At 39.8% G+C, this 144,179-nt stretch overlaps 1 protein-coding gene across 8 annotated transcripts; it reads right to left on the bottom strand.

The window, feature by feature from the left end:
* Positions 1-12,889: 12,889 nt before the first annotated feature.
* On the bottom strand, positions 12,890-99,037 carry TNFRSF19 (TNF receptor superfamily member 19). 8 transcript variants are annotated; one of them, XM_081047118.1, is made up of 11 exons: positions 90,516-90,742; positions 80,400-80,499; positions 78,190-78,300; positions 67,239-67,417; positions 61,287-61,372; positions 26,624-26,788; positions 26,018-26,143; positions 21,923-22,025; positions 20,945-21,350; positions 15,968-16,042; positions 12,890-15,877 (listed from the first exon to the last, which is right to left on the bottom strand). In XM_081047118.1, exons 2-10 carry the CDS (start codon positions 80,466-80,468, stop codon positions 15,995-15,997), a joined length of 1,293 nt encoding a protein of 430 aa, XP_080903244.1. In that variant the 5' UTR covers positions 80,469-80,499; positions 90,516-90,742; the 3' UTR covers positions 12,890-15,877; positions 15,968-15,994. The 8 variants fall into 8 exon arrangements, with proteins under 8 accessions (XP_080903244.1, XP_080903245.1, XP_080903247.1 ...); XM_081047119.1 differs by having other exon boundaries at positions 15,963-16,042; XM_081047121.1 differs by lacking the exon at positions 90,516-90,742 and adding an exon at positions 90,138-90,292.
* Positions 99,038-144,179: the final 45,142 nt, after the last annotated feature.

The raw sequence follows: 144,179 nt of genomic DNA on the forward strand, positions 1-144,179 counted from the left end.
TATGTTTGAGGAACAATCAGCTGAGGCATTGAAAGGTCTGATAAAGAGGTGGGATTCTAGTGTTGCCTTGACCACTCTTTGGAGGTTCTCCCAATTTCCACACCTTCCTTCCACCACCACTCCCCCAACCCCCCTGCACTGGCCATCAGGAGCCCTTTGTGGAGCACAGGAAGTCGAGACTGAGCCCAATCTCCCCAAACAGAGGTTATCATAAGCCCACAATCAGAGGACGTGGACTCACCAGTTAGGGTTTCTCAAGATAACCCGGCCCTCAGACCTCAGCATTACAAACACCATCCAGTTCTTAATCTCTGGAGGGTCACGCGGCCTTTTGAAAACCGGATGCTTTTGTTATAGGTACTTAGGAAGGCATCTGGTTTTCTCTGAGTAGCTTATATTAGGAATTCCAAAGGAGGGTTCGTTCTCATTTTCAGATTACAGTGATCTAAGATGCTTTGAACACAGTGACACCAGAGGCGTTGGTGTCCGTTCTTCGTCCCCTGGGCAGGAAGGTGCTCAGGTCCCGGGGACAGAACTGTCTGCACCTTTCCAGACACCGGGTCCCAGTAGACACGACAGTCATGTTGAAGTGAAATACACAGCAGGAGAGGGGCAAAGGGGAAGCAATCTTTGACTCATCACAGCAGCGCACCCCCTCATTTCACCTCCACCATACTCTTCCCTTCAGTCTCCCCTTATCTGGTCATCCCCCCTCATCTTGCCAAGCAAATGAAACTGCTACAGTTCAGCCCCAAAGTTTCTACCTCACTGGGGGGCCCAAGTCAAGATGAAAATGTGGGGTCTCTTGTTTAAAAAATGACTAAGTGTTTCAAGAGGGTGCGGCAAGCAGAGCATGAATCAAACCCGGGCCTTTTCTCAGCACAGGGCCATGGGCGATTCCTGGGTCACACAGCCTTGAAGCCAGGCCTGAGCCCAGGACCGTCAAACAGCTGTGTGGCCTAGGAAAGGCCAAGGCCATTTGTCAACACTCAGGCCTGGACTCGATCTGGAAGCCATTGCCCTCTGCCCGCAATGAGTGCCATGGTGAGGCTTGGTTACGGGATACCCAGGCCTGCTCCCTGCCTCTGCCTCCACGTCCAGCTTCCAGCACTCACAGCGCCTGCTCTGAGGGCCCTTTGTTCAGGTGACAAAATGCAGCAGTGTCTGAGATGGAATGTGCTGCAGGTAGAAATCTCAACCTTAGCCAGCAGCGTCGGAATGGGAGGGTGAGTGGAACACACAGCCTGTTGCTTGGAGGGACTTCACAGGAATGTGAGCCAAAGGCCCTCAAAGAAGCCACAACAAAGAAGAAATTCTTCCCCGCCCCACCTCCCGCCAAGATGACTGCTATCAGATTAATTACCCCAGTTTACCTGCTGAAAAGCAGCAGCACAGTGCTGAGTGTAATAGCATCTCCTGGGCTTCCCCAGGCTAGGGGCCTTCCTGAAGCCAAGCAGCCTTGACACGGAGTGTCTGGAGGGATAAGTCACTCAGGAAAGCCACCTGCAGACAACGCAGTTGCCTTCCAAGGCACATCTGGTCACTATCTCTGAACAGCTGTTCCACATTCTGACATCCTCAGGAGAGGGGTCTGGTTCTGATACGGGACAGCTCCCTCACTATAGAAATTTTAAGTCTCCTTTTCCCTAGTTTCTTAGCTCCTTAGCCCCGGGCTTTGATTACTCTTCTAATCAGTTTCTGAATCCTAGACTAAAGATTGCTCCTAGCCTGAATCACAGAATATCTCTCAGATACCTACTTAAAAGCCTGTGACTTCCCAGCATCCCCCAAGCCATCCCAGACCCCCCCAGACCAGTATAGTTGTTGATTGTAATCATTGAAGCCTACTGTTCTCTCCAACCCATTCTGGGTCCAGCTCCTGGACAATTGACGCCACCTGAATGACTGGTTGAATGGCCACAGGCTCTATAGAGCTAATGGGTTTATTAATTGAAATCTATCTCTCCTCATCTAGGGGCCTTGGGGATACAGAGGATACCCCAGCAAGATTGCCAGTCACAACCAGAGAAGCTGGCATGGTTTCCCAGGCATATCTTGGGACCTCTTCCTCTCATCTGAGATCAGATAGGGTGAGAGTTCTGTGAATCCCCCAATAGGGAGCTACTGCTCTACGCCCCTGCCCAGCAGGAAGCAGATACAGAAGAACAGACCTCCTGTCCCTCAACTTCCCATAAAAATTTTATGGGGATCACATATCTCAAGGGGAAAACAAGGCAGGCAGTTAGAGATAGATATCGGGTCTCTGCATTCTTGCACAACCCACAGAATGTGACCATCCAAAAGACCTCCCCTCTCCGCCCAAAACTTCCCCTTTTCACTATAATTATCTACCCCTATGAGGAACAAATGGGTACAAAATACCCAACTAGATTAAACCGGCCACTCACACCTGCACAGTAAAGGCCTTCATTTCACCTGGGCCTCATTATACCATCATTATAATATCATACATATGCCTGAAAATTCTTTAATATTATAACAGACTGAATTCTGGGAAGGAACATGCGCAGACTAAAAAGATGAGATAACAAGCCTCTTGTCAATCACAGGTGTCAATCAAGTGGTCCCACCCCCGGAAAGGAACAGCCCATTCTAGAGAAAAGGAATAAAAACCCCAAGTCCTCGCCTGTCTGGCCCTTTTTTGAGCCCGGGCCCTTGGCCCTTTGGAAGGGCCTTTTTGCCTTTTGAACCTCTTCCTTTGTTCCACCTTGAGCCCCTGGACCTTTTTGCCTTTGAACCCCTTCGTTTGCTCCTAATAATGTCACCGTGAGCTCCTGAGCCATTCTCTACTGCTCAGGTCCGTTCCTATTTCCTTGAAGTGGACTATCTCTTCTAATAAGCTGCTCTTTCACCACTTTATTTCTGTGTCTCGTTCAATTCTTTGCTCGAGATGCCAAGAACCTGGACATCGTGCAGAGAAAGACTCACTCTCTGGTAACAGTTCCCCATGGGAGGGGAACCCCACACGTGATGACGAAAGGGGAATTCTTGCCCAAGCCCTACAAGAACCACATCAGGAACCAAGCTTACAAGCGTCAGCAGCTGGATTTCTCTGACCGCTCCCCAGGTTTTCCTGCCACGATAAAAGGCAAATGAAAACCAGAACCAACCAACCAACCAACCAGCCAACCAGCCAACCAAACAACTTTTCTTCCCTACAAACGTTAGAACATCTCTTTCCAAGAAGGCTTGGCCTGTAGTTGCTTGAGAGGTCTTTAAAAAAAAATAATTATTTTTCTACTTAGTCCCACCTCAACCTCCATTCCTTTTTTCTTTTGCGAAGTGAATATAATGACCATCTTGTGGGCCTACTTTTTCTTTTTCTCATTAATCAGGATACCAACCCCTTACTGGTTATATACTTTGCAAGTATCTTTCTCCTTGTCTGTGTTTTTTTCTTATTAATTTGTATTTGTGGTAGAGAAGTTTTAAATTTGAATGAAGTCAAATTTGCCCATCTTCTCCTTTCCAGTTTGTTTCTTGTGTCTCATAAAGAAATCTTTCCTTACACAAGGCTGAAAAGATTTTACTAAAAGTCTCAAGTTTTGTTCTGAACATCTAAATTTTTAATGCACATGGAATTTATTTTTGTCCAGGGCATGAGGTAGATCTCCAAATTTATTTAAAATTTTCATGCAGATACTCGACTGTCCCAGGATCCTGTGACCGGCACTGCTACCCGTCACCTCTCAAGTTTTTCTGCACTGGTGACTGGCTTCTATTGTGCTCAGACTGCACTGTCATAATTATTTTCTCTTTATAGCGTTTGACATCTGGTAAGTGCTCTACTTCATTTGTCTTGGCTATGCTCTTGACCTTTGCCCTTCCAGAAAAAGTTTAGAATCAGCACTATCAAGTTCAACTAAAAACTATCAGTTTTTGTTTTGTTGGAGCTTCATTGGATTTATTATGAGAAATGTGTTAAAATCTCCCACTGCGAGGGCCAATCAATTTATTTCACAGAGTAACTATGTCCATATGATGTATTTTGTCAATGTTTTATTTGTCCACTTACACATTTGAGCCTATGCCACTAGGTTCATTCATTGTCATATTTCCTGTTGTATTTTATGATTATACAATGATCCTCTTTAAAAACGCTAAGAAATATATATATATATATATATATATATATATATATATATATATATATATATATTTTTTTTTTTTGCCTTAAAGTTCATTTGGTCTTACATTAATGTACCTATCCCAGCTTTCTTTAGATCAGTATCTGCCTGAATATTTTTTCCTTTCAGTTCACTTTAATCATTCTTTCCTTCTTTTGTTTTAGATAAGTCTCTTGTAAACATACAAAATCCATAGCTGGAGTTTATTTTTTATTTAATATGACAGTCTTTGCATTTGAAGGCTGCATTTAGACCGTTTACTGTAGTGATTACTGACATACTAATAATGCTATTTTTATACTTCTTATTTACCATCCTTCTTCTTTTTCTCTCCTTCCTGCTTTCTTTTGGGTTTTTCAAAAGAAAAAGACTTTTCAGTCTTCTATATTCCATATTTTCCCCTCTAGTGGTTTGGAAGTTATGCAATCTATTTGTTTTAGGGGGTTACACTTAAATTTTTAAAATCATGCTTGATTTAACAAGGTCTAGTGTCTATATCGTTAACCTTCCTCTGAACAATATAAAGACCTTAGAAATTTAACTCTGATCTCCTTCTCTCGTCATTCATGTTATTACTGTTGAGAATTTTAGTTCTACTTTCCCTTCTTTATTTAAACAGCTCTATTGAGGTATAATTGAAAAGAATAATATTGACATATTTAAAGTGTAAAATTTGATATATTTTAACATGTGTACACACCTCACCAAAATCAGGAGAACAAGCCTCCACATTGTTTTCAAACTCTGTATCAGCCGTAATAATCATTGTTATTTTATACAGCAAATTCATACTGATTTGCCCAGATGTCTATTTTTACTACTTTTTTATTTGCTCACCATTGCTTCTTTTACCTTCTTCTTTCCATCCAGCTTAATTTGTTTTTTCTCTTGAATAAAAACCTTTGGTTACTCAGAGAGGCTCCGTGAATGGTAAATTCTGTTTTTGCCTGAAGATGTCTTTATTTTACCTGGATACAGATTTTAAATGAAATAGTACCTGGAATAGAATTCAAGGTTGACAGTTTCCTTCAGCGTTTTGAAAATATTGTCCCAAAGCCCTCTGACCTCTATTGTTGTGGAGGGCTCTGGGCCAGGGCTGCTGTCCTTCCTTCATGGGCAGCGTGTTTCCTCTCTGATTGCTTTAAAGATGTTCTCTGTCATTTAACGGTTTGACTCACCCACATTTGCTACTACTGAAACGTGAGAGGATGGATGGGCCCTGAGCAAATACTTTTTGTGGGGTCCTGTCTGTATAAATCAAATGAGACAACCAACTCAGCATCATTTGGGCAGCTCACTCACACATGATCCCAAGGAAAAACTGCTTTGTCCAATGGGGGTGATCCACTTACCAGGCCACTCCCTGAGGCCAAGTCCTGGCCACAGGACCCTGGGATAACCCAGGGGGCAAGACTCAATGACCTGTGGAGCATTTGTCCCCCCAAGCCACTTAGAGAGTCAGAGAGTGCCATGAAGGGGAGAAATAGAACCATGGTCACACCATCCCTGGCTCTGTGTACCTTGTCTACACATTCATTGCCAGCCTGCCCTGTCCTCACCTTTGGATTAGGGTACAGAAAACGTCAAGAAAGACACTCTGAAGCACTGGGGGTCCCTAAGGTGCAGGGTCCAAAGCAGGGCACCTCCTCACCTGGGTCTAAGTGGGGTACTGTAGATATATACACACTGGGTCCTGGAAAATGGTTTCTATTTTCTTTCCTTAATATTCTATATTCTTTCTTTTTGGAACTCCTATTAGATATATATTAGACTTTCTCATTTTGTTTTTATGGTCCTATCGTACATCCCTTTCATTTCCTTAGATCCAGTTCCTAATCCACTATATTTCTTTTCAATTGTGTATCTTTCGCTTTTTAGTTCTTTTGAGTTTTAAATTTCAATGATCTTTTTCATTTTTAGAAGTTCTGTTAGTTTATTTTCCAAATCTGCTTGTCCAAATTCCTTTCCCATAGTTTATATTTCTTCATTTCTTTAATCATAGGACAAGATTTATTCCAGACTATGGCTCTGTGACAGCAAGTTCTTGGAGATGCGATTTTGCCTCTGTCATGCCTGCTGGTTCTTGCTCATGGTGGTCAGTTTCCTCTTCTGAGATAGTTTGGTGGCAGACAGGGCAGGAGGGTTTGTGTTTGTCTTTCTTAGATTGTCCTGTCTGGTCCTTTTTCCCCTTGGTCCTTTCTTCAGGGGCTGTTGTGACCTTGCAAACAGACTTCTGTGGCATATCAGCATGGACGGAACTCAGCGTGGGGTGAAGCAGGAGCTGCCTGCTCTCCCGGTAACTGGTTTTCCCACGCCCGTCTTCACTCCCCGAGGGAGTACAGAGAGCTTCCAGCGTGACTGCTGGAGTCCCAGCTCCCCACAGAGCATGTGGATCATGGCCAACACCCGATTTCCTGGCTGCTGTCACCTCTGCTGTCTCTTCCCATGACTCTGGCTGCTTCCTTCACACCTGCTGATCTGGAGCCTGTAGTTTTCCCAAAGGCAACTGGATACCAAGTACTGGGAGATTCCCCTGGGAAGCCTCACCCACGTCCTCCCACAGCCTGTGGGGCTGAATTCAGCACCTGGGGGGCTGTCATCCCCACGTTGGCCCAGAGAGGTTTCTTCAGCAGTGGTGGAAAACCATCACAGACTAGGGGAGGAAGCATATCCTGTTGCCTTCCACTCTACTCTATGCCTACACACACCTCCCGGGGAGAATGAAGCCAGGCCCCCAAACCACAGCCTGCCACCCCTCTCCCCCCTCCACATTACTGTGGGCAGCTCTGAAGTCACTCCCAAAAGTCACACTCCCAATGAGCAGGCAGATTTGACTCCATTTGCTTTTATACTCTTCCCACACCTTATACTGGCAGTAAAAGTAAAAATAACGTCTTTCACTTTCTGAGTACCTGCTCTGTGACAGAGTTTTAGGTATTTTTCTGCAACTTTCTACCATTTAGGACCACTTATCTTTAGGTCTAGTTATTTAATCTCTTTGAGTTTCCATATTACCAGCAGATCCCCAAATGAAGAATCTGGTTTTAAGCAGATTCATCACTTCTTTTTTTTTTTTAATTAAAGTTTCTTGGGGTGACCACTGTTAGTAAAGTTACATAGATTTCAGGTGTATAATTCCGTATTACGTCATCTATAAATCCCATTGTGTGTTCACCACCCAGAGTCAGTTCTCCTTCCATCGCCATAAATTTGACCCCCCTTACCCTCATCTCCCACTCCCCTCCCCCCATATTCATCACTTCTGACAGAAATGTCTGGCGTACAAGATCTAATTGTTAAGTATCAAGATTTTTTTAAACAAACAACCCTTGAATATCCAGATAAATATTGCCTTCCAAGATGTCCCTTTGTTGGGCAATTTGTTACTCTGATAATGTTGCTGCTACTTAAGACTTCTTTGAAATGTGTCTCTTGGAGCTGTCTCCAAGCTGGTATATATTCGGTGGTGGCAATTCTTTCTTCAGTGGAGTAAATTTTGGTAAAAACCAATATTTATACCCATCGAGCTATAGATTGTGAGTATAGGGGTGGATCAACCTAGAAAACTCAAATATGTTTTAAAATGAGAAATGCCTTCTATGCCGAGCTTGTTTTCTTGTGTGGCAGTTCTACTGTACTTTCTAATGAATGATTTTTCTGAAATTTGGGCTCCTGGTCTACACTAACAAATTCTACCAGTTGTTTGAAGTGTGGAAATCGACAACTGAATTGGTTTGCTTGTGAAACGGCACGCTGGGCCTTTAGGCCAATGAGAGAAATGTCCCGGGGGTCCCATTCCTAGGATCCCCGAATCACAGTGTTAGAGAGCAGTACAGAGCTTGTGTTTAGAATGAAAACAAATTGCTCCCCATGAACTGATTTCTAAGATCATGTAGGTGAGGTTCGCTTTTGGGGAAGGGAGAAGTTATGCCTGTACGGACTTTGCTTTGGGTCTTGGGGAACAAGTTTCTACTGGACTCATGAAAACGATGCTTGGGAATTCTAGACAACAGAGCTTCTGTCTCTGATTCTGTCTCTGAGTCACTCAGGCTCTTTCTAAACATTGCTCTCTTTAAAGTAAAGTAAGTCCCACTTCCTGGACTGCTGGAAAGATAGGCTAATTAAAAGCTCTCTAGATCTCAGCCAACCGAAATCATGCTTACAGGCTGTTTTCCATGTCTATTAACAAACGACAAACCATTTTGGCTTTTCTTCCAGAATAGAACCATAACTTTCTTTCTGTTATTCTCTCTGAACTAATATCTAGTCATCATATCAAAACCAACTAGAGCCAGGCCTTTCCCTTAACAAAGGATTCCATCTTTGATGGTAAGGAAAGTCTACACATGGTAAGGAAAGAAAAGTGGAGGGTTGGGACCTCTGAATTATTAGAAGGGAGGAAAGGGGAAGAAGCACAAAGAAACTGTGCCCGAGGAAGCTGAGAAGTTCCAGTAATTTCAGACCGACCGGCCAATGACTTCTGGGTCATGTGGCTTGGGCTTTTAAGAGCCCCTTTAGATTCCACGGGTCACTTATTGTTGCCACTCCACAAGTGTGGATCACCGGTGTCTATTTAGCTTGGGGAATTGACTGATCAATAAGTCCTTGTATTATTAGTGTTTCCCAGAGAAACAGAACCAATAGGGTGTGCGTGTGCATGCACGTGGGTGTACGCATGTGTATGTGGGGCAGGGGAATGGGGAGAAGTAAATTTATTTTAAGGAATTAGCTGAGGAGATTGTAGGGGCTGACAAGCAGGCTGAAGACTCAGAAGAGCTGGTGCAGCAACTTGAATCTGTCGACCATTCGAGGGCAGGGTTTCCTCTTTCTCAGGGGACCTCAGTCTTTTCTCTTAAGGCCTTCCTGATCAGATGAGGCCTGCCCACATTCTGGAGGGTCACCTGCTTTACTCAGAGTCTACTGATTTAAATGTTAATCTCATTTTTAAAAAAACGCCTTCACAGTAACATCCAGACTGGCGTTTGACCAAATATCTGGGTACCACGACCAGCCAGTTGATACATAAAATTAACCACCACACTCCCTACACAATGGATCCACTCAGAGAGTAACCTAGAGTCCACAGAGTGTGGGTCGTTGGCTGATTTATAAACTGAGAGAAGACAGTCTCTGAGGAGGCCTCAAATGGGACCTGGCCTTTCAAAACCTCCTCATCAAACTTACATTTCAGGGAAGGACATCTTCAAAGCTGCCTGTCTTCAGGTTGGACAGCCAATCTCAGGTAGTCCCAGGCCAATTTATGAAATCTGCAAGTCCTCAAGGAAACACAAAGTCTACAGTCAGCCGTGACTTGAATGCAACCCTGGGCCCCTATTCTGGTTTCATTTCATGTGCTGCTGTGTGAATGCAACCAGTGGCTGTCAGACAACCGACGTGGCAGCCTCCACATTTGTTGGAATTTGTATTGTTGGAAAGCTGGAGACCAGGATTTTCAGTCACTTGGTGAGGGACAGGAAGGGAAAGAGAAGGCAATAATTGAAGGAGGAAACCTTTCCTTTCTACAGTCCTAATTCTAATCTTTCCTCCTTACATTAACCCCGTACGTCCTAAATCTTGCATTTGGAAAAACACTGTAAATCCCCCTTTCTTGCTCAAGATCCAAAGGAAAGTTTTAGCAACATGAGTATTAACACGTTCATTCTACTAAGAGATGCAACCTCCTCGTCACGCCATGGCAGCAGTTGCTCCTTGTTAGTTCTTGGCCCCTAGAGAGCACATGGGATGGTGGGCACCCTCAAGTGTGAGATCAGGATTCTGGGGTTCTCTGGGGAACTCCTCCCTCAGCTTTATGCTTGGGCTCCACCTCTCGCTGGCCCATTCATTTACCTCTCAGTGCACTTATTTGTGGTTAAAATATCTGCAAAGGTCTTGGATGTGGCCAGGAACTTTCAGTCACTGCAGGGGTGTGGCATGCAGCCATGGAGACGAGGACTCCTTGTGAGGAGAAGCGACACATGGAGAGGAAGCAGAAAATACATGCGGCACAGGCTGCTCGCCTTAACCCAGACGCCAGTCTTCCTGCCCCACAGACTTCCTGTGGGAAGGCTGCTCAGTCAGGCGGGGAACACACAGCCAAAGCAGCAGCGTTTCAAAGATAAAGATAAGGGGCTGAGAAAAAAATGATCAGGCAAGATTTCAGCTCTCAGTTGGAGGTGACTGGCTAAGATTTAGAAATAAGAGGACACATACATTTCATCCCAAAGTCTAACTCAGATATGGGGGCAGAGGTGCTTGGAGCTCACGGTCCAGCAGGACCCTCAGTCTGAGCTCCCAGCTCCGATGAGAAAGGTCATGATTGATGTGTGATGCCTGCAGTCGGCTGGCTCCCTGACGGTGGGTGAATTGCCACCCCTGCCTTCAGTCTTCTCAAGGACTCAGGCGGAATGTTGAGTTGATATGAGCAGGTGGTTCAGCCAAGTCCTAAACATATATCTCATGTTTGACACTGTCCCCCTTGAAATCAGGATGGGACAAAGGTGACCTTAATGGTAGGGAACAATGTCAGGCTATTTCCAAGCCAGGGGCTGAGTGTCCGCCTCTCCCCCTGGACAGGCGGCCATGTCCTCTCAATTGTGATTGTGCTTCTGGAGAGAGGTTTACCTTGCCTAGTTTTGTAACTTCCAAGCTTCAGAAAGACTAGAAATTTTAGAGGTTTATGTCATGTCATACATTGTTTGTAAAGGCAAATAAATTCTCTTCCAGGGCGAGTGCAAAGCCAGGGGCAGAGCACACAGGACACACGTCAAGCAGGAGCTCAGGGCTCGGTGATTTCACCCCTGCTCCTCACGCTGCAGCCCCACTGTGCGCCCCACCACTCTCAGGCCACGTGCCTTGCTAGCGCCTTCCACCCTCCCGGAAGGGCGAGCTCCACGCATTCCTTCCTATGTCCCCCAGAACAGCCCTGCACCCAGTGTTCCACTTCTGTTTTCACCCTCAAGACCCATTTGAGACATAATTAAAAGGTTGGTCTCTCTATTACTTTGGAGTGTCTGCTTCAACCCTGGCATTGCATTTGCAACCAAGTACGTGGCCTATAGCACCGTAGAAATGTATAGTGTATAGATGACTGAAGGGTTGACACAGGAAACGGGCTTCTTAGTCCTCTGAGGGGAATTCGGCTTGTGTGTAGGATGCCAAGAGAAACAGTTCATACCTGATACATGAAGGTGTGTGATGTGTGCCTCGCTGGGGGGCAGCCTGCCTCCCTACCCAGTTGTTAAAGGATTGCGGGCAGTGCTCTGCAGATCTTCTATTTACTGTAAATAGTCAAACCAGGTACGGAAAATCCCTCTGCTGAGTTCTGCTGGCTAAATTCAACCCCAAACAAAACTGAGAGAACACAACTATTTCTGTCTTAAACAGAAGTCCTAAATGCCATTAGAAATGAAGATAAAAAGAAAGAATCCTTTGTCTTTATCCATTAATAATTGACACCTGCTTCAGAAGACCACCCATGGTTCCAAAGAAAGGGGATTTGCTGGTTAAGTTTTAAAAATCCAAGTCTTGGACAGGCCGATTTGAAAGCAGTCATAAATCACACTAATTCAAATGCCACCCGTGGTTTATGAAGGGACCTGACCCCGACCTGCTTAATCTCTGCAGTAGAAACCAGTGACCTTCCTCTGGCTGAAATGTGACATAAGCAATGTTACAGTGAATCCTTGGCTTCATTTAGTATAGTCACATCTCTAGAATCACACACCAGGCCTTACTGACATTTCTTAGATATTATAGAAAATGTTGGAAATTCTCAGGCTGCTATTTAGTTTCAAGATGACCGAATGATAAATGTAAGCGGTGTTTACATACCTTATTGGGTGCCAAATAGATTTCAAAAATCAGACAACATCCTCCAGAGTTAAAAAAGGATAGACAAATTCAGAACGACAAGTAGCCAACTGCAAAGAGAACTTGATAATAGTGGTAATAATGAAAACATGTCGTTTATGTGACTATGGATTACTTGAGACGTTCTGTTAGAACCTCATAAGCTTTACATTCCTTTTCTCAGAGAGTTGATGGCACCCGGAAGCCCAGTCAGCCTGCATGGACACCAGAAAAGTCCATATAAGCGGAGGGGCGGGTGTGTGGGTGGGGAGTGGAAGGGGAAAGAAGGTAGTGTCCCCTCAGGGAAGCCACAGTGTCCTTTTCACACCACAGAATGACCAGCTGAGAGAACATGGTGTCACTTTAAAGTAACCCGGTTTATTTCCAGGAAGGTGAAAGTTCTCTCTCAAACTCTAATAATAGCTTATAAAGCTTTACTGGGGGGAAGGAAGGAAAGAAGGGATACAGGGATTAAGAAAGAAAAAGGGTAAGAAGCTAGGAAGGAAAACAGAAACGCTTACAGTGAGCAGTGTTGCTTCATGGAACTTTCTTCCTTTCTTTGGTCCACTCCTCTGCAGAACACCCTATCAACCTCCACAAAGAATGAATGTAAAACTTCTTTAGCTCCTTCCCTCTTTGTGTCATAAAATTAAGGAAAAAAATTAGGGATGGTAATAAAATCTTGATACCAAAGCTTCTCAGATAACTCAAAGCATTTTTCAGTAGCTTGACATGCCTGAGAAATATAGCTGGGTCTGCAGTAAGGGTACCAGATCTCCCCCATAGAGTCTGAGGGGCCAGAGCGGTTCATACCAAAAGGATCAGAACGTAGTGAGACTCTCACATGAACAGCAAGATGGTGTGCACTCAAATCATTTTACTAGACATGCAAATAAGAACACCAGGTAACAATTTTATTCACAAATAAAAAAGGTATTACAAAACTATTCATATAAGAAAATGAAAATGTACAAAGTGATAAATTCCAGTATGCAAAAGTCATGATGAAATCTAAATCGATTCAAGCTACTTAAAGCAGTGATGGATTTTTTTTTCCTTTTCCTATCTAGTTTTTTTACTAGCGTAGACAATTGTACTTAACCTAGGTAACAGCAATATTAACACTTCACCTAAAGTAGAACACTCTATATCTGAAAAATATATTCCACATACACGAAATTAGAAAACTCATGCCTTTCTGTGGTTGCTCTCCAAATCCTTGTCTCATTCTTGTTGATGAGTTTCTGCAGCATTAAAAGTCACAATCGTGCACTCCCAGCCCTGTTGTTACTTGACGGTTTCCTGGCATCCACACCCTAGCAGCTGAGTTGGAGTGCTGTAGCATATTCCAACAACGTGAAATGCAAAACGGAGTTTTTTCTCAAGTGTTTACAAAGAGTGTACAATATAACATTGTATGTTTCTACAGTAGGTGGGGGTAAAATGTCTTCATCTTGATAAGAACAACCCAGGATTTTTCGAATGCACTATTAAATCATATCCACTTTCGACCCTCAGCATTTCTCTGCTGATCAAAAGTGATGTTTCAGGATTTTTCGCCAAAGTCTCATTCCCATCAATCCAGCTTTCTCCAGCAAGTTTTGTCTTTAAAGTTAATGAAGGCTCTACATATGGAAAATATATTCTGGTTACAAAAATGAGCACAACCTCAACCTACTTTGATCATCCCTCTGTCATAACAAAAATGATCAGATTGCAAACAATGGCACACATATGGGAATTACAGTGAAGCCACTCAAGAAACTCTACTTACATTTTCACAGACAGCTTGTGGTCAAATCCCAACTATTTTACCTGAATTTCCTAAGGGCAATTCTCATAAGAGTTGGTGAGTACCGAAGTTTAAGAACCAATGGTTTATGCTAAAAAAGGAAAAGAAAAAGTCACTCAATTATGCCTGGGCACTCGGTAGACACAAAAGATTGTGGGTTACCACGAGACACTCTAATTTCCCATTTCAGTGAAAGGAACTGAGGTCACAAGAACTAGCAAAACCAGATAAGCTAATGTATACATATCAGAACCTGAAACTAGGATACACATTGTTCCAGCCACAAGGATTCGCTAATGTCTTGCAAAGAGAGAAAAGCATGGGGTAATAAGTGAGAAGAAAAAAATGTCCTAGGAAAGACAGGTTTTTTAATGTTCTGTTTAAATGTTAGGTAAAAGACACTGATTTGGGTGGGGCAATTCCGAAATAAAATATTTCAGTGACTTTAACACACTGATGTTCTATCTCTAAGGTCTATTTCTTTTTTAAGTGCACGTGGGACAACAGAGCTGATGGCAATCAGTTAAAAGAGAAAGGCCAGATCTGATCATGTAGGTTCGAATAGGCAAAAAATAAATCCTGCGCAATCAATTCCTCTCCAGAGCATAACGATGAAGGGTAAATGAGCTGTGCCCTGATTCATGACTGAACTGGGTTAATTTCTGTCAGCTCTAGATATCGCTAGAATCCTAGTCCTAAATACCAAGGTGAGAAAGGGTGGGGCGAGAGCCTGAGTATTATAGAAGCAGCACACTCTTAAGTCCTGCATCATCTGGCTACGATGGGAGACTATTGTCCTCACCGAGCTTATAAGATGGGAAGGAACACTATAATATCCTGGCCAAATGATACTAGGGCAGTGGCAGACCATTCACCTAAACGCTGCTTACAAATTGTGCTTTTTCTTCTGGTTCTAATATGGAGTGTGGTCTCATAGGACGACTCACTTGCTGATATATTTCAGTAGTAAGGGAACCTTATAATGTTGTAATTTCTAAAGCCTTACTACAAGATATGATGCAAAATCAAAAACAAAAACAAAAACCCCAACCAAGCTCACAGATATAGAGAACAGATTGGTTGTTGCCAGAAAGGGGGGAAGGGATTGGGAGAAAGAGAAAGAAAGCTCATTATTTTTATAAATACCACTTTCCTATAAAAAAGAAACTCTGGATCTTCTAAGCTCAGTCACAGGCATAAAGTAGTAGCAAATGCTCCCGTGTCAGCTGATTTTCACAGAAGTATGCTCATCTTTATATGCAAGTCTCTAGCACATGTGCATTAAGTGGTTTCTGACCCAGGGTGAGGGGCCCTCCCCCCACCTCTTCCCCTAACTCAGTCCCCTTCTTGTTAGTAGCTCCGGCAGGAGTCTGTGAGAGGTGGCCAAGGTTGGGAGTGTCCATTCTGGAAAGGACTTGTTCTCTTCTGATTCCTACTTAGACCACTTGACTTCATCTAACAAACGCAAGGTTTAGGCAGGCAGCTTGAAGGTGATTCTAACCTCCTAAGCTAATTAGTTCAGATAATGCAAAAGTGACTTGCATCAAATAGGAACACTCAGTTTTGAACCCATGCTACATAAAAACTACGTAGCTAATCTGACATTGACTTTCAGTAGGATAATCGGCTATGTGAAATTATTTTGAGGAAGAAAATGCAGATGAAAATGTATCCTCTGGGTCTTCCGTCTTGTAAAACCACATTCACCATGAAAACCAGCATGACTGCATCTCTGGTTCTTGTTATAGGCCCGTAACCTCGCAGGCTGCACGCTCCACACATCAGTCTTTGAAGTCACGCTTGGAGCATAGAAGCTTCTTGTTTAGGAAAGATGCAAAGCATCAGGAGAGCCTGCAGTCTTTTCTTGTTATTCCTTGAGGTTTCAGCTTACAGCTGGTCTGGCTCAGAAACAACTGGTTGTTGAAAGGCTTAAAATGCCATCGGTTTGGTTCAGATTTATTTTTTTTCCCCCAGAAGCCGTGCAAGGTCCAGACTGTACTGAGTCCTTCAGCCTAAATGGAGGAGTGCGTGCCCCTTGTGTTCCATACGCGCATTTCTATTCCAGCGAGAGTCGAGTCCTTTAAGCTTCCTACAATAGCAAGAGAAGGAAAACTGTAAAAACCATGCCTCACAACTTAAAGCTGCGAAACTGTAATTGTAAAAAATGACTATACATAACTTTTACTAGGAGTACACATGAATGTAATCACACACGGGCGAGACTGGTGTTCAAATATCCAGGTACCCATGTGCTCTGAGAATAAAAGAAAAGATTTCATAACAACTCTTAGTCACTCAGTATTTGCAGACAGTACTTAAAAGATGAAAACGTAACTCGCAGCAAACAAAATGTATTGACAAACGATTCTTTCGCTGACTTTCAACCTCATTCAAACATTTAAAGCTTGTTCCCACGTTGCACTCTTTTAAAGCATGGTAGGTAAAGATCTCAGGAGCCTTTCGACCCTTCTTTAAAAGAACAAAGATGATTCATGTATGGTGCTATTCTTTGCCTTTGAATTTAAAACTGATATGAAACTATTGGAGAAAGTTTAGGAATAGTCTGGGAATGAGGTTTCTCTTACAATGCTCTTCCTGGAATGCTCAGACTTTTCCTGGGGACACTGTCCTCCACCAAGTGGGGCCATTGAATTTGTCCTTATCCCAAAAGGGCAGTGACCTCACCTTCTGGGAGGCACGGCATCGACCCACTGCACATTACTAGCACCTTCCTTTTATGCAGTGACCCTTCATTAACTTATGAACCGTTAATTTGGCATTGGTCACATATCAGAGAAGTTTGTGAAACAACGGTTTTTCCTAGGTCTAAGAAATAGTTTTGTTAAATATATTGATCAATAGATACAATAATAACCATATCAGTGCTACTGTGGAAGGCCAATTATATTCACTTTGCCAATACGGAAAGAAAGAGAGACTTTAATAGATTGAAAAACTTGAACCTAGGTCATTTCATATCTTTCCTACCATCCTTTCCATTATTTCATGTTGACACTTAAAATGTTGGTTACAAAACACCACCAAGAAAAAGCTTTTCCTAAGTGAAGAGGTTGGCTTCATTCTCCCAAACATCTTAGCAAATGAGGTTCCAAATATCTCAGTTCTGTTCCCTGCTGGGGAGGTGTATATAGGGAAATTTTTATTAAAATTGAGTCATACAGACTAAAGACAGCTCTCACACCTACTGGCATTTGCTTTATCCTGAACCCTAACTATCACCATCAGATTCTGGGTGGTCTTAAACCACCCACAGGAAAATTACTGTGTAAAAATCCAGTTTTCTGAAACAAATGCATCATGCATTAGAAATCTGAGCCTTACACCGAGTAAAGACAAAAGCGCCGTTATGCGTTTTGTAATGTACACATGTATCAAATCACATTGTACACCTTTAACAGTGTTATATGTTAATTATGTATCTCAATAAAACTGGGGGAGAAAGAGTCAATAGAGGTTAACAAGCTGAAAATGTAAGTGAATGCTTGAGGAGGAATTTAAAATTTTATTTAAAATAAAATAACCACATAAAAAATAATAAAAAATGCTGTTATGGCTATAGCTGCCACATCTCCCAAATGGAAATACAGTGCTTTCCTGAATTACGAATGATTCCACGTCAGGGAGCCAAGCTGACTAAACGTAACCAAGGAACTAGAAGCCCTTTCTTTACTTTGGTTCATAAGAGTAAGCTGCTGAAATCCAATTTTTTATGAGAAGTAAGCATATTCTCTATCTTGGAGAATTCAGCTGTCAGGGGAAGTCTGATTGCTTTTTGGAATCTAATGGATTCAAACAAACAGAACTAGTCAATATTTGGCTGACCCCTGAAATAAAAAAGAGGGTCAATTTCCCAAAAGATGTGCAGCTGTAGCTATCTCCTATTTTCTTTTGAAGATTAAGGTTCATTCATGAAGTTTCACACGTTCAGTAAATGCAACTGAAGAGAAAGTGCTTTTCAGAATCTGGAAAAGATTATCTCTTAGAATGGGATCAAAATATTATTTGCTGTTTTTAATTTTGGGGCAAAAACTAAAATGATTTACATTTTAACAATTCCTTTCCTGAATTCAGAGCGTCTTATTTAGATTTATCAACATTATCTAACAATTATAAGCTAACACATTTTGAAAAGCTAATAAAAGCCTTTCATTGCTCTTTGACAAGTAGGAGGAGATAATTTCAGGGTCTTGAGGAGAATTTATGAGTTTGTTTTGCAGAAGGAAAGAATATCTCCAAGTTATAATGCCACAGCTCGACAGATCATCCCAGACCTCTCACCCAGGACCTGACATGTGAACCTTTAAAATTTTTGTCTTGATCCTGACTGACAGGGAATCAGATTACAAGTCAGGCCAAAAGAAAATCTAAAATGTCTTCCTCCAGAAATACTGTTAAACGGCCACAAACATGAACGCTCCATGATGGCATCACTTGAAAAGTTTGTGACATATGTTGGACTTAGTAAGAATTTCCAGAAGTAATGAAGAAGCTGGTTTATTTATCAAACTACTAACCCAAGTTCAGGCAGGACAAGAATTACCTCCATGGAGCTGAGTCAACTAATGAAGATAATTATAATTTTGTATGACTTTTTGCTTGAAACATTGCTGGTATTAAATGTTTGTACTAGAATTAAGGAAACTTTTATCTTAACTCGCATGCAACTTACATAAAATTTTAAAGTATTTAAAAAAACCCTTACATTAATAAATTACATTGTGTGATGTGAGTTTATCATTTTCTCATTCTTTTATATGTAATTATAACTTTCTTTTCATAATAATTGGAGTTGCAAGTATCTTTATAAAGATCATAATCACCTTGACAAGTGTCTTTGAAAAGGGATTAATGTCATTACTCATCAATCTTTTTAAAATTGGTTCTGAAATTTTACATTTGTGTCACTTGATAACTATGCTTATCAACCCTACCTCCACCTCACCAACAACGTAAACAGAAAACATAGAGCATGAGTTGGTTTTAATATGACTTGGTCTCAAAATGTTTCACTCCTTAGTCTTAGAACTTACATCAGAAAATTGGGGCCAAGCTACAAAATTAAGATGAGCGGTAATTCTATGTACTCAAAATACTCGGAAAAACTGTAGTCAGTCAGCGGGTAGCACAATGATTCTAGTTACTCAGACTTTCCCCTAACAATGATGTACAGGAAGATGTAATAGATATTTGTGAAGGTAACACCCATAAGTCTGCCATCAAAACCAGTTGACTTGATAAAAAAAAGAACCTTCAGCATCTTGTAATGAAAATGTAATTCAGATGACATTTGAAGAGTCCTATGGCTTTTATTTTGGAGTATGTGACAAGGCATTTGATTGGGATGTTGGGAGCAGTCGTTAACGGAAAGGGGTCCTCTCTGTTCTGTTTACTGCGTCTCTCACCTGTTGTCAGGGCTGGTTACGTGGGCTGCTGGGTAGAACAGCCCCGATGGCTTGTGGGCCAAAAACCATTCTTGAAACCTACACTCAACTAGGCTAACTCTTTAGTCTTTTCTTACTATTATCATGAAAGCTATAAAAATTATGAGATGACTCAAAAGCACAAGGTCAGTAAACAATCTTTCCCCGCTACAGGGGTATATATTTTATGTTTTTTAAACTGCCTAATTTGTTTGTTTTTCCTCCCTTTATGCATCTCTTCTTCATTTCCTTTATTTTGAGAAAAAACATTTTTTATTCCAAAGTCAACAAATGTTTTTGTACAGAATTCCCAATAAATTCCCTAGAGAATTTTTTTTTTTTTGTAGCTAAAAGAAAGTACTGCAGGTTTAAATCAATATATAAGCTACGTACTCATCTTAACAGGAACATGTCTCCATCTACACTTGGACTTGAGACAGTTCCTGACAAAAGTAGACAAGGATACACCCAGGAGCACGTGCAGCGTGTGTCCGAGTGCTGCCTTGGGACACAGGGTCCCTGACTGGGGCAGGAGGGACAAGCTGGGGGGTAGCGCTGGTCTGGTGGGGCCTGGGAGCCTCACTGTTGCTGTGACTCTGCCCTTTTATACTCAAGGCTGGCATCATTCTTCCAGAAGAATGTCTACCAACATTATATGTGTTTACATTAAGGAAATATTTATAAACATTAAGTCAAAACCAGCAAAGGCCACATCCTCACCTGCAGGAAAAAGCAGGGACAGTGCCCAGGTGTCCCCAAGTGACCTCTCCACCTCCAGTCTTGCAGCCAGAAAGCCCCATCTGCCTGCCATCAACATTGACCCCCCCCAAACCTGTGTTTAAACCCTTCTATCTAGAAGGTTCTTATGCTGCATTTAGTCCCAGATCATAACCGACAATCGATTTCCAACCAAACTAATCAATTAGTCAAAGCAGAGTGATCTAGAAAACAACAGTGAAAGAGAGAGAAGGGAAAGGAGTAGCTTTAGGAGATCTAAATTCTCATGAACTTGACACTATAAATAAAGTGCATTTAAGTATTGGGCATAAGAATATCACAGGGAAAAATGAAGGTGAGGAATTGTTTACGAGATACTCCCATAAGTAACTCATCTCTCTCAATCAGGAACGGAGTCAGGGAGCGCTGTGCTAAGGACAGTGGACCCTCCAACAACAAGGTCCTCTTACACGCGGATTTTTAAAAATAATTATGCATAGTACTATAAATGTATTTTCTCTTCCTTAGGGTTTTCTTAATGTTTTCTTTTCTCTAGCTTACTTTATTGTACAACTATAGTATATAATCCATATAATACAAAATACGTTAATCGACCATTTATGTTATTGGTAAGGCTTCCAGTCAACAGTAAGCTATATTAGTAGTTAAGTTTTTGTAGAGTCAAAAGTTAACTCAGATTTTCGACTGTGCACGGGGTCGGCACCCCTAACCGCCCCCTGTATTGTTCAAACGTCAACTGTAGTTGGATTTACAAAGAAAAATGCAGCTGCCCTTTATGGCCTTATACATCAGCTGTTAGTTAAATAAAGGAAAACACTCTTGAAATTAATTTAAAATCTATTCTCCTATAACATACAAGAAGTTATAAAAGATGGAAAAACCTTCTCATCGGGTTCCCGCGCATATCATGGTGGGAAGAGAGCTGCATTCCCGTGGTCATAATGTTATGTCCACACTGAAATCAATCACTGCCTTACCTGGAGGGATGCTTGAGCAGTTAGGTGAATGATATCGCCACTCGTTTGATCTAGCTGGCTTCTAGTAGTTAGTGTATCCTGAGTTAGCACTGGTTCTGTCACTGAGTTGTTACGTCTAGATAAATCAGTAGTTTCTGTGACGCTTTCAGAAGGAGCTTGAATTGGAATAGCGCCACCAACCAAATCCTGACTACTGTTTGAATCCAAGGATGATGAGCTTTCATTCGCTGGATTGAGAGAATGAATATCTCCTCCCGTGAGTTCAGCATAAGAGTCACAAAAAGAGATGTCGTCACCACAAATGGGATTTTGCATCAGAGGCCAGGCATCCGAAAACTCGCCACAGATGGACCGCGAAAGGGACCTGAAGAAAGTCGGTGTCGTCTCCCCCACCAGACCTGAGTTTCTGAACACATATTCAAAAGACCTTTTAGTGCTCTATGGGCAGAAAAAAACACGCTACAAAGCAACATTCCAACTATACTTTTAAATTTTCTAGATGAAATAGCAATGTATTAAGTCAGAATTCTAGTGCATCCTGTTGTAAGCTTACTCCATTTACTTTAAAACTGAATTTATAGACTTACTTCTAATCAGTATAGTTATACGTAATCCAATGTCTAAGATATGCCATTTCCTGGGTCTTAACTAAATTTGATGGCTGTTCTAAAATTCTAAAAGTATAGATATGACATGTTAAAAATTGCAGATGACAGAAGTGTCACAAATCATGACTATAAAACAAAAATAAAATTAATAGAGTGTACGTATAAAAAATGTTGCACTGAATATTAATAACCCTGAGAGACTTACCTAATTCTTACCGAACAAATGCCCTTCCAATGTCCAGAATGCCATTCATATTAAAAGTGATCCCCCCATGAAACATTTTCAACTGTTGCACATGAAAATTGGTAAATGAGTAGAATGCATATTGGCACAAGGGAATATTATTACAATTAATTATAATTTAGTTACCTCTCCTGAAATGCGGCCTTGGAATGCACCCTGCAACCCAGAGTCACCCGGTCAATGCTGCAGGTGTCGTCACAGCACAAGGACGGGATCAAGTGAACAGGCCCTAGGAAAGCCAGCAGATGGGTGAGACACAATGCTTTTTTCTGGGAACATTCTCTTTAATACCACTTTAACATCGTTCTTGAAAATTCAGCTATCCTCCTTTGGGTGATTTGGGGAAAAGTGGATATGAGGTTTAATTCTTTTCTCTTAAAAAATGATGAACTACTTATATGAAGTGTTTAAAGTGGTCAAATTCATAGAGATAGAAAGTGGAAGGGTGGGTGCCAGGGGTTGGGAGGCAGGGAAGTGGAGAGTTAGTGTTTAATGGGGACAGAGTTTCAGTTTGGGAAGATGAAAAAATTCTGGAGATGGATGGTGACGTTGGGTGTGCAACAATGTGAATGTATTAATCCATGGAACTGTACACTTATAAATAGTTAAAATGGTAAATTGTATGGTATATATATCATATAAATTAACATAAATGAGGAAATGTAATAGTGCAGCCTGTAAGAGGGCATGTGACATAGCACTCTCATGCACTGCTGATGACAGTAGCAATAGTACATTTTTGTTGTGTGGTCTAGCAATATAGCACAAGAACACAAAAATTTTCAAATCCTTTATCTCAACACACACACACACACACACACTTTTTTTTTTTTTTTTACTGCTAGGAATGTAACTTAAGGAATAACTAGATATGTGCACATAGCTTTATAAACCATTAAGTTCACTGAAGCAGTATATATTTTTGGTACAAAAATAATACAAATATATTGAAGGAAAAAAATAAAAAAATAAAGAGAGGTATTAGATAAATTTAAAAATAAATCTTCCCCAACCCTATAAACTGGAAATAAATACTGTCAATATTTAGTCAACAGCCTTCTAAACTTCTCTGTCTATATATATAAACACACACCACACACATATAATACTGATTTTATAAAATCATAAACATGCTAAAGCATACAGACAAATACAAAGACATGCACATGAATAGAGAGAAAAAGACTTGAAGAAATTATCTATTTACATATACATGTATATGTTTGTGTGTGTATTCAAAGTTCCATGAGGATTATCTCTTTACTTTTATAAGCAGGAAAATAATATTATAAAACTAGTATTTCCCTTTTAAAAATTGAATGTTAAACATTGAGATGCAATTGCAAACTGGTGTTAAATAGGATGGATATCCAATCCACTTTCATCTGAATCTCTCTCAAGGCAGGCCGCCATCTTGTACTATCTGAATAAACGTTACCATCACCATGGGGAAGTTGCCTGGCTTCACTACCTATTAACCCAACAAACACATGTCATGTTCACTGTAAATTTTTTCAAAATTAGTTAAAAGCAAAAGACACCACCACTCCTTGCAGAAATTGCTGCTTAAAGGGAAATAACAAGATGAGCCTGAGAACTTCTTTTTCTACCATGAAGAAAGTGTTAAAAGAATAATGAAACATATCAAAATGGCACATGAACCAGCTTGAAGGGACTTCCACTGGCCAAGTCTAGGAAAATCTGAGGATCAAAATAAATAATGACAGCAAAAAAAAAAAATAATAAAAATAAAACAATGACAGCAAAGGATTGTAACCTAATGAATGGAGTCCACGCGTCCACACTAATGAAAGGAAATAAATGAATGGGGAAGAAAGGGCTGTTCTTTCTTACCATAGGAAGCCAAACTAATAAATGTAGAGAGAATGATGGACTTAGAAAACCAGCATTTGTTGACAATCCAGGAATGACTGACTCAGGGAAGAATGATGAGAGGATGCTGAACTACTGGGTGAAAATTTGGAGAGCTGCAGGATATTTACATAGTCTCAAAGACTGTCCCGCAAGGGTTTTATTAATTACAAAGAGGACAACAATAATTATAGAGCAGAGAAACCTTGCCTCCTGATGTGGGGCACTGAGAAGGATACTTCACCTCTGTGGTATTTCTGAACCGCGTCATAAGAAAACATCAGAAAAACCCAAACTGAGGGTCATGCTACAAAGTTACTGGCCTGTGCTTGTCAAAAATATTAATGTCATGAAATGCAAAGGAAGATTAAGGAACTATTCCAGATTAAGTGAGAGCAAAGAGATGTGACAATGAAATGCACAGTGTTATCTAGGATTTTCTTTAGCTATCGAGGACATTATTGGGACAATTTTAAAAAAATCTGAATATGCTATGTAGATTATATAATAGCATTGACTTAATGCTAATTTCCTGATTTTAATGATCATGCTGTTGTTCTTAGGAAACAAACACCAAAGTCTTAAGGGGTAAAGGGACATCGTATCTGCAAATAATTCTTAAAATGGCAAGTGAAAAGAAAAATATGTGTGTGTATGTATACATACAAAATATACAAAGCGTGTGTGTGTGTGTGTGTGTGTGTACATATATACAGAGGGTGCCAAAAAATGTATACACATTTTAAGAAAGGAAAAAACTGTATTAAAATTGTAACACTCAGTATATATTGATAACAAAAGATGAATACAAGTCATGCGTATACATTTTTTTGGCACCCTGGTATATATACATATACTTAGATAAAGATGATAAAGTAAATGTGAAATGAGATAAATGTTAATATTTGGGGAATCTGGATAGAGGATACGTGGGAATTCTTTGTCTCAGTCTTTTAACATTTTTGTAATTCTGAAATAATGTCAAAATAAAAAGTTAAAAGAAAAGCTCCGTTATTAAGGAGGAAGCAATTTAAATGAAAAGATATATTGAACCTGGGCCTTAGCATGGGGGGATAAAGTCAGCATTTTGTTAAGAGGATATACAACAAGGCCACCATATATTTAATTGTTCTTTTCAAATAGAAGTTAAGGTGAGGCAGAGTTTGCACAAAGCTGTATTTTATTACATTTAATATTTGAGCTCATCTCTTAAGGAATTAACCCTCCTCACTCTGATTCTAGTGGTGATGTCATGGTATAGTATCTAGGAAACAGAAGGCTTGGGGTGCTTTGAGGATCCCCAAAGTACTATCAGTAGCACTCTAAGAGTCTATTATCCACGTAGGCAGACGCAAAAATAAATCCACACACACCACAAGTCTTACAGTTCACTCTTAAACCTATTCCTCAAATAGACTATAGTAATGATCAGTAGAAAAGTTAACTGTGTTGAATGAAACTCCTTGTTCCACATATGAAATACTAGAATGAAAAGCCGAATCCTGCAATTTCTTGAAAAGAAAGACTGAGCAACTTCAAGGGGATAAGTCAGCCTCATTGGGATACATTTAACTTAAAGAATGGTTCTAAGAGACAAAATGGCACTCTTGGTATTGCTGCAAAGGTGCTAAGAGAGCTGTGAAGTGGGGAGAAGACAGGGCCGAGGCAGGTTTCTAGGAAGTGCTGTGGACCATGTCAAATTTTATTTTGCAGAGGAGGTGAGGTCATTAGAGTGGGGACAGGATGAGGGAGTGTAAGTATAGAAACCTTGTGCTGTTGAATATAAATAAGTGGAAAAGCAAGTTGGTATGACCTTTGCCCGTTTTTGCCCACATTAGAAACCAATTCCCACTTGAATTACTTCCCTAAACTTTCATTTCTGTCAATAATCTAGGGGGCAATTATGGTTTGTGGAAAACCCTGTCAGAGAGTGTCCTCCTCCCTCTTCCGTAAGAAATCCAAAAAGACATTAAAATGGACACATGAACGTTCAGTGTGAATCCACCAGACAAGACAGGACACGAAACCTTACTCTACAAATGGCTGATATAATTTGGCTGATACAAATGGCTGATATAATCAATTCAAAACAACAAAGGTGAACTTGCTCAAAAAGTTGGTGGAAAATTCTAGGATTTTAATGAAATGGTTATTTTCTTTTTCAATACTTAAGAGACTCAATACACCCAAAACATCAGGGAACGGTGGAGAGTAACTATTTAACAAGATGAGCTTTAAGTAGAAAATGAGGCAGAGCAACCTAGCTGTGGGACAAAGAGGAACAGTTCTTGGCAGCTTCAATGTCATGCCTCTGGGTCCCCTCATGGACTCGTAACGGGCTGATCTTACCACAGGTCTGGGCTGAGTCCCGGTGGCACTGACAACACGCCCTAGGAGCAGAGTCACTGAGCTGAGGTCTGTCAAAACATGACAGTTCAGAACCATTGTACTGAATGTCCTGTGCTCTCAGAGACCCTAAACGAGAAAGCAAAAATTCTGTCAGTGAAGACAATTTCCTCTATAAAGGATTCATTCACATCATAACGCAGACCGGTATCATGCTAGCTTTTGTATTTTTAAAGATAAAGAAGGCTATCTTTCACATTTTAAAATATTGATTCTTACACGGAGGCACAAATATGAAATAATTTGTCAAGAAAGCTCAAAATGTAGAGTAGTTACATTGTCAGAACTTAGAATGACTTTTATTTTTGCCTAGTGGCACGGGGACATCCTTGCCTTTTCAATGTCCTTATAAAGCGGTGCCACCTCAGTCGGCTCCTTCAGTGTCTCTTTGGGACTAGAGGACTGTGAGGTCTATTTAACGTGCTCTCTATTCCTTTAACATCTCCTTGATTCTTGTCTCACTCAAGTCTCTTGTGGAACACGCAAATGACAAAGATGATAAATGCACTTCACCAAAATGCTAAGACACAGAAAGAGCTCAAAACTTACAACTGGGTTTTTTCTCCATAAACTGCCGCTTACAATAAATGACACAAAGAATGAGCAGGGCCAGCAGGACGGTGGCCAAGGCGCTGCAGATGACGGCAGCCAGGGCCGTGTCTCGCGGGCTGGAGGCCGTGGATGGGATCTTCACGAGGTTGACCTTGCTGGTACCTGAAAATCAAAGGAATGGCATCAGCACGCTCTCAATCACCTAGAAGACTCAGACGCTTCCTTTGAACTTGATGGTCATCTTTAGCAATGGCCGTCGTGCAACAGAAATCAACCCCCAGGATACCAGCGGGAGGTATGGTATATGGCCCAAGCACTCCTTCCTCTTAGAAGATTTCTTGAATATTATCCCTCCACCCTGAACCCCAAAATGTGTGGATGTGCCTCTCCTCCATTCCCACAACACTAGGCACAACCCTCAACACGCGCTATTGCAGGACTGTGCTTTTTACGTCCCCTATACCAAACCATTGGCGAGCTGGTCATCTTTAGCTGTGTCCCCAGTACTTGTCACAATGTTTGGCACATAGTAGGTACTTAATGTTAGTTATTTTCTTGGAATCAGACACCTATATATTTTTATTTATTTTTTTAATTAAATTTATTGGGGTGACAATTGTTAGTAAATTTACATAGATTTCAGGTGTACAATTCTGTATTACATCGTCTATAAATCCCATTGTGTGTTCACCACTCAGAGTCAGTTCTCCTTCCATCACCATATATTTGATCTCCTTTACCCTCATCACCCACCCCCCACCCCCTTACCCTCTGGTAACCACTAAATTATTGTCTGTAGACACCTATATTTTTAAGCAGACTGAGCTAAGGCATGTTTTGGGGTCAACTTTAAGGAAAAACAAGGAGTTGGATCATTTATGACCTTACACTACACCTCTGACTTCTGAAACAGTAGACATGTTTTTAATGCCTTAGCTGTTAAATTACTGAACAACATCTAAGTTTTGGAGAAATTACTGAACAACATCTAAATTACTGAACAACATCTAATACTGTTGTTATACTGTGGAGAGGCAGGCATAGTAATGTGTTAAGAAAGTGTTAAGGAAAAGATTCTGTTTTAGAGTGTGGTATTGAATTGTGGGTAAGGGCACAGATCCTGGGATCCCACTGCCTGGTCAACCTCTACAAGTGTGACCTTGAGCCAATTACATAATCTCTCTGAGTCTCCACCCCACATCTGTCCAAATGGAGGTAATAACAGTACCTCTCTCATGGGACTGTTGAGAGGATGAAATGAGCGAACATAAAAGCTCTTCGGACAGGCCCTGTACCCAATGTTATAGAATGATTAGCTACTCAGCGATGATGATCAGTTAACACTTTAATTATCTTTGGGATTCTGGGATGGACAATCTCAGTCCTGAAATCTATATTCAGTGAAGTCACATTATATCCTATTTAACCTCAAAGGAATGTGAGAGATAGAAACCTAAATAGAGGGCCCCTTAGGCCTTCTCTTCCTGGATTAACTTCCCCTGAGCTGAGGTGGAGCCTCATTCTGCTCCCTTCAGGCGCTCTCAGCTCCGTAGCGCCACCCAGCGGGAGCACCCCTCTGCTGAGGTTTCCTCCAGGCCTCCTGCTGCCTGATGGAAGTGTGGGCCTACTGAGTAATTTTAAGCTGTCTAGAATCCACGTTATAAAAGGAAAAAAAAACAGGTGAAATTAATCTATTTTTCTTCATCCAGCATATCTTCAAATATTATCATTTCAACACGTATTCAATATAAAAATTATCATTGACATCTTTTGCATTCTCTATTTTGTACAAAAATGTCAAAGTCGGGTGTGATTTCACATTGACAGCACATCTTGGTTTGGACTAACCACATTTCAAGTGCTCTTCAGCCATAGGCGGCTAATGGCTGTCATAAAGAACATCCCAACTCTGGATACTAAAGGCTGGTATCTGTAATTGTGTGCCGTGGCACCTAAATGTAAGCCAGTTCATCAGCTCGTAACTTTCTCCTCCTTCCCCATAAGATTGGTTTCCACTGTATGACAGACACCTGAGGCTAGACCCAGAGAGAAACTTTGGGGTTACTATGAGTGAATGATAAACATATGAGGAATGATCATCTTGGAACATTGAGTCTCGGTATTTCTAGGCTCAATGATTCTGGGGTGTGGGGACAGAGCCCCAGAGAGCAGTTTCCAGGCTCTTGGCCTCACGTGGAAAGGTGCTGGCTCAGGTAGTAGATGGCCGTCAGCTGTGGCTGGTTGGTCGTCAGCTGTAACCCTTGAGCCATTGGCCATTAATATAACTGCCACGGCTACGTTGGCAAGTCAAGGAGAGTCGAGGGGAGTTGAGGGGAGTAGGTCGGTTGGCAGAAAAGCGGACAGCAGGTCGCATGTAGTGTGACTCCAGCCTCCAGTGAGACTATAGCGGTATGACTCCCCTACCTATGGCTCCGTGGGTGCTCCATTTTGGCCTAGCCACATCCTGTGTTCTTATGTGGGGAGCGTGAACTGAGACCCCGCAGGCCACCCCACATGACAAATGGCGCAGTGAGCAGGGTCTCCCGCATAACAGCTACACTGAAGGGGAAGTGACTTGGGAAATATAAGTATTATCTATTTGAACCAAATGGTGAAGTTGTGGAAAACTGCCATCTCTTTTATGCTCATGGGAAAGGCGGTTTCCTTTAGAGTGAAATCAGGTCCCTTAGCTTAAACTTTCAATCAAACAACCCAGCACTACTCAACCCAGGGCTTTAGCAATAGCTGTCATCAAAATGAGACGTAATATATGATGTGAGTTGAAGATATGACTGTTTCTAGTTATATTGTAACTAATAAGTTAAGCTCATCAGTTCACATAGTATTGGATATTCAGAAAAACCCTAAGAATAGGGATTTCAGGTGAATGATTAGAGTCCTTTCTTTTCTTTCTTTTTTTTTTTTTTTTTTTTAAGATTTTATTGGGGAAGGGGAACAGGGCTTTATTGGGGAACAGTGTGTACTTCCAGGACTTTTTTTTTTCCAAGTCAAGTTGTCCTTTCAGTCTTAGTTGTGGAGGGTGCAGCTCAGCTCCAGGTCCAGTTGCCGTTGCTAGTTGCAGGGGGCACAGCCCACCATCCCTTGCGGGAGTCCAGGAATTGAACTGGCAACCTTTTGGCTGAGAGCCCACTGGCCCATGTGGGAATTGAACCGGCAGCCTTCGGAGTTAGGAGCATGGAGCTCTAACCGCTTGAGCCACCGGGCCAGCCCCTGGAGTCCTTTCTTTAAGTTCATGTTTAAAGACTTTCTAAAATGTATTAGTCAACTTATTTGCCTTCATATAAAAGTAACTGTTTCTATGTTATAAACAAACTAAAATGCCCCTAAAGGGGAATTGTATTTTTAATTTGATGGTTGCGATTCAGGATTTATTTTCCCCAAGTCAATCATAAAGGTCTTGCTAATACATATTTTTCTAAGGTAGGGAACTAATACTGTAATTGCAGTAATATCGAGTTGCCATAAATAACATCAATTTTAAGGAAATAAGCCCCTTCTCTGTACATTTCCCAGACAGTAGCATCTGAAGATGAACAAGAAAAATATAGCAGTTTGACGTCTATATAAGAAAAGGCATCTTGTTCACTCAAACACCCCCCTCAGAGGGTCCCCATGGGAAGTCAGACTCTGGAAACCACGGTCTTGATTCCTGTTTATATGTTCAAGTTTATGATAACACTTACAACAAACAATCTTTTTTATAGGAAATGGGTTCATCATTCTTAGGTTCATTTGTCACATACAGCAATACAGACATAAATATGGAAGCTATGAGAGACTGGGCTGAATATGAATTGATTTTAGAACAACTCCAGAAATTCATTCACATGAATTACTTTTTGGGTGAATTTTCTTTTGATTTGAGCAGTAAATTAAAAAGGGGGCAGGGGAGCAGGGTGGTACTAGTTATATGAAGTGGCTCTATTTCTGGTTAATTGAGATGTTATTGAGAATTCCTCAGAAAATGATTTATCTGTTACAAACAAAAAGTATTGTTTTGCTGACCTCTGGCTGCTGCCATGGTGTTGAGATTAAAGATTCTTTCCACCCGCATGCCTTGACTAAATTTCCTGTCCATAGTTCACGAAGCATACCGAATGCCTGCAAGGAATTTCACCCATACCTTATTAGGATGCTGACAGTACCTCCAAAGAACTGGGAATAGAAATACCCGCATTCTTTGGAAAGTTTTAAATTTTCTGGAGTGCAAAGGCACCTCTTACCTGAACCAATTACGTTATTAAATTCCACTATAATCTTAGCACTACCCTTTGGCAATTTATTTCCGAGTAAGAACTGATTTCTTAGCTTACATTTTACATTACATTACATACATGACATATTATTATACATTTCCTTAGGAGTTCAGCACAATTGAACGATTAGATACTGAGTAGCTATTATACGTAATACGTCCTACAAGGCATTTGGTAAGTTGAATGAGAATCTGAATAGAAGAAAATGGAAGTCACCAGCAAATTTTGGCAAGTGTTTTTATCAAGTCCACTTTGAAGTGTGACCGAGCTACACAAATGCGAATAGCAGATCCTCTCCTCACCTCACCCTTCTAAAGAGCTTTGGAATGTAGCTGGAGAAATACACATGTTGAAGAGGTCCGTGTCACTAGACTCTGATTAGTCATGGCAAAGTCTTAGAAGAGGAACTCACTTACAAGCCACACAGTTGCCTGAAATGTGAACACTTGCTTCTGCAGACTGCTGTGTGCTTTCATGCACCTGAACATAGCTAACACATCTTCAGGGATTTCACCCTCCTGCCAACGAGACAAAGTACTGACAGTTCATTGCCGACCCTCATTTGATAGATGAGAAAACCAAGACTTTGAGTGACTTGCTTAAGATTACACAGCGAAGTGGAGACAGCGTGAGACCTGGAGTCAGGCCTTCTGATCCAGTGTACCGCACTGTCCCATGAAGGCATGGCGCTCCTAAGCGACTAAAGCATTCTGCGAGGTGATGAGAAGCAAAATGTGGCTCATATCTGTTCCGGTGAAAGCCACGCTCATTTCTGATATGCCCAACGGCGCATGGGACCTGTTCTGCACCAGTGCATCAGCTCCGAGAGAAAATGTCAGTGACCCTCTGCTTCCGTGTGGCTCTCAGTGACACATAATGAGCCGCCATGAGTAGGCATGCCGGGCAATGACTGAGTGCCACTGAGGTGGGGAGGAGAGGAAACTTTATGGAAAGGGCTGAATTAAAGAGAGCGATGGAAAGGATGTGCAAAGACGGCCACTGGAAGTGTCAGGCTTGTCAGTGCGCTCTGCCTGGGTTTCCAGGCCCGCCTCCTTGGTGGAACCACAGCTCTGCTTTCTATTGATCTCCCTACATGTTTAACCACTCCAACTTCCTAGCAGGCTGTGTTTAAAAACCTGCTAAACCGAAGATCCTTCTTCCCAGAGTATACTCCTAACAAAGGAGGACGAGAACTTGTCTCCAAAATTTGGTTCTCACCAATTTCCACCCTGGCTATGAGCAAGATTTTTTGCCCTTCTGGATCTCAGTTTCCTCGCAGGGAAGATAAAACAGTGGCGCATTATGCAGACACCATGAGGAAGTCACTGAATATTTCTCTTACGGCCGATGACAGGTCTGCTATTGAGAAGTCCCATGATTTCTCTATGACCTGGCTGGTTTCTTCCTACAGAAATGAAGGTGGCCTTTATGTTGAAGAATAAGATGAAGTCGGATGCTGTATTTCACTACTCAGACATTTATATTTATAGTCAGAGCTGTTTTCCAGAAACACTAGATTCATATCCATATATCCAATACCCTACTGAACATTTCCACTTGGATGGAGATGCGTCTTAAACTCAACATATCCAAAAAATGAGTCTCTGTTACAATCATGACCCACTCTCTTCCTTCTCCCCTGATCTCCCTGCTCCTCCCACAAATGTTTGCTACCTGTCATTACCTCTGTCTGCAACATACTTCTCTGGGCTGCTGCCTGGAATGCTCCCTCAGCTGTTGTACGTCCTTCCTCAAATGTTACCTACTCAGTGAGACTTCCCCACCAAATTCTAAAATAGCATCTCTCTCCAGTGTTTTCTACTCCCTTCCCTACTTTCTTTTCCTTCCTAGCACTTATTGTCATATGACATTTTATATATTAAACTTGTTGGCTTGTCATTCTCTCCTATGTTGGGAGTAAGAGAATCCATTCTGCTTCCCCAAACATACACACCTGGCTTGTATTTAAGTGGGGACCAGCAAAAGGCTGCATTTTCCAGACTCCTTTGCAGCTATGTGTGATATGTCCAAATTAGAGTCAGTTGGGTACGGAGGATGAACAGAAGTAGTGTGTGTAGCATGTGTCATCTCCAATTTAGGGACAAATTGATTGCCCCAGACTTCTCCTCCACTGTGGGCTGGCAGCTGGATGTAGCAGCAGCCTAGTCTTGATTCTATGGAGCAAGAAGATATCCAAAGACTGGCAAAGCAACGGGGCAGGAGGCTGGGCCTCTGAATGGCATTCTGCAGCAGAGCTGCTCCACTAGGCTGGACTGGCTGGACTGTCACAGAATGGAGAGGGAGACCTCCATCTTACTGAGGCTACAATACTTTGGGGTTCCCTTGCTATAGCAGCCTAACCTTTGCCCTAACCAATTAAATGCCTCACTGAAATACAGATTTTGCAAATCCAAGGATTTTTGCCAGTTTTGTTCACCACTGTACTTATAATAACTTTTTAAATTTATTTTTTAAATATTATTTTAAGGTCTATATAGTATAATTAGATGATTATCAAATAAATATAATAGGGTAAAACAAGTTGTTAATGAATTAATTATGCTTTCTGTCTGGACTTCCATTTTTAAGATTTCACTAACGCCTTGTGTTTTTATCAGCGAGTTCAGCACATGAACACAATACATCAGTTTCTTGCTATATCACATATCACATTGAAAATGCCAACAAAATTGGAAATGTGAGCATTTTTATGTGTTGATGACCATATTTTGGCACACGCAATTCAATTATCAATTAGTTTTGGAAACAAACATACAATTTTGACATTTTCTAATAACTTTCAGTAAAAGATTTTACTTTTACTGAAAAGTCAAAGGACTTTTACATTTGTTTCGGGAAAACTACAGTACAATCCATTGCTTTTTGTGCTCTTTCACCACCACCACCACCAAAAAAAACCCATGTCAAATAATTTAACAAAATTAAAACCTGATGAATCTATCTCTAGCTATGTTCTTTAATTAAAAAAAAATATTAACAAAGAACTCTTTGCAATCTTACTGAGAGGCAATGATATAGTTCTGGAGTGCAAGCTTTATCTTGTTAATCGAAACTGGTTAAATAAAAATGTCTATGGTAACACTCAACATATGAATTCCAGATGTACCACAAAAGAGTCTGCCAATAAACAAAATAGTCTGATTTTTTTTAATCCACTTTATACGAAGTACACTGACAATGGATAAATGTAGAAGAGTAAGCCTTCATCATTGACTTCGATTTTTTCATTTCACACTTTGCTCTTAGAACTACATGGTCTGTTTTTCAATAACTGATAGGTATATTATTCAAAAATGAGCCTTTTCTGTTTGCACAGTTAATAAATAAATAAATACATCAAGTGGACTGATTTTTGTGGTAAAGTACGTAACATAACATTTACAATTAGTGACACTGAGTACATTCACAATGTTGTGCACCATCACCATTGATTCCAGAACATTTTCATCACCCCCAAAGGAAACCCCTTACCCATTAAACAGTCACTCCCCTCTCATCCCCTAACCTCCACTCCTGACAAGCACTAGTCTGCTTTCTGTCTCTATGGATTTGTCTACTCTGGGCAGTTCACACAAATGAAATAATACAATATTATGTGGTCTTTTACATCCAGCTTCTTTCACTTAGCACAATGTTGTCAAGGTTCATCCATGTGGTAGGGTGTATCAGAACTTCATTCCTCTTTATGGCTGAGTAACATTCCAGTACATGGATATATACAGGTATGCCCGCTTTTCAAAAGTTTGTCTTACACTACTTTGCTTTAACTAAAGACCTACAATAGTACCTGTTTTTGCTAACCGAAAGAAATCTGAAGAGGATTTTTGCTTTTATGCAAAAAGGCAAGAAGTGAAAATAGCATTCAGCATTTCTTTTGTAGGGAGGCTTTACAGAGGCAGCAGCCCCCTGAGCAGTGAGAGTGGCCCCGCCAGGCTCCTTCCCTGGGAACCGCACTCAGCATCTCAGCGTCAAGCTGCCATAACTTTTTGAGCTGTGTCTGTGAGCATCTGCGCTTTATCTCAGTTTATTTTGTTCATCTGTTAGCAAGATGTGTCCTAAGGTAATTGCTTCTTAGCTTTATGCCATTTCGGCTTACAAAGGGTTTCACAGGAATGCTCTACTTTCGGATAGCGGGGGAAACCTGTACCACATTTTGTTTATCCATTCATCAAATGATGGATATTTGGGTTGTCTCCACCTTTTGGTTACTATGAATAATGCTTCCATGAACACTCATGTACAAGCTTTTCCCATATGTTTTTAAACTTTTCACCAAGATACATAGGAATTGTTCCACATGCTAATGAAAGATACATTATTATTACACTAAAGCATTAAGTTCAGCAATAAATCAGTCATATGCTTTGTGTTATTACATTAAAGTATTAAGTTAATTATTATATGAGGAAATAAACATATTTCCTGAGCAAGAACTGGGAAGAGTGGAGGGAGACAATGCCAGAGAAGCTGGTTAGGGTCAGTTCATGTAGGGATTTATAAACCACAGTGAGGAGTTTGGATTCTATTCTAAGAATAGGAAGTACTCAATGACAGCAGAGGACACATCCTTCTCAAGTACATGTGGAATATTCTCCAGGATGGACCATATGTTAGGTCACAAAACAAAGTCTTAATAAATTTAAACAGACTGAACTCAGACCAAGAATCTTTTCTAATCACAGTGGAATTAAACTTGAAATCATTAACAGAAGAAAAACTGGAAAATTGACAAATATGCAGAAATTAAATACATATTTTTAAATAACCAATGGGTCTAAGAAGAAATCACAAAGAAAATTAGAAAATATTTTGGGATGAATGAAAATAAAAACATATCTCCAAATTTATGGAAAACAGCAAAAGCACTACTTACAAAGAAATGTATAGCACTAAATGTCTACATTAAAAAAGATCTAAATTCAATAACCTAACCTCCCACTTTATAACATTAGAAAATGAAGAACAAACTAAGCCAAAACAGCTAGAAGATGGAAGGAAAAAATAAGGATTAGAGCAGAAATAAATAAAATAGAGAATAGAAAAGCAACAGAGGGAATCAACAAAACCCAAAATTGGTTCTTTGAAAAGATAAATTGACAAAATTTCAGATTGACTAAGAAAAGAGATTTTACAGAAATGAAAAGGATTATAAAAATACTATGAAAACTGTGCACCAACAAATTGGATAAACTAGATGAGATGGACAAATTCTTAGAAATGAACCAACAAAACTGACTCGGAAGAAATAGAAAATCAAGATGGACCATAACAAAGAGATGGAATCAGTAATTGAAAACTTCCCGACAAAGAAAAGCAGAGGACCGGGTGTCTTCATTGGTGAGTTCTACCAAATATTTAAAGAAATATTAACAACAACCCTCAAACTCTTCCAAAAAACAAAAGCAAAAGGAGAGAACACTTTCTAAGTCATTGTACGAGGCCAACATTCCCCTGATTCTAAAGCCAGATAAAGGTACTGCACGAGACGAAAACTATAGATCAAGATCCCTTATAAACATAGATGCAAAAAATCCTCAACAAAGTAGCAGTAAATCTAATTAACAGCATATTAAAGGTTTATACGCCGTGATCAAGTGGGATTTATCCCAGGAAGACAATGATGATATTAATCACACAAAAATCAATCAGCATCATACACAATAATAAAATGAGAGGGAAAAAAACCTACATGATCATCTTAATTATGCTGAAAAAAAGCACTTGTCAAAATCCAACACCCTTTCATGATTAAAAAAAGCACTCCAAAAAATTAGGAAGAATTCTTGCCTGCACCTGCCCCAAGCCAGTGGTTCTCCACACACCCCTCTTCATCCAGCGACAAGTGCTGAGCACCAACGGAGCAGACCTGGGCAGCGCGATGGTTGCCAGGGTTGTACTGGGGCTGCCGCTTCTGGCGCTGCTCTGGCCTGTGCAGATTTATTCAAATCAAACAACTGTTGTAACACTTTCAAGGAACTCCTCCCAGAATACATTGGCTGCCCCAAATCCATGAAATGCCACTGCCAAGACAAGTGGTGGTGCTCTGCAGTCAACAGCCAGTCTCTTCGTGGCCTTGCTCTCCCTCCTACATCTCTATTGTTAAGGCCAAGACACATCTATACTTCCCCGTCTTCTAAACCCAATCTAGATGGCATTGAGATGTCCAGTGTGGCAAGGAAAGAACAGGTCTTTGTGGAATCTGCTAATTCCACACCTTATTTTATTGACACAGAAAAATTTGAGGATCCCAAACTTGACTGGTTTGAGAGCATGTGAAGGTTTTGACTAGATGATAAATGCTAATATTAAAGTTGCTGGAGTTTCATGTACAAGATGAAGAGACAACATCTGAAATTAGTTAAGATATGATTTTCTTTAAATGTGACTAAAGGAGGATGAACACTTAAAACTCTATCTTGAAAATAAGAATAGATTCCATCTTATCTAGAGATAAATGATAGGAAGTGGAACAGAGACTGAGTTTTCATTCTGTTCATTAAGTCCATAAGGCCATAAAACAGTAATACAAAAAGCTTTCATGGTTTTATTTACATGTACATTAGAAGGAACTTCCAGGTGTTACTGCAAATCCTCAATGTATTGTTTGACAGTACTAATTTAATGCTGATACACTCTAGATAAAGTTTTACAGTGTTAAGCTATCTCTTGGGAACTGAACTTTTTCCTCAGAGGCTCTTGATTTGGCATTGCATTTGATGTTTTATGTAGTAATTGACATGTGCCAGGGCAAAGATGGATTGGAATCTACCCCAAATGCAAGTACAATGAGTAAATTCTGTTTATATACTTATCACCTATTCCTATGCAAGAAGAACACCAGATTCCTTTAGCTAAACTGATTCCAATGAGCAGAAGTGCGTAACCTTGACAAATTTTAAGTTTTTTATTTCTGCATATCTTGAATAATTTTTACAATTCTGAAAAATGATCTGTTTTGAAGGTAAAATGGACAAATCTTGAAATTAAAAAGGCAAATATGAGAAGGAGCCAAAAACTGTAAATCAAGTATTTGGGAAGGGAAGACTGGAAGCTAATGAGCATTAAATTCAGAAGAACTTTTATATTCTTTCTGTAAATACTTAAAAAAACAAACAAACAAACAAACAAAAACTCCATGACTCAAAATAGCTACATTTGAAACAGTTCCTGTTATCAGTCAATATTTTTAGTGATTGAGAGCCAGGTCCTAAGCCTAAAATGGGCTTAGTTTTGGTAAGTAAATCTTTTCACTACTGCTTCAATGCACAGAAGACTTTTTAAAAACAGATATTGCCTAAAATCTTTTATTTGCATGATCACATACCAGTGCTGAGATATTCCAGTATCTAATATGACCATAGTAGTCTTGATAACCAAAGTCATCTTTTTCCATCTTTAGAAACTTACATGGGAACAACCATATCCAACATCTCAAGCTACTGTGTGAGTGAATTATTTTCATACCTGAATGCTGTACATATATTTTGGATTGTATATTGTGTTTGTGTATTTGTGTTTTGATTCATAATAATTTCCTGTGTTATGGAATTGATCTGCATTGAACCCAAACTGTACATACAAAGAAATGGCTCTAAGAGAAAAAAGATGAGGGATAAAAGAGAACTTCCTGGATGTGATAAAGGTCATCTGTGAAAAACCCACAGCTAATGTCATATTCAATGGTTAAAAGATTGAACACTTTTCCCCTGAGATCAGAAAGAAGACAAAGATGCCCACTTTTACCACTTCTATTTGACATAGTACTAGAAGTCCTCATCAGAGCACTTGCCCAAGAAAAAGAAGTAAAAAAGCACCCAAACTGGAAAGGAAGAAGCAAAATTATCTGTTTGCAAAGATAACACATGATCTTATATATGTAGAATACCTTAAAGATTCCACAAAAAGCTGTTAGAACTAATAAACAAATTCAGTAAAGTTTTAGAATACAAAATCAACATGCAAAAATTCAGCTGTACTTTTATACACTACCAACGGACAATCCAAAAGGGAAATTAAGGTACAATATCATCAAAAAGACAGAAATACTTAGGAATAAACTTAACTAAGGAGGTGAAAAACTTGTTCACTGAAAACTACAACATTGTTAAAAGAAATTAAAGACATACGTGTACCATGTTCATAGACTGGAAGACTTAATGTTATTAAGATGACAACACTACCCAAACTGATCTGCAGAATTGGATGCAATTTATATAAAAATTCCAACGCATTTTGCAGAAATGAAAAAATCCATCCTATAATTCATACGGTATTTTAAGGATTCCTGAATAGCCAAAACAATCTTGAAAAGAACAAAGTTGGAAGACTCACACTTCTTGATTTCAAAACTTACTATATAAATGCTTCAATAATCAGAAAACTGTGATACTGGAATAAAGACAGACATATAGACCAATGGAATAGACTTGAAAGTCCAGAAATAAACCCATACATCTATTGTCAACTGATTTTTGACAAGGTTGCTAAGACCATTCAATGGGGGAAAGAACAGGCTCTTCAATAAATAGTGCTGGGAAACCTGGAGATACACCTGCAAAAAAAATGAAGCTGGATATTATCACATACCATATTGAAAAATTAACTAAAATGGATCAAATACCTAAATTTAAGAACAAAACCTATAACATTCATAGAAGAAAACATAGGGGAAAGTCTTCACGATCCTGGATTTGGCAATGGTTCCTTAAATATATACCAAAAGCATAGGCAACGCAAGAAAAAAATAGATAAATTGGGCTTTATCAAATTAAAAACTTTTGTGCTTCAAAGAATACCATCAAGGACATGAAATGACAACCCACAGAATGGGAGAAAATATTTGCAAATCATATATCTAGTAAGTGTTTAATACCCAGAATACATAAAGAACGACATACAACTCAACAACAAAAAGGCAAATAATCCAATCTCAAAATGGGCATAGCACTTGAATAGACATTTCTCCAAGGAAGATATACAAGTGGCCAATAAGCACAGGGAAAGATACATAGCATCATTAGTCACTAGGGAAATTTAAAGCAAAACCACAATTATATACGACTTGATGCCTATTATAATGGGTGACTAGAATTATAACAATGCGATAAGAATAATTAACCAGAAAATAGTGTTGATAAAGAGGTGGAGGAACTGTAACTTTTGCACATTACTGGAAGGAACGTAAAATGGTGTAGCTGCTGAAGGATACATTTTTGACATTTCTTCCAAAATTTAAACCCGGAATTACTGTATGACCCAGCAATTACCACTCCTAGGCGTATACGGAAAATAAAAAACAGGGACTCACGTAGATACTTGTATGCCAGTGTTCATAGGAACATTACTTACAATAGCCAAAAGGTGGAAATAACCCAATCATCCATAAACAGATGATTGGATTAAACAATGGTATATACGTACAATGGAATATTATTCAGCCCTAAAGAGGAATAAGAAGTTTGATACGTGTTACAACATGGATGGATCTTGAAAACATTATGCTAAGTGAAAGAAGCTAAACACAAAAGGACAAATATTGATATAATTCCAGGTGCGAAATACATACAATAGACAAATTCATAGAGACAGAAAGTAGGTTGGAAGTTACTAAGGGTGAGGGTGAGAAAGGGTCAGGGAGGCACTTGTCACAGTTTCTGTTTAGTGACCAAAGGGTTATGGACATAGGTGGTGGTGATGGGTGCGCCATGCTGCCCACGTAATGGACATCACTGAATTACACCCTTAAAAATGGCACATTTTACGTTATATATATTTTATCACAATAAAAAAAATAACAGAAGTGACTGGAGGGTTTCAAATGTGGGGGGGGTGACATGCTCCGATTTACGCTTTAAAAAGATGACTATCTTCAGCGTGCTGAGGGAAAGACACGAGGGGGGAGGGTACTGCATTGGTGCAGATGACGATGACCTTGGCTCGGGTTAAGGGTATAGCCATGGAGATGTTGTCAACTGGTGATATTTGAGCAATATTTGTTGTAAGCGCAGTTGGATATGCTGATTACGAGTCAGGTGCAAGAAAACATGGAATTCAACGATGATGCCGAAGTTTTTGGAGAAAACCACCGTGCAAATTATGGTTCCATGTGCTGAATGGGATGGCGAAAACGTGAGGAACAATGGATTCGATGGGGGGCAAGGCGGAAAGGAATAACAATTCTGTTTTGAAATGTTAAGTTTGAGATCCTATTATCTTGGAGCTGTTGAGTTGGCATTTGGATATCCAAACGAGGCAAAGAGAGATTGTCATTGGAGATAAAAATTTGAAAATCATGAATGCATAATGTCCAAAGCCAGGGGACTGTTCAAATCACCTGCATGCATAGTGTAGACAAAGCAGAGAGGAGACCTAGGACAGAACCCAGGTATGCTCTGAAATGAGGAAATCTGATGGAAAAGGAAGAGCTAGCCTCTGAGAAAAGAAAAGAGGCAGGAATGTGGTCAAGGAAGCCTAGAAAAGAAAGCATTTCAACGAAGAAGCAGTAAACCAAAGCTTAAGGGAATAAATTCTTCCAATGCTTAAATAACTAAGCTACATCAGGATATCTCATTTTGGGGATTAGATACAGAAAGCAATTTCAGCGTTCTGGAGGAAAGTTAAACATACACGTGATTTTTTTTTAAATTAGGGATCTTACCCATTGTAGCTGCCTACAAACTTATTGTTGAAAAAAATCTTTGAATTAAAATGAAAGCAAAATGTGATTTCGAAAAGTGATGTCACAAAAATAAGAGAAGCAAGGCTCATTGGGAGTTTACAATAAACAGTAAATATTACTTAAGCAAGATTCCATTACTTAATAAGCAAGAGTATATAAATTAAGGAAGTACTATTTTTCAAATGAATGATCGAAGGCTTATACTAAGATTTGCATCTTTCTCCTAAGGAATCATTCTGACCTTAATTTTGAAACTTCATCCAAATAAGCATATGTATTTTTGGCTTGACATCTCTGTTTTCCAGCATCTGAGCTAATAAACATTGGCCAGACTCTCTTCTAACATCTGTATCTAGGACAATCAGTTGTGTGCATGGAGAACCAAAAATTCATCCTTCCAACCAGTTTTCAAACATTCTCCGAGTGTTGAGTTTCCAAGTTAGTGCTCTAAACTGTTTTTACTTTTCTTTTTGAAGAGAGCATGTCAAAAACAGTACAGCTATGCAAGTGCTTTTCCTTTGTTGAGCAATGTGGTAATACTTGTTTATAAATACAGAACTTCTGAGCTTGATTCCTTCTTTTAAGTTCCCTTCTAGGCACTGCCCTAATTACCAGTCTTTTCATGATGTAAATGCAGGTGACCCAAGGCAGAACCCAAAGGTAGCCCCAAGCTTGATTTCTTTTAATACTAATACAGATGACGCACAAAGATGGTTTTAGTATAAGCAGAACCCACACCTAAGAAGTAAATTTTTATATGTTTATTTCCCACTTGGTCTGGTTGTATCTAAGGGCTAAGCAGTGAGTGTAAATAAAATGAAATGTAAAAGATGAAAGGATATCCCCAGAACCAAGGAAATCCATATATTGCAATGGCAATGACAGGCTCTCTGATTGTGGCATTGTGGGATGGAAGTTACTCAGGTTATTTAGAGCAGTACAGAGCAGGAGACCCTCAGATCCCCCATGGAGGTCCCTGGAGCCCTTTCTCCATTAGATTATTCTGACTTGATTTCCATTTTCCTCTGGACTGCTTGCCCATTACTGTTTTGTTGCCATTCTCAGCTCATTATCATATTTGTTGGGAGGAAACCATGAGAAAATTGTTAAATGTCTTTTTTGAAACTGCGAGGTGGGGAAGGGGAGAGTGGGGGAATATAATGACCGTTGACCCTTGAACAACATCGGTGTGAACTTCACAGTTCCACAGACTTTTCTCAATAAATACCTAGACTGTTTTTGATCTGCAGTTGGGAGCCCGTGGATGAGGTGGGCTGACTGCACCAATCTACTGCCATTTTATATAGCGGACCCGAGCATCTGTAGATTGTGGTATACCCATGGTGGGTCCTGGAACCAATCCCGCATGGATATAATCATATTTGGGGGAGTCAAAAATTATACTCATCTTCCTTGGAAAACTGCTTTTTTTTAAGTCAGGTTTTTTGTTGTTGTTGAGTTGAAAAAATTAAGAATATATCTACCATATGACTCAGCAATCCCTCTTCCGGGTATCTATCCCCAAAATTTGAAAATATTTATCCGTGAAATTATAGGTACCCTATGTTCAATGCATCATTATTCACAATAGTCAAGACATGGAAACAACCTAAGTTGTTTTGACAGATGATTGGATAAAGAAAATGTGGTACATATATACAATGGAATACTACTCAGTCATAAGATAGATGAAATACTGCCATTTGCAACATGGATGGATCTTAAGAATATCACGCTAAATGAAATAAGTCAGATGGAAAAGGACAAAAACTGTATGATTTCACTCATATGTGGGATATAAAACATAAAGCAACAAACAAACTCATAGATACAGAAAACAGAACGATGGTTACCAGAAGGGAAAGGGGGTAAGGGGAGGATGAAGAGGGTAAAGCAGATCAAATATATGGTGACAGAAGGACAGAAGGAAACTAGACTTCGGGTAATGGCATGCAATGCAATATACAGATGTCACATTATCAAGTTGTACATCTGAAATTTATAAAATGTTATTAACTAATGTTACCACAAAGAACTTAAAAATAAAATTCAAATTAAGTTTAAAGAAAAAGTTATAGATGGATTTTCGATGGTGCAGGGGGTCGGCACCCCTAATCCCTGCGTTGCTCAAGGGTCAACTGTATATCCATTCTTAAATTTAAAGTACTTAGAAGTGTTCTTCACATTTATGTTTATTCTCACATGAAGAGGCAGTTAAATATAATTTCCTTTAGATTATATTAATAAACATTACTCTCTATTGTAAGACATTTAGAAAGACATGATTGTAGCCAATATTCTAAAATGGTTCCAATTATTCCATGATCTTTTGACTTATAGAAGGTCTGAATCTTGTAATTAAAATACTAGTGATACGAACCAAAGCCCTTTATTGCATTCTGTAAAGTTTCATCAAAACATTTTTCTAAATCTCTTACAACAGAAGAGGTGTGTAATTAGAAAAGTAGAAACTTCTTTCACTAACAAGGTCTATCAGTTCTTTGCTCTACCAGTTCTCATCTGCAAGGTTATCTTTGATTCTAGAAAATCTTAGCTGAGTCAGTGGAATAAGGTAATAAAAGAAATAAGGTAATCTCTTGTTAGTGGTTTGGTACTGACAGAACACTTAAGAATCACAGGGTTAAAGATCAGAACACAATATTAATATTTTAATTATACCTATAGAAGAAGAGTTGCTTCTAATTAGAACTACTAACCACGAAGCAGAAAATGGTAGCAGTGACTGAACAGATAAATTAATACACATAATAACAGTCAGCAGATTTAGTGGTAAACAGCTCATATGCTCATATGTAGAGCATATTCAAACTGTGTTTACATGAACCTGATTTTACTACATGAGAATTAAAACAGCAAACTCAGGTACCCCGAAGTCCCGACCTGCTCTTTTTGTTGGGGCTGTGGCAGATCCTGCTAGAACCAGAAGCACTGCTTGTTGAGTAATTTAAACCCTTTGCTTCTGAAGGATCATAGATGAAATTTTAAGAAGTATTAGGACAGAAGCTTCCCCACACCGGCACATGTGTGATACATACAGATCAGCAGGCCTTCACCTTTTTCCCTTCCCTCCTTTCCTGGCTTTAAAACTTTCTGTAAAATGCTACACGTTCTAATGGTTAAGAGCTTTGTAGTCGACAATCTGGGTTAAAATCCTGGTTTTGCCGTTTACTAGCTGTATGACCACCAGCAAATGACAAGCTCTCTGCTCAGTTTCCTTACTGGGAAGACCAGGAAATAACTATACTGACCTCATAGGATTTTTGTGAGAACTGAGTAGAGTAATGCACATAAAAAGTAGCATGGTACCTCTCACACAGTAAAATTTCTGTGTTAGCCATGCTTTCTCCTATCATTATTCGAAATCAGACATTATAATTATTATTATGTCGGAATTTGGATTGTCTTTTAAATCAACTGAAACCATCTACATAGCAGACAGGCCATTGAATAAATTGATGGAACGAACAACTGAATATTCTTACATGTGTCCTCATAACACATTCATTCCTAAAGCACTGGAAAGTTCAGGAGGACAGTTAACAATAAAAACAAGCCCACATAGTTCTCCCCAGTTTAGATGTGTTGTGTTACTTATAAAATTCAGTTACTACTACTTTTAGCTAAGTATCTCCAAGGATCTTAGCAATCTGATCTCCTAATTGGTAACATTAAGCAATGATAAATAACAATAAGCAATGATTAGAAAAATAACTAAACCTCAAGGACTATTGTAAATGAAACGGTAAAGCCACTACTAAGAAAATCCTTTAGGAAAAAACACTTTCATCGGCAAATAAGAAAATTGTGAATTATTTCTCCGTTGCAGAGAGAGCTTGGAGGATTCAAGCTGTAGCCCACCAAGACTTTAGAGAAACCCCTGTGGTTTATGTTCTCAAACTCACAGGTTCTGGAAGACAAGCTATAGAGCCTGCATTTACTTTTCCTTAAATGCATGTGTAGGAAATTCTGCATTGGATGAGATGCAAGCTGATAGTACCACAACTGAGTATAATTTCTGTACAAGATTTCCAAATCATTTTCAAAGGCTTTTATTAATTGTTGGTATAGGTTCTTGGAAAGAACTGACTAAAACAATATGATTGTTTCTCCCCTCACTCCTTGGGCACTAAAACCATGATATGGACTTATTAACTACATAGTGGCAGATAAACAGAAATATAAACCAACATTAAGCAAAATAATCACATATTTAAATTACACGCAAAAAGGGGGCATAGAAGGAAAAGGATTGATAGGAATGCCAGTCTGAAAGGAAGACACAGAGAAAAAACCTCTGTCTGTGTATATGTGGGTCTGATTCTACTGCCAATACTTAAATGCTGTTGCCTTATTACAAAATTACGGCAGAAAAAAAGACCAGTTATGTGGACATATGGTAATTGTCTTTGTGGAGAAATTAGTTTGACCTAATTCATTCAAGAGGGTGGATGAGTGACACACGAATGAATATCTTCAACCTTATGGATTGCCAATATGGGAAGAGGACTCCTGTTTGAAGAGCATTTCAAGAAAAGTAAAGAGTAGTGAGAGTAAGGAGAAAGAAGGCTGGAGGAGCATTTGGCCCGGCACAGTGTTTAAAACCAAAAAGATGGAAAATTATGTCCAGTGTTGGTGATATATTATCCTACGCTTCTTCTTTCTCCTTGACTTTACCTTTTTGTTCATTCCTGGAGAGAATCAAACTCTCATTCAAAGTTGGGTACATTTTAGCAGTCAAGGAAGTCTGACAGTCTTAACTTGGCAATAAGCTAACTGAAAAGTTAAGTAGAAATTTGGCAGTTTTTAATTCTCATCGATATAGCTAGCAACATTTTCTCAGTTGAATTACTAACCTGTGTGGTTACAAACACCGATTAAAAAAAAAATAAGGCATAAGTCACCAAGTCTCTGCTTGGTGTGTGCAGACATGGGCTGGGTTCCCTGTCCAGCTGAGACCATTACTTTCCATTGCAAACCTCCTCCAACTAAATAAAAAGCTTCCCACAGCACGCTTTAAAAGCATCTTTGAGAAGCCAAGCTCCCTTCTCCTCTGTGACAGCACACCCAGCACTTTCGCTGCTGCTCCATTTGTCACTAAGCTGGTGTATTCGACCAGTGTAAATGCCAGCTGAGACTAAGAAGGAGCTGACGGTACAACTTAAGTACAAAGCATTGTTACCGCGCCAATATAGTTCTGTTTTGTTTCCAGGTTGAAAAACCACAGAATCATCATTCATTCTGACAGCAGTAGTAAGTACTTTGTACTTCAATTGCTACAGAAAAAATGATTTTAGCATATCCTTTTACATCCAGCACTGTATACCTCTTTGGAAACCATCTTTCCGAATACTTGGGTCTCTCTCCTTCTCTCCTTCCCTTCAGCCACTACCTTGGTTCTGGTTTGTCACCTCCTTCTCACCTGGCATGCATGGCCTCCTAAGTGGGATGGATTAATGCCCAAAATAGACCCCAGGAGCTTGTTTTGTTTGGACCACACAGTATTGCCTGGGAAGCCGCCTAAGAAATAAAGACAGTGTGGGCTCTGGGAACCATAATCTTTCACAGTTTGTCCCCAACACTGGCAGGGAGACACCAGGGGCAAAGGGAGGACAAATCTACCCAGGGTGTGAGTATGGCAGAGCACAGGCACGGCTCCTGGGATGAGGGGGCAAAAAGGGGCTGTGAAGTGAACGGATGTCCTGGCCATGCCTATCGTCACCCAAGGCACCGATAACTGAGCGCTTCTTCAGTGAGTGTTCACTCTGTCATCAACAGTGAGCAGCAAAGATTTATTTTTTTTAATTTCTTTAAATTTGACTTTGGATTTTATACATTAGTACAAAATATGAATGTTCCTATGCAGAAAATGAAAATTAACTATATTTATAAGGCATTGAACTGAGCAGTCATATTTCTTCTCAACAGGACAAAATTATAGATGGACGAGAAAAAGAGTTTTCCAGTCTTCAAGAGGTGTATGTCATCGAATGTACTATCTATCAGAAATGCAAAGATACAACTACAGGGAAACGGAATTTAAGGTATTCAGCAGCCCAGCGATGGGACTGGAGCAGGTGTGCATGGAGGCTGAGCAAGCAGAGGGGTCAGGAGTGTTAAGAGAGGAGCTGGGTGATGGGTGAGGGGTGAAGGGTGAGGGCTGGCACCAGACAGCAGGCATGGGGAAGGCTTGAGAGGCTGTGAGAGTGATCTGAGGAATGGAGGTCAGAGGGTGTCCTGAAGTTCCACTACAACACAAGAAAGCTTTGGGGGGGGGGGGGGAAGAAAATCGTAGGTAGGGCCCCTGTGACTGAGAGGCTGGAGGCCACAGTAGCCGAGACTTGGTTAATTACGTAACTAAACTCAGTTTCTGCTGTTTTTAATCTTGCTTCCAGATCACTTGGCCTAGAGATCTGTCTTCTACCAGGATTGTGTAGGTCAAATAGTATCGTGATGTCCTTGAGGGAAATAGAAAGAGGACAGAGAAGGCAATTGTCACAGGAGAGTCGCTGGCGAGGCAGGAAGGTAAAGAACAGGCCGTCACCACCCACAGCTGGGACCACGGGACTAAACTTTTTACCACCATGTGCTGTTGCGAGAAAGTCTGCGATGCCAAGAGCGCGCTCATTACTTTAGATCTCTCTTTGGCACTTGGTGGATTGCAGTGTAACTGTTTGGTACATTAATTACGATAAGTACCCTAATTAACAGCAAAAAATATTATAAGCCATCAAATGTTTTGATGCAGATTGTTTACAGCATTTCTCTGCAGATACGCTAAAGTAAAAGAATTTTTTTCCTGCTTTCAAGGATGTTTTTCTCCTTTTTATTATCCCACAGTCCTATAAGGTCTTGCTGTGTTTATTGGACTGATGAAACAATGACGCTTTTAAACTTGTACACCAAGAAACAGAAAAAGACAGCATAAAAGAAACACATTGTTATGGCCTTGAACATCTGTGCGAAAGGATACACACACAAGCTCAAAAATAGTTTTGATTCAATTGGGACTAAGAGACAGGGCTGCCATCTGGGAATTGGAACAAAGATATGAAATTTGGGCCGCCCCCACCCCTTCTCTGTTCCTGTGCAAGGACTCTGCTTAACCCTTTGAGTGCCAGGCTCCACTCAGGGCCCTGGACTGGCTGTCCCAGCAAAAGTATGGCCTTGCTCATTTCATCTCTGGAACAGGCGCAGTCGATATAGGCACACTTTCACCGAAGAATTCTGCATCCTGTAATTCTCAGGTTCCTTAGCAACGTGGATAATTCTTATTTACCTCACTGCAGTAGTTAAAGAAGTGATCTTCTGTGAAATTATTCTAAGAGGATGAAACTCACATGATTTCCACCTGTTAACTTCTGGCAGTTAAGAAAAAAAATGTGTGTATGTCTATGCGTGGTGTAATATGGCTGGGTGTAAGCGGAAAAGAAAATCTGGATTTAGACAGTGTTTCTTGCTCTCTCCTATGCCAGTAGACTTGATAATGCTATTAATTTATTTATAATTTTACAGTTGACAGAATTTATGGTAAAGGGCAAAATTCTGGGTTAGGTTGGAAAGACCATACTTTCCTGGAGGTGTGGAACATGAAGCAGATTCAGGAAGTGAACCGACGCTTTCTTCCTCTTTTCACGTTATTAGAATCTTCGTTTGGTACAGGAAAAAAATGGGGGCACAGAAAAATTAAATAACTTGTCTGAGAGCTAGGTATTAGGACCAGGACGCCAAATCAAGCTCTCTGCAGTGAAGATGAAATGAGCTAATCCAGGAAAAACATCAAGTAGACATTGGTTTGCATTAGTGTTGGCCTGATCCCATGAGGTAGGTATGTGAAAGCATCCTTTCAGTGCTAATTTGTACTGGATGTTAGAACCACTCCCCCATTTTATTTTTCAGATCTTTATCTGTGTCCCCAGGGCCTAAAAATCATAGAAACCATTTATGATGAAGTAAAATCTATGGTACGATGTAAAATCTTAAGTTAAACTCTTCCAAATTTGTCTTTTGCCCGAGTTTAGAAAAAAAATCAAGCAAATGCTGTTCTCTAATTTTCTTGGACATCACACAGGGCAAACAAAATATAATATTACATTATTAATATAACTAGTAATTAACTAAATTAAATGTATTTCAATTAAATTTATTAAATTAATTTAGTTAAACTAATAATTAACTCGAGAAAAGGGTGGAAAAGCCTGTTCTTCCAAGTGCGTACATTTGCTGTATCAGCCAAAAATATTGCATTTACTAGTCAACCTGCTTCTTCCCTTGCTCCCCTGAAATCTATTCTCAACAGCAGCCAGAAGGATCTTTTTAAAACTTCAGTCACTTCATGTCATTCCCAGAGTTCCCATTCCATCTCCCTGAGTAGTGACTGGGCCTTTACAATGGCCGATAAGCCGTATTTGGCCTACATCCTCCCCTGAGTCCACCCTCCCCACTCACCACCCTCTGCTAAGCGTGTTGCTCACTCTGCCCTGGCTTGCTCCCGCCTCCCCTCCTTCAGGGCCGTTTCCTAGGGTGACTTTATTTAGGCTTTCCTTGACCACCTATTTTAAATAATATGCTAACTGTGGAGTATTAGAATGTCAACTCCTTGAGCACTGGGAATTTAGTCTGTGTTTGTCACTGCAGGGTCCCCAGTGCCCACATCAGTGCTCACAGTTGACATTCAGTGTACGTGTCAATGAATGAGAGGTCAAACGCATCTGCAGGTCATTTACAATACAGGAGAGATGTCTTTATGGCACATTTCGCTGAGCTCTAGAACTAGCATTAGCCACTGAAAACATACTCCCTGACATGCTTCCTGCGTTAAAGAGCCCAATATGAAGAATTCCGCCCCCCTTCTTTCGCCTCTCCTCCCCACTCCGGTTCAAGCCGTTGTTTCTCAGTCCAGTTGTGTAGGACACAGCTCCCTGGCCCATGCTGGTATTATTCGCCTCGAGTTCTCCCCAGCTGAGGCAGTCGGTCACCAGTCCTCGGTTGGCCACTCACAGCAGCTCACTTACGCTGGCCACCGGCCGCTCCTAGCAACACATGGTGGCCCATGGCAGCACAGCAGCCCAGGGCAGCTCATGATGGTTGCCGGCCACTCACGGGGGCACACGGTAGCCCATGGCAGCTCATATCGAGCTCTGGCTGCTCACGGCAGCCCAGCTCCTAGGAGAGCTGTGTTCACAATCTTAGCTGTAGAGGGCGCAGCTCACTGGCCCATGTGGGAATCGAACTGGCGACCTCAGCATTAGAAGCATGGCGCTCCAACCACCTGAGCCACCGGGCCAGCCCACCACTTTTTAAAAGTAATTTTTTCTCATTTTAAAGAAAAGCATGCCTCCTATGACCACTGAAAAACTTTCCAGCAATGATTGATTTTCAATGACACTTTAAATTTGATATTGAAGATTTTGCAGAAAATCATTTAAAGACAAATTTCAACATTTCATACCATAACCCTTTGGTTTCTTGATAGAAAAATGAAACATGGTCAGGAAACACTAATATAGACATACATAAACTTTAAAAAGTGCAAGAGAACAAAACAATGATCAAACCATATCTTCAAAACAGTTGGGGATAAGACAAAGAGAACCCTTCTGAGTCTACTCCCAAGTCCTTGCTTAAGATGACTTCCCTTTGGGGGGAGATGACAAATGTTTCATATGTTCACTGGGGAGACGATTATACAGGTGTATACATCTGTTGACCTCACTGAACTGTACACTTAAAATGGGTGTATCTTCTATGTCAATTATTTTTCAATAATGGTAAAAATTATTTTGCAACAGTTTAAAAAATGTACTGCGTCCCTTTAATTATAACTCTGTGTCAAGCAATGACGTTTCTTGAATATTTAATTAAGAAAATAGCTACATGGTTCACAGAGACAAAACTCTCATGAATACGTTAAAAAATTTCTCTGAGATGGTCAAAACAATAAATGAAGCTGTTAAAATAACATTTTAAACACCTGAAGTGGGATACTATCTTTAAAAAAATTAATTTCTCTTTGATACTTGACTTCAAGGTTCCAATTTTTACTTTCTAATACCTTTTCCAATCTTTGAGTTATTTTCCACTATTTTTTCTAAACGGATGACTCAATTACATTTCTAGTTTCAGTTTTTTTCTTTATTTTGAAACTATTTTTAAATTCTCTTATTCCTGGTCTTCCCGAGTTCACCAGGAGAGGCAGTACTGAGCTCGGCTGTGCTGTCCGTGCTGTCAAGCCAGCTTGGGTTCGAATCCTGTCTCCTCTTCCATGTAATTGCTTCCTGGCTGTGAAGTGAGGGCATCAGATATGCCCACCACAGCAAAATGTTTCCTATTTTAAACTCCCCTGGTGGGTCTCTTTTCAATCCTCAAAATTATATTTCTCAAATGTAATTCCCTCCCTTCAGTAGTTGACATATAAAGTGGCCAAGCCACTCACCCATGTTTAAAGACAAAAGGGTCCTTCTCCATTGGTGAAGGCTACGTATTCCCATCCACGAGGGCCCACGGAGGACAAGTGCTGGTCTCCTGTCCCAGGATGAGCCCGTACATACTAACTCATGAGAATAAATGCTCTGTGTGTGAAAGGGAGTGATCTCTAAGCTTTAACTGAGTGTTTCCACTAAAGGTTTGGCATAAAGTATTAAACTGCCTTTCTTCACATTTATTTATTTTAAGCATTTAAAGGGTACACATGCAAATCGCTGTTCCATTTGTGAAAGTCCACAACTTAATGAAACAGGCCTGCTGGATTATATATTTTTTAAATAAAATGCACTTAATCTAACATTCATTTAATTTAGTGACGGCCTTTAACAAATCACAACCTGTTTCATCGTGAGTAAATATTTAAACCAGCTCATTGACTTTAAATGTCTAAAAGAGACTGAAGATAAAGACAGAGAAGTTAGATTTATAGCTGACTAGGTAATAATCAACTGCTACCGTTCTCGGAGGGCTGATCAAAGCCTCTGGGCGCCTGACTTGCAGCTCAGGGTGCTTCTGCCTGCTAGGCCAACGGAACTCTCCAGAGTGTCTCCACATTCAAGGCACACGGTCCACTGACTCAGTCAGGCATTTACACTTCTTTCCTTTCCTTTTCTTCACTTGGAAAAAAGGTAATGGCTCAAAAATATTTAGCAATTTTATACTAGGAGAAAAGAATGAATGTAGAGCCTATGAATTTAAGAAACTCTTTTAAGAATTTTTGATTTCTATAACTTTTTTTGATTTTTTTTTTGATTTCTATAACTTTAATGAAACGAGGGCTAAGTAAAGATAAACATTTGAAATAGCCGAACAAGCATCCAAAGCACACTTTTTTTCTTTAAAGAGCTCAAGACATTTAAACTGTCCAGCTTATTTTTTCAACATCCTTCGAAAAGGAGGACCTTGCTATAAACAAATGTTCAACATATTTTCAGATAACAGTTGTTTACCCCGATAAGCAAATAAGCTTAAAAAAGGATTATGTTTAGTGGAAATCATTCTGAAATAAATCACAACAGTTTTCTGCTGTCTTAAAAAGACTACAAGGAATTTGTAATCTGATCATCCTCCCCCACCCCTTTTTTTGTGTCCGGAATAATAATGAGAACTATAATTATCGTACTGAGTGGTATTAGAGAGGAAACCTCAGGGGTCAGTCATTAGGACGTATGGGTCGGGTCTGTTTGCTCAACACTAAATGGCACAAAATTACAGTGTGTTTGGAGTTCCTGTGGCTGCTTTTTGCAGTATTTCTGACCCCTCCCTGATGGACTGTAGGCTGCCTTTTCACTTCTTGCTGCATCCATCTCTGCCTCTATTAGCTTCTTCCCTCTCTTCTCAGTCCCTTCACCAGGGCTGTTTGGTTTGGCAGAGACAGCTTTCCAATAAAAAATAAATGGATTCCACGGGAGGGCTTAAAAGGCATTCCTCTCAGTAGAGCGCTCCAGTGCCTGGATTCTGCAGGGAGACCTTTCTTTGGTTTCCACAGAAGCCACCTTTGACTACCCCTACTCTAGATTTGTTTTTCAATAACATAATGAAATCGCATTATACTGACAGAAAGAAAGGGTGATGTAAAGGACAAGCAGGGAGCTTTAGAGAGTGGAAGGAAGAGGAGAGCAACAGTGCCTTAAACCAACAAATAAATGAGGGAAAACAGAGGGAATCTCTGCTTCCAAAGTCAGCGGGAGGGCTGGCTTTCTTTGCAATCTGTCCGCCACAAGCCTTGGGCTGTTTTCTCTTTGATCTCAATGGCCCCACCCTGAAAGTTTAACAGGAAAGAGCTTCATTGTTAAGACTTCTCTTTGTGAAGTCCCCCATCTCTCCTGCCTTAGCCATTTGTGCAGGGTGCACACTAGCACTCATCTTGTTCCTGAAACTGTCCCCAAAGTGAGGCTCCATTAACACAGGCCATGGCAGCAGTCTCCTGGCTGGACACTTAGGAGTTTTGGCCTGGGGACCACAGACTACTTGAAAACCTCCAGTAAATGGAACCCTTAATTAGCACATACTGGCTTTGTGGACCTTTCCTGAGAAGATCCAGTAAGCCCTTGGGAAAGCTGGCACACCAAATATTAGCAAAATCATCAGAAGAACTCTGCTGCAGAAACAAAAAGCATACAAAGATACAATCAAAATCATATAATTTCCCTAAAGCAAACATAAAATCCTTTTGGATTCTATGTGTCTCTTCTGCATCCCGTTAGACAGGCATTCACTGTGGCCAGATGCAGTAGGAGTTGAAATACCCAGGATGCAGAGCTCGGCTGCTGGGACACCACCAGGAATTGGTTCAACCCCAGGAGCTGAGCTGGTGAAACCGCTCAGGTGAGCTCAAGTGACCTGGTAATTCACCTCCTCCTCCCACCCCCCCATTCCCCTACCTTCTCTTTCCTCCTGTAATGAAAACCTGAGAAGTCCTGTTGGTACTGATTTCAAAACACTCCCAATTTATTTTCTTTTAAATTTGTTTTTGTTTTCTCTAAAAGAGGCATTTACCAGGTACCCTGACTTAAAAATAATTTAGCATTGCATGTCAAGAGACAAAAATATTAATACCTTTGGACCCATAAACACATTTGTGGGCATCAATTCAGTAGTGTGTAAATACGGAAAGATGCCCACAGAGAGATGTGAATAGCAGCAATATGGGTAATGTAATAGGCAGCCTTAAACCCCACTGTCATCCAAATACCTGTATCGGGGTGTCCAAACTTTTTTCAACGTTTTTCACCAAGGGCCATATGCGGTAAAATACACAAACAGACGGGCCACTCACTCGAGGTGAAGTACGTATTGCCTTACCTGGTTTATTTAAGTAAACTAAATACATTTTTGGAATTTGCTGCGAACCAATTAACAATGGATTGCGGGCCATAGTTGGCCTGCGGGCCACAGTTTGGACACCCCTGACCTATATGATACTTTACTCAAAAACATCATTAAAATAATGCTGAGAATAGTACGTTAAAAAAGAAATTACATCTTAGGTGGAAAAAAGATACAAAATAGTATGTACAGCATAATTACATCTATTTTTTTTAAAAAGATCAGTGGTATAGATAGAAAAAAGAAAATCATCAAAATGCTATATTTTGTTTTGTATGCTCTGATGTTGGAAATGTTTTATTACAGTGTTCTACTTTTTCTACTAAACTTTAAAAATTACTTTGAATGAGCAAATATTTCTTTTAAACGCTTATTTGGAAATTACTTTGATTCCCTACTTAAAAGATATTTTAGGCTTCGTTTGGAAAACAATCACTTTTTAATAATGTGGCTTATTACTTACTGGTGCAGAGACCTGCAGTTTTAAGCCATGTAAAATTCCTAAATAATTTCAGGTCAATAGAGCTGCTTTTCTTTCTTCCCCCACACAGCTACTTATCTGATCTCTTATCTCTTTGGAATCACGTGGCTTGTTTTACAAAGCCCCCAAGAACAAAGCAAACATCTAGGTTAAACACACTGAAATAAAGCTGGACTCGGGTGAAAACCCCTTTGAATTTTTTCAAAACCATTTGTTCCAACCACAGTATTTGTTCCACATTAAGTAAACATTGCTAAAAGAAATCATACAAAATCTGCATTTCTTATCAGACCCAGGGCAGAATATAGTTCTTCTAAAATTTCTTGTGTGTTTTCCCTATTTCTCTTGAATGCTGTAAATGGGCTCCCGTTGGTAGGAGGTAAAGCTACAAGGAGGAGCAAAGCCTGAAGCAGGGTTTTCTACCTACTTTTAGTTACCTGCAATTTACAGCGATGTCACTAATCAACCCTGTGCTCCATGCCAACCAGTCGTTCTCACAAGTCAATGCTGTTAAGTGACTGACAAAGAGGGTATAGGTGGACTAATTAATTATATTCACACACATCCATTATTATTTGGGTGGGTGGGTGAGGGAGCTGAAAGTTTACGCTGGTTGGGCACGGGGCATTGAGGCCTTGCGCAATGGGACAGAGAGAGGAGACCAGCCTAAGTAGGGTCTCTTCAGCCTGGTAGTCCAGCCATTCGAGTAACAAACATGAAAACCCACTGCAGACCCTTGCTAGGTACCCTCCGTTGCTCACCCACCAGTGGAGGTAAAGGACCAGCAAGACAAACATCAAAACCAGCTGCATCATGAGATCCTCCCTGTATGGGACCACTCCCAAGCACGTCGTCCACAGAGCACACCTGGCCAGGTGGGGCCAAGGCACGCAGGGCAGATGCAGCCATCATCTGGAAGAGGGCAGGCCAGCAGGCAGTCATCCCGGAGCTCACTCTGTGGCAGGTATGCTTCTGCAGAGTATTTCGTTCAGCTCTCTGTAAGGCCTGCCAATGGGGTATGACCATCCCATTTTCCAAGGAATAAATGGAGGTTCAAAGTGGTGAGAGGATTTGCCCAGCGTCTCACTGTCAGCACACGGCAGAGCCTAGATGTGAATCTGAAACTTCTAGCAACAGGTCCCACACTGTGTTCTGCTCTACTCTACTGCCTCCGCTAGACGCCCAATTTTTCAGGACTTCTTAAAACTGGGTCAATATAAAGAGTCAGAGGGATAGAAACGTCTTTCTTGGTTTTGCAATCACTTTACAAGGAATACAGGTTTACCCTACAAAGAGAGAAACTTACATTTAGACACACTATTACAAATTTGAGCTGTAGAGAACCCGTTTTGTTACCTAATGGCTGAGGTTTCCTCCATCTCCTATTATGCCACTTCCTGTGGAATGAGACACACACGCAGTGCTAGCTCACTGCTATCATTTGAATCATTGCCTCTGCTGAATCCCTGGGCAGTCACTTGGTCCTTTCTCAAGACAGCAAGTGCCCCCAAATGCCAGGAAATAAGATTCCACATCCAAGATGCATTATATGGTAGACGGAGTGAAGGGAGCCAACAGACTGGACACCTGCCCATTGGTAGACGCTGTCCCAGGAGACTTACACATATTGACTATTCAGTACTTACAACAACCTTAGCAGGTGTCACCCCATTTTACAGGGACAAAGCCTAATGCTCAGGGAGTTAGTTACGTAAGTCACTCAGCCACTCGGCCAAAGTTACACCAGCCATAGACAGGAATGGACTTTGGGTGGCCCTTTGGAGAGTTGACAGATACAATAGGAAGTTTTCAGTCTTGTGTTTTCTGTTAAGTTGCTACTTTGGTTTGCCTCAGGTATTATAGAAATATAAGAATATGTATTACATTCATTTAAAATTATTCTTGTGTGATTAACACAGACAGTCATCCTTTTTAAAGACCTGTCTGTAGCTTGTTATATGCTGCACATTTAGGTACAACTAGTGTATGTCCTGGGGCCGCTTCAGAGGTGGGCTGAGTCATCCCCATGGCAAAAGCCCCTCCACATGTTACATAAGGAGCAAACAATGCTTTACTCTGACCACAGACGTCACCTTGGATGCTACTGGGAAACCCACTATTTTCTCTAATCAGCTTGTGTCCCACTCTCTGTCATGAGAACCTCTTCCAGCCTCTGAGGTCCTCGGCTCCGGCTTCCCCAGGCATACCACGGTGCTTCCTCTGTCACACACACAGAAGCCTTGTATACGAGCCCCTCGCCCCCACCGCTAACGCCGATGGGCCCCACGCCCTCCTTGCCTGGTGACCCCAGGAAGTTGCTCCTCCCTCCTCCCAGAGAAGACCAACCCAACACCTGTGCTTTGAGATCTTTCTCCTACAAACCCTCCATGTCTGGTCATTCTTTTGTTCTTTCATATAAAAGAATCGACCTCTTTCAACTAGATCCTTCCCTTCAACCTGCAAACATGCAGATGTGTCTCTCAACTGAAACATGAAGTAAAACAATGCCCCTCCCTTGCCTGCCCACTCCGTGTGTCACCTTCACAGGCAAACATCTGCAGAGAACTGTCTATAATCATCTCCATTCTCCCCTTACAGTAACTTCTTGTTTCAGTATAATCTGGCTTCTATTTCCGTTACTCAGTAAAATGGTTCTTGTCAATGTCACCACAGACCTCCAGGGTGAAAAGGACATTTCCAGCATCAATTGACTCAACTTGCACAGGGCGTCCAGTGCTGCAGGATATTACACTCTCCTGCTCTCTCCCAATTTCTCTGGCCGCTGTGTTTAGTCTCCTTTTCAGACTCATCCTCCTCTAAATGATCCTTTAAATCCAGCTCCAAAGCCTTCCCCAAAGCTCCTACGTCATTACCCAGTATACAGCCCTAGAGCGCCATGGATCCTTCCAGATGTGGGACTGAGCAGTCACAATTCCGCCTCTGTGTGTCGCATCTGAACACTGTTGAACTTGGAGTAGTTATTTGACAACTTCCTACTACACTGTACCCTCCATGAAGACAAGGACGGGGACCTATCTGTCCTTCACGGTGTGTGCCTGCCACTCAAATATTTGTTTAGCAGGTGGACGGAAATGGCTCTACCTCAAAGGACAATGGTATTTAATTACACCAATCAGGGTCTCTCCTTCAGGACCGTGAAAGAGAAGTACAGACCAGCGCAGTCCATTGAAAGTATGAGGGGAAAGCAGGAAACATAAAGAGAGGCTTGCAGGCTGAGCAAGTGGCTGTGTGACGCTGACAAGGGGCCCCTCCTGCTTCCAGGGGGCCATGGCTTCCAGGCTCCAGGGCTGCCTGGGGTCCCCAGTAAGGGCCACCCCTGCGTTCTGGGAAATTCCAGCCTCTCTCACTAGCACCTGTACCCTTGAAACAAATGCCAGTACTTGAGGTAGTTTGAGTGGCGTCCCTTTCTCCTAGCTAACTACTAAGAGTCCAAATAATACAGGAGCTCCTCCTGGGAGAAAAATCACTGAAGAAGCAGTTTTTTTGTGGATAAGTTGAAAAGCCCAAAGTAGAAGAAATGAAAACATAAGGCGTCTTACATAATTTCCCCCAAAGACGTCAAGATCTCTTTTGAGGAGATTAGTTGTGTTCTGGAATTACTCCCAAGAACTGTTGCCAAAGGCAGCAAATTTCCCTTCACAGAGATAAGGATTAGCGCTCGCTAAAGACCACCAGACTGTTGTTTCATGATTTGAAAGGCCATTAGCTGTGCACACTGCATTTCTGACTTTTAAAAATAATTCATTTGTCTTTGCTTCCTAAAAAGTTTCATATACGGGGAAATATATCTGTAAATGTAAGGTAAACTAGTTAATTTTCTTTTCAAATTATATTAATAACTTAATGAGGGCTTTACAAGGCATTAAAAGTTGAATGTGAAATCTATGTTTAAAGGATAATTTATGATGTCCAAACTTCACCAGATCCCCAAAGGCAAAAAAATTCCCATGCCTCAGACCTGTGACTAGATTATATTAAATTTAAGCCCAATAAATTAAACAGGAAAGAAAAAAAAAACAAAAACGAGTACTTTCCAACTCTAACCTGGGCAATACCAATTACTTGACTACCTCTTTTATGGTAGTTGGGGATAAAGAGCATAATCTTTGCCTTCTAGACAAAATAATGGCTGAGCTGATCCATGGGCAAGACCAGGCTGCTGCCCCTGTTTTAACTGGAAGAAGACATGGCAATTTATGGATTGTGCAGCAGAAAGAGGCTCTTTCAGGATCTTCTCTATGTTAGATCTTTAGAGTTTTCATTAAATGATGAACATTAAAACAAACAATGTAACAAAAAGTCAACAAGCAGTAGATGACATCAGCCAACAGAGTACAGATTAGATAGTTTGGTTTTCCTTTGGGAGATAGTAGAGTATGGAAAGAGTACACTATTTGGAGTGAGAGAGACTTGGGTTTGAATAATGTCTGCCAATTACCAGCCATCAATGGAAAGCTATTAACCTCTCTGGACCTGGTGTCCTCAAAGACAAATGTGGGCTGATGATGGGATACTGAGAAAATAAAGTAAAACATATCATTTCTCTATGGTGACTAATACTTAACAGGCATTCAATGTTGCATTTGTTAACTGCAATGAATTATTTGGTGAATGTTTGCATAGTATAAAAATGAGGGTCAAAATACATTTCTATAAAAGAGTGCAAATTTTTTTTTTCTTTTGATTTTCTGTTACTTCAAGTGAAGAATAGAAAGTAACGCATTTTGGTAATGGACATGATAACATGAACTGCAAAATTCCATGATGTTCTTGGAGACAGAAAGACTATGTGACGTTATCAAATAATGCAATACCTTTCAATTAGTTCAGAGGGAGCTTTTGTCACAGAAAGGAGCAATAGGACCAATCCCATGCATTGAAAATTACATCAAAACAACCCCCAAATTTAAACATCGATAATCAAAGTCCCCCCAGGAAGGCATGAGCTACCTATGCATGGACAGGTCCCTCCTTACTCCTCTGCCCGGACCGCCTGTGTCTTGTGTACAGTGAAGCACAGCTCACTAAAGCCCTCTCAGTAAAGCCTGGCATGCCCTGGGCATACCAGGGGGGCCACCTGCAAGATGTCTTTCCTGGCCCAACAACCATGGGCTTTCATCGGCCAGATTTATATGTATGATTAAGAAGAGTGATGAGCCGCTCTTCTTCCCATTCAAGATCAATGCAGGTTTGTAAAACTTGTAACAAATACCTTTTATGTCTAAGGGAAAAAGTACTGTCAAAAAGATTAACTAATATTAATACAAAGAGGAAAGGCACAATTTTCTCATTTACAGTTATAGTCCCAGCCCATAATGGGTTTTCTCTTGTTTATGTGTTAAATGAGAAAAATAGAGGAGTGAACAAAATGAACTAAGATTCCATTTAACAATTTGTTGATTAGGACAGGTGATTCAAGGAGAGGCAGGTCTCTGGAGTGGCAGAGAAGGCACTGCATGACAGTGTCCGGGGACTAAGACGGGAAAACACGGGAATTCGTGGGGCCATGGTGCAGAGAAATTATGCATTAGGATTTGGACCACCTAGTTAATTGGAGTTGCCTGAATTACATATCTAGAATGAAAGATAAGAGTTTGAATGGAGCACAGCAGCAGCAAAGTGTATTTCACTTTGAGATTCAAATCAATGGACACAGTTTGCTGACTGAGGCATACAACAAAAGAGCTTTCTGTCCTGCTGGAAGCTTGATAAAAGAGTGCACACTGTAAGACCATAGCAGAGAAAGATTTTGCTCCATTTCCCAACTGAACAAAGGTTTTTTTTTGTTTGTTTTTTTTTTAAAAAAAAGGCCAAGAGCCCTTCTGATGTGTTTGTATGGAGTTCACTCACAGTGCGGTTCGTAAGGGGGAGGTGGGTCTCCACAAGGTACACACTCCATGTCTTGAAAACCAACAAGTTTTGTCTTCCTATAAAATCTACAAGAGAAAAGAAAATAATCCTCGTTAGCTCTTTCATCTAAGCTCACAGTTGCACTGAACAGATTTATGTCATAAAGTACTGGCAGTCTCCATTACCAGTTCTATTGTTTAAAAAAGAAAAGTTTCTCAAAGGCTTAAATAGTATCTTAGACAGACATGCTTAGAAAGCCTCCTGAGCATGTAGTGAACACTTAAGAAATACCAATTCCACAAAACATAACTTTGTAGATTCTACTCGGCCTCACTTTTTCTATGTTGAGGTGGGGGTGCTGGTGAGAGAATAGGAAATCAATTTAAATGATGCCGTATAAATAAAGCGCTAGTTTTTAGTTTTTCACATTTGAAATTCAGAGACCGAAAAAGTCAAGCAAACCATAAAAGCAATGGAAAAATGTAGCAGGACACTTATACAATCTTGATAGGGGGACATATTTCTAGGCATGACAAGAGACCCAGGGGCTAGAATGGAAGAGATGATCAGTTTTGAAAACACACACACACACACACACACACACACACACACACACACTATGAAAGACACATGAAGAGCAAAAACAAAGCATCATCAACATAGTGGGCAAAAGAAAATTGAGAAATGGTCCTAATCATAGTATTGTCTATAACTTAAGTCTATAACATTAAACTTAAAAATCATTGTGGTGAAAGTGGAAAAACAGGCAAGGAACTTTAATTTCCAAAAGAATAAATTTTCATAATTTTTAATTTTCATAATTAAAACAAAAAAGAATGATACGATTAATTTTTAATTTAACATTAAAATGTTTGACCTCATTTCTAATCAAGTAAATATAAATTGAAATGACAATATACCATTTTTACTTAAAAAATTGAGAAAGTGTTGGTGTGAACATAGACAAATAGGTAGGTGTCTATATTACCAGTGGGAATATAAATTGCTACTTGTAGGAGAGCAATTTAGCAATATGTCATCAGAGTTCAACAAAATACTTTACATCCTTCACCCAATAATTTCATGTTTTGTAATGTATCCTAAAGAAGTAATCAGGTGGGTGAAGTTGTAGGTATAAAGATGCAATCACAGTATTGTTTTTAACAGAAACAAAAGCCAACGAGGCATAATCCCAATATCCTACAGTGATTGTGACTAACTACAGCAGACCGAAGGCAAAGGAATCCAACATGACCTTTTGAAACAATGATGCAGATCGATCGCACATCATTTTTACTCATGAAATATCATTAAGTGAAAAATAAGAAGTGTGAATAACATAATTAAATTTTGTACAAACATGTTTGGTATAGATTCTTTCAGATCATTTGCCAATGCAGCTAAAAAATATTTATGTGTATATATTTGCATTGACAAAAATGGTAAGGATGTTATATACCAAATATTAACAGTGATTATTCCTACATGGTGAGAATTCAAGCAATTTTCTTTTATATAGAAAACTTCAAACTTTTCTATGACAAAAATACTGATAATGGAGAATAAATTTATGACAAAAATAGTGATAATGGTGAATAAATTTACAGATCAAATCTATGGAGGATAGGTAGAAGCAGTTATTCTGTGAAATTGGACAATGTAGTAACAAATCTGTATGCTATGATTGAAGCAAAATTTGCATTTGAAACCAGGTAAGTTATCTCAAATGGCCAATACCTTCCTATTTGCTCAATAGTCCATTTTCATTTGACTATGAAAATCTGTCCAAATGATTGTAATATGATGATTTTCAACCAAATTTTATTTAAAGATATTTATTTTGGAATTTATAAAGTCAGAATAAAAGAACAAAAATTGGAGGATTCACACTTCAAAATATATTACAAAGCTATAGTAATGAATGCAGTGTGGTACTGGCATAAAGAGAGACTTGCAGACCAATGGGACAGAAGAGAGCTTAGAAGTAAACCCTCAAGCATATGGTCAAATGATCTTTGACCAGGGAACAGAGATATTTAATGGGGAACAGGGTAGTCTCTTCAACAAATAGTGCTAGTAAAACTGGATAACCACACGCAAAAGAATGAAGTACAACCCTTGTCTTAAACCATATATAAAAATTAATTCAAAACAAATTGAAGACCTAAATGAAAGACCCAAAACTATAACATTCCTGGAAGAAAACATACGAGAAAAGCCTCACGACATTAAATTTGGCAAAAATTCTTTGGATGTGACACCAGAAGGCAATCAAAAGGCATATATGAAACAGGCAACAAAAGAAAAAGTAGGTAAGTTAGACTACATTGATCTTAAAACTTGTGCATCAAAGGATACAGTCAATGTATGCTTACATCCAAACTCATTGGCGGTGTATACATTAAATATGTACAGCTTTCACAAGTCAGTCACACCTCAATGAAGTTAAAAAAAAGTAAGTCACACTAAAAAAAGTTTTAAATTATAATAAAATAATAATTCCTTGATGATTAAAAATCAAAGATACAATCGACAGTGAAGGGCAACCTGCAATATGGAAGAAAATATTTGCAAATATATTCTAAGCTGGATGAGCAGTTTTAAAACACTCTGGAAGATCTGGGTAAAATTCACTATATAATTATTGCCTGCCTCATACATTCATGCTGGCTTAGAAAGGATGTAATTTTAAACTAATCATATAAATAAACTATGAAACATCATTCAAATGTCTACTCATTTCTAACTTTCCCACATCTAAGCATTTATTTAAAGAATGAGCAAACATTGTAGAAATGAAAGCAGTCGGCTCAGATGACAACAAGGGAGGTTAAGCTGTGGGAGCTCCCGGGAGACGTACCCACTCACACTCCAGCAGCACACCTCCTGGGTTCCGTCTTTGTAAAACTAGGTCCCCGTGTCCTGCGCTTTTCCCCACGCCCTCTGGGCACTGCCCACCTCAGCCCTACCCCTCAAGAGAGGCATAAGGTGGACATTACCTCTTGTGGACCTCCCCTTCTCCCTGCCCCCAGATGAAGAGAGCAGACATGCACGGACACGCTTTCAGCAAAATTGTGGAACAGGAACAATAAAAATGTGTCAGATGTTCAGTGTGTGTTCTTGAATAGATTTGTACAAGATCAAAACTCTGGGTGATGTTATTCGTAGGTATCAGTGTCTTCTGAGATTATAGACCATTACTTTTTTATGAAACAACAGATTTATTGACATATAATTCGCAAACCATAGAATCCATCCATTTAAAATATATAATTAAGTGGTCTTCAGTATATTCACAGAGTTGTGTAACCATCAGCACAATCAATTTTAGAACATTTTCATCATGCCAAAAAAGAAACTCCGTACCCTTTGGCAATCGCACTGCGCCCCACCCCATTCTCCCCGACCCTCCCAACCCCCAGCCCTAGACAACCGCTGTATTTACTTTGTCTTGATAACTGCCTATTCCAGACATTTCATACAATGGGATCATGCAATAGGTGGTGGTCTTTTGTCACTGGCTTCTTTCACGTAGCACAATCTTTTCTAGCTTCATCCATTTTGTAGCACGCATCAGTCATTCATTCCTTTTTAATGCTGAATAAAATTCCAATGTTTAAATACACTCCATTTTGTTTGTCCATTCATCAGTTGATGAACATTTGGGTTGTTTCCACTTTTGACTACTATGAATAATGCTGCTATGAACATTTGTGTACAAGTTTTTGTATGGATATGTTTTCCGTTCTCTTGGTTACATACCTAAGAGCAGAACTGCCAGCTCACATGGTAACTAACTCTATGTTTAACTGTTGAGGAACTGCCAGACTGTTTTCCAAAGTGGCTGCACCATTCTACATTCCCTCCAACAGTGTATAAGGGGCCCAATTTCTCTGCATTTTCCCCACCACTTGTTATTGTCTGTCATTTTGGTTATAGCCATCCTAGTGGATGTGAAGTACCCATATGTGGTTTTACTTGGCCTTTCCCTGATGGCTAATGACATTGAGCATTTTTTTCACGTGCTTATTGGCCATTTGTATATCTCCTTTGGAGAAATGTCTACTCAAATCCTTTGCCCATATTTTAATTGGGCTATTTGCCTTTTTATTATTGAGTTGTAGGAGTTCTTTATATATTCTAGGTAAGATAACCCCTTATCCCATATATAATTTACAAATAGTTGCTTTAATTCCATGGGTTGCCTTGTCATTTCCTGGAGGGTAGCCTTTGAAGCAGAAAAGACTTGAATTTCCATGACGTCCACTCCAGCTCCTTTTGTCTTTGGGTGCTTGTGCTTTTGCTGTTAGACCACTGCTTCTTGCACCTATTTCAGTGTTGAGTCATTGCACAGGCCATGCGTGACCCTCAGGCTATGTCCTACCCTGCTTCTGCCCTTCAGGCCCAGAGCTTTCTCTCCCCCTCTCGCCTCAACCAGAGCCCCAGAATTAGCACTGTGCCATTTGGTCAAAAGCACCCTGGTCCTGTGGTCATGTCCTGGTCGAGTCCAATCACCGTTCTTACAGATTCTGCAGTGACTTAGACTCCTGGATGTGGCCCCAGGCAAGTCCCACCACGAACTGGCTCAGTGACCTTGCCTGACTAACCTGCAACCTGGATAAGGCTCACCTTCATTTTTAAAACACTGTGAACAGTACAGAACATAACTCATGTAAAGGGCTTAGCCAAGTGCCTGGTGCGTTCTAAATAATAAACGTTTGCTGCTCCTGTAGTGCTGTTATTTCTGGTTGTTTTATGTCAGCAATAAAGAAAGCGTGCTTTCCACAGCTCCAGGAATTCTGGCTCCTCTCTCTTCTGTCTTTGGTTGGTAACACAGGCTGCACTCTGCACCCATGAAAGTATCCTGATATTCTGCCTGGTCACCCTCCCTTCTTTCCTCGGGCAGTAATGCCTCTCACTCCCATGCCACCAGATAAGCCAAGCAGGTGTATCTGGCATATCTGTCCAATGGTTACCTAGGAGGACTAAAAATTTTAAAATTCCTCCTCTCCACCTGGCATAGTTGGAGTCTCCTTTCTTTCCACTGTCTGGGTTCATTTTCAATGTGCGCATTTAAGCTGTTCACCCTTCACACATGCGCACTCCCTCCCACCCTCTCTTCTGCTTTACTCTTCCCTTTTCCTGAAGATAACCCTAGCAGCTTCTTAAAAACACCAGGTTCATGTGCACCTTAGGGCCTGTCTCTAACGGTTCCCTGTGTCCCAGGGCTCTTCCTCCACACATCTGCTCGGCTACCTGCCTTATCTCCTTCAAGTCTGCTCAGACCTCTCCTTTCCAGTAATGCCTACACTCTAATTCTGCAACCTGCCTATGCCCCTTAGCTGCTCCAGGTTTTCTTTTTTCCATAGAAATCACCATCTGCTGCCTTTCTGAATAATTCACTTCTCTAAGATTTACTGTTTAGATATTTTTTTAAAACTTATTAGAATATAACTTCCACCTGGGTAGGGATCTTTGCCTCCTGACCTAAGCAATGCCTAGCTTTACCTAAAGCAATGCCTTGTGGCTGCTGGACAAATATCTGTTGAAAGGACTGAATGGTTGTGATTTGCATGTTCCTGATTCCCAGTGAGGATGAATCTCTTCCTATGATCACGCGGCCATACGTGTTTCTCTTCTGCAAATTGCCTGTTCATTCTTTTGTCCATTTATCCATGTTTTCTTTTCTATTGATTTGTAGAAACTCTTTAGATTTTCGCGACACCGATCCTTTGTTAGTACCTTATTCCTTTTATTTATAACCAGCGCCTGTCACGGTGTATGGCACAGGCACGGAGAATCTAGTGGTGACTGTTGAGATGCAAAGTCACGAACACTCAATAAATGTGTTTGGGTTAATATCAGTGTGCATTCACGTTTGGAAGGGAAGAAGAGAAAGGCCTGCGTGAACATAATTGAATAATTACGAGGGAGAGAAATCATCCAACGTACCCTGGCAGGCAGTCCCCGCAGACGGCATCACTGGTGACAGAGCAGTTTGCCTTCTGGAAGCGGTTCACCACCCCACAGGCCAGGCACGGCTTGCATTTCTGAAAGCCCCAGTCCTCCTTGAACCTGTGCGGCCGGCATGTCACACACTGGGCATCCTCCCCGTAGCCAAAGCCACATTCCTGCGGGGATTAACAGGCAATAGAAAGCTATTCAGACGTTGCAAGCGTGAAAAAGGAAAGACGCCGGGATAAAAGGAAGACCTGGTCTAGTAATTAAGAAGTGCCGGCCTTCCTAGAGACAAAGGCAGCTCTCTCAGCAAGTTCAAATGCGCCTCCCACTGCTAATAATCTCTCTTACGATATACTTAGTCATCCACTTTATTCAAGAAGCCACGAGCATTTGAATAAGAAAGATTCTCCAGGACCCCCACTGCTGCATTATTGCAGCTTAGGGCAGAATTATGGCAATTTCTTCTTTTCTAATTAAGCCAGTCTTGTGAATGTTCAGTAACTAAAGTCAGGGAAACATTCAGACATGTAGTCACTTATTGAGGCAGAAAATAAGTACTTCGCTATCAACGATGGTATTTTAGAAAAAGAGGATAACTAATGAAAAATTTCATAAGCATACAAGCCCGGAAGTCTCTCCAGTTAGCACCTGAAATGGTAGCAGTTTGATGTTGTCCGATAGTAGGAAGATTCTTACATATCTGTTATTAATAAAGGAACACTATAGTCTTGTTCGGATAAAACTGTGTGGTACTATAGGTCTTCAGCTTCTCTGGATTTGGATGTCACAATACAGGATTGTTTTCCAAGGATGGGCAAGACTAATGGCTCTTTGACCCATGTTATGATCCTTTCCATAAGTTTAGGAACTAAAATAAATGATAGCAGATCACATAATGTAATTATAACGCAACCAAGAAAAGAATGATGCAGATTGTGTGTTCATGATAGTTTAAAAAATAAGTTCTAATATAGCATTAGAAGCACGATCCCAATTTTCACCAAACATTAATAATGAGTACTAACATTTATTGAGTGCTTACTCTATGCCAGGAACTTTTGACACATTATCTCATTAATTCATACTCATTCCCAACGAGAACAGCACTATCATTATTCCCATTTCATGGATGGAAGTATGGAACTTCCCAAAAGGTACCACATTTCCCCAAAAATAAGACCTAGCTAGACAATCAGCTGTAATGCGTCTTTTGGAGCAAAAACTTAATATAAGACCCAGTATTATATTAATTATATTATATTATATTACATAAGACTGGGTCTTATAGTAAAATAAGACCGGTCTTATATAAATTTTCTCCAAAAGATGCATTAGAGCTGATTGTCCGGCTAGGTTTTATTTTCGGGGAAACACGGTATGTACATTAACCAAGGTGACAAAGCTAATGTTGGGATCAGGATTCGAACCTACACAGTTTAATTCCAGACTCAGACTTCACACCACGACACTGTATGGTCTGTCAGGTATCGGATATGTACATAGGAAAATGTCTCAAAGATTACATATCAAATATTAACACTGGTTATCCATACTTTGTTATGGTTTCTATAGAACACTGGCCATTAAAAAAAAAAGAAGAGCAGACTGCAGCATAAGAACTGCAAGAAGGGCATGTATGCCGAGAGCATGCGGAGTAAACCCACAAACGTGCCTGGATACACAGAGGGAGGAAGGCTCAAACCAACCTCCCCCAACCCCCAGGCCTCAGTCTCTCATCTGTAAACTACAGACGCCAGAATGCAAATCCCAGGTAGTTCAAAATTCCCATTTTCCTACACATTTTTTATATTTTAATTTCTTCATCTATATTTATATTCACGGTCAACTAAACAATACTTATTGGCCCCAAATTAATTGAAAACGAACAAAAAGGACAGTATTCCCTGTACTTAATAAACTACTTGATAAAGAATATCAGCAAGAACACTTCAATCTGGATTTTTTTTTTTTTACTAATGAACTCAGTCACACTTTGGAGGAGTGATACCTTCCTTCCTTCTTTCAGTTACTCTGCCTGCCTTTCACCTTGAACATGCACAACCAAGTGTAGGGGAGAGAAGAAGGCGGAAGGCCAACCATTTTCTTAATCCTGAGTGCTCCAGCTAGACCTGTGCTCCAAACCAAAGGAGGAAGAAAATAAAAACAAAAAACCCAACCATGTGATCTGGAGAACTAATTCACAAGTTATAATTTCTTTAAAATTGTTAACAGGGACGATTGATGGGGAGGGGGAATTAGTGGAACGATGAGGTAGTCGCCATTTTTATAATTCTGTAATTATTTATTTATTTTTGCAAAAAGCATCTATTACTCCAGTAATCAGCGGGGGAAAAATGAAGATACAGATTCACAGAGAATTTCTTTGGACGTGTACTAGGTCTTTGAGAGGAGGCCATCGCTGTTTTTTTGTGGGCTCTGTCCATAGGCCACATGGTTCTGCCTCGGGGACAGAAGTGTGTGCTCAGCACTTTGGTTGCTGAGAGAGCCGAGAGCAACCGAAGGATTTAAGCTTAGAAAGAGGCCTCCCACTCTGTCTCCCAGGATCAAGGCAGGCAAGTGACCCTTGGGGGGTGGGGACCTCACCATTCACAGGTTCAGCCTCTCCCCGTCAAAGGCTCAGAAAAGGGCAATGTCTCAGAATCACGCTTTGATCTCAGCAGGTTGGGCTGGAAGGGTCTCATATACAAGTTAAAACACAAGGAAGAAGGGGAAAAGGAAGAGCAGAAGAAGGGAAAACAAAGCGAAAGAGAGAGGAGAAAGAGATAGAAGAGGTGTATTCACTGGGAGTAAATGTCTGCAATTTTGTTTTTCAAGCCATGTTGATAGAGGAGAGAAAGTGTGTATTTTCACACATTGGAGCCAAAGATACGCAAGTTTCAACACCAATTCTGCCACTTGTCAGCTAAGTCATTTTGGGAACTCTCAGATCCTCAGTCTCTTCATCTGTGAGATGGTTTTAATAACGCCTGCCCTACAGGGTTGGAAAATATCAAGTCTCTACACTGTAAATCAAGCACAGAGTGGGCATTCGTCAAATAAATGATACTTAGATTATTATTATTTTGGGTTTTTACAACCCAACACTCCAACTTCCCTGATTCAAGTATAATCACGGGGGAACAGGGACTCTTCAGACCCCAGGTTTTTTCTTACGTTACTTGAAACATCACTTTCCATCTAAAACATTTTTACTGAACAAAAGTTTTTCAAAAATGAGTTGCAATTACTTGCACTCTAAAGGCAGGTACAAAAATTACCTGCACTCTAAAGGCAGGTCCTGATTGGACCAACTGCTGCATTGTGCTGTAGTATAAAATCTAGGGACGCCTGTCCCTAGAACTGTCCCTATGGGCAGCTCTACTGTTTTACTACCCCCGCCAGGCAGTCAACTGTCATTCTTTGCTGCTGAATTATCTGTCTCCGACATGACATTCATTTCCTCTCTCCATTCCTGAGAAACTAGATTAAATGATCCAAATAGAAATGAACTTGAAAGAAATGTAAATGGGTGTTTGGATGGTCTCATCTCTTTTGAAAAAGTTCATCAACTTTACTGCTGGGAGACCTTTGTGCTTATTCATTGATTCCTGACTGTTACTGTAGGGTCTACATTGTACACAAAGACCCTTTCGACCAATGAGTTTTGCACAGATCATTTTGTGTCATTTATATGTCATCATATTTTGTAGAATGAGGATTTCATGAAAAAAACATTTTTTGGTCCATTCTACACTGGCTCAAATTATATATAGAAGCATCCAAATGCATTATCTGGATATTAACTTACTATTTCTGCTTAGAATTTATGTTTTGGTGACAATAGTAATCTGTGTGGTAGATTTAGGTGAGGGGTTGAATAAGGGTTTGCATCCATTACTACCACAAAATAATGCCCAAATGTATTGAGCAAATATACTATGAACCATACCATCTCCTGCATTCACAACAGGAATTTATGAAATGACCATTCTACCTGTTAAATTAACTAGAAACCTTAAATTAATTAGAAATTCAGACATTATTTTCAAGAAATTAAATTACAGTAGAGCGTCCATGGCAGCCATTACTTTTAGAACTGACTGTCCTATTTTTAGCACTAGAAACACAGAGACGCTGTGATTATTTGAAATCCAGACTATAAACCAAACAGCATATATGTGTTTTCAATCCGGGGTTAAGAATCCGTGGATTCAGAGGTCCAGCTAGTTCTATGTGGATTTTTGACTGCACGGGGTCGACACCCCTAATCCCTACAATGTTCCAAGTTCAACTGTAAATATTAAATTACCCCCAATATAAATGTCTACTTTGATGTTTTTATTTCATTCAGTAAAAGTACGTGGTTAAAATGCCTTGAAATCTTCCCCATTAAGCTCAATAAATAACTACAAAGAGAAAAAGAAAGGACGCTAGAGACCATTTTGCTTCCCTTTTCTCTTTATCACCTTTTATACTGAAAAACGACTACAACACACAAGATTATTTTAGAACTCAAAAAATACACCTTCCTTCCCATCTCTAGTCTCTGACTTTCTACTACCTGCACACAGGCAAGCACTACTGTCAGGTTTGGGGGTAACCTGCCAGAAATATCTTCCGTGTGTGTGTGTGTGTGTGTGTGTGTGTGTGTGTGTGTGTGTGTGTAACTATTCTGCAAGGAGTTTTTTGTCATCCCCACTCAACTCGTCATGGAGAGAGTCTCATCACCATGTGGAGACAGTTTCCACCATATGGCTATAGCATCACTGACAGCAGGAGCTTTCCTTACTCATCACTGAGTCCCAAGGGTTGGGATGGAGAGGGCAATATGTCTGGTGAATTGCACCGGCACGGACCACAGATCTAAGTGTGCATCGATGAGAACAGTATCAAATCTTCCAGGTTTTTTCTCCCATTACTTTTGCGTAGAAAGAGGGCAATTTCCTTAGGCGTGTTATTTTCCATGGCCCGCTAGTACACTACACTTGGGAATAGAAGAAAAGGTAGGAATGGGTTTTTGGTGAAATAAAACAGATTAGTGAAAGGAGAGAGTAGGCTGGTCATGCTGGGTTCAGGCTTAGCCTTTAGACACTCTCTTCTTGACAGAACTCTATAGGCTCCTCTGAGCCATTTTCAACTAGGCCCTGTTCTTAGGCCTTGTCCTCAAGAGCCCAGTTGTCCAAAAATCCTGTCAAGTCTGTTTAGCCAGAATCCATCCCCCTCCCGTCCCCCCCCCTCACCAATACTGCTTACCCTCAACGTCTGATCAAATTTCCTCATCGCTCTCCACCCCCCAGGTGATGTCTGATAACCCTAGCCTGCCTTCTGCAAGAATCTTGTTGAGTCTGTGTAGCCAGAATACCCAGTACTCTGATGCTTCCTCCGAGTAAATGCTCCATCCCCTGACCCTGACCCTGACCCTGACCCTGGGTTATAACACCCCCCAACCCCCCCTCCCTCCCCCCCGCTTTGTTGTCCTTGTTGTATTTGGAAATGAGCCCGATTCTATATGAGGTCCCGTTTCCTCTATGGCAATAGTTCCTGAATAACATTTGCTTTGAGTGCTTTAACCTCTGTCCTGCTCTTTGACACTTTCCTCTCATTTCATTAGAGAGGACTCTGTGTGTGTGTGTGTGTGTGTGTGTGTGTGTGTGTGTGTGTGTGTGTGTGTTCAGTGAAGGAGGATAAGTGGGGGGTAGGAAAGAGCAAGTCAGTCACTGGCCTGGACTTCAGAATATGATTCGTGGGTTTTATTCTTTTGGAGCATGGCCTGGCATTAATATCAATGGTAGGAATGCACTTAGGCTTTAAAATAAATCCCACAGTCTTTATTTTTGAAATTATAACCTGGTATCTTAAAAGCCAGAAGGAAATACCATCCTTGAATCCCTGAGAAGACCTTTTTATTAATAAACTTTGAGGTGAGGAAATACACATATATTTTTAAAATGAAATTTAAAAAAAGCATTGTTGTGGGGTTCCTACTTACTATATTCCCGAAAATCATACAGTAAGTGAATAATCCATGGTATTTGACATCTCCCTCCCCCACTTTCCCAAAAGCCTATCATAGCACCTAGTACTGACAAGCATTCTTAGTCAGGCTCCTGAACTTCTCCTAGGCCCATCTTTGCCCTCCCTTCAAAATCCAGTTTTAGTCAGTTCCCCGCTAAGCCAGTTTAGCCAGAAACCCCCACCCTCCATATACTCGTATGATGGGGTTCCTCACCCTCCGCTATCCCCCAGCGGGTGTGGGGCCACCCTGGCCTGAATTCTGCAGAATCCTGTTAGGTCAGCTTTAGCCAGAGCCTGCCTTCCTCCTGATATTTCTCCTCGGTGATTTTCTACCCACCGTGCTCCTTGGCTCCCTCGCCCATGCTGTATTTGGAGTGGAGCCCAATCTCTCTCTCCACTGTAAAACCCCATTGCAGTGGTCCCTATACCTACTGCAAAGGTCCTGAATAAAGTCTGCTTGACCATCTTCATCTTTTCTTTAATAGTGCAAACAGGCTGGTGAGTAATAAGTACTTGCCGAATAAACAAATGGAGAATAAATATTACTTAAGGCACTATTTCCTAAAGTTGTTATTGTTATTATCATTATTTTATTCCAGAGTATTGTTATTCTTTTATTCCAGGAAGCAAAACCCTGTAAAGGCCACAGCAATGTCTCCCACATGGTAAGGCCCAATAGCCTCCTGGGCTGGTGGGGTGGAGTGGGGGAGGGAAAGTGAAAGTGGGGGGCCGGTGGGGGTAGGGGTGCGGGCTTGAGGAGCTTTCTGTACTGTGGTTCCAAGGCAAGAGAGCACAGGATCCAGCTGGGTTGCTTCCACCCAAGCTGGCGGCAGCAGTAGCTTTGTCACTCTGCCCAATATTTTTAAGCCACATTTGGTGGCTTTGCAGTAGCAAAATGACTCAACATAAACAGTCCTCAAATCCCCTTCTCCCTCTTCTCCCTCTGCAAATCCAGCCCTTACCAAAAACACAAGTGGATCCCATGTACATTTTCTAGGAGCAGCTCCCCAGACCACAAGGGAGATCCTCACAGACCATCAGATGTCCAGGAAACACATTCTGGAGCCCTGGGTCTAAAGCACTATTTATTTGTACAGCCAATAAGTTATTAACTTTGGTTCTTTGAACTGTAAAAGTTCAAATTTGGACAGAGAAGAAGTTATTTGTGGAGAAAATGGAGGGCACACAAGAGGCAATGACAAATTAGATTTATGTGGCTAGTGTTTAGATATCAGCTTTTTAATTTCCTTTCATAAAACAACACCAAAGAGATATTTCACCTTAACTTTTAGTTTATGAAAATCTGTAGTTGAGTTTTTTTAAAGAAAACGTACAAGCCAGAGCTTGTTAATATCTGCCAAACATCACTGGGCTTGATTAGGTATAATTAAACATAAATAAAGTGAGCAACACTGTAATTAAATGGCAAAAAATGAACCTTTTTTTTATGCTTCAAATTACATTCATTTTTTGGGGGGTGACTTTCTTCTTGTGGATTAAAACAGTTTTCCAAAAAAGTAGATGTCTTTAAAAATAGGAAGCCGGACATGCACCCGTGTGGAGGGAAGCATGTTGTTGTTTACAAGAGTTCATTTTTTCACATTAACTAGTCATCCCAATAATTGGTTAGAAAAGCTCACTTTGAAAATCGTGCCAGAGACTTGAAGTCTGTTTCAAGTGGTTCATGCAAAAACCAGTTTCCTGATTTACTGCTGGGAGGCGATCATGTTAAAAGCCCATTGTTGGCATTAATAGTAGGTAAGGAAGAGAGGCTGTGGCTGGGCAGATGTTAGACAGTAAGAAGTAAAAGTCTAATGTGGTCACTTCAGGAAAGCAAAAAGCATCCTCTCCCACATATCCCTATGGTGTTTATTCTCAAGAGCCCAAAGCATGGCCATGTAACACTCCTACCCACAACCACCGCTCCAAATGCCCAGCGTGGATTACTTACGGAGCAATGTAAACTATATTCTGTATTTTTTGCCTCAGAAATAGGAAAAAGACATCATTAATTATTTCTCTCAAACTTTCAAAAACTAAACCCTGTAGTGGAAGAGAGAAAAACTAAATACTCCTCCATGGTTAAAAACCTCAGAACAGACTCCAAATGGCACAGTGACGGGTCATAAATTTTCCCCAAAGATACACAAAAACTACTTAATAAGCTAAATTACTAACAAGAACCTAAATGACAAGAGATGATGTGCTTGGGGCATCCAAGGAGGGAACTGGAAACCAAAAGAGCTAAAAGGATGAGACTGCTCAGGATGGCACATGAGGACTGTGGGAGGGCACCACTGGGGCGAGAGCCACAGGATGGCCCCCACTACGCAAGACCAAACAGGAGCTATGAAGGAACAGAAACAGGTGAGTGTTTGGAAATCAGTGGCCAGGATGCAGGAGGCTCAGGGGAGGGAGGAGAGGAAGGAGGCTGAGCAGGGTGGCAGCTCCTGTACTGCACACGTGCATTGGGTCAACACGATTTGGAGAGCTCTCTGTTCTAGAAGCTGGTCCTCAGTCAGAACTTCTGGAGGAAAGGAGCTGCGCTGTCCAAGACCACAGCCGTAACCTCATGTGGTGCAACTTAAATTTAATTAATGAAAATGAAATAAAATAAATGCTCCAGTTCTTCAGTGACACAAGCCACATTTCAGTATGTCTTAAACAGGGAAGAGAATAATAATATATATTACTGTAATGTATTTAGCATCCCTAGTAAAAAGAAATTCAATTATTTATAAATGTAGTTATCTGACAATTAAAAAAAGTTTCGTCTTAGTCCAACGAATAAATTTCCCCTTGATTTATAAAGCATCAAAGTGATAATTAACCAGGTAAGTACACTTGTTAATTTAAGTGATTTGTCTGATGTTAGTATATTCAAAACTTACTTTTCTTTCCTGTAAAATATGTCTGTTATTGCTAAAAACTTAGTAAAGGCAGCCTGAAAAGAAGAAACTGCAAATTTGTGAGTGGACTCTTTAGAAATTTCCAGCCCTAAAGTAATTGCTTATAAAAAACTCAAGCTCTTTGCTTTGATTAGTAACTGGGAAATAAAAATATATTGATACTTCTACTGGCATGTTTGATTCTTCTGCCTCTCAGTTTTGCATCTTAGAACATGGGCCATATTCAGTTGCTAATTTTATTTGCAGGGAGCTAAAACCAAGATAAAAGACTTGATGGAATATATTATTTATAACACATACACACACAAATTAATTAACTTTTATATTACTAAATTTAATTGTTTCTTTTTCCCCAAAAAACTACCTAAGGTTGACTGATTCGTTCACTCCTTTAGTAAAGATATACTCTGCTAGGAGCTAGGTACTCTGTTTAGACATTTGTACATCCAAGTGGGTCTTAAGAATCTAATATTTCAGTGACATCATTACCTTCACTTTTATTCTTTCTCACCCAATTTATCCTGGTCTTATATCCATGGGACATTATGAAATATGGAAACTTATCAGAGAATCTCAGAAGATGGATTTTTTAAATAAAAAATATATATATTAGAGCTGACAGGACCTTCATCCTCTGGTCTGATTCTCCAAAAATTATTTTGAGGTTATATTTTTCTGGATTCAAAGGACAAAGGTTAGGGAACAATTTCTAGAAACAATTTACTCATCTTGGGATCTGTAAAATGTTATTCAGATTTTCACAGTTGGGAAAAGAAGAACTTTTGAGGGGTAGAAACATCATTGTCTATTTTCCTTTTGGGCCCTATCACATTTTTTAACTACTTTGTTCACTGATCCTAGATATGTAGGTCTTCTATACACCCAACGGAGCAAAAGCTATGTCTGAAAATGCATGATACTACAATCCACAGACTAAAAAATATCAGCTGAGATGCTATGGTGAACTAGACATCACAGAGTTCGAAGGTCAGCCAGTTTCAATCCAAATGGAAAGCACAGGACACTGCAAAAGACACCACTTATCTAATTCAACAACCAGAGAGCAGCCATACACTAGGAATTACTTGTAGAATGCATAAATCTTTGTTTCCTGCTGTTTGCAGGTCATCGATCAAAAATCTGTGAACGCCAAGACTCAACTTGAAATAATGGCAGTCTTTAAGGGCAAAGGACTTCTCTTTCTACAAGTCTGAAATAAAAAGAAAAATCTTTTGATCCTTTTCTAACAGGAAGACTTTGATGCTTCATTTAGAACAAAAAAATGGCGCATCAGTTCTCCACAACTAGTAACATCTTCAAAAGGTCAGAAGATGAAGCAAATGGATTATGTATAGCTCTGACCATGCTCACGGAAAAGAAGGGCCCAAGAATATACAAGACTCGGAAATATGCTAGAACACACTGTTTCTTAACAAATACTGGTTAAAATGAATATATTTAAAAATGTTCCTGGGAGTAACATACCCTCAACCTGGGATGAATAATAGTACTCGCCCTTGTCAAAGGAATGTTCGAAACCCTGGTTTGGGAAAGAACTGCTCCCTTGGAGCACTATTCCTGAAGACACTGTTGGGCTCTACTTGACTCGCAATGGTAACGGTCATTTTAAGAAAAAGAAGGCCCAGTAAACAGTAACATAACCGTTTTCTGTTATCAATGCTTTATTTTTAAATCTTTAGTAGAATATTGATTATTTGTAACTAATGCAAATAAATCTTAGTAATTCTGTTCCTTCCATGAAATACAATAAACACTAACTTATATAGAACAATGACATTTATTGAATTCTGGTTATCAGAACCTATTTTCTTTATCTCAGTAAGACACGTGAATCAAAAGTACTGAAAAGAGAATTGTGCATTATTTGGCTAGTGACATAATAAACCAAGAATTCTGTCCTGGTGTCCAAATCTTCACTAGTCATTAACTAAAAGCACTGAGCTAAAAAGAACGCACTTAGAAAACACAGATCTGCAGCTTCATTGTGTATACCATACCTTAGACAACTCCATGCCTGGCCCACATTGCTTGCAGGGAACACAATTTCCAGACTGATCCCTGAATTCTTGTTGTCTACAGTCCCCTGTTTCACAAATCACTTTACATGCCTGAAAAAAAAGTTCCACAAAACGTTACCTCAAAGTAAGTAGATTACATTTTTTGCAGGAAAGAAACAATATCGCGAGTATTATTCAAACAATCACTGAACGCAAATATTAATTCAGAATGAGACCAATTTAATTTTCACTGTAGGAAAAAAAACCAAACTACTTTTTGAGTAAGTCAGTGGAACAAGTAAATCAATAAGCCTGATTTTTCTCTGTATTCCCTAAATGAGGTCTCCGTTTTTCTTGGAATCACCTGTCTTCCTCATACATTTCTGAGGACCCAAGGTACAAAATGACATAGAAGATGCCTTTTTCTAAGAGGTTGTATAAAAAGAACAGTCATGAAGAGACCCAAGGTGCTTTTGCAATCTTAAAAATTCTGATTTCAAAAACCATATTTTTGACCATCAAGAAATATAAGCATATATCAAGGATAGTGAATTGGATAACTAAATAAATGAAAGAAATGAGTATAGCTATGGGAACTTTGCTATTAACCTTTAGACATCTCTCCTACACAGTTTTGATGCAGAAACTTCAACATTTTTCAGTTGAACTGCATTTATTTAGAGACTGTCTTTCAAAAAATTCCGTCTGCCAATTGTGAGATCAGTAAAATTCTTGATGATGAAGATGACAATAATGGTCAAACTCTCTGAACTTTTCAAAGGAAAAGTGTTATGTAAATATGAGCTTACATTCTTACTGATTACCATTTAACCATTTCAGTGGGACCTAACAATATATTTTGGTTCACAGCATAGGGTTTCAATGGAAAGATTATCTGTTTTGGCAAAAAAAAAAACACAAAAAACAAAAAACAAAGGTTGTAAGTCATTTTCCAAAATAAAGCCTTTTTTTTGGTCTTATTTTATTTAAAAATAGTAAGTTCACCTTATATACTTTCATCCTACAAAAGAGTGTTTATCTACTTCTTGACAGTATTTTATAAAAAATGTTGGAATTAAGAGAATCTCAGATGGGTGACACCATTCAGTTCAACTTTTATCATTAGCAGGAAAGTCCTCAGTGACATTCCCTACTATACTTTTGTTTTCCTAAATGAAAGCTGAAAACTCAGGAAGTGCCAGAGGAATAGAGACTCCTGACATGGAGAATGCCCATCACACATAGATGCAAGGACATTGCTTTTGATGGTTGGAATAATGAGCAATTATTCAGTATAAACTACCTCCACCTTGAAGCAGGAGTATCTCTAATGATGTCTGCGAGCCTTCTTATAGAAAATCAAAGCTGAACCTCTAGAGCAGACAGAAGGGGGAGTTCAAGGTGGGGTTTAGGACTAACATGATTCGGGGCTAAAAGTCTCATCATCTCCTCCTGCGTCTCTGAGAGGAGTCTGATTGGATTTGAGATACATACCTTCCCACCGCAGAAAGATAGTAATGGCTTTGAGAAAGGTGTTCTCCAACCTCCCCTCTAGACGTTCGTTCCAGGGTGTAACAACCTCCTTACATCTGCCTGAATCTCTGACTCCAACTGGACCCCATTTCCTCTTACTTTGTCTTCCAAGAAGACTTTGGGTACTGCCTTCAGTGTAAATAATTCTTTTCATAGGTGTAGATCATGATTGTCTCTTCAAACTCAGTAAGTTTCAATTCTTTTGAACACTGTCATAGATCTTTTGTGTCTAGCTTTCAAACATGGAAATTCTCCATCTGTCCTAAATACTTTTTGGAACCAAGGATATAAATAACTATATGAAAAGTAACAGCACTTTTAAAAATCGATTCTAAATACTTCACAAACTGTGTGAGTCATGGGCTCCAAATTAGACTCTTTTCTGTTAGGGCCTGGGTAGTGCTATCTATGTGCCTGTAACCCAAGGAAATAATTGTCATGGGGCTGCAAGCAACACTGTGATTTTATGACTTCATCTAAATTTAAATAAAATAATTTCAACAATTGTTACAAAAGTCCAGACTCAGCAGCCATATTTGACCTATAATTAAACGTAACAATTATAAAATGCAACTTGAAAGAAAATTTTAAAATATGAAATTAGACATAGAAAATAGTTTGGGTATTACATATATGGATTCTGGCACCACAGTCTTATAAAAGTAGAGCTGACTTACCAAACAGGCTAGTAAAATTACGATGGTGAAAAATATTTTCTCTTGTTCTAATAGCACTTTTAAAGCCATCGCTCTTAAATGTATTTATTGTTGAAGAGTTCTAAAAGATAAGAAGAGAAGTTAACATGAATAACGATTAGTGACTGTGCTCTGTATTTACTACATAATGTTTACTATTTGCTTATAGATCCTAGGTAAAAGTATTTGTTTTCCAAAGAATCACTTTTAAAAAAGATACAGTAGGCATATAATATGTAATCTCTAAAAATTTAGGTCATGAGAATTAATGCTTTGTCTATCTAAACACTTTGTCTAGCAAAACTCCTACTGGCTCTGAATTGCCGTGCCTTTATTTTCTACCCAAGTCTCTACAGTGTCCAATCGAGTTCACCCAGTAGAGAATTACATTCAAACAGTGATTGTGTAAACCTTCCATTCATATGGGTTCAATCGGTGCCAACAGGATACTAGTGATAAAATAACAACTAACGCGTGCTGAGTACTACATGCCAGATACTATTTTCAGCATAATTCATTTAATCTTCACAGCTACTCTAGAAGGTGGACATTATGGTTATCCCCATTTTAGAGGTGGGGAAACTGAGGCTAACAGAGAGAGCTGAATCACTTGCCCAAGGTCACACTGCTAGTGAGAGACAGAGTTGCACACAAACTCCTCTCACTGCCCACCCAGGACAGCCCCACTGCCACACTCACATCTCTCCTATGTCACCTACACCCTGGAAAACGGTCTGCTTGGCTCTTGCTAAAAAGCAGAGGCAGCTGACATTTCGCATTTGTGAGTTCTGTCCCAAACCAGTTCAGCGCAAATAATACATTAGCAGAAAAGTAAGTATTCATTTAAAAACGCCTAACAATCTTTATAAGCGATAAAATTGGAGGCACAAAGTCTGACGTTTCAATAAAAGATCACCCAAGCCTCTTTAGCCTCACCAGAAATGATCAAAAATATAGAAACAGATCTGATTGCTTTTTGACTGATTCACACAATGGCAAAAGATTTTTTTTTTAAAGTGAAGACTTATCTGGTGGCTCCATCTATCAGGTAGTGAAACAACAGTTCAGTTTCCCTTTAGAGTTGAATCTTCCAAAAATAACAGACCCAGAGCAGATAATCTGACTACTTAGAAGGAAACCAGAGCTGTGGGCCAAAGAGTTCAAGAAAAAGAAAAACATAACAACAAAGGAAACAGAGTTGGGCAGGCTGCTGTGTTAACCACTGGCCAAGCAGCCAACCAGGAGAGCGCCTGACAGCCTGGAGACGTAGGACCCAGATGGCCATTTCACCTCCCTGAGCAGGTCCAATGAGCAGGGCACCACAAGAATCATTTTTACATGTGCTGAATGAATGACCCATTTTCAGTCGATTCAAACAGCTTTGACTGCTTTTCCAGCTTCTTGGTCAGAGCTTTCTTTTTTCTCCCCTTGCATATCTCAAAATCATCCAGCAATTACCCAACCATGCAACTCAACTGCTTGTGTAGACACAGGATTGGGGTCAGAAGATAAAAATCACATTCCGTGAAAGGTATGCTTCGGGTTATCTTTCTCGACACGGTCCTAAATTTTTTTCAATGTGGTCATTTTTAAAATGAAAAAAACAAACAAAACATAAACGCTACATGGAATTAAACTAATACGGAAAAGAGGGCATAAATACCAAAGCATTTACACAAAATATGAGAAGAAAGAGGTTGACGGAGTCAGTGCATCCCATAATTGAGCAACTGGTTTTGACAGACTAGTCTACTGGGATCTGCAGTAATGATGGAGGCCGGCAGTCAAATGCCACGACACCTTATAAAGGCAGTCATTGATACGCACGCCTCAAATCAGAAGTGATGGCAATACGATTTTGACTGCATAAGATACACCTAGTTTATGTCAAAATATTATCAATGGTTATTGATATTATCAAATAGTATCAAAATATTATCAATATTATCAATGGTTAGTTTCAATGGAAGTTTTCTCCTCTTTTTCCTAAACATTCTTTACAGTGTAAATATTTCATTAATAATGAAAAATATATAGGTCTAATGCTGTTGGGGCAAAAATGTAAGTGACATGGTCCTTCCCCTTGAAAAGTTTATAAATTAAAGGAGGTGATGAGATAAAAATCACATAAACACTACCAAAGAAAGGAGAAACATTAAATAAAGTACTATGACTTTTGCCTGACGAACATTCTTTTTAGATGATAGGGTAGAAAAAAATTAATGGAAAGATATCCAAAGTGCTGACTTATATTATTCTCCCAATATACATGTGAAAATTGAATAGTTTGAATGGGAAATACAAAAACAGCATTGCTCTACCTAAATTTCCAGTGGAAGAGGTAGGTTTGCCCCCACGAATTACCTTCTGAACTCCTTAGCTTGGCCCCTGTGGCCTTTACAATGTCACTCACTGGTCTGCCAGTCTCACCACTGGTCACTCCTCTCACTGCCCATCCAGGTCAGCCACTCTGCCACCTCACATCTCTCCTCAACTCCCATGATCTTGCTGTCATGAAGGGACTCTTGTCCCACTCCCCGTACAAGAACGCAGGATATGGAGCCATGGATACTGGGTTCATATCACTGTTTCTCGCTGGCGGCTGGGTTGGAGACACAGGAAGCAGGAGCCACACAATCTGCAGCCTGCCGTATGCTTCTCTGCCAACCAACCAACCTGCTCGCCAGCCACTATCCGCTGTTCGCTTCTCTGTCAACTAACCAAGCCCCTAGCGTAGCCATGGTAGTTATATTAGTGGCTAATGGCTAACCGGTAACAGCTGATTACAGCTGATGGCCATCTAATAACTGAGCCAGCACCTTTCCAAGTGAGGCCGAGAGCCTGGAAACTGCTCTCTAGGGCTCTGTCCCCATACTTGTCCTCATGCACAGTGTTACTTTGGTGTGGAGAGCCTTTCTCCTACTGAGTCTCTGTAAGAACCAGTCAACTGTCACCCTGCTCACTGCTGTCCACAAGCAAGCACATGGCCCAAGATCCCCTTCTGCACCCACAAACAGTGTTTATCATGTTGCATAGCAATGATGCTTCTTTGGGTGTCAGTTTTACTTGCCAGATTGGATGCTTCTTTAAAATAGGGACCACACCTTATTACTCTTCGCATACCCAGCGTCTAGCATGGTGCCTGGCACATAAAGGTACTCAATGAGTGTTTGTGAATTAATTAAGGAATGAAGAAGCACAAAACAATAAAGAATATAGTGTGGAAAACAAGTGAGATTTGGTTGCATATGAATAGAATAAACATTCTATTTCATATATTATATATATATATGCTAATCTTATTACATCTTCAAGGAATTAAATAGTACAGTGATCTGTTTTTTAAAATCCTGACTCACTTAAAAAAATGCAAGCAGTTCTTTACAGAAGATGTCTTACACTGGGAGCTGGAGACTGACATTTGCCACCGAAGTATGTCACGTCTCTTTCCTGTGACTTCCCTTTTATCCTGGCTTTTTATACCAAGAGGCAGGGAAATAATTCCAACTGAGTAGATTGCCCTGACAGCAGGATGAACTAAAGTCTAGGTTTACCCAGTATGGGTAAAAATAGCCTGGGTTTTATCTGGAACTGTCAAGGAAAAATGGCAACCAGAGTAACTGGGTTTTCAGTTCCATTTCTTAGCAATGTCACTTTGAGATCACCCATCTATAGAGATAACAATAGAACCTATCTCCTAGGGGTGTGGTGAGGGTTCACAGATAATGCATATAAAGTGCTTGCTTAGCCCTTTAGAACAGAATATGCATAAAAACTTAGTCAATGACAGCTGCTGACACTGGGATTGCTGCTGTCCCTGAGAACACCAATTATTAGCGCTGTGAACTTGGACAAGTTACTTAACCCAAGTCTCAGTTTCCCCATCTCCAAATTGGGCATGGTGACAGTACCTACCTCCAGAGATGGCTGTGAGGAATAAATGAGTTTAATAGCTGTAGAGAACTTACAGAAGTTAATTGATATAAACTATTTCCGGTACATCAGAAGTACCATATAAATGTTAGTAATGGTGGCTGTCGTTATTGATATTATTGAGGATCAAAGGATCCACTGTCTGTGACAGTACTTGGAGATGAATGTAAGACATTATTCAGATGGTTTTAGACCTTTAGACACACATGCCTGCAGAAAGCCCTGAAAGACTAAGAACCAACCCAGAGTTTGGACTAATCATTTCTAATGTCAAGCACAGTGTTAAAGCTCCCTAAAAATATAACTTTTTTTCCCTTACTGCCACTGCCTAAAGTAGATATTTATCCCCGTAGGATGGGAGAGAAATGCACTACTAGCAGCGGAAACCGAATCAAATTCACGCCCCAGGACTCCAAGCAAAACAGGGCTCCCGGCCGTTCTGCCAGGCTGACTTCCAGTGGCGTCCTACCATGTTGCCGCACCCAGCGACCCCTTCCACTTGGCACAGTAGGACGACATGAACAAAACAGATCAACAAAAACAAAACAACGTAACAAAATGATACATTTCGTGATTCATCCGGTTAGCCAACACACTTTCACAGTCATTAGGTGCCCGAAAGGAGGCAGCATTGGGGTGGGACGGACAGTACACAGGGGCCTTCTGAGGACGCTCGCAGCTGAGCAGGAGTGGTAAGATCTCCTAAACACCTTCTAAGGTAGCCTGGTTTATGTAGAAATAAACAGTTGAGCTGGTGGAGTGTTATAAGGGTGACCTGAATTTCTTGGAATAAAATGAAATAATTTAAGAAATGCTTTGGCATTCACACACAAAACAGGAAAATTTGATGAAATAACAAGTGTTTAAGTAATAATATTTAAAATAAAAATAAGGCATAAAAAGGTATTTATTGAAATTGGTTTTCATTTCTGGGCATTCCGGGTCTGGCCCAGATAGAAAAATACTTTTATATACTTCAGTGTTCTCTTTATTTGGGATGACTTATCAAACGAGAGGCACACAAATTGTTGATATCACATACAATGGGTCCACCGGGGTTGTCATAGTTTGCCAATATATACAGACTAGGCAACATCTATTAGTGATCCAGCAACCATCTGTGCAAAATGTGTGCAAACTGCCCATAGCTGAGCAATAAGGAGAAGACTAACAGTGCCTGGTTTACTGTATTTCAGGAGTGTGGAGTTTCTGCCTCACTATCTGCTATTCAACAATATCCAGCAGGGTGGCGGTATCAGAAGAACCAGGCCAAGGAAAAAGGAGAGACAGGAGCCTAACGCCGAGAGCTGGCCAGCATTCTGTTGAGCTGCACAGCAAGTGTCAGCTTCTCAAATCCAGCTGCTTAGCCTGCTCATGTGAATGAATGGTAACTAACACGGCTGTGTCCTAATTGGCCAGCCTTTAGAGGGGATGAATCCAACAGATGCTGAAATGCACCCCGCTTCCACTTCCTTGTTCAACTCATGAAAACCTGAGCTGGTGTGTCAGCAGGCAAAGAGGCAGGGCCTCAGGGGGAGCAGTTAACCGGAGCCCTGCCGGGGAGGAGGAGCTCCAGGCTTCATCTCCTATTGGCTGGGCGGACCCCTGGCTCCCAAACCACAGTGGTTATTTCAGCCTGCTCTTCCCTCCACTGCGGCCCCCTCTTTGGCCTTGGGGCCTTCGTATATACCCCACCTTCATCTACCATGCCTGTCCCCCAATTTGTCAACGTTCTTCCAGGACCTCCCTAAATTCAGTGTGGGCACCTGTGCTTTGTGCTCCTGGAGAGTCCTGGGCTGATTTCTCTCTCACGGCATAATGATGCGTATGTGGGACTTCTCCTGGTAGCCCTCGTCTGGCATCTGGTCACCAGCATCGCTTTCTTCAGTCACCACAGCACTGAATTTTTAAAGTAAGTTCTCAATACTAAAAATGTAGAATTTTCTTGAAAAATTAGAGAATCTGGCCACCGTGCGTCCCACATCAAAGCAACTCGAGCTAGCCCTCAGCATCTGTTGTCCCGGGCAGAGAAGAACGTACACTTTTTAGTGCTCAAGTTTCCACCACTCCCTATTGTCACGTGGGGCTGCCTTCCTTCATTACATCACCAGCCAAGCCATCGGAGCTTAACAACTATTAGGGTCTGAGGGCTTCTTGACAAGAACTGGGATTTCGCTCTAGAACTGTAAGTCACACAGAGTATGTGCCCGATACAAGTGGAAAGAGTGAAGAAAGTCAGTAATTAGGAATAATATTTTACCTCTAGGGTTGTTGCAAGGACCAAAACAATATATGCGCACCTGTAATTTGAGATTGAAATATAAGTCACTGTGGTAGAATATAACTTGGGTCAGGATCCCATTTCTTGAATATAGTGCTATAATTAGTGACAAGGAGAAAGATCTGGTATTTATCTTTCTAATTTTCACAAATCAGTAAACTGCCTGAGAAGGATCTTCATTTTCAACCTTATAAATGACCCAAATATACGACTCTTAGAATAATTCCAATAACCTGGATAATTTTTTCCAGAATAAATTATTTAATTTTCTTTAGTTTTTCCATCCCTTACAAGCTATTTGATTTATTATCCAACATACAGTACATGCAACAGGTAACGGTTTTTCTAGTAAAACTATATTAACATTATGTAATGAAACTATATTCAACTCATACATTTTTTCCAATATGCAATAAGCTGACATATATGTATATGTATATACATATATATACATATATATATTTAAGTTAAAATCAAAGTAAACAGGCAGGCTTACAGTTTTTAAAATCAGCATTGAAATAAAGCCTGTGCTATACATATAGCCTTTAACATTTCAGTGGTGGAACATAGTAATAAATGGCTTAGAAATAATGTCAGTCCCATATGCTAAGAGAATAAAAAAATAATTAGAAATTTAAGGTACTGCTATTTCCAAACAAGACAATAACCCCTACCTAGCCTCTAGTTATTCTGTATCTTAGCCTTCAACGTCACTGAATTCTGAAAATTGTTCTTCCCACATCGTGGAGTTGGCAGCCCTCTCTGTAGCCTAGGAAGCTCACAAAGGTATACTGTAATAAAAATATATATGTTGTTGTTGGCTAGGAAATGAGAATGACTTTCCTTTTTTCAAATCATGAAATATTTTCTACTAAAAACTCTACAAACTCTAAAACGTTCTGTTGCCAAATACAATATCTTCAATTCCCCCCCCCCCCCACTAAAGTTCAAAAACATTCGGGGCCACTCACTGTCAGGCTCTGATTTTTTTTTTTTTTACCAGAACTTAACCTAGTGTAGGGTTTTTTGAGACTAACTCCTTTTATTTCTCTGAGTGTTGTAGATTCTGTCATCTTTGCCTTAGGAAAATCACTGTCACAGTGTTCTCAAAATGTTCAATCAACACGCATATTGTAACTAAGGTATTTTTCTAAAATTCACAAATGTTTGTCCTAAAATACAAATAGAACAATTGCAGCATCAAGGACGAGGGGGACCTCAAACATTGACACAGTCTATTCTAAGAGATTTGTGCATGACCATTGCTAAAACACAGCTGTTTAAATTTTTATTTTAGAAGTGAGTCTGGATAGATTCCAAAACCACTTCTGTACCATTGCTAGTGTACACGTAGCCCCCATTCTTTTACAATCCCCTCATATTAGACCCAGCCAAACCTACCAAAGACTGGCTAAATAACATTTCATCTTCAGATATACAAGTTCTTTTGTCTTCTATAATTGCTGATTTTAAAAGGTACCCAGGTTTTAAAAGGTACGTATTCTGTGATGTGTGGACTAGAAGATAACCCAATCCTGTTTAAACATCTTACTTTTAAATGTAAACATTTTAGACAGATAAAACATGATGAATGAACTCACTGCTCAACCAGTAAATCATGAAAAGAAATTGTGCTCATACTGCTTTACTGTTCTTATTCTTCAGCTAGAAGGTTACTTTAAAAAGGCTATGAACATTTAATAACCAGGTGCCAGGAGAAAAATGTGTTTAACTGTTTAACTGTTCCTGGCTCTCTTATCACACAAGCAGCTGTCTATTTATTTGGTGTACATTTATTCAAGGTGGGTATTCTTATTCGACCTGTAGTAAACACAGAGCATGTTGGCCTTTCCAGAATTTTAAATGCTTGACTTTAAATATTGACTCATCAGATTTTAAAGGACTTGGCTTTTTCATGTATTAAGATGCCTGCAGTTTTTCGTTCATGTTGTGTTAATTTTTGAATGATGAGACTAGTTGCAGGATATTGGGTTAAGCTTGGGTTCAGAGATTGAAACAGGTGAAAAAGGAGAATCAAACAGGAGAATCAAGCCAAAACAGGAGAATCAAGCCAAATTCCTCACTGATGTTTCAAAAGTCATGCCCTAGACTCATGTATTAGAGCTATAACTAGTTAATTAAATTAATACATTAAGCAAAGCATGTGACTATTACATGTCTCGATTAATTTCCCATCCAGGTTTCTGGTAGGAAAGGCACTTTATATTGCAATTTCAAGTGCATGAAAAGACTTCATATGTCCTTAACTTCACATTCAAGATCCAGCATGGATTCAGTCAGACACTCCCATCAGAAAAACAAATAATTTCCACGAATGTCCCAGAAAACACTACCACAACATCCCAGAGCTAGCACTTACTATGGAAAAAAATTCTAAAGTCAATAAAGCCATGTGGCCACGGTAATAAAGTAGATGTCATAAGACATTTTCATGAGTAAAGAACTTACAGGGCTCATGATAACACACCATGCATTGTTGTTAAGGCAGTATTTTCAAAATGAAATTGCGTCTCCATGTTCTGTAGTATTTTCAGAACTTGATAAATATTATGCAAAGAAAAATTCTTTTCAAGTACCCACATCTCGGTAAATAATAACTCAAAAGCTGTCTTCTATAGTAGGAGTCAAATCTCAACCCCTCTAGTTACATATATTTAAATTAGATAATAAGCAGTGTTTGCAAATAAAATGTATTTTTAAACTACACAAAAGTAGCATTGGCAAAAATGCCTCAGGTGAAACCACAATAGAAAATATATTGAGTAAATCCTGAACTAACGCATATATATAATCCTTCCTTTTGCATAATGTATCTGATCACAAAAAAAGAACAACATACTAAAATTCTTGGGTTTGTATATGCCACGTTTAACAATAACTGTTTCCTGTTTACATAAAGAAATCATCTTCCAGTAAAGGAAAACGAGTCAAAACCACACCGTCATAAATATTTTGAGTTAAATTGTTGCCATTAAAAAAATATCGAACGATGCTTATGATTTTGTTTGCAAATTGGTCCTTTTACTGAAATGCAAAAAAAAAAAAAAATGACGTGGATTTCTTACAATGGTCAATGTATGCATAGTTCCTTACCATCAAAACAGATCACTGCATTTTGATCCTTCCAAACTTCATCTTCAAGAGTGTATTAGCTAAATTTCTGTTCCATGAAATGGCACAAGGGCTGGGAGAGCTGACCTTTCTCACTAATTTATTACACGCTCTACCCATCACTGTGCCAAGAAATACTGCTGACATCTGCTAAACTTTCTTTTTCCACAGAATGAATATGTGTATGGACTACTTATCAAACTTGTAAATGTTCTCTTCCCACCTCCTCAGCCACGCGGGGCAGTCCCGACCTGCAGACGGCTTCCTCCGGAGAAGCGTGCTGCGCCTGCGGGGTGGAGGTGCCCCGGGCAGGGGCCGAGCGCACTCGGTTAAGGCCCCGGTGAAGCCTCACGCAGATTGATTCACAAACTCACCCACATTTGCCTGAAAAGCAGCTTTTCTAGTTACAAGATCCCTGGATAGAAAGAGTAAGTCCGGTCATTCCCGTCGCCAACGGCGATCGGGAGGCGTTCACATCCTCTCGTCCCTCCAGCTGCTGGGACCGCAGCTCCAGCATCTCCGGTGCCCCGGCCCCCAGCAGCCCGCGGCTGTCACTCCTTCCCCAGGGGTCGACCTCGCCGTCTCCGGCCGCCCGCCCCCTCCTGTGCACGTGAGCAGTCCTTGCCTGCCCTCCTCCCTCCACGGGGCTGCTGCCCCCTCGTAGGACGGCCACCCTGCGGGGATCCACCCGGGGCGGGGGTTAGGGTCCGCCGCGCAGCGCCGCGCAGCCCCTGGTGCAGCGGGACACCTACCTTCCCTGTCACCTGAGCGGCTCCGTGCGCCGCCCTCCGCGTCCTGCCCTCCAGGTCCCGGCTGAAGTCGGAGGCACAGGGCGCAATGGGCCGGGCCGGCCGGGTACAGAGCACCCGGGGCGGACCTGGGTTCGGGGTCCTTCTCCCCGCGCGCACGCGGATGGCTTTCCGCGCCGCGGGCTCGGCGCTCTCCGTAGCCCGGCAACGGCCGCCGCCTCCCGGGCCCCGCCCTCCGCGGAGCCCCGCCCACCGCCCCGCCCGCCGCGGAGCCCCGCCCACCGCACCGCCCGCCCGAGCCCAGCGCGCCGCCCCGAGGCTCCAGGCGGCGCCCCCTTGCCGTGTCCGCTCGGCGCAGCGGGCTCCCCCAGGCAGACCTTGGGCGGGGTGGGGGAAGGGACCCCAAGACCTCGGAGGGCTTGGTTGTGTTCGGCGGATTGCCTTGCGAAGGGCAAGGGAGGGAGCCTTCCTTTCCATCCTGGACGTGCTTTCCCGGGACCTTTGTGCCTTGCCCTTGCGGGGTCACGTTCTGCATGTGAGTAAAAGTTCCCGGGAAACGGTGTGGCACATTCGCTGCGGGGGATCAAGGTCATGATAGCTCAGCTCACCAACAGCCGCCTCGTTCATTCATGGATGGTTTTTTCCAGCCGATACTCGCCCGAGGCACCGTCACAGAGAGAAACCTCTAGCGGTCAGGGGTGCTTCCTTGTGAGCTGTGCCCACCTTCTCCATGCCAAGACCAGCCCAGCCCCACTCCTCCCAGGGTCACGCAAGAAACTCAGAGCCACTGGTGATGCGGAGAGCACACACAGCTTGGGCTCCGTGCCCTTCCTAGTACTTTCTGTAAGGTGTTGAGACTAATGCACTTTAGTTAGTGAGTTTATGAAGTGGAGTTAACTGGTGCCCACTTTGCGGATTTGTTGGAAAGAGCGAAAGAATCATGCGTGTAAAAAGAAAAGTACTTTTGCAGGAGTAGAACGTATAGAAATGTAAGTAATTATTGTTTCATCTGTGGAGTAAGTGAATAAATGGACAAAGTACCTTCAAACCAATGGTATTGTGAATGACTCTAGTACAAAAAGCCTTCCCCCATTTCTTATGTGGTCCTTTTGTTTTCCCCACACAACTGCACATCTCCTTGCTTGGAACCAAGTCCTGTTTTCTATACCCCAAGGCCCAAAGTACCCTCTCCATGAATATTTATTGAGTGAATGGATAAGTTATTAGACTTAACTACTGATCAACGCATCTTGTGAGCTCATTCTGAGAACACGGTAGTGCTATACTAGGTACTAGTGAAAAAATACATTAAAAATATTATTGTCCCAAGTGATACAGTTCAAGGTTGTCTACTTCAAATCTAACATGGCCACAATGTAAATCGCAATACTGACTTACCTGTAAACAATTTGCAAATGATATACACTAGCTTATTAGAACCTCAATGACAGTATACGTTACTCTAGCGTGCCAGCTGTTACCTAGTACTACTACTCCAGACTCCATGTACTGCACCAACATGCTGTCATTATGATATTGAAGTTGTCTGTTTGTCTGGGTTCCTTTCCCCAACGAGACTTCGTCTCCTGAGAGCATCTCCTTAATTGATTAATTTCCTTAATATCCCAGAGCCTAGCTAGCACATGGGATACTCAGTTCATCTTTGTTATGCTCAGTTATTGCACCCTTCTTTGTAAGGTCTCCTGCATACACCCCTTCTTCCTATTTTTCTTTTCTGTTCCACCACCTCCATCTCAGGAGAGGTCCTCTCCACCTTGCACCTGAGTATTGCCCCCGGCTACCAAACCTTTCTCTCTGCTGCTCTGTCCAGATGGACCTGCTTCCACCTGCCTGTCCATCACTGTCATTGTCCAACCAAAAGATTAACAAGAAGTCCCTCATTGTAAAGAGTGGCTTCATAGACTCCTTGAATTAGCATTCAGAGATTTCCAAGTTTGGGTTCCACCCCCATTTTCAGCCTTATCTTACTCTCCTCTGGACCGTATGCTTTATATTCTGGCCAAACTGGTCTGCGTGCCTTGTCTCAAAGTGCTCTGAACTTGCCCTTCCCTTTGCTCTCTAAGCTTCCTCTTCATACTCACCTATTTCCCTCACCTCTCTGACTCCTTCTTACCTAACTCTCGGGAGTCTCTCCAAGGTGTGTGGCCTTCCTACTACATCGATAACACTTGCCTCGTACTTTCTTCTGTCATGGCTATCTGTGACTGAGCTTTCTTCCTTAAGGAATTAAAGGAGTTCTGCTTTCAGAGAAGGGGCATATTTTGTTCAAACTTGTAGCTCTGATAGTATCAAACATTCACATAAATGTTCAATAAATGTTTTCTGGGTGGAATTGAATCTGCCAGTTCGGGAACTACATCTTTGACTTCAGCCAAATGTTCTGTTTTCTCTGGCCGCCTTTTGTACTTAGAGACAGTGACACATTATGTAGTCCATTAGTTTTTGCATCATTTCTTGTGCATGTGATTGATCTTCCCAGTAAGCCTATTAGCTCACTGTGGAGAGACCCTATTATGACACACATGAGTTTTGGCATCAGATAATCTGGTGTTAGATGACAATTTGCCATTCACTAGTTGCATGCCCTTGGAAAAGTTACTTAATCTCTCTAAAATTCTTCAGTTGTAAAATGAGTTGTTTGATTGGTGGTTGTTAAATAAGATAAGGTATTGAGATCACTTAGCCCAATGCCTGGCATATGGTAAGTGTTCACTCGATGGCAGTCATTATTAGCAGCAGTGTACCTTTCGTAGGGCAAACGATGCCTAGCATTGGTATTTAAATGATAATTGAAATTATATTTAACAGTGGGGACAAAGAGCATTGAAAACCTCTGTGGTCTATTAAATGCTTCTTACTGTAAAGAAGAGGCATGCTAAGTTAATAAATATTTCCCACTTTGCCTCACTTTGAGTGGATATATGATCTGGAGACAGTATCTGAAGGAGAACCTAGGCCCGTAATTAAGCACCAGAGGTGGTACAAAAAGAATTGTATGATCCCTAGGCTCATTCAGAATGAAACTGATGCTTAGAATTAGGGCTGCAAGCATTTTTCTCCCTTTAAAACACTGACTATTATTAATGGGTTGAGATTTTCACTGTAAAAGCCAAATTTTTATGAGGATCTTGGCAAAAGTGTTGTTTTTAAGATTATGTTAAGGGTTGGTTTTCTGAAGCTAGCTTTAGCAATATCTAAGCTGATACAAAGTATATTTGTTTAGAATGTTTTCCAGAAAAAAAGCTGAACTAATGAGGTAACAAACTTCTTGAAAAATAGTTTTAGTGATAAGTTAGCTCACTGGAAGAAAAGTTAATGGAAAATTATTTGACTTTCTAGTACTTTCTAGTGTAAATCACTCTTCCTTGGGAAAATGGAGTAGATGCGAACTACATGAAAATCCTGAATTTTGTCTGTGTTAGTTCACAGTGTCTGGCATATTGTAGGTACTCATTAAAAATTTGTTGACTGAATTAATAAATGGGGGTAGGAATCTCAAAGATTAACAAAATTCACCAAAAATAGTAAGAAAATAAGGGGGGGGGGAAAGAACCAAAGTTTTTACGTAATTCCCAACACCCATTGCTAACAACTACATAAACTATCAGTATAGGATTGGGGCCAGATGTTGAGTGACTTGCTGAAGGTCACACACCAAGTTAATAATAAAGCTAGGATCAAAATCCAGGCTCCCTTTACCATACCACTAGTACAAAAAGCAATATACATGAAAAGGCCAAGGAGGTTATTTATTTAGTTTATATAATGTCAAAACTCATGACATTTGTAGAACAAACTTGTTACAAGTTGCAGCACTTGCACTGATCTTTGTGAGTTTATAACACTCCTATTTGACCAGACTCTTTTCATATGTTTAATGAGAGAAAAAACAGGCCGTTGATTCTCCTCCTCTCCTTCCAGGTAAATATGGTGGACTCCTCTGTATATGGTTGAATTAAGGAACAGGCTTGCTGGACAGCAGCCCGTGATACTAGGCCATAGGGAGCCATGTAAGAGGATGGAGAAGCTGTACTTATCAGAACGCATCTCAGAGAGAGTGTGGTGTATGTTGGAAGGAATGGTTTGATAAAGTTGCTTAACACCCCCACCTCACCCTTCTCACTAAAGGACAAAGTTAAGTCACCATGGATGGTGTTAAAGTACTTCTCAATCTATGGATGTGAGACTTGGTGACTTCTAAGTGGGTGGATTTGGAGCCAAAACTGATTGACTTGTGACAGTAGAGGAGAAATGAAGCACAGCCACCCTTCCCCCGTTTTCATGGCCCATTCCTCTAAATTGGGCTGACAGATGTTTAAAGAATCACTCTTTGAAGGGGCACCAAATTATTAACTTTTTCAGGGTGCTATCACGGGGAGTCTGACCAAACCAATAGTGCATGCTTGAGTTTAGTCCAGTCCTGAAGCAGAGGAAGAATGGATTTTGTCTTTAGGTTCTTCATAGCTGAAGATTCTAGGCCAACTGATGGAAAACTCTACCAAAAACTTCTACTAGCTCTCACAAAATATAATCAAAAGAAAGAAAAACAGATCCCATTTTTTTAGCCAAAATTTTGGCTATAATGTTTGCTAACAGTTAAGTTCAGCTCTATATGATTTTTTACAACTGAAAGAATTAACTGCCTAGCCTTAGAACAAAAGATTCCAGATATGCTCTAGTGATGTCACTTAATTAACCCCTCCGAGACTCCCTCTCCTCATTTGTATAATGGGCATGACAAGCTTATTTGTACATTTAAGTGAGATATTGTTTTTTCGAATATTGTTAGAGTGCCTGGCACACAAGTACTCAGTAATATTAGTGAATTAATAATAGGTGAATTAATAAATATTAGTGGATGTTACTAAGTAATCATCTGCACACCTTTATGAGGGTGATAGGACATGAGGGACAGACAGGTATTTGACCTAGAGAGCAGTGTATGTGTGTACATTTTACAGTTAATACATAAATTTATTCACAAGAAATATATTCATTTTTTTCCCAAGAAAAAAACACAGAAAGAGTTAAGAAAAACATGTTCAAAGTTTCTTGATGTAATCAAATGCAGTACGGAACACTTATCATGTTCAAACCCATATTGAATTTGCAAACAGAAATCTCACAAAATCCCACTGGGAATCCCCTTTGAGGAGTAACAACCTTTAATTAGCAATTACTTTTCATGGGCCCCACTGACATCATTTAAGAAAATATCAATTCCTTGAAAACACACAAAGATGTGCTTGTATAATGCCAAATGTATGCATACTTACAGACACACACACAAATATATATATATATATATAATATAAATATGTATATAATATAAATATATATATATATATATATATAATTCCATATTGCATTGATAGGTTACATTTTTGGTGAAAATTATTTCAAATGTTGTGGTAAATTATGTAATTGTGTTTAGACTGCTTAGAAATAGAGAAGCAAAAGAAACAGGTGCAAAATAACCAGACTAATCCAGTTGACTGACACATCTATCATAGAAACAAAAAATATGTGCTACAGGGAGAAGTGGCTATCTTTATTATCCAAATTAACATTTTGCTCTGATCAGGTATCCAGTGCATTTGCATTAGCAGTTGTTGGGAAATGGACTATGTATGGTGAGCTAGAAAGCGCATTGGACTAGGACTAGCCACGTGACTTCAGTTAAGATTGATCATCAAGTTACTTTTCTCTAGTCTCAGTTTCCTCATCCATCAAGTGGCTATAAAAATTCCGCCTTGCTTATGTCATGGGGGATGATCTGATCAACTCCCTCAGGTCACACATGAGAAAACTGAGTAGTGAAGTGACTCTCTTAAGGTCACATAGCTAATCAGTGACAGAATCAGGACTAGAAATAAAAGTCTTTTGAAGACTTGGATTTCTGCAATAACAAAGCTGCCATTGAAGCAATAGATAAGAAAGTGCTTTGAAAAAATATAAGGGTTTTGTTCATAGAAGTATTATGGAGTATATCTACCTAAATCACAATCCAGATCGTCCTGTGACAATTAATTAAGAAATGCCTTTTGAGACTATGCTTGTATATTCAGCAATAGCCATCTTTCTATTAATATCAAATAGAATGTTTCGTTTCTCAATGAAGACCCAGAAGTAAACAATTATCTGAATTAATTCAGACACTGAAGTGGCTTTTCAAGGACTTGACTTGCCTGAGCTAGTTTTCTACAAAGTCTAAATTAATCAGATAATTGCTAATTATCCCTTTTGTTTTGTGCTGAGTAGAGTCCAGGTTTGTTAAAATGAACCTAGTAACAGAATAAACAGTCATTAAAAAATTTTTTAAATTGCAAATCTGAACTAAATGATCAAGTTCCTGTATTTTCACTATATTTTTAGGCATCTTTTCTCCAGTCATTACTTTAAAAGCTTAATTTTCTTTATCTGAATGTGAACATTAATACTACTTTTGTGATTTAAGGAAAACTTTTTAAGCAAACAAATGAAAAAAAAATCAATCTAAACCAATAATCCAGGCTATTATGAACATGCTTTGTCATACTGTCAGTAAAACAAAAACTTAAATGTTTCTCCTGGCATGACTATAAACAACAGTTAAGTCTTTTAGATTCAGTTCTTACACATTTTTTAAATGTAGTCAGCTTAGTACAGTTTTAAATAATCTCCATTTAGCTATCAAAGTTTTAAAATTAAGCAAACAGTACTAATTACCCTCCTTCTAATATCAGGAGGAAAGTTTAGAAAGTAATTTAATTAATTGGCTCTGAAAAATTAATTACATATGAAATGAGCCTCATTAGACCTTTCCTGTTTCATCAGAATTTCAGACTAAAGAATAACTGGTCTTATCACTTACAATTTCTTTGTGGTTTGCCTAGTGTAAAATAGACTGTTGTGGTGCTAATTAAATATTTTACTCAAATAACTATGACTAGAACATTAAATTGAACTAATGTGAACATGGAACTCTCACTTTTCCATTGTATTAAGTTCTTGCATAGCAATGTAAAGATTTTAGTGTGTATGAGTGTGTGTGTGTGTGTGTGTGTGTGCGCGTGCGTGTGTGTGAGATCACTGAGTTAGCAACAACAAAAGCAAAACCAAACAAACAAGAAAACCCCCACAACAACAGTGAACTTTCAAATTCAGCCCAGGAATGTATTTTGGCTTTGCCATGTTGAGCATAAACCAAAGTGAAAATGTGACTAAAAACTTTGTCACATAATAACTGTTGATTACTCAGATAGTTTTCATAAACAGTCGGCAAATTGTAACTTACAACAGCTGTCACCATAAATTTAAAGTAAATGTTAATTTAGAAATAGTAGCCTTGTCACTGTTTGTGTAAATAAGGCTCGTGCTATTTCCGAATGATACGGAATAGCACTACAGGGTTTTTAAAGCAAACTAAACGCAGCTCTACCCTCACTGTTCTAAAATTCTTCAGTTTCACACATAAAAGGCTTTAATCATACTTGAATGCCTTTTCAGTGATAGAAGCTGCAGAAAGAGATGTATCTGATGGGTTTACATCTTGGAGGTGAAAGAATAAACAAAGTAAGGAAACAGTATTGCCAGAGACGTACTGTATTCTTTTATATAAGAAAACAGGGAAAACAGTGGCGTCCAGTAAAGTTGTGCCGCCTGTTTACTAAATAAAGTAACCTGTAAATACTCAGAGCAATTACAGCTTACAGACCTCAGGCTCCAGAGCAGCGCTTGTATGCTCAAGTGAGCTCTCTTCTCTTTTGTCCTGTTTGAAGAACTCATTTCCAAGTAAAATTGGCATGACACTTTGTAAACCCATTTGTACAAACTACTAGCATGCCATCCAGTATCCTCTTTACTTTGGTACAGACACGTAGCCTAACTAACGTAGTAGCAAAGTACAGAAACACTTGTTTTTAATTGATTAAAACCATCTTTTTTTTAGAACACACAGGAAAAGGGAAGTGAAAACTCCAGCAAAACATAAAATGCTGTACCTGCAACATGCTGAATGAACTCTTTCCAGTACTCACCCTCTCCGCAACTTAGTTTCTCCTTGGCAGCCCTGCTATGCCAAATGCTTCTACCTTCCCAAAATTGTGTGTCAGCACAAGCCCAGACGAAACTTCAAATCCAGGAAAATGAAATTAACCATGCAGATCAAAGGCAGAGGAGCAGGGAGCTGAAGTGCCTGTAATCTGATCGCTGATCAGTTGTAGAACATCAAAGGCAGGGCTAAGTTTATATATAAGCACGGATATCAAGAAATTTCACTTTCAGCAGGTAGTCACCCTCCCGCCTCCTAGCCCACAAATTCTTTTGTTTAACACGGATCACGTTCCCCCCCCCCTTTTTTTTTTTTTGCAAGGAGGTGATACCGGTGGTTCTCCCAAGCTTGGGCTGAGTGGCCGGATCCGTAGTCTTTTTGGTTCCCAAGCTGTGTTGTGGATTGTGTGCTGGAAGCTGCCTAGTGCCAGCGGGTTCTGCTTTATCCCTTTCATCTCGCTCAACTGCAGATCCCATGACATCATTCAACGCCGTGGGACTGGTAGGAGAGCTATAATTCAGCCTGTGGGGGAGTACAGCTCAAGAGAAGCCAGAGTTTGCCTGATTTCTAATCACATTAGGCTATTGTGCCTCGGGCAGGACAATTCCTGTTATCTGTTTCCCAGTTGGATGGCTTTGGGATGATTTGGGTATGATAAGATCCCTGATCCATCCGGGTTCCAAATGACAGCGTTTAATTGACTTGTCATTGATAAAAATCACAAGTTTTCACAAAGGCTGTCCAATGTTCAGAATAGTTCAATATCACTAATAAGACCATTCCAGAAAACACCCCGGGAGGGGACACTGCCGGGTGGAAAGGATGACATTTTAAAAATGTTTAAAATGTGACAAGTCTTTAAGGATTTTAAGTAAATTGTCTTTTCCTTGAAACTTAAATTATTAAATTATTGAGTATGTTAAATTAAAGAATTGACTGCCAATTAAACAGTGGTGCTTTAATTAAAGTAATGAATGGGCAGATAACCAACTGTTAATCAGTGACTGATATCTGCCACCCTCTCACTTAAGCCCTTGGGCAGAGATTTAATCTTAGTCTTGGTCTTAATTTGGGATTCTGAAAATTAGATTTTAAAGCAGCATGTAGTTCTTAGATAGGTATAATTCATTAACACCTGTTGAGCTTTTAAAATTCACAAAAGGAGAACTATGCAGAGAATAGCACTTGCTCTGTGCTTGCCCCCAAGCTGTGTTTCTTAACTTTTGGGTTGTTTTTTCTAAATCCATACTTTGAACTCTTAACTCACTAAAAATCACCACCGTCTAATTCCCCATAGTTTAAAATTAAACCTAATTCTAAACATTATTTAGAATTTTCTTACTATGTTTCCTTAACAATGGCAGATGCAATAAAATAAGATGATTTTATTTTTAGTATTTATCAAAATGGAAGATAATACATTTTATCTTCATTACAATCCAAGACACCGTGCATTTCTGAATTCCAACTACTCTTTCATGGACTGGAGGAAAATTTCCTCTTTTATAATGGAAACTTGTCAACTGCTAGAAGGTCAGTTAAAAATATTTTTGCAAAACTTAGAAGATAGTAGAATTTAATCTTTATACAACTTTCCTCCTTAATTGGTTTCATCTAATTTTTCTTGATGTGATCTTTGAAACTGCCATTTATGATGTATTTATTTCCAGACTCCTACGAACCCTGAACAAATTTTAATAGCAAAATATATGGTTTGAACTGTTAATGAGTTCAGAATAACATTTAGTCATGTTGAGTTTTCAACATTTCTTTAATGTTTTTTCTACCTCATACATCATTTCCCAAAGATACACAGAGCTCAGATAGTATTTGAAGTACAGGAGTGATCCACTATGACTTCTCGAAAGTAGAGCAGGAAATCTCCTACGACCCCTCGTCTTGCACATATTTCCTGGGCTCCGTTGAATACAAAGAAAATATTTAAAAGGACACAATATTTCTAAGTGGGCATTTGCCCATTTCTTAGCTGAGGTAGTCCAACTCTGCAACAAGCATGAAATCCATATTCCATCAAACTGCTTTCAGGACTAAAGTTTCCAGACGCACCAACCTATTAAACCATAACAACTAGATGGTCTGTAAGGTCCTTTGGATAAGCGAGTAAATCCCAGCGTCTTGACAGATAGAGTTCACTACCCATAGAAACAGGTGAGGGACTAAATTAGGTTTGTAGAGTTCCACTGGAAGCTTCAGGAGGCATTTGAAAGCAGGGAGTTAAATGAAAATCAGCCAAATGATCCTCAGGTCATACAAATCTCACCAAGGAAGATTTGTAGCTCAAAATACGTCTAGCAATGCAATATTTTCTACAATGGAAGTGTTTATTCACCAAGTCGCGGACAATTATTTTCAATCGGTCCTGTTGTGGCCAAGAACTCCCCTGCCCCACCTGTGAGATGAAAAGGCCTGAGGTTGGGCCCCATCTGTCACCAGCAGCAGCGTGCGGCTAAGGGCCTGCCTACACTGAGCAGTGACCTCTGACTCCTCGGAGCTCCTTAGTGCTGTGCGCCAGCCACCCAGCCCCTTCATTGTGGGGAGGGAGCCTGGACCATTGTTACCTCTGAACAGCACCATGAACGGGATACTGCCAAGCGTGCCTCTTTCCCCTCCAAGAAGCTTAGATTCGGGAATGAAACCTGATGCTATGACAACAAGAAGCATGTCACCCCACTCCTCATCATAATTAGTTTTAATAACACCGAGTTACAGGACTTTATTCGTGATTCCTAGAGCCACAGCCAGTGTAAGTGGCTTGTTCTACTCTGTTCACCAAGTCGCATTTCAACCACATGGTGTGTAATGGGGCCCAGGCAGCAGTCTGATCCCCAGGGAGGAGCTCCAGGCTACATTTCATTGTATTTCAGTTGTTCACACCAAGGAATGGAGGGCTTACTGAGATTCTTGGGGTGGGGTGTCATGGATTCCAGATTGCCACTGAGTGCTGTTTTCTTTCCAACACTGGAAACATGCTTCCTTTGTTTCTTTACCTTGACAGTTAAATGACATAAATTCCTGTGATTGTGAGATACAGATTAAGGTAATTCATATATATATTTTCCCATTACTTTTCAAAGTTCTTGGAGTTACCCAGAACTCATTTCTAATGCCATCTTTTCTAAACTTTCTGTTCAGAGGACACACCCTGGATGATGTCGGATAAGCACAGCTTTTCACATAAATTGGGAGGAATAATTCTAATCATTTGTTTCATTTACACACTTGAGTGTGTGTGTGTGTGTGTGTGTGTGTGTGTGAAGTAGCTAGCTCCATGTTAATTAAGGAGCATGGATACTGGAGTCAGAAAGGCCTCGGTTTAAATCTCTCTCAGTAGCTGCAACTTAACGCGACAGCTTGGACAATTGGGGCAAGATACTTAATCTCATTGAGCTTCATTTCCCTAAAGTGTAAGAAGGGAACATCCATGTGTTAATATTGTTGAGACAATAAATGTGCCTAGAGGGCGTCAAGCAATCTCACTCTTGGTATTTATTCAAAGAAAATGAAGTCACTATTTTGAAGAGATATCTGCATTTCCATGTTCATTACAGCATCAGTCACAATAGTCAAGATATGGAAACACCGTAAGTGTCTATAGATGGATGAATGGATAAAGACAAATATATTCTATATGTGTGTGTGTGTGTGTGTGTGTATGTATATATATACACAGAGAGATAAATATATAGATATATAGATATCTATATACATATGGAATATCATTCAGCCTTAAAAAGAAGGAAATCCTTACATTTGCGACAACATAGATGGACCTGAAGGGCATACACTAAGTAAAATAAGCCAGACACAGGATAGGTAGTACATAATTTCACTTATATGTGGAATCTAAAACAAACAAATAACAAAACGAAACAAAACACCTCACTGAACTTATAGTAACATAGAGTAGAATGGTGGTTACCAGATGCTATGTTGTGGGGGGGGGGGGGGAAGAGGAAAGAGAGAGAGAGAGAGAGGAGAGAGAGAGAGAGGTGTTGTTTAATGGGTGCAAGAGGAAAGGAGATCAGGAGATGGATGGTGGTGATTCTTTTGCAACAATATGAATGTACTATCACTGAAATGTAACTTAAAAATGGTTAAGAGTAAATTTTATGTTATGTGTATTTTACCACAATAAAAAAATTGGAAAAAAAAGAAGTGCACCAAACAGAATAAACCCTTAACAGAAAAGCTCAGTTCTGATATTTTTTCTTCTGTGAGAATGACAGAACAATAGTAGACACCAATGCTAATTGGGAGATCAAACTCGAATGTGAGTTGGCTCATATTCCAAAGGGGGCCAGATGTCCTCAAGCCCTCACAAGTCCTGGCACCACTCTTACATTATCTGGGACCACGCCATACATGATCAAAAAATGACATGGTTCTAGCCTGTTATGGGTTGGATGGTGTCCTCTCCAAATTCTTATGTTGAAGTCCTCATCCCCAGGACCTCAGAATGTGACCTTAAGTGGAAATGAGGTCTTTACGAAAGCAACTGAGTTAAAATTAAGTCATTAGGGTGGACCCTAATCCAATATTTCTGATGTGTCCTTATAGACGGGAAATTTGGATACAGACAAACCTAGAGGGAAGATGATACGAAGAGTCACAGAGAGAAGATGGCCATTTACAAACCAAGGAGAGAAAAGGCCTGGAACCCATACCTCACTCCCAGCTCTCAGAAGGGAACAACCCTGCCAACACCTTGATTTCAGACTTCACATCTCTGGAACTGTGAGACAATCATTTTCTCTTGTATAAGCCACCCAGCCTGTGGTACTTTGTTATGGCAGCCCTAGCAAACTACTACAGAGCACCCATCCAACATGTCAGAAGGCCTACATTTTTCTCAGCATGCCCTGTAATCTGCTTCCTAAAATACCTTCTCAGCTCCTGTGGGCCCTCCCTGTTCTGGGTTACCTCCTTTGCGGGCAGAGGTTCCTTCCTTCTCCCAAAGTGCCAATTCAGGGGTACTGTTGAATGAAGCAGAGTATATGGTAAGTAATTAAAGACAGAGATTAAAGCACAGTTTAGGGCTATTATAAATAAAGCATCTATGAACACTTGTGTACATGTCTTTGAGTGGGTACATATTTTCATTTCTCTTAGGTAAATACCTAGAAGTAGAATTTCTGGGTTATATGGTATATGCTAAACTATATAAGAAACTACAAAATTGTTTTCCAAAGTGGTTGTACCATTTTCATTCCTGTCAACAATGCAAAATCATGTATTCACCACAACTCCATTCATTACAGTTTTATCATACCCAAAATATTCGTGTACTGTCCCTTTAATATTCAACACCTCCCCTGCACTCTCTAACCCCTGGTCTTTTTTCTCACCATATGTTTTTGCCATTGCACAGTATCATATAAATGGAATTATACAATATACTGTCCTGGAGTCTGGTTTGTTTCTCTTAGCAAAATGCACTTAAGATTTATTAATATTGTTGTGTGGAGCAATAGTTGTTCTTTTTTATTGCCGAGTAGTATTCCATTGAATGGGTGTATCCCAAACAAATGTGAATTTGTTTATCCATTCACAAGTTGAAGACCATCTAAGTTCTAAATTTTGGCAATTATAAATAAAGCTGCTAAATACATGTACAAGTTCTTCAAAAAATTTTCATTTCTCTTGGGTAGATACCTAGGTGTGGGATTTCTGAGTCATTTAATAGCTGAGCTTAGGTTTATAAGAAAGTTCCAAACTGTTTTCTAAAGAGGATGTATCATTTTGCATTCCTTCCAGCAATGTACGAGAGTTCTAGTTGCTCCATGCTCTCACTAGCATTTGGTATTGACTCTTTTTAACATTAGCTATTGTGATAGATATGGAGTGTTATTTCATTGTGGTTTTAATGCTCAATTCCCTAATGATTAGTGATGTTGAGCATCTTTTCATACACCTATTTGCTCCTTGTATACATTTTTTTTGGGTGTAGATTCTGTTCAGATCTTTTGTCCATTTTTAGATTGGTGTTTTATCTTCTTATTGTTGAGTTTTCGGAGTTCTTTGTCAGAAACATGGTTTGGAAATAAATTCATCTGGTCTGTGGCTTGTCTTTTTATTCTCTTATCAGTGTCTCTCCAGAGGAAATGTTTTAAATTTAATTAAGTCCAATGCAATATTTTAAAAAATGGATCATACTTTTGATGTCCTATTTTAAAAGTCTTTGACAAACCAATGTCCTATGTTGGTTTTCTTCTGGTGGTTTTATAATTTTACACTTTATATTGTAAAGTGTAAAATTATGTTTTCTCTATGTTTTCTTCTGGTGGTTTTATAATTTTACACTTTACATTGAAATCTGTCATCCATTTTGGGTTAAATATTGTATATGACGTGAGATGCAGATTAAGGTTCATTTTAGGCTTATGACCATCCAGTTACTTCAGAATAATTTGTTAAAAAGGCTACATTTTCTCCATTGTAAAAAGAAATTAGTTGACTCTATTCGGTGTGGGTCTATTTCTGGACTCTTTACTATGTTCTTTTGACCCACGTCTCTGTAATTTTGTCAATACCATATTATATTTATTACTATATCTTTATAGTGAGTCTTGAAATCTGGTAGTGTGAATCTTCCAACTTTGTTTTTTTCCAGAATTATTTTGACTATTCTAGTTCTTTTGACTTTTCATACAAATTTCAGAATAAGCTTGTTGAAATGTATAAAAAAGCTTTCTGGGATTTCAATTGATATTATGTTGAATATATAGGTCTTACTGGGGAGACTTGATATTCTAGCAATATTATGTTTTCCAATCCATGAACATAGTAATATGCATATCTGTTTTTGCTCTCTTTGATCCTTGTTTTGTATTTATAAGAATAAACATTATTCACATATTTTGCTAAATTTATATACCTAAGTATTTAATGTTTGTTACTATAAATTACATTGTGTTCTTAAGTTAAAATTCCAATCGTTTATCACTAGTCTATAGAAATATAATCGATTTTTGCATATGGATCTTTTGTTACCTTGATAGATTTACTTAATAATTCTAGGATTTTTAAAAAATGTTCTTTGGGTTCTTTACAGTAACATGATGCTGTATGCAAATTGAGATTGTTTCATTATTTCTCCAACCTGTATGTCTTTTATTTCTTTTTCTTGCCTTACTGCATTAGCTAGGACTTTCATTAGGATGTTGAATTGGAGTGGTTAGGGAAGATACCCTTGCCTTTGTCTTCATCTCAAGGAGAAAGTGTTCAATCTTTCACCATTAAGTATAATGGTAGCTGTAGGGTTTTTGGTAGATGCTTTTCATCAAACTGAGGAAGGTCCCCTCTATCCTTAATTTCTGAGAGTTTTTATCATAAAATGGATGGCAACTTTTGTGACATGCTTTTCTCCATCTATTGAGATGATCATATAGTTTTTCTTCACTTTGTTTATGTGGTGAATTACACTGATTGGTTTTTGAATGTTGGGTCAGTCTTGCCTTCTTGGGACTCAATTGTGACGTATGAGCTTTTTTATATATTGCTCAATTCAGTTTGCTGATTTTTTTTTTCTTTGCATCCACATTCATGAAAGATGGTGATCTCTAGCTTTCTTTTCTTGTAATATCTGTGTTTGGTTTTGGTATAGGGTAATGCTGAATTGGGAATTGTTACCTCCTCTTTTATTTTTGAGGAGAGATTGTGTAGAATTGATATTATTTCTTCCCTAGATATAAAATTTATATATTTTTATAAAGCATGTACCATGGCCCAATTGCTATTTCTAATTTGTAAACAATGACTACATTATGAACCCTTCCTAACTTTATTTAAGGTCACAGCCTATCAATTAGATGAGCCTCAGAGTTTAGTTTCTACTTATTTTCTAGCTTCATAGATCATTAAAAGTAAGTAAGCGATACCTACATTAATAGATATAAGGAATTTTGCAAAAGGAAGCTCTTCTAGTCAACTTTCTACCTTGTGATGTTCCATAATAGGGAGTCATACTGCTTGGATGGATGGTTTCTTGCATCAGGTTGCATTGGCTCCAATTCCATTACTTCCACATGAACTTCTGAATGTGAATGAGTCACTTTAAACTTCAGATTCCTTATTTCTAAAATGAGGATAATAAGAGTACCTATTCCTTAGAATTCTTGTAAACATTAGAAGAGTACTGGCATGTAATAAGAATGGAACACAAGGTAAGTCTCAGCTAAAGTATGCTTGAAAACTGTCATTTCTGGTGTTAACCGGTGAGAAAAGTTTGTTTCTTTTTGGAAGAGAAAGGCACTCCATATTTTGCTTTGTCTAAGCACTTCACATGTTGAAACCAAAAGATATTTTGCATTTTGGCAAGCAGCATGTTTTATAGCATTCGTAAGTGAACACTTTTGATTTTTAAAAGTTGCTACTGTGATGTTTCAAGACTATACAACTGAAAAGTCCTAAGTGTATCATGACTGTTTTCAGGGGATACTTCATGCATGTTCATGCTAGAAGTCAAGACTAAGAATGCAACATACTTTAGATGAATATATAAGATAATAAAAAAGATTCTGTCAAAATAAGAAATGGAGAGAGACAGAGAGAGAGAGAGAGAGAGATGGAGGGAGAGAGAGAGAGAGAGAGAGAGAGAGAGAGAGAGAGAGAGAGAGAGAAAGAGAAAGCGAGAGCGAGAAACCTCCGTGATTGACAGGGACTTTCATATTCAGCTGCAGCTAGACAGTGAGTGAGTCTTCCACTCTCAGTGGCTCAGTGTGCCCCAGAACAGAGAAGGATGTTCGGTCCTCACAAGTGCCCAAGCTAAGAGTGGGGTGGAGAGCAGGAGTCTCCCTGGAGACAGGGAGGAATAAGTGGGAACGCAGTAGAGGTGGTCTGTGTATGTCAGGGGTTGTGGAAGGAGAAGCACTTTACGATTCTGCTATTCTGGCATGGTGCTTCCTAGAGAAAGGCCAGAGGTGCTAAGGTGCTAGGAAGGAATAGAGCCCCTCGTGCTAAAACCAAGGGTATGATCTCGAAGGGCTGCACATGACATGGGTGAATAGGTAAGACTTCAGCTGGTAAAAGATGGATGATGTCTCATGGGTAGCAACTCAGGAGAGTGATCAGAAGTGAAGGACCCTGGGGTCGAGTTCACATGGGACACTGGCAGGAGAGGCTCTGTGATCAGAGGTAGAAAAGTGTCCAGCCCTCCTTCAAACACCTCGATGATCTGACAGCTCATTTGGGGTCTCCAAGAGGTTGGGAACACAGTGGGACTCAATTTTGTTATGCATGCCACAGAGCTGGTAACAACAGCTCCTTGTTAACTATCTCCCTTCAAGCTGGTACTCTGCTAGCTTTTTAATCGGCTTCTCCAGTTCACAGGCCAGGAGACTAAGGGTCAGAAAAGCGACGTCACTTTCCAAGGTCACATGGCTAAAATCACCTGAAGAGTATATGACTCTAGAGCTGTGCTCTTTTACAAGCTCACACTATTTCACTATTATTTTCTGTTAATTAAATGTCTTTCCAGAATGCTGTTTCAGTTTGCATAAGTAAGAAGCCCTGCCAACTTAAGTGTTAATAGCCTCTGTAAATTAACTCAGCTTCTTGCGCCACAGGAATCCCCCACAAGAGGCTTATGGGTACTCCTTTTACAAATGTTAAATTTCAAATATAGGTTTTTTTTATTACAAAAAAAAATATTTATTATAGAAAATTAGATAAGTACAGAAAAAGTAAAAAAAAAAAACCACCGTATTACCCATAATTCTAACTTTTTCTTTTGAAAAGAATATAGATTTAAATAATTAAAGCAAAGAGAAGCCTTGTCCTTCCCCCAGAAGTAACCCCTGTCAACAGCGTGTTGAACATACTTCTAAATTGATATTCTTTAGATTTGAGGACACGAATGTAGCTTGGTCACATTCATTGCTACTTCTCTTGTGACTGCCTTTATCATTACTGGCAAATACTGAATCGAGAAGGTAGCTAATACACTAGTTTCTGCCAGGGGTGTTTTTCCTTTCCTATTTATTTAACCTTCTGGTCGGTATCTTAAGTGCTACTTCAGTGTGATATTTGATACAGGAAGTGCGTTGCTGCTGCTTTATCTCACAAATGTATCTACATGCAAAGCTTTATGGAACAAATGTCTCTCACAATCCCTCCCTCTACTGGGAATGTCTCTGACACTGGGGGAGAGATTGCAACATGAGACACTGTCCTCAAATGAGGGGCCAAAGGAAAAGTTCTCTTGGGTTGGAATTCAAATAGAAATTGCATCATTTCCTCCTTAAAGAGAAGAGGAATGTAACTCCGAGATGAGAACATCAGGACAGGAGTCTGTAATAAGATCTCAAAGGACACTGAAATGCGTGCAGTGACAATGAACTTCCCTCGTTATGTCCACTCCAATTCCATTACGTAGGGTTGACTTTGCCAAGTGTGGTGAGAAACCTTCCAAATGTGCATCGTGCAGGTATATACACGGCCCTCACACATACATCACACACACACACACACACCCTCACACACACACACCCCTCACACATACATCACACACTCACACCCCTCACACATACATCACACACACACACACCCCTCACACCCCCCCTCACACACACACTCCTCACACACCCCCCCTCACACACACCCCTCACACACACACCCCTCACACATACATGACACACACCCCTCACACACACACCCCCACACACACCCCTCACACACACCCCCCTCACACACACCCCTCACACACACACCCCTCACACACACACCCCTCACACATACATGACACACACACCCCTCACACACACACCCCTCACACACACACCCCTCACACACACCCCTCACACACACACCCCTCATACATACATGACACACACACCCCTCACACACACACCCCTCACACACACACCCCTCACACACACACCCCTCATACATACATGACACACACACCCCTCGCACACACACCCCTCGCACACACCCCTCACACACACACCCCTCACACACACACCCCTCACACATACATGACACACACACCCCTCACACACACACCCCTCACACATATATCAGACACACCCCTCCACACCGCATCATACACACACCACATATAAACTTACCATGCACACACACACATATAACACATCACACAAACATACCCCTCACATGAACACACACCTTACGCATGCATGTGCACACACCTTTAATATTTTTACACAAAAAATTTGGTATGCTCTACTCTGCTGTATTGTTTTAATACTTGTTTTTGTACACTAACTATATTAGGATGTTTATATGATATTCCCTTATTAGTGGATATTAAGATGTTTCAATTATTTTGTTTTGTAAATGATACCATAGTTGATATCTTTGCCAGACTATGTTAACATTTCTTTAGGAAAGATGATTAGAAGATTGCTTGGTCAAATAACATGCATTTAAAATTTTATGGTAATGTCACATTACTCTCAAAAATGTTGTGTCAGTTATTATTACTGGCAGGAATATATGAAAATGAACTGTTTTCTTCAACCTTCACCTTTGCCTCACATTATATTTTTATCAGTATTTTCCATTTTCTTTTTGTCTCTTAGGTGAAAAATATTGTCTCATTGTTTTAATTTGCATTCCTTATTAGATTATAAATGAAGTTGGGCATTTTTTACATGTTTATTAGCCATTTGTATTTTCACTTTTGTGATTTCCTATCTTTTTCTGTTATTTAACATATTTTGATTAATTTGAAACAGTGACTTTTATGTTATAACAATAACTTGTTGTTATATATGTTGCCAATATTGTCTCTAAATGTTTTATTTGCGTTTTAAACTTGTCTGTGTTTATGTATGCATAGAATACAATTAAGCAAACGGATTAGTTCGCGGCATACTATTCTCTGTGTACAGACTCTTCTGATTTATTATTTTATTCTGTTTTGTTTTGTTGTATTGTATTTTACCTCATTTTATTTTAAATGTTTTCCCTTCTCTCCTCATTTCTAATTTTATTTTCTATTCCCTTCCCCCAGTATCCACCACTGTGCACTAATACACAATGAAAAAGTTTGACATTTTCTTTTCCCCTGATATCTGCATTTTGTGATATGATGATGGAAGCCTAAGTTCTCTGAATTAGCGTATCGGTGTTTTTAACAGCAATATCAAGCTATCCAGTCAGCGTCCGAGTACCTAGTAGCTTACATACTAAAGGGTTTTCAGTGTTTGTATGCCTTATAATTTTAATATTTTTAGGATAACTTTTAAAGGAATACATAATTTCTTCACACATGACAGTGCAGAATACAGTGTTACACTGGGATAGATTCTCCAGTTTTGATTCAGAAGTGTTCTAGCTCATCACTTTTCCCAAGAGAGAGAAGACAAGTGTTTTCCTCACCAAGCCTCCAAGTCTCAGACTCCTTGAATCTATTTTCCTTATAGTTGTCAGTACGGATCATCTAAAACCTCCCATATCGTCATGTGTCTTACTCAGCTCAGACCATTATAACAAATCACCATAGACTGGATGGTTTTACAACAAACATTTATTTCTCACAGTTCTGGAGGCTGGAAGTCTGAGATCAGGGTTCTTTCTACTAACTGGCCACTTTCTTGCTGTGTCTTCACATGGTAAGGAGTGGGGTGCGGGAGGGGGAGGGGGCAGAGAGACCGAGAGGATGCAGGGTTTCCCCAGTCTCTTCTTATAAGGGCACTAATCCCAGTATGAAGCCTCCACTCTCATGACCTACCCACCTTCCCAAGGCCCACCTCCCAGTACCATCACAGTGGGGACTAGGGTTTCCACATATGAATTTGGAGGGATACAAACATTCAGTCCATAGCACTTCATTATTTCCCTTTTACCTACAGGATGGGAACCAAGCTTTCTTGGGACGGTGTGTCATCTTACCTCCACAGTGCTTCCAACCTGATGTCTTAGCAACTCGAACTTTGCATCACAGCAGCCAAAATCCTATTTTTGTTCAGCAGTGCATACCAATGCCTAGCACAGTGCCCAGCACAGCGAGTAACCGATGCCGGCAGCTAATAGGCACTTGAACGTTTGTTGAATGAATAAGTGAATGCATGTATGCACACATGAATGTAGTTCTCAGATGTGCTGTCTTTCTACTCTCCTCAGGGCTGCTTCATCGAACAGCACCTCCTCTGCTCCTCCCATCCTGCTCTCCTTCCTGCCTAATTCCATCTCATCCTTAAAATTCCTCCTTCACATATAAATCGCTGGTGAGGCGTAGGGAGAGGGGTATTTATCATACATTGATGCTGGGATTATAAACTTGTACGCGGCATTATGGCCGTACTTAGCATGTGCCCTATGTGTGTGCAAGGGTCATTCACAAGGACGTCCATCTCAACGCCATTTGTATGGTAGATGACACAATAGCCTTCGCCTCTGCTCTCAGCGGAGAAACTTGGAGGTCCGAGAAAACATGATTGCTTGGGGTGTCATTTGCCATGATGGCCCATGCAGAAGCATTCTCAGATAATGTGGAGATATTGGTAATAGGAATCAGGCCAGGAGACAGGTTGATGCACCTTTGACATAGTTTGGCCAAGGTCATTGTTGTGTAAGGAATAGGGTCTAAGTCAGGGTAATAGGAGAAATAGGCTTGATTACAACTCCTCGTGTAGATGAGCGGTAAATTATGTTCCTTCAGGTACTTTAGGAGGTTAATCAGTCTCAGCTTTGCTGGTGGAGAGACGCCCATTTCTCTACCTCCTCCTGCCATGGGATGAGGGTCAGACCATCAGAGATGAGAGCATGACAGGGAAAAGAGAGAGCGGGGCTCCACTGCGGTTCAGCTGAGGCTTCATCTCACTTTCCAGGGTGGGGTCGACATTCCTGAGCAAGGGGTGGGCAGTGGATGGGACCACTTAATGTCAGGGGGACTGGGAGAGGAGGGGAGGCTTAGGGAATCAGGGAATATCTACTTGGAATGTCTGCAAAGGACTAAACAGAGACACACTGACCCTCTTGGGTGGAACAACAGAGGGAATTAGGCGAACACATGAGGAAGTCTTAATCACCACCATCTTCCCCTTCCTCCCCATTCTGCCCCCAAATATGCAATACTTTAGGAGACCTTAGGATGCTCTGTCTTTCAGGAGAAGTATTTCTTCGAGGGCCATTGGAGGCCAATGTGTATTTGATCTGAAAGGGATAGTGAGATTATATTGTGTTTTTGTTGTTTGTTTGTTTTGTTTTGTCGTTTTGTTTTTTGAAAAGTGCAGCCCCTCATCCATACTTTTCTGAGGAGTACCAGCCATTCAGCTGTGGACCACTGGTGGAGAGGAGTGCGAGCCAGCAAAAGACCCCAACTCCAGCATCTGTAAGGATGACTGCTTGAGCCATCCCCACCCCCTGTGGACAGACAGACACCTCCCATGGGACCAAAATGAAAGAGAAGTTGTCCTCCAGATTATGTTAGTAATCAGTAAAAATAAGAAACAACCCAATTGTCCTAAAACAGAATGACGGTTAAATGAATAATGGAAAGACATACTTTCCAGCTATTTGAAAAAAGGAGGTAGGTATGTATGAAAAGATATCTATGGTATTTCCTTTTTTTTAAAATATGGAACGCTTCACGAATTTGCATGTCATCCTTGCGCAGGGGCCATGCTAATCTTCTCTGTATCGTTCCAATTTTAGTATATGTGCTGCCGAAGCGAGCACTCTATGGTATTTCTTGATTTAAAAAAAAAAACACAAACAAACCACAAGTTGCATAATATGTATAATATAAATCCACTGAACACTCTTTATGTGAATATTTGTGAACATATAGAGAGAACTAGAGAAGGAAGGATGCTTAACAATTAGAAAAGTCTACTCTTTCAGGAAGCTTCCCCTAACCTAACCAGGGTTTGGTGCCTCTTTCTGCGCCCTCTTGGACGCTACATTGTATCAGAGCACTTGCTATCTCTATTCTAGCACCTCTCATAGTCTTATAAACTGGCTTCTGTGTCCACTTTGCACCTCAGACCCTGAGTGCTTTGCAGGCAGAACCAAGTTGTTCTCGTTCTTATTCCTCTTGAGTCTGGCTCAGTGCTGAGAACCAAGTACTCATAGGTCAGCAGCCAAGGAAGTGTGAGTTCAGGTGGTGAGACATGCCATTCATTACCATACAATGCCATGAACACACCACAACCATCTTGTCACTAGTGAATTTTTTAGGGCAAAAGAAATAACCACAGTCCCAACTTTCAGTCAAATACTTCATTTGCTGAGATTGTCCCAGGCTGTGGTGAGAATGCTACACTGGGTCTTGGCAGCTCAGGGTCTTCCATTTCAGACTTAGGTGTGCCTGGTGGGAAGCTCAGTCTGGGTAGAGAAGTTGTGCTGAGCAGAGCTGCTTATTTATGTGTGAAGGAGGAGCCCTTCCCCTCAGCTCTCAAGCATCTCACTGTGTAAAAGGCAATGGATAGGCTGGCCTTTGGTAAGACCTCCCTCTAATATCATTTTCACATTAAGATAAGAGCTGTATTGTTAATGGACCTAATTTGCAGTTTTAATCAACTCTATTCTAAGCAATAATAAAAGTGTAAGAATTTGTAACTCTGACAAAGAAAAACAATTCCTAAAATTTGCTAATCACAGCTTTAGGAAAAAAAGCAAATTGAGACTGTCCCACAGAGTCATAGAACATGGAGTTCTTGGGAAAAAAGAGATTGCCATATGATGGGAATTAGGCCCCGCTGTGAGAAAGACCTGGGGTTTAGTCTCTGCTCAGTCACGAGGCATGTGTGTTTCGGAAATGTCACCCAGCCTCTCTGATGAGAGTGGTTACCTCACGCGTGCCTCTTGTACTTAAAATTCTGTGATTCTAAACTATGCATTCCTTGATTAACAAAGATGCTACATATGGCATAGAGCAATAGCAGCTATGCAAATGCTTTCTTATTTGTATATGTCTACATCACTGTACTGCAAAGGTCATATTCTGCCAAAAAGTAAGTACGATGTCATTGATGGGTCCTATAAGGATTTGGAAGAATTTGGTTAACAGGTAGAAGAAGGTGGGTTAGTAAATATTCAATGACGGGTAATAGAGGCAAGAAAGTAAGACACAGTGACTCACAAAGAAGGGAAGTTACTCATGGTTAGTGTCTGCTGTGGGCATAGTGGATCTAATGCTTCACATTGTCTAATTTTGCAAATACCTCAATTGTTATTTGTTGGAAATGTTTCCTGATATCCTGAGTACATTGTTCTTTCTTTAGTTTTGCCTTTACCGTTTCACATTATGTCACCTCCAAGCTAGCGAAATAAGGACTTGCCTTCTTTGGTGTTAACACCTTTTAAATATTTGTAGACTCTTATCGAGTACCCAGGCATCTCCTCTCCACCATTACTTGACCAGTCGACACACTGCCAGGTCTTTTGATGTTAATGTACAAGTTATTCCTTTGATCGTTTGGGTGCCTTGCTCTGGACCCTCTCAACTATATCAACTTACTCCTGTTAACAAATACTGCTCTGCACAGTCCAACTTCAGACTTGGAGAAGCAGATTGCAAAGAATATTCCTTTATCGTTCCATAATGTATGTTCCTAGAGTACTTGACCCAAATCAAGACTTTCTTTTTGACTATAACTAAAGTTATTTCAAGCTTACAGTTAAATAAGCTAGGCTTTCAAGTTCCTAACAATAATAAAATGTGGGATAGCTTTACCTGTGGGGGTAACAGAAAGGGCTTTTTATTATCATCTTCTGTTGATGAATTTGTCTCCACTTTCTCCGGATTTGTTTTACTAGAGCCAGTGAAGGATTTCAATGGAAATAGATCAGCTTTAAAATATGAATACTACTGGGAGAGGATGCAGTGACCTAAATTCCCATTGAGGTGTAACTATACTAACTATATATATTTCCTAGAATAAGTTTTTAATTCCAGTGCCTAGAATTAGAAAATTAACCACAGAGAAGGGTAAGGGGCTGGGAGAAGGTAGCAAAAAGAGGAGCAGAAAAACTGAAGATAAATGTTGTATTGTGTATTTCATAAATTGGCTCAGGGCCATCCCGCCCTTAGGGCTCCTCGGTGGACTGGATCAGTACCTTATATAAATAAATTGGTAGCATCTCATATGAGGTGTTGCACAGCAGATGGCAATGAAGACTGGTTAGATGAATAAATGACAAATTTCTGGTTCTCAAATGTGATCCCTTGATTCTGTTACTCTTTCAACGGGTAGATTAACATGTATTCTCTTTTTCTAAGCCCTGACTTATTTTGTAATATGTTATCTCTATTTTTCTTCTATAAATTCTCTAGTGTTATTCTCCAAACCTGTTTTTTTTTAAATAATGTTACTCAGTTTCATGTGAAATTTTTACTAGTCTATTTAGTCCCATTTTCCATCACCCAAAAAAGACAGATTAGATGTTATTCAGAATTGTACCTGCTTAATGTAATATGAATTAACATGAAGATTATTAAGAGAATACTCTCTCTTTAAGACCAAATTTCATAATCCCTGAAATTCATATCTTTGTATCATGAGCAGTAACACAGCCCAGCATCTTAATTACCTTGAAAAGTGTGCAAGAGAAAGCAGAGCTCTCAAAGGAATTTTGAGCTAGACAATAGAGCTTTGTGGATTAAAACTACCCCTTTGAGTTACCTTAAGAAGTAAAATAGAAACCTTCTGTGAGAGGCCAGAGAATCCAGAATTCTTGATGGCTAACTTTCCAAAGCAGACATTGCTACTTGAAGGCAGTTGTTGAAGTTTGCGAGTGAAATGTAGAGAAATTCTCAAAGGAACTTTCCTACTGGAAACTACAAAGAGACAGACTGCTGCGGTGGGATCTACAATCAGAGTTTTAAAAGACTCACACTTCAAAGAGGTGGAGATCCTTTTTTCTCTCCTAACGTATTGATTCTGCAATGTCATGGGCTGTACCTGGAAAAGGCAATATTTTACAACAGGAATTGGTCCTTGCCCTTAAAGTGGTAAAAACTTGTACTCGCATATAAAATATTTAGGAAAAGGCTTCTGTCTTGGTTTCCTAGGTAACCAGAATATTTACTAATATATTTAATATGAGCAAATACGAGGGTAGACACAGAGTGCATAAAACATAGCCCTGATCTTAAAGACGCTTTTATCTGGTGACAGAGACAGATGTGCACCTAGATAATGTGAACAAACATGGGCTGTTGGTAGAAAGTGTGTAAAGGAAGGCTCAGCTTGGAGTTAAATAGGGTTCAGATTCCGTCTCCTGGTGTCCTGGAGATGACAGGGAGCCGTAGATACCACGTTCATCTTAGAAGACATTTTCCCTGTATTCATGAAGGACAATTTTAATCTCAATCTCTTCTTTCTGTTGCCCAGGCAATAATCTGATTGTAAATCTGGCTGAATGACCCTATGATGCTGGTTTCCTGCCTTTTTCCTCTGTGTGAGTGGTAGGACTGTCAGCACACTAATCAAACAAGGAGTTCTCTTTCCTCCCATCGCTCTTCCTGAAGCTGATGAAGCAGAGTAGACTGAATTTGTCTCCAGGAGAATCTGAGCTATGTATCCTAGAACGTGAGTGTTGCTGGGCCAGCCCCGCACCTGCAGCACCTCTGCTCACCTGCCTTCTGACCGACCGCCCTTCTTTCCTTCAGGTCTCCCCTTCACGCCTGTCACCAGTCCTAGGAGGGAAGACCTGCGTCTGCCGGGAAGAGAGGCGCTCTCAGGAAGGCTTGTACAGGAGAGGGCAGAAGTGAAGGGGAAAAGAACATGAAGAACAGGCGTAGGGGAGCTGACTCTGCCCATTCAAAAATTACCTTCCATGTTGATCTTGGAGTTACCGTATTTGCCGGCGTATAAGACGATTTTTTGGCCCCGAAAAATATGCCTCCAAGTGGGGGGGTCGTCTTATACGCCAGGTACACTTCAGATAGACTGCCCATAGTGCTTGCCCCGTGCCATAGTGGCCTCCCGATGCCCGCCCACTTCATTCCACATACCGTTCAGGCATCAGCAGCGCTGCTGGGTGTATGCTCGGCTGTTATGCGATTTTGCTGTTATGCGATTTTACCACACTCGCAAAATCGCACACAGCCGAGCATACACCCAGTATGATAGCGCAAAATCGCGAATCGCGATACCGTACTGGGTGTATGGTCGGCTGTGTGCGATTTTGCGAGTGTGGTAAATTCGGGTTACCGTATATTTCTTTACATATGCATTGAAGATTCGCGATTTTGCGCTCTCATGGTGCCTGCTAGAATGTTGAAGAGCTCACACTTGCGCACTAGTGAGGTCCCAGGGAGATGCTGATGCAAGGGTGGACCAGACTGCTATAGTGACAGGGCGGGCAAACAGGGAGCAGGGAGCAATCAAATCAGGCTTTGTATACAGCCAACAGCCAACCACAATACTGCACCATTGTACAGTACAGCATAGAAAATGTCGACCAGTCAAACCCCTATCATCCCTATCATGGCACCAGCCAAAAGAAAGAAGTATGATGCAAATTTTAAACTGAAAGTTATTTGGTGTGTGGAAGGTGTGCGGAAGAGGGGGTAGTCTTATACGGCGAGTATATAACAAACTCTGTATTTTGAGTGGAAATGTTAGGGGGTCGTTTTATACGCCCAGTCGTCTTATACGCTGGCAAATACGGTAGATACAAGTTAATACACTATACTAAAAGTTGGACAGTTAAGTTCGCGAATTTTCCACCATGTAAGTGCACGGTAGAAAGTTCGCGAACTTCATTGCCTTACTTCATGCAGCAAAAAAAAGAAAGAGAAAAACAGAAGGAATAAAGAAAGAAAAAAAGAAGGAAAGAAGGAAGGAAGGGAGGAAGGAAGGAAGAAAAGAAGGAAAAAGAAAGGATTCTTTTACCCATATGTCTAGTTGAGAGGGTAAGAGAAAAGCCCTCCTTTCTCTCTCTTTTTCTTTCAATTAAAAAATTTTTAATTACAAAATATTTTAAATATCCAAAAGCATGCACATGTATCTCATCCAGATTTGAAAGTTTTAGTCACCAAAAAACATCATTAAGAAAGTGAAAAATGAGCCATAGACTGGGAGAGGATATTCACGTAAAGAAAACTCCAGAACAGATGAAGAATTCTTACAAATGATAAGCAAAGGAAAACAACCTAATTTTTGAATTGGGTACTTCACAAAAGAGGATATTCAAGTGTCCAACAAGTAAATGAAGGTACAGACACTTACTACTTATAAGGAAAAGGCAAATTAAAACATTAAATGAGGTGTCACTGCACACCTACCAGAATGGCTAAAATTTTAAAAGACGGGCAATGACAAGTGTTCACGAGGATTAGAACAACTGAAACTCAGAAGTTGCTGATGCTAGCATGAATGGTGCGACCACGTTAGGACACTATTTGGCAGTTTTTACTAAATCTAATCATACACTTACTCTAGGATTCAGAAATTCTAGTGCCTGCATATACACAAGAAAAATGAGGGCATGTGTTCACAAACAAATATGTTCAAGAAATTTGAACATGCTTTATGCATCATGGCCAGAAACTGGGATGGAGGGAAGGGAAATTCAACGCGTACAATGGGAGGTTAGATAAATAATTCTGGTCTATTCATACAAGAGAATATAGCCGTCCCTTGGTATCCTCAAGGGATTGGCTCCAGGACCCCCGTGGATACGGAAATCCTCGGATGCTCAAGTCCCTTACAGAAGATGGCGTAGTATGTGCATATAGCCTGTATTTGCACAGAGGCTACAGCAGGGTCTGCCTACACCGTCACTTCATTCGTATGGATTCAGTGTAGTGCTTGGCACGTGGCAAATTCAAGTTTTACTTTTGGAAACTTCCTGGGATTGTTTTTGTCTTTTCGCAGAATATTTTTGATCTGTGGTTGGTTGAATCTGCAGATCTGAAACCCACGGATGTGGAGGGCCCCCTGCACTACACAGCATTTCTTAAAACAGTGACCTGCTAGTACCCACCACGGCTCGGATGAATCTCAGTGATGTTGCATTGCACGAAGGAAGCCAAACACATAAGAATGTACATTATAGGAATTCAAGAACAGGCAAATTTAACAGATAACCGAAATTAGCATAGTGATTATCTGAGGCAGGAGTGGTAAAACTGATACAGAATACAAGGAAAATGTACAAGGTGTTCAGCATTTTCTGAATATTAATTTAGCTGGTGGTCACATGGGTGTATACATATAATGAAACATCATCAAGCTGTACACGTCAGATTAATGGACTTTATTATACAGATGTTATTCATCAATTTAAAGTATGAAGAATAATAGACAACAATACATGTGACTTCGATTTGTTTAATGCAAGCATTCGCCATATTTACTTCATTTTTTAATTGTTGATTAAAATATAAAATAATACAAAATATGTTTGGCGTCATCCCCACACTCTACCCATATTTCTCAGTCCCCAAGGGCAATCACTGTCCTGAAAGAGGACTGCATCCTGACCACTGTGCCTTTATAGTTCATTCTGAACTTACCACCACCCCGTGTTCTAGTGTTTGGGGAACAGCAGTGAATAAAGCTGAAAAAATGTCCTTGCCCTCCTGGACCTGACATTTGAAAGGATGCGGGACAGGCAATGAGCAAGTACTAAGTAAAATACATGGTATCTTAGATGAGAAGATGTACTTTGGAGGAAAGAAAAACAGGGGAGTAGGGAGGGTGTGGTAGTGGGGGGGGTGTCTAATAAGGCGACAGGGTAACATTTGACAAAGATCTGGAGAAGGAGGAGGAGCATTGCCCACAGACCTCAGGGGACTCAGGCTAAGGGAGCAACGGTTCAAGTAAAAGGGAGAGACTGGGCTGGCTCCAGAGAAATGAATAAGATCTGAGGGACACAGGCTGGGACAAGGGCCCATGGAGTGTATCATAAGGAGTTTTCAAGACAGGAGTAATTGGAAGGTTTTGAGCAGAGAAGTGGCACAACTGACCAGTCTGGCTATTCTGTAGAGAATAATGCCAGGCTGGGCACGGGGAGAAGCAGGGAGACCAGTTAGGAGGGCACAGTAATAAATCATCCAGGGCAGAGATGGTGGATGATGGCCTCGCTGGGTAGCATGGGCGTGGGTACGAGTGGTTGCATTATGGGTGTCTTTTGAAGACATGTATTATACCTATATCTGTATCAACAACATATAACATTGTTTTATATGGTTTGAAAGTTGACATATGGATTTCTACTCCACAAATTCTTTTGCAGGTAATTTTTCTTTGAGATTCATCATTGTTGATGCATGTAGCTTTTTTTTATCTGCAGTGTGACACAACATAGTGTAAATGTACCAAACTTCATTTATTCATATATATATAACAAGTAATTATTGAGCATCTATTAAGAGCCAGGCATTATTATAGGTGCTAAGAATCAGGAAGAAGAGACAAATATCTCTGCCACAAGGGACTTAACATTTAATGTCTGTTTATTGTCCTGGTGAATAGTATTTAGGTTGTTTCCAGCATTTTCACTATTAACAAATGCTGTAAGGGACATCCATCTTATATAAAGGGACATCTTTATATATGACTCTAAATGCAGATAAATGATAGAGTAACAAGTATACCTAAATGCAGAGTTCAGGGCTTTGTTACCAATTGACAAATTACTTTTCAAAGTTGTCATTCTAACTCTCCATGTACCATGAGTCCTCATCCCTGCACACCCCCGCAGCCAATGCTTGGTTTTAAACTTTGGCCAACTAATCAGTATGAAACAATATTTCATTATTTTCAGTTGTGTTTCCCTGATTACCAGTGAGGTTGAGTACATTTGAAAATGCTTATTAGCCATTTATATTTCTTCTTTGAACTACCCATTTATATACTTTGCCAATTTCTCCCCTTGGTTTGCCTTTTACTTATTGCTTTGCTAAATGTTACATCGAAATTTTGTTACTAATTTGTGGCTGGTTATATGTGGAGCAATTATCTTTTAGCTTTGCCTAAGATATCTTTTTTATACTGAAGTTAATTAATAAATAAAATTTATAAATCTTTTTGATGAATTGATAATGTGTTTGCTCTTTCTGTCATATTTTAAGTAATATTTCCCTATTCCAAGGTCATAAGGATATTCTCTAATATTTTCTTCTAGTTTTCAATCTTTTACTTTTCACACTTAGATTTTTAAAATGCATTTGGAATTTATTTTTGTGTATAAAATGAAATAATGTATTCCCCCCACTCAGGGGATAGCCAGTTAGTTGTCCCAGTATATGCAGTATAACTATTTGCACATAATAAGATTGTATTTGAAATATTATTAATAAGATATGAGGTATTTAGTTTTTTTGACTTTCTATTAAAATAATTCAGACTTTAAATCAGTTTGCTAGGATTTTTCGATTACCACAGAAAAAACAAAAGTCAAATTCCTTCCAGGTAGTAAAAGAAACATAATTCGTTCAACAGTTCATACTTTTCTCGCTGATTTGTAATGCTACCTCTATAGTATTGCATATATGTTACATGTAAAACAAGCTGTTCCTTGGTTTTTATTTTATTCCACAGGTGTATTTAATGTTAGATTTTTCAAGTTATGGAAGTTCTCTTCCATTTCTTATTTGTTACATCTTTCTAAAATCATGACTTCGTTTGAAATTGTATGTCAAAACTATGATACATCTTTTAACATGATCAACAGATTTTCCTCTTTGTATTTATTAATGAAATGAATTACATTACTAGCTTTTTCAAAAGTTAACTTTCTCGTGAAGAAACTCAGCTTGGTCAATTTCAAACTGATCTAAATAAATGTGGTAGCGCACAACTCTTAGGTACTGTTTGGTAAAAAGCTGTAACCTCTGAAAAGTTTTAGGTGGGAGAAGGTTAGCTACTGCTCTACAATCTTCCTACCAGGCATAATGAAAGCATATTTTAGACCAAATTCTTTACACATACTAACATTTACTCAACAAATATTCATTGAAAAGTAGACATAAAACTATTCATATACCCAGTTCTCTAATCTAGGTGAAATTCCAGCCCTCTGTGCATTTGGCTGCTCTGACCAGCACTTTGCCTAAAATGCATGACAACTTTCCATGCTTAGTGTCGAGGAAACAGGTATTTGCCCAGACCAATGGCTGGAGACAAAACTGTTTAAAGATTAAGCCTCAGACATCACTAAGGATTCAAACTAGTATAGGCTTATTGAACTCTTGTGGCCTGTAAGGGTGAGGAATATTTCTGAAATGTTAGCCTACCCCGTACTGTAAGTACCTTTTGATTTCACCCGCAAGAGCCCATTTTTCACATACATTATGCTAATTAACAATGCCTCAAGTGCTGCCTGATGCAATACTAGCTAAACACCCCTAAATATGGACTCATGATTATGGAAATTGTGCCATGTCAAAACTTGAATTTACTGGAACAAATTGGATATTACCCTTTCTTGGCTAAAGTACTTTAAATTACAGACAAAATAAATAATTGATTCAATAATTTAACACATATTTATGATATATTTTGGTAATGGAGATAGAGCAAGAAGAAAATAGACCAAAGTCCCTGACCTTACAGAACTTACATTCTAGTAGGAGAACCCCCCAAAAGAGGTGGGGGTGGGGAGAGAATGTTACATAGTTCCACTTTCAGTCACTGTCACTGGACTTGCCCTCCTGCCTTGGACAACTACAAAAGTAACCAAAATCTATGAAACAACTGCTTGAAGTTACTGCCACAGGGAGCACAGGACTGTGGTTCCTGAGGAAAGGGACACAAGCAACATGAGACCTGCAGTCAGCCTAGCTCTAGACCTGGAAGAACTTAAAATCGTGTTCCGGATGTAAAGAAGACATGGACACAATCAGAAGGGAAATGTAAGATATAGATGTATGTGTGCGTGTGTATATATATATGTATGTTTGTGTATATATGTATAAATACACAAATACACATACATACATATATATCATATGTATAATATGCGTATATATTATACATACATATACACATATACATAATATATATATGGTGCCAAAAAAAGTATACATATTGTAAGAAGGGAAAACTGTATTAAAATTGTTATACTCAATACATACTGATAACAAAAGAAGAATACAAGTCACGTTTGACTTCTGCAATTACAAGAGGTGGTCAGAGTGGTCACCAACAGCATCCAGACACTTCTGATTATGGCAAACTACTGCTTGAGCAATGTTGACCAAAGTGTCCACTTGTGTACATTTTTTTGGTACCCCCATTGTGTGTGTGTGTGTGTGTGTGTGTGTATACATATAAAGGATATATATACATATAAAGGATATATGCCAAGGCCTTCTAGATTTAAAAAATATAATACCCGAAAAGAAAAATTCACAGATTAACAGAAGATTAAACACTGCAGAAGAAAACAGTGAAATTGAAGACATAGTAATAGAAGCCATACAAACTGAAGCATAGAGTGGGAAAAAAAGATTGAACAAAAGTGAACAGTACTTTAGTGACATGTGGGAAAATATCAAACGGTTTCAAATATCATTTGAATGGGAGGAGGGCAGAAAAATCTTTTGAAGAAATAATGGTCAAAATTTGATGACAACTATAAACATATAGATCCAAGAAGTTCAATAAATTCCAAGCAGAAGAAATATGAAGAACACACCAAGCCACATTCTACTCAAATTACTAAAAACCAAGGATGAAGAGAAAATCTGAAATGCAGTCAGAGGGGGAAAGAAAACATTACATACACAAGAACAAAATGGATGGGAGAGGGACAGGAGGATAGGTGAAAAAGGGAAAGAGATTAAGAAGTGCAAATTGGCAATTACAAAATTGTCACGGGATGCCAAGTACAGCATAGGGGATATAGTCAATATTATTATAATAACTATGTATTGTGCCAGGCGGATACTAGACTTATCAGGGGGGATCACTTTGTAAGTTATATAAATGTCTAACCTCTATACTGTATACCTGAAAGTAATATAATATTGAATGTCAACTGTAATTGAAAAAAATAAAAATGAAAAAAGGAATATGATAAACAAATTCAAGGGTATTCATTGCAACATTGTTTGTAATAGCTAAAATTTATTAACATAAATATCCATTCTTTTCTAGACCAAAAAATTTTTCAAGTTTTCTACGTAGTATAAGAATCATTAGTCTTTTTATTAACCCATCCAGTGCAACCTCAAAGCAAGGATCTAAGAAAAATAATTCCAATTGCAGGACTCTTACTCTTAAAAAGTAAGCTTTAAGGAAAAGCAAATAAACCCAGAGTATTCAGTATAAGGCTGAGTAAGGTAAGTCAACAATGAGTGAATGAGAACTACATGTATCAACAGCGGTAGGTCTGGAAAAACAAATGTGAAGGGGGAAAAAAGTAAGTTGCAAAAAGTCCTGATGCCTTGTGTGCAAAATTTAAACATACAAAATGTTACCATGTATTGTTTATGGATACATTCACATGTAGTAGAAAGAAAAAACATGAACATGGAGTATACACATCAACTTTAGGATAGTGTATGCCTCTGGGACTCAAGAGTAATGGGGTGGGACAAAGGAATTTTCATTATACTTACAATGTTTTTATTTCTTAGAAAACCAGCTCGGTAAGAAAAATAAATAAATAACGGCTCATCCATAGGCCAGAACACTGTGCAAATGTTAAAACGAATGAGATTGATCTATGTGTGCAGATACAGAAAGATCTTCAAGATATATGAAAAAACTCTGTAAATTTAAAGAAAAAGAATTTGTCACACTTCTCATCAGAACCACTGAAAGCTAGAAAACAATGGAAAGACATCTTTAAATTGCTGGATAAAAAGTGGGAACATAGTAGTATCTATCCTGTGAAAACGTTTTAAAATGAAGTCAAAATAGTCCCTTTCAGACAAAATCTAGAAACGTTTTTTTCCTGTAGGCCTGTACCATAAGAAAGGTTAAAAGAAATCCCTCAGGTTAAATAAAATCATACCAGTAACTTGGATCTTAAAAAGGAGAGAAGAGCACCAGAAATAGTAAATTTACAGATAAATGCAAAAGACACTTTAAAGAAGTAACAGCAATTCATTGCGGAATTGTAATACACGTAGAAGTAAAATATATGACAATAGTACAAAGAATGAGGTAGAGTGGAAGAAAGTATACTGTTTCAGGCTCTTACGTTACACATAAGAAATATGTGTTATTTGAGGATAAGGCATGCTAAGTTAAATATACTTACTGTAAAAATATAGAGGAACTAATAAATTCTAATACTAATAAAAATGAATTAGTTAATAAGCCAAAAATGGAGATAAAATAGAATATGTAAAAATACTAAAATAATCCAAAAGGAGGCAAGAATAGAGGAATAAAAGAGCAAAGAACAGATGAGAAAATAAATGGCAAGATGCTAGACAATCTCAAATGTGTGGATTTATAAATACAAACACCTAAACAATTGAATTAAAGTTAGAGATCACCAAACTGGATAAACATGCAAGACCCAACTATATGCTGGCTACAGGAAACTAACTTCAAGTACAAAAACACACATGTATTAAAATGCAAAAGATGGAAAAGAAATAAAACATATAAAACACTAATCAATAGACAGAAAGCCAAAGCTTATATTAATATCAGACAAAGTAGTCTTCATGACAAGAATTGTCACCTGAGATTATAAAAGATATTTCATAATGATTAAATGATTAACTCAGCAAGAAGATCTAACACATGAAGTAAAAACTGATGGAAATAGGAGAAATAAAGAAATCAGCAATGTTCTTTGGAGAACACTGATCTTTCAGTAACTGATAGAACAAATACACAGAATATCAGTGATATTTAACAAATTAGCAAATAATTGAAATGTATAAAACACTACACTGAACATCTGCAAAATATCTATTCTTTTCAAGTGTATATGGAACATTCACCAAATTAGACTGTGTTCAGAGCCATAAAAGACATCTTAATAAACTTAAAAGGATGGAGATACTACAGAGTATTTTTTCTCACCAAAATGCAATTAAATAAGAAATCAGTAGCAAAAGACTACTAAAAAATTCCTAAATATTTGGAAATCAAACAATACAATACTAAATAACCCATGGTACAAATAAAAAACTCACAGTGGAAATTGGAAACTATTTTGAACTGATTGATAATGAAAAAGCAACATATAAAATTTACAAGGTTCAGCATAAGTAGTATTGAGAGGTAAATATATAGCTTTAAATGCTTATATTAGAAAAGAAAAAAAGATCTAGAATTAATGATCGAAGCTTGCACTTTTAAAAGCTACAAAAAGAAGAACAAATGAAACCCAAAGTAAGTAGAAGGAAGGAAAAAAACAAAGACTAGAAAAGGTATTAATGCAAGCAAACAATAGAGAAAACAGTGCAAGCAAAAGCTGCTTTCTGTAAGTATCGATCCAAAGTACAAATCTCCAGCTAGAATGGTTAAGAAAAAAGACACAAATTACCAGTATTAGGAATGAGAGTGGGTCATCACTACTGATCATACAGATATTAAAAGAATAATAAGGTGATATTATGAACAACTTTGTCAGTACATTAAAAAACAGATTAAATGAAAAAATTATTTGAAATACACAATTACTAATATGATTCAAAAGGAAATAGAGAATATGAATAGGCTTATATTTATCAAATATTTTAATCTGTGATTGAATCTTTCTTGATAAAAACTTTCCAGAATCTGATAGTTTTGGACTGGTGAATTCTATACAAAGTCTTTCTATTAATCTCTAAGAACACAGAGGAGTGAACACTTCTTAATTTTATAATGTATTACCTAGATACCAAATCCCACCCCACAAAAAAGACATTATAAGAAAACTAATTGCAAGTGTATATTGTGAACAGAGGCAAAAAATTCTTATCAAAATTTTAGCCAATCAAACCCATCAATATATAAAGAGGATTGCATCTTGTTCAGGTGGGTTTTACCCTGGAAATCTAACATTTAAAAACCATCAAGATACTTCACCACAATAACAGAATACACTTGACCACCAGATAATCTCAATATGTGCAAGGAAAAATAATTGACAAAATCCAACACCCACTAATAGCAAATACTCTAAGCAATCTAGGAATGAAGGGAACTTCTTCAGTCTGACAAAGATCATCTGTGAAAAACCTAAAGCTAACAACACACTTAATGGTGAAAGGCTGAACATTTTCTAAGAATGAGAACAAGGCAAGGATGTCTCTGCTCGCTCCACTTGAGTTCAACATTAGCAAAAGAGAATGAAAAGAAGGAATAAAGGAAAGAAGGATGGAAGAAAAATAGGAAGGAAGAAGAAAGGAAGGAAGGGAGGGAAGAATACAAATTGAAAAGGAAGTAGTAAAACTTTCTTTTAAAACACTATTTACAATGGCATCAAATACATGAAGTACTTCATGATAAATTTAGCAAAATATTGTAAGATCTGGTCACTGAAAACTACAAAACATTGCTGAGAGAAATGACACAACATCTAAACAAATAGATACATTGTGTTTATAGAAAAAGACTCAATATACTGGGGTGCCAAAAATATGTATACACATGGCTTGTATTCATCTTTTGTTATTGCTGTATATTGAGTATTACAACTTTAATACAGTTTTTCCCTTTCTTAAAATACGTATACATTTTATATATACCCTCTGTATATAAAATTTTTAAATTGTGGTAAAATACACATAACATAAAATTTACTATTTTAACCAGTTTAAAGTGCACAATTCAGTGGCATTAAGTACATTCACAATTTTGTGTAACCATCACCACCGCCCATCTCTAGAACACTTCTCATCTTGCAAATCGGAAACTCTATACCCATTTAACAACTCCCCATTCCTTCCTTCCACCAGCTTCTGGGAACCACCTTTCTGCTTTTTTGTTTCTGTGAATTTGACTACTTTAGATACTTCATGTAAGTAAAATTATGGTATTTGTCTTTTTGTGACTGGCTTATTTCACTTAGCATAGTGTCTTCAAGATTCAGCTTTGTTGTAGCATGTCTCAAAATTACCTGGAGGACATCCGATTTAGTGGGTCTGGGTGGGGCCAGAAAATGTGCATTTCTAATTAGTTCTCAGGTAATGCAGTTGCTCCTGGTTTGTGGACTACACTTTGAGAATCACGGGTTTAACTAAATTTATTCTGACAAATACCTATGAGGGAGATTCTATTCCTATCCCCATTTTACACTTAAGGAAACTGAGAGGTGTAGAGATTAGTAACAGGCTACCCCTTCTTCCTTCCCCAAAGGAAGTGGTGAGGCTGGATTTGAACCCAGGCAGTCTGACTCTGGTTCTGGATTTTAAATGCTACACCGCACAGTGTCCTATATAATTAGTTCCACCAGAGAAATCATATCTACCTAAGACTACATCCTGGCAGACTTATTGCCATCTACTATAGTTTTAAAGATAGTATCCCCAACGGCAGCAAATATTTGAGAGTTAGTAAACTAAGCTCCATATATTGTCAAAAACTTGGTTAGGGAGAAAACAAACAAACAAGCAGTCATTGTGATAACTGTCTTTCAAAGTAATTAAGTTAGATACTAAAAAAGATAGAAATTAACATAAAGGGTGGATAAACCTTATAAAACCTTCCAATCTTTCTGGAATTTTCAGGTTTAACCCTGAATGTGGATTACTGTTTGCACTGAATTGAAAAGCTTTTTAAATCTATTTACGATCTTCTCTTCTGTCTTCCTGCTGGGCTGAGCAGGTCAAAACGTGTTATGTAAACTCCACAGAAAACATTTCCAAGTTAAATTTAGTTACTATGGAGTCTACAATTTAAAGCATAGTGAGTGGGCGGACAGAACACATGTCAGATCTAATGATGACTGCAATTTTTACCCTAAACGACACCTGATATGCTGTAAATGCAGGTCTTTTTTAAGGCCTTAAAACCAGAGTGAAGATAATATTAATCCATAGTCAAGTCAGTTCAGAAAATGAAGAGGAAAAAATATGTTCTGATTGGAATGTCTTAAGTTAGATGGGTCTTCAGAAAACCCTCTACAAGTCTGGTTTACCCCAAAATCTTGTCCAAGGGAAGAGCAACCTGTGAAGGGGTCACTGTACATACAATCAGGGAGCAAACGTGTCTCTGTTAGTTTGTAATTCTTTCACAGCATCAGCAACTGGTGACAAAAGAATGGGAATAATCACCACCACATCTCTCTCCATTTTCTCTATGTGTAAGATTGGATGAAGCCCCTGAATTGTGTGGTGCAGAGTCTCCACCTAATTTAAGCCCCTTTAGGTGTCAGTCCCACACCATTGACATCCTTTGTTGTTGCTGTTGTTATGTTTTGTTGGTGGGCTGTCCCTTGCATTGTAGGATGTTGAGACCAGCACCCCTGGCCTCTACACTCTACATGAGAGCAGCAGCTGCTCCCAAGCCCCAGTTGAGATCATGAAAAATATTTCCAGACCATTGCAAATGTCTCCTGGGGAACAAGAGCACCCTCCGTTGTGAGAACCACTGATTTCCATCCATTCATCTTCTATCTGAAATCCTTGCCATCAAGGACAAGGCCATGCTTTACAGATCTTGGAAGTAATTATTAAGTAATTAACAATTAATTCATCGCTTTGAGATTTTTCTCTAGATGAAACAACTTCAAACCATCAAAGGTAACTTCACCTACCTGCGTGCTTTAATCCTCAGAGTGGGAAGGAATGTTCGAGAGCCTGCACCCTACAACTCCTCATATTTCTGGTTAGGCTCATGAAATAGCATATTTGATCCAGTTCTGAAAGAGAATGGATGTAAAATGATGGTTCAAAACTCGTTGAAAAGGAAAATAATAAATTATAGAAGAAAGATGATTGCTACCAGGACCACTAGGAAAGCAACATTGTAATTAGGTAACTGTATAGACACGTTCTCCCAGGGGCTCAGGAGAGGTTCTTTGAAGCCAGGAACATCTGACTAGTTTACACTCACCCAGGAACTCCACTTGCTAGTGCTTGTTTTCCTGTTTTGTGAGTAAACAGGGGCAGTTTGCCTTTCAAGAAGCAGCTTAAAATCCAATCCACAACTTTGTAGAGTTATTGAACTGAGGCAAAGACATCAGAGGGGGGAAAAAAGACAGTCCTGAGCAATTTCGGGGAACAATCAGAGCTCCCAAATGGTACACAGAACTTACTGGAGAGGATTTCTGTTTAGTCTTGGAATGGAAATCAGCAGAAAGAGGAAAATAGACTAAATTTATTTGCATTTTGCTTAGCTATAGGTGAGACATGTTTGTGTGTTCAGTGATACATGTCTACTGTTCAATATTTTAAATGAATCAAATGGTAATCAGTGTTTTGCATGAGCTCAATAGCATGTTTTAACAAGTAGTCAATAAAAATGTACTGCATCTTTACTCTTGCCAGGAGCTGGTCTGAGGGTTAGGGTTTGATGGTTTGCAGAGAACTCAGTTGCAGTGGCCAGAGAAAAACCACGGTGGTTTCATTAACTCTGTTCCCAGAACTGGTGTTTTCGGGTCTGTATGAGGCCAGAACAATATCATAGCAAGTTCTTTTTGGTACTTCAAGTATACAAAATGATATTAACATTTTAAAAGACTCTATTATATACCCAGGTTTCCAGTGCAATTGATTTAGTTTTTCAGTCTTTGTTGAAGTGGGCAAGAAACTTAATCCGCCCCTAGTACTGTGTGATAGGAAATCATTCCACAACATTTTGATAAAGGGTAATGGTGTAAGGTGGGAAAGAATGGCCTTTAGAAGTCAGAAATGACTCTGACACTCGCTAAGTGTAGCCTTCTCTGCACCTCAGTATTCATATCTGAGACAAGATAATAAGAATAATGCTTGGCGTTTTACCTCCGTTCTAGGCTTGAATGAGCTAAACTATTGGAAAGTACTTTGCATACTATTAAGAACTATATGAACTCTGCTTCAACATAATAATATTGTGGAGGTCACTTTTTCTTGAATTTTAAAAGCACCTATACACTAAAGCACTAAGTCGTTATCATAATTTTAATGATGAAAAATCCTAGTGATGAGAAACCTGAATGGGTTTCTCGCTACTTTTAGCATTGTCTTAATCAGTTTGGGCTGCTATAACAAAAATACCACAGACTGGCTGGCTTATAAACAACAAACATTTGTTTCTCACAACTCTGGAGGCTGGGAAGTCCAAGATCAAGGTCCCACCAGGCAGACTCAGTATGTGGTGAGAGCCAGCTTCCTGCCTCATAGTTTTTTCTGCTGTTTAAGTCACATGATGAAAGGGGCGAGGGTTCTCTCTGGGGTCTCTTTTAAAAGGGCCCTAATCCCCATCAAGTTTCCTGACCTAATCACATCCCAAGGGCCTACCTCTGATACTATCACCTTGGGGGTCAGAATTTCCACATACGGATTTTAGGGGGACACAAGCAGTCAGTCTATAGCAAGCATTTTAATGTGAAAGTGGCAAAATGAGAAATGTGTAAAATTTCCAGGGGCAGTCACTGTTCAGGAGTGAACTTCACCAGCGTTTCCATTTGCCTTCACACCCAGCACCCCTCCTGGAGGTGTTCCCTTGCTTTGAAATGGACCAACTGTTGCAGTGAAGGTGAAAAATGCTGTCCTAAGGGCAGGGGAGTGTTGCTATGAGCAAATTTCTCTGAAGCCTGCAAGAATATTTTCAAAACACTGCGAGGTTGCCAGTGACCATCATCCAGCTCCTGGCCCTGGTGTACCGTTGTCCAAAAGGAGACAGATATCTCTAGGGCCACCCCTGCCACCAGCCACACTAGCTTGAGAAAGGTGCTTGGAAGGCACAAGCCCTCAATTTGAATGAACCTGCATCTGAGCTCCAGCCAGTTCATCCTTCCTCTATATAGTACATATGTAAATTGATTCCACTATATTCCTAGCTATTCCTTGCATGTGTGCGACATTTTAATTCCGTTTTCTCTTTTGGCAGAGTGGTCCTAGTGATTGCCTGTGACAGGTAGTTTTTAAAATCCCAAGGATTGCAAGAATGGGCACAGCAGTCAAATAATAAGAGAGTGTCTTTAAACAGAAATGATTACAAAATAAACAAATCCATACTTTAAAGCAATGGAAGATTAAACATTGAATGAACCAACTGTGCATTAAGAGAGAACTTCAGAAATCCTAAGTTGTACTTAGTTTTCATGAAAATGAGAATGATCACTAATGGTTAAAATAAGGTCCTTAGCAAGACTCTTCACACTATTTTGGCAACATTATTTAGTTTCAACCCACAGCTACTAATAATAATACCCTTTGCCCCATTAGAGTGAAGCAGAATTGCCCTGTACCATCTTGAATAATTCCGAAGTAACTTTCCAGAAATGCTCAGTGAAATAAGATATGTTTACTAGTGCTTTCCAATAAGAGACATCATCGCCTTTAAATAGCACTGTTTTTGAAATGAAACAATTAGGAATGTCTCCAATGGGACGAAGAATGTGGCTGTAAAAGCTCATTGGAGGTGTGTCCATGATATCTGTCTAGTCTATGATTTGGAGCTCATTGACTAAAAGAAGAGGAAAAAAAAATCTCAGTTTTTCATTTTTTTCCACTTGTGATGGAAGCTCTCCATTACACACACACACACACACACACGCACACACTTATTAAATCTTCAGTTTCATGCTGTACAATGATAAATGCAGGAAACCTCCTGGACCAGGTTTTAGCCTTGTTATCATTATTTCCATTTTACAGATGGAATAGCCAAGTTCTAGAAGAGATAAACAACATGCCCTAGTTACCCGTGCATTCTTCGTGGAGTACTAACACCCAGGTGTCTTTACCAAGCAAAGCCCCCCTGAAAGGCACAACTAACCTCCCTGATTCGGCTTGGGGTCCCTTCACTGTGAGTTCTTGCTAAGTGGTGGCAGTGGCCCAGCTTAAGCATTATACTCTCAGTCTCCCGGGGCTCTCATTTTGGCTTCCCAGCTGGCAACAGCTACAACAAAATCACTTCAGCGTTTGAAAGAATCTGCCTGGACCATGTAGAACTTCAAAAGTCACCACAGACAGCAGCGACGTTAATGGATGCTAATGGATATGACCTTCACTGATTAAATCCTGTCCCAGCCATCTGGCCCCTGCAGGTATTACAGTAAGGCTTTTAGAGAGACAATAACTTTTATTTTCCCTCTGCACTGAGCCTTCTACAAATGAGTAAGTGAAACTACCTGTGCTTGTTCCGAGCAAGGGAATTTTGTTCTGTCCTTGAGGCAGGCTCTCCCTAAGATGGCTGCTCTTCAGGGCTCGGGAACTCAAGAGACCAGTGTGACTTTCCCCGTGTGTGCTTCTATGTTCTCCACACTCCACTCCTCCACTGCTTAGCCCCATGTCATGCGACTTCTGCCCTGTCTTGTCTCAATGATCACTGAGCACTTCATACCCTTTCCAGCATCTGTCATGTCCGCCCTCATCACTCTTATCTGGGTGTCCTAAACTGGCTGCCTCAAGGTCAGGTTGGCTTTGCTTGACTCACGTGGTAGTGGCCATCATATTCTTATTTTTTTAAACTTGAGTCAGTTGCTAAGGTTTAATATTCACACATCTGTCTGCACTCTGGCTTTTCTTGAAGAGGTGGAAGATTTGGATCTACTGAGCAGCCAACGTTCCCTTGGAGCTGAGGACTGCTGGCCCCTAACACGATGCTGTGTTCCCTACTTCCCCTCTTGGATCTCATCCAGCCAACTTCAAGCTTCCTGGGTGCCACTGGCATTTCTGAAATCTTTCCATCCCTGCCTTTTTCAGCATATGACACCACTGACCTCTCTTTTGAAAACTTCTCTTGGCTTGTCTGATGTGGCACTGCCTACTGTCTAGGTACCTCTCTCTTCTCTTTCAGTGCTCTCCTTCAATTACTTTTTCTACCTTGTCCTATCCTTTAAATGTAGGTGTGCCCTAACAGGGAGGTCTATCCTTGGTCTTCCCTTTCCTTTCTCTGTTTACTCTCTCTTGGAAGCTCATCTATCTGCATGATTTAAATTAGTAATACTCTAAAGATGACGTTTGTATCCCTTTGTAAATTCAACAAACTATGGTTGAGCATAAGGGCAAAGATGAAAATGGGACAGCGTTCCTTTTCTTAAGGAGCTCGGTAAGATATGTGTATAAACAAACACAGCGCAATTGGGTAAGTGCTACCACAGTGGAACAATACAATAGACTCCACGGAGGGGGCAACCTTTGAGCTGCTTCATGAAGACTTAATGGACATTCACCGTGGGAATAATGGTAAAGGGTAAATTATAGATTTTTGTTTCTCCTGTGGCTTAGGATGCATTTCAAACCACTTGCTATACATCTCTGCTTGGATATTCTACTAGTGATCAAATGAAACACATCCAAACCTGATCTCTTATCTTCTTAACTACCTACTACATGTGTCTTCCGCCACACACCAGTTCTTCCTTTGGACTTCCTTGTACCAGTTGCTGCCATCTCCATTCTCCTGATAATCTAACCTTAGAGACCTCAACCTTGACTCTCCTCTCTGATACCCAACCATTTCAGATGCTGAGATTCTCCCTTTAAATATTGGTAGAATCCACACCCTCCTGGTCTAGGCCATCAGTATGTCATCTCAACTGATGACATCAATAGCCCTGTGATGGCTCGGCCTATCCTCGCCTTCCTCTTACTGCACCTGCCGTCCAACCTGCCTGGAGCCCTGAAAACGGAACTGTGAGTTCAGCACATACTGGGCCCTGCTTGATATGCTTTACACTAATGAACTTATTGAATTCTCACGCCAACCCAATGAGGTAGGGTTATCATTATCCACCCAGTAATTGGTCCACGCGGACACATCAGGTAGGTAACGGAACTCGGATGCAAGACCCAAAGTTTGACTCCAGAGGCTGCCTCCCCCCACACTTACCAGCTCAACTGCTGAGCACATTCTTGCCCTGGAACCATTGCGACTCTCCTTAGCCTCCAGAATACTGTCTCACTTTCTTAGAGCCTTGAAGCCCCTTGACAAGTTGGCCCTCAACCAGCTCTTTCAATCCCCTCTCTATTTCTCAGTTTTCTCATAGAGTTGGTCTTAAGAACTAAGAATTAACACACGACACCTTTAAAACAGCACCTAGTGCTTAGAAAGGGCACTCTTGCTCTCAAATCACTTGCAGTTCTGATGATTCTGATTTAAATGTCTCTTACATCCACGCCCTCCTTTTCAGTTAGTGGCTATTGGTTTTATATGTATGTGTTTTCCCTCATCAACTGCAGGTGAAGGCCTGTAAAAAAGTTAATTGCAGCTCCCTGACGCGCTGGGTCCTCTCTTTGTTGATTGGACCATGCAGTCCTTCTGTTCATTCTGGCTCATGAAAAGCCATTATCCTCAAATGTCACAGGTCTCCCCAGCCTTTTTTCCATTCATTTTCTGATCTCTAGCCTGCACTCTACCAGGAAAATCTCTTCCTCCTCTATGTGCTAGATCACCACTCTGTTCATCCCTCTGAGATAGTCTTACCACATTCTGCTTTTCAGCAGAAGTATGCATACATGTTAATTTTTTCTCTTTTTGAGATAATAAACTTCTTGAGACCCAAGAGCATCACTTTCTCATTTTTCTCTTTCCTGGGGCTAAGCTCAGTGACTTGTATTGTTTTATACTCAATAAATATTTACAGAATAATATGGGTAATATAAAAAATGATATATAAAAAAAACGGGTGCTATCACCTGGATTATTCATTTGATAATTTCATGCAAAAGTTGAGTAGAAAAATTAGCCACAAGTTGAATTAGCAATGAAAAGGATTAAATACATATAATATGTTTACATTTTAAGGGTGACATTAAAACATATTAAGATCAAAATGTGTCTTAAGTTAAGACATCTGCAAATATAATGAGAGTCAATGGAATTATGTGAGTCAATATAAAATAGGTTAATACAGTTCATAGGATTATATAAAAATCTATATTCACTCTACAGGGAAAATGAAAAAAACACCTGCATTTGTGGAGCATATAAATCCTGTGTTTGGTTAGAATTGTATTGGAGAAAATCACTTTTGGGGATGAATCTGAGCTGCCCTAAATCCTTAGTCAAGTGCACACAGCCATCATTAAGTGGGGCTTCATCTGAGAATGAAGGAGTCTTAGAGTCTGGGGGAGGGAGGCCATTCAGGTGCTCAGAGTAGCTCCTGTAAAGGCTTAGTGGTGAGAGCAGAGGACGGGAGGAGGGCAGGTTGAGCGAGGGTGCCAGGAGCCAGCCAGCCGGGTACACTGGAATGCAGGTGCCGATAAGAGAAGTGAGCTACCGGGGGGAACCGAGCGCCAGCTTTGAAGCTCAAGGGGCAGAGCTTGGAAGTGGTCCAGGTGGCAGTGAGATCATGCAATGCCTTGGGTAGGTTCCCCAAGGATATCTGTGACTATCACAGAAGAATGGGGAATGAGAGAAAATGTGTCTACTCTCTTATTTGAGTTTGAGTACTTAGTCCTATGTTGATATAAGTTGAAAGGAAACAGAACATAAATTCTCAAGTGGCCAGCTGTCTCTGACATAGGGCAGAATGTCCAGTCTTTCTAGGATCATTCTATCATTTGCAAAATTGGAGTAAATTTTAAAGTGAAATTAAATGTGCTTAAAAGAATTTTACTCTGTGTGTGTGTATCTGGGAGTGGAATCTTCTCTCATCAGCATTCCCATAACAGTGGCCTTTTCAGCAGCTAAGAAGGACCTGTAGGCTCTGTTGGATCTGACTAGTAGAGCCTTTAACCTAAGACTGAATTAGCATTTATGGATCAGATAGGATGTAAAGCACACGGAAGACTCAAGACTTGGATGTAAATGCTGGAACTAACGCTTCCTGGCTGTTTTATGAAAGTTTGTGAAACTCTGCCTCACCGTTCCTGGCACAGGGAATAAGAATTAAATTTGGGTCTAGTTTATTCTTTTTTTCTCTGATGTTGTAAGTCATGTTATTAAACTTCCCGCATGTCCTCTTTTGTCAGCTGGCAAAAATAAGTAATTAAGGAAACTAAAGCATAAAAGGGTTAGGAATTTGAAGGAGATCATATAGGAAATAATCAAGCAGATTTTAAACTATTCAAAATTTCTATGGTCATTTTAATGTACAAAGGGCTTTTATTTTTACACTGCTTTTGTTTATTCTCCACAACACATCCCATGGTTCAACGTTTGCCACTAAATAATAACAATAGTAAATTGTTTTTGGACAAGTCTTGATTGTATGAGATCTCATCTCTGATTGGAAGCAGAGAGTGAGGCAGAAAAAGGAATACAGAAGCTTAGTAGTCAGAGTCCATCAGATCGGGGGACCCTAATTTAATTCTGAGCCCTAACAGGTGAGGTGAGAAAAGTGTGGAGTTTGTGGAGTCACATCACAAATAACTTATCTTTGTTATAAACAGCTAATGATCGTGTATAGGTCTGGAGTCAACTTCAGGAACCTGGAGAAAGCAGAAGAAGCAAGAGGAGAGCTAACAAATATGAAATTTGTCATAATGGCCGAAATAGATCAACGATACGTCCAGCCCAATGTGCAGAGCTAGCCAGGTGGTTGGGCTGGGGGAAGGGTAGTGCACTGTGGAAGTAGCATACAATGACGTTAAATCAGGAGCTTGACCATCATTTCTTCCAAAAGTAACGTCCATGTGTACCACGTGTACCCAACTGGAGATATCCTATTGTTTTTCGGTGAACATTTTCTACAGTATGTTTTTTGCACCACCTGCTGGCAAACAACAGTGATCCTACCTCTCATTGAAGGAAAGTCACATATTTCAACGGCTGGTGAGAAAGGACTGGCGAGATCAAAATTAACTTTGTTGGAAACATGTAGTTACCACTGCTAAACAGCATCCAATTCTTTGTCACCACCTTGTTAAGAAGTTTTAAGTTGTGCCAGGTGATGCACACAGGTGTTTTCTTTCTGAAAATGCCATAATAATATGAGAAGATTATTCTGGATTAAGTTGGTGGGAAAGGGAATATTATTATCGGTGATTCAGAGAGACGGTCTATCTAGTACACCTGTCTGACATCCAGACTAAAAAGTATTTCCAGGCCAGCCCCGTTTAAAAATGCCAAAGCAATGTTATTTATGTATTTGTTTATTGCCAAGAAACCAGTTAGATTTTGGGGGTTGAACAACGCTTCTGGAGCAACTCAAGAGTATGACATTCTCCTGGAGTGTTTGATGTGGGCTTCTGGGGTGAGATTTTGGAGAGCATACTGAGGCATTCTCATTGTGCTCTTTTGCCATTTTGGAAGGATTTAGTTTCTTTCTCTTTGTTTGCTGTGGTTTGGTTTGGTTTGGTTTTTGTCTGTAGGGATGAAAAGTCTGAGCTAACGTAATAGGGGCCAAACAGACCGAAGACTTCACCCAGATTCAACTCACCGCCCCCGCTGCTCTTTGAGTTGGGAAACAGGGATATAACGGAGCTGCAAGTACATCTGAAGTTCAGAACAAGCTGTTCCTTTCCTCCCTCTCCACATGCAAACCTTATTTATGTGAGGAAGAAGTGATATATGAATAGATCTGATGGGACTTAAACATTTTACTCTGCATAGCCATTCCATTCCCTAGTCAGTTGCACTGAATGACTAGAACACATTTCTTTACTCTCTGAATACATTTTTTTTGTGAACCTTTTTTGACTCGGAGTACATGGCTCCTTCACCTTCGTTTTTAAGTCTCTCTTTCATCCATCCCATCCATTCTGTTCCATTCCATTCCGCTGCACTTCAACTCAACGTTTATGAATAGTTACCATGAAAGGGTCTGTAGCTGGAAGACACGAGAGAGACACCAATAGGAAGATGTAGTTCATATTCTCAAAGAACCCAGTGCTTATTTTGGGAGAGGAGACATGCACCCAAATCACCTTAGTACAATGATATCATTCTCCTTGGAGGAACACTTAAATAAATTGTCATGGAAATACTGAGGAGAGGCAGATTACTTTGGCTGAGTGAAGTAGAGGAGGGCCGAGAAAAAGAACCAAGCAGAATGGTTTGAAAGGAAATCTATACCTGGAACCCTCATTCTTTCTTTTAACTGCCTTCCTCCTATCTCTGTTTTTCTCTAATGAAAGTATCTTCTCCAGACATAGATTCTTATCTGCTCATGTCACTCATTTTCTTCTCCTGAAGTACAGACACAATGCCTCTAGCAGAGGGTCACAAGAGGCAGGTATTTAGCAGACTCCGTTAAACTCGCTTTTGATAGGTGCAAAATATTTCAGTAGCCTTTTGCCAAGAACCGATTCATGTTTTTAATCAGCAGAAGTGGGCACTGTTAATGATAAGCATTGTTCCAAATGTTGCCTCCATTGGCGAGTAAACTCTAAAGCTCTGTTTGTTATTTTAAAGTGGCATCTGGAAAAACACTTCTGATCTAATACTGAAGTCCTTTTGGAATGCCTAAGCTGTTCCACATGGAACCAGATGCATAGAATGTGCCTTGGGAGGCTATTTCAAAGACTGAGGAATTAAATTCATGTTTGGTGGCAACATGAATGTCTTCCAGGCTCTCATAACCCTTATGTTTTCCAAATAAATCCATGAAACAGATGTGACTAAAGGATATTGAAGAAATGCCAACGTGAACTAGCCATGTTAAAAACACAAGTGGCTTCCTTTAGAAATGATGCCTTGATTTGTAGTTTTCCATCTTGTTTAGATCAATTGCAATTCTGTCATAAGTAAATGAAGTCATACTTAGGTCCTTGTAACACAAAAGTACTAATATAAAAGGTGTGATGGTATTTTGAAATAGCTATACAAATCTGAATAATGTAAGGTGATGGAAAATTACAATAATTTTCTGACATAGAAGTTAAATAATTGCAAGGAATATATTTTCTCTCAAAATACATTTTACCCTTCTAGTCAATTAGAAATTCTCTAATCTAACAAAATCTTAAATCATTTTAAATGAATGAAAAGAATGTGTGAGGGAAGGCATATAAGATTTTAATTTTTAAAAAATATTTACATTCTAAATAACTCTTATCTTTAAAGAATAAATATTCAGTCAGCTAATTGATAAGGGTTAGTTAGCATAAGAAATGAGATTGTGAAATTGGGTGATCTGTTGTAGTGCTTAAAGTAAGCTAATATCCTTGTCTAAAAGTTATATTTTGAGGTATAGTTTGGTTTTGGTTTAAATACCTATACATTTGGCATTTTTTCCTTTTAAATGTGTTTCTAATCTAACAGATGATTGGCTGATCTTTTCATTTTAGATATGGAATTGTCATTCATCTCTTCTCTGGAGAGGGTTTAGCCTAGTCAGCTTCCAGAAACACATTCTTGCTCTGCCATTCTTAATTGCAAAGGAAAACTTGCAACGCTGGGCACATGAGAATGTCAGACTTCTGCTCTATTCCACTCACACAGAGTCACAAATTCAAAAGTGAACACTTTCTCTATCAGACGGGATCCCTCCCATGCTGCTCTTTTGGAATCATCCATCACCTCTGAGTTGGGCACAGTGCCGCCCCCTTGGAGGGTCCCCTGGGGAAATCCTGCCTGTAGGAGCAGGCCCACCCGACCACTCTCACTGCAGATCTCAGCCCTCAGGTCTGCCCAGGGCCTCAATTGAAAAGGTATGTGCTCCCTGCTTGGCAGTCTCGGATTTGTGATACCGGAATTTAAGGCTTTGATTATAAACATTCTATTTCTGGCATTTGTAATGTAAACTATAAAAAAAAAGTTGCTTCAGAAAAAATTTATAGCATGTGGCCCCTGTAACAGACTAACTGTATTTATAATTTTTTTATTAGGAAAGAACCAGTGATTTGCCATTACTTAAATTTAAGATGACTTGCTTCAAAACGTTAAACAATCTATTGGTCCTGTCTTCAAGCAACTCAGTGAAAGATGGTGTCTCTTTCACTGCTGTAGTATTGGAGCTCAAATGGACGTTTTGCTTGCTTTCTCCATGCCTGATATGACACCAACCAGAAGCATTAACTATACACGGAGAAGTTAACACAGAAAAAGAAAGGCAATAAGAAAGCTGATTATTAGTTAAGATATTTTTATAATGGCCTACGTAGTTTGAAAAAATAAAATAACTTTCAGGAAGGTACCAAACCTTCATTTTTCCATATAGAGTTCATCATCTATTTCCCTGAATCAATAAAGCTCAAGAAAAAGTATAAATCTGTTAATACTGATCCATACCAGTCAAGCTCATAGTAACTTTAGAGAGCTCATATCACGGACGCTTAAATTATTTGGATTGCCTGTCAATTGCTAAATATCAATTACTAAAAGAACTCATCTCTAGTTCTTTTTATACTGTGTAGGCCTTGTGCGTTGCTTTTCAAAGATCCTGGATGTATGAGCTCTTGCCACAATACCATCCTGATGTGAAAAGTGACCTCCCCTTCTCCACTCCTGTCGTGTAATCTGATTTAGCATCAGGATGGCTGGTTACCCAGGTACTGTGGGCATGGTGCTCATAAAATCCAGGTTTAATTGGTAGGTGAAACCGGGCAAAGGATCAGAGCCGCGCCCCCTGGCTTCCAAAGCATGCTTGCTGCCAGATGCGGGGAAGGCTAGGGAGAAAACAGGAGTTGTGAATCTGTAGCTGAGAGGGTGTTAGCGAAACAGTCAATGCACACACCCTACTCATAGTCCAAATATCACCTTGGGTGACTTCTGCTTCCACTTAGGATGTACAAACGTGCCAAAGAGCATGACTCCCATGCTAGCAATGACAACAAAACTGGGTCACCTACAAAATCATAACTTTTCTGGAGCGCGTCAGAGAGCTGAGGTTACAAGGCCATCAGTCGAACTGAGAGGGACCCACCAACTGCTGAATCTCCTGCAGCGCAGGAAGGGGGAGGCGGCCACCATACAAGAAAGTAAGAAGACACCAGTGAGAATGTTACCAAGTTCCTAACGGCCACGTGTGAGCGTGCGTGTTCCTTTGGAATAGCTGGTAGCCCAGATGTGAAGGGGGTTCTCACTCACCATCTGCTCACGCGGGAGACAGGGCAGGTCCGCAGACTGTGGGGGGCGCTCTTCAGTGGTGAGTGGCAGAGGTGAGCAGCTGCCCCTGGGGATGGCACAAAGCCCGCCTCTTTCCAAGCAAAGGCCTTAGTGGTGAAGGGAAGGGAGCAAACCCTGGATCCCCAGCCCCGGCAAGACTCTTTGCTTGGGGTGGGAGGATGGGTAATGAAAGGAAAACCTACTGCCTCAGGAGAGGAATGGAAAGCTCTACTGCCCCTAGGACATAAACAACACTCCTTGGTTTCCCAGGGAAAGGAAGAAACTAAGTTTCCAGCCCCTGAAGAAACATGTTCTTGAAATCATGGCTCAGTTAACTCAACCCATGTCTCCTGGTCTCCATGTTTATACTTATTTATTTAATGACTGCTATCTTCTCAAATTTGAGGCAGCTTTGAATAAAATACAATTGACCAATAAGTTTAATAAACCAAAATCAGAAAAGAAATGACTAGCTATAAGGGCTATTCTAGCTACTGTGATTAAATATGGGATTTGGTTCTGATTTGGCAGCCAGGGCAAAAGCTTAGTGGGTTGAATAATTCTAATGTAGGATGCTTATAAATTTATTAAAAGAGACAACTTTTTCTTGGCAAATCCTGAGAGGATCAGTGTTAGACTTTACACAAGGGACCTTGGGTGATAAAATCGTGTTGTTTATTCATTCATCCGACGACTGTTTGTTGTTCATCAGACTAGGTCTTTGCTAGTCGCTTTTCCTTAGGAACGTTCAATCAAGCCATTAAAAGAATCGATATATTTTAGTTACCAAATGAGTAAGAGTGACCTGCTGTTACAAATGAGAAATCTGGCTGGGGTTCTTGCTGGGACAGACGGACGTCCAAACAATGATGGCAGCTGCAGGCAGAATTGGGATTTCCCTCAAAGTGAATTGGAATTCGTCCAAATATCTCAGCAAAAATTCATACACCACTGTGGACTTCCTGCCTGTATGGCAAAGATAGCCTTCACCTAGGAATTTTTCCCTGTCTATGTCACCACCAGTCATTTACCAGGGTAGGTAAAAAAAGAATCTAGCAGTCTCCTAGGGGAATATCTGGTTCTCCACTCCAGATTGTCTGATAGGATGAATATTAGCTGTGAAAGTTTCTAGATAAATTATTATCAATGTGAGAGATGAAGATAGAACTTTAAAATATCATACTTGTAGTCATAGGATTCAGCAGTTCATACCGGAGAAAATGTTTAAAACAAAACAAACTCAAATCAGTATTTTGGCTGGGATAAAATTTGCAAAAATCTGTATGTTGGTGAGAATGAAATAAAAGAATGGCAGATGCCACAGGATATCCTATCAGTTACTGAAACCTTTTTGAGTCCTGATGGTAAATTAGTTTCTTTTGGAACATTAGGTCTATCTCTCCCTCCACTCTCCCTCCCTCTCTCTCCCCCTCTTTCTCTCTCTACCCTCTCTGTCCTTTAACACTTCTGAAAGCCTTGGGTAGAGAAACAGCTGTTGTGAGGGGAGCTTATTGGTCATTATGTAGGACTTGATGCCTGGAAAGTAGAGGTGGCCTCTCTCCCTACAACCATTTCTAACCCATGAGAAACAAATTTCCTTTAAACTGGTACTGCAGAGAATTATTTGGATTAGGTATTCTGGGAAGAAAAAGACTCGCAACCGAATATTTATCCCTTGATAAATTATTTCTA

Source organism: Rhinolophus hipposideros, assembly GCF_964194185.1.
Source record: "Rhinolophus hipposideros genome assembly, chromosome: 4".
In the NCBI taxonomy this organism is placed as follows: Eukaryota; Metazoa; Chordata; class Mammalia; order Chiroptera; family Rhinolophidae; genus Rhinolophus; species Rhinolophus hipposideros.

Coding starts and splice junctions, on each gene's coding strand:
- TNFRSF19 (XM_081047118.1), bottom strand. CDS start 80,468: ATGGCTTTAAAAGTGCTATTAGAACAAGAGAAAATATTTTTCACCATC. Junction 26,144..26,623: donor TATGGAGAAAAAACCCAGTT/GTAAGTTTTGAG, acceptor TTTCTCGTTTAG/GGTCTCTGAGAGCACAGGAC. Junction 22,026..26,017: donor GGACTCAGCCCAGACCTGTG/GTAAGATCAGCC, acceptor TGGCTTTCCTAG/GGCCTGTTCACTTGATCCCG.